The sequence below is a fragment of the Stegastes partitus genome, unplaced genomic scaffold (genome assembly GCF_000690725.1).
Source record: "Stegastes partitus isolate 25-593 unplaced genomic scaffold, Stegastes_partitus-1.0.2 Scaffold303, whole genome shotgun sequence".
Lineage (NCBI taxonomy): Eukaryota > Metazoa > Chordata > Actinopteri > Pomacentridae > Stegastes > Stegastes partitus.
Window position 1 is genome coordinate 126,528 of NW_007578034.1, and position 118,863 is coordinate 245,390.

General features: G+C 41.7%; 6 protein-coding genes across 7 annotated transcripts; 2 read left to right on the forward strand and 4 right to left on the reverse strand.

Annotated features, from left to right (window-relative positions):
* Positions 1–9,516: 9,516 nt before the first annotated feature.
* hbp1 (HMG-box transcription factor 1) lies at positions 9,517–18,697 on the reverse strand. Of its 2 annotated transcripts, none has more exons than XM_008283224.1 (11): positions 18,653–18,697; positions 17,165–17,333; positions 16,899–17,076; positions 16,298–16,418; positions 16,034–16,148; positions 15,454–15,572; positions 14,723–14,879; positions 14,299–14,443; positions 13,387–13,674; positions 10,861–11,002; positions 9,517–10,713 (listed from the first exon to the last, which is right to left on the reverse strand). In XM_008283224.1, the coding sequence occupies exons 2-11, from the start codon at positions 17,235–17,237 to the stop codon at positions 10,696–10,698; spliced, it is 1,356 nt and encodes a 451-aa protein (XP_008281446.1). In that variant the 5' UTR covers positions 17,238–17,333; positions 18,653–18,697; the 3' UTR covers positions 9,517–10,695. The 2 variants fall into 2 exon arrangements, with proteins under 2 accessions (XP_008281446.1, XP_008281447.1); XM_008283225.1 differs by having other exon boundaries at positions 17,165–17,330; positions 18,653–18,688.
* A 1,709-nt stretch (positions 18,698–20,406) lies between these two features.
* prkar2b (protein kinase cAMP-dependent type II regulatory subunit beta) lies at positions 20,407–26,722 on the reverse strand. Its single transcript, XM_008283226.1, has 11 exons — positions 26,455–26,722; positions 25,355–25,390; positions 24,183–24,235; positions 23,939–24,022; positions 23,589–23,695; positions 22,769–22,922; positions 21,227–21,328; positions 21,061–21,135; positions 20,868–20,936; positions 20,637–20,772; positions 20,407–20,540 (listed from the first exon to the last, which is right to left on the reverse strand). The coding sequence occupies exons 1-11, from the start codon at positions 26,720–26,722 to the stop codon at positions 20,407–20,409; spliced, it is 1,218 nt and encodes a 405-aa protein (XP_008281448.1).
* Positions 26,723–32,445: 5,723 nt separating this feature from the next.
* Positions 32,446–38,851, reverse strand: hsp90b1 (heat shock protein 90, beta (grp94), member 1). Its single transcript, XM_008283227.1, has 18 exons — positions 38,696–38,851; positions 37,552–37,654; positions 37,053–37,194; positions 36,821–36,937; positions 36,385–36,716; positions 36,081–36,192; positions 35,855–35,983; positions 35,374–35,490; positions 35,142–35,279; positions 34,935–35,012; positions 34,759–34,824; positions 34,242–34,511; positions 33,883–34,128; positions 33,603–33,739; positions 33,431–33,509; positions 33,095–33,250; positions 32,817–32,912; positions 32,446–32,703 (listed from the first exon to the last, which is right to left on the reverse strand). Exons 1-18 carry the CDS (start codon positions 38,742–38,744, stop codon positions 32,677–32,679), a joined length of 2,394 nt encoding a protein of 797 aa, XP_008281449.1. The 5' UTR covers positions 38,745–38,851; the 3' UTR covers positions 32,446–32,676.
* A 4,954-nt stretch (positions 38,852–43,805) lies between these two features.
* Positions 43,806–52,614, forward strand: nt5dc3 (5'-nucleotidase domain containing 3). Its single transcript, XM_008283228.1, has 14 exons — positions 43,806–44,171; positions 45,119–45,291; positions 45,656–45,730; positions 45,840–45,895; positions 46,147–46,237; positions 46,318–46,455; positions 47,298–47,358; positions 47,562–47,664; positions 48,338–48,439; positions 48,603–48,684; positions 48,802–48,888; positions 50,913–51,053; positions 51,154–51,218; positions 51,307–52,614. Exons 1-14 carry the CDS (start codon positions 43,886–43,888, stop codon positions 51,557–51,559), a joined length of 1,713 nt encoding a protein of 570 aa, XP_008281450.1. The 5' UTR covers positions 43,806–43,885; the 3' UTR covers positions 51,560–52,614.
* A 4,970-nt stretch (positions 52,615–57,584) lies between these two features.
* On the forward strand, positions 57,585–59,374 carry LOC103358330 (dopamine D2-like receptor). The gene is made up of 2 exons (XM_008283258.1): positions 57,585–59,024; positions 59,219–59,374. Exons 1-2 carry the CDS (start codon positions 57,585–57,587, stop codon positions 59,372–59,374), a joined length of 1,596 nt encoding a protein of 531 aa, XP_008281480.1.
* A 1,944-nt stretch (positions 59,375–61,318) lies between these two features.
* Positions 61,319–93,249, reverse strand: LOC103358316 (potassium voltage-gated channel subfamily D member 2-like). Its single transcript, XM_008283229.1, has 6 exons — positions 92,138–93,249; positions 65,624–65,786; positions 65,066–65,164; positions 63,993–64,091; positions 62,718–62,938; positions 61,319–61,493 (listed from the first exon to the last, which is right to left on the reverse strand). The coding sequence occupies exons 1-6, from the start codon at positions 93,247–93,249 to the stop codon at positions 61,319–61,321; spliced, it is 1,869 nt and encodes a 622-aa protein (XP_008281451.1).
* Between the last annotated feature and the right edge of the window lie 25,614 nt (positions 93,250–118,863).

Sequence of the window (118,863 nt, forward strand, 5' to 3'; positions counted from 1 at the left end):
GTAGGTATTTGAACACAGCCTCAGTTTAAAGCACTGCAGCCTCACAGAGCTGCTCACAAAGCTGTGGACTTCTTGTAATGCTGTTTTATGATTGCTCTCAGCTTTTCTAAATCCATAAACAGTTTTTAATTGTTTTTACAGCACCAATACTAATAAATCCTATTATATGCTGTATATCGGTGACTAAAATACAGATACTGCAATAGAAGATTGTGTTCACTCTACATACCTCTAGTTTGTGCGTAGCTGAAAAACACATCCACTGCATGTCTACAAAAGCGTACAAGCACGTGCTGCCACTACACTCACAGTCACAACCACTGACATTCTCTGTTTAATTCATATGTAAATTGCTCAAGCCTGATTAAGTCAGGATTAAGATAATGAAATTAAATAGCAAACGTTCAGAGATGGTAATAGGTTTTGGGAGGAGTGTGTAAGGCACCTGTGGGAGTTAGTTAGCATTAATGTCTGGGTGTGTCAGAGCAGCAGTATTATTATTAACCTGCCTTGTTAACCTGCCCTGCGTCTTCCTGGCTTTGCTTTAAGACATTTGGCATTATTATATAGATACACCCTATCTTCGGAGACTTAAAATCGTTCAGCACAGTCACAGTCAAATTTCAAACTCTGTTACTACTTCCCAGCAGTGCAGTCAGTCGGGGGTTTGTTTACCAGTCCTTCATGCATTATCATCTCATTATCATGTACTTGTGTGTGTAACTCTCAAATAGAAGCACGCCCCCGCCATGTAATCATCCTAAAAGCATGTCATACCTCCCACAGGGCTACATCTGCAGTGGATGTCATGTCAAACCTGATGGCTTCTCTGTCTCGGTGAATTAGCAGGCTGCATAACTGCAGATGTTTATTGGTCCTCTGACACTGCTGCAGCTCTCTTCAGACAAACAACTCAGAATACTTACAAAAGGTTCCCGAGCAAATAAGAAGGCAATAACATTTAATGAGTTTGTAATGCTGACTTAATGAGAACAATCTAATTTATCTTTTAATTCACCATAAATTATATGAACAATCATTGAATAATTCCCAGTTGAGATCTCATTTTACCAGCATTTAATAGCCCCCCTATAGAAAGAGTCGAAGCTCCCATCACACTCACTGGATCGCTGGAACACAACGTGAGCAGGGTCAGGCGTCTGATTCCGTCTGCCTCTCATTGTCTCTCTCTCTCTCTGTCATGTCTTGATGTCTCATTAGCGCTCATTACCTGCGTGCTCCAGGGCTATTGATCTCTAGGAGACATTAATTACGTTATCAGAGCTTGAGTTGTATCTTTCAATATAGTAAACACAGGAAATGAGGATATGAGGCGGATTGTGTTTACTGTCTTCAGCCATGTACTGGCTCGAGCCTCAGTCTGAAGCTCAAGTATAATCACTCAGAAAATAATCAATCAGTGAGCGGGTAGTAACAAAATCTCACTGCATTGTACTTTATGACCATTGTATCCCCCAGTGGCTGAGGTGTGGCTTTCTAACGTCCTTACTTTTATTTTCATTATATTAGCACTGTGCCCAACAGTTACCTTCTTTCTTTCATATTCTTTTTATTTTACACTATTTTTAAATAATCTTTCAGTCTGTTACAGTTTCTAAGGATGCATTAAGCCAAAGCCAAGGACCTAACTCTGTACATTTGCTCTAACTATGTGCCCACTGCATCTGATTGCGGTAATTGAGTTAAAATCAATAATGTGCAATAGCATAATGCTGTAATTTCACATTACTTCTTAATTGTAAATGTGGCTGTTCATACACCAAACATTTTAGGTTTGTACAAGGACATTAACAACATAATAAATGCAGCATGCAAATGGTCTTCTTGTCTGACTTTGACAAAAAGTTAAACATCTCATTCTATTGTTTTGGTGCAGAAAAAAAAGAAAGAAAGAAAGAAAAAAAGTGCTGTTCAGGTGTGGCTTTAAGAGACAATGATCAGATAGTGGGTCCAGCACACGGACACACCAGTGATTATATTGGGCCACCTTAAAGTGCTGCTTTGTTCAAACGACACAATGCCACAGATGACAAGATAAAAAACCAGAACGGGCTGTTGGCATGTTGGATGTTGGCTGTCATTTCAGGCCCTTGGATGTCCACCATTTATCGTCTAAGAAATCATTTCAGACAGAATGGTACAACAGATAATCTGCCACATGACTACAGACCACGTGCCAACTACCTGAGCCCCGCATCGTACAGTTAATCCATCTGCAAAGTCTTTTGTGATCAGACTGTTGATGAAGTTGTTGATGTGCACAATCACAGAATATCTGCTCCGACTGTGAGGAATCACCTGAAGCACGCTGGTTTGTAATCTCCTCACCCACACCAGGGCCTTGATCGAACAGCAGATCGGTGTCATAATCAACTCCAGCGGACAACAACTCACGTTCATTGGACACTTTCAAGATGGAGGACAGCCCATTTCGCTGATTGATCTTGTTCTCAGGATGGTAGACGTTGCATTTGATGTCACACAGGAGAGCACTATGTGGATGTCAAAGTCTTACAGAGAGCAGAACATGGAGGCAAAGGAGTGATGGTATGGGCAGGGATAGATCATGAACAAAAAAGCATGTGTGCATTTAATGAATGGCAATCACAATGATTTTGAGATGAAATCCTCACTACCTGTTATTCATTTATTCGCTGTCATCGCTATGTTTTATTAAGAAAAGCGTGTTCTCATGTAAATAGAACTTGTACTGGCCTTCTTTAGCAGCTGCAGATGTTCCAGTCCTACCATGACCTACACGGTGTCTCCAGACATGTTACTTAAACAACATCTGTGGGATGCTGTTGCTGGACATGTCTGACAGTGTGATCCTGTCCTCCAAAATGTCCACCAACTTCACCAGACACAACATTTCAAAGCAACATCGAATAGACAACAATAGTGAAAAAAGTAAATCAGTTCTATTTGTGTTTAATCGTAGCAACTGGACTTGCTTGAGTTTCTTGAAGACGTTGTATGTGGTCTAGATAAAGACCCTAAAGAACCCCATTGTGGCAAGGGGAGTCCTAACGACTCGCATATGGGTCATGTGGGGCATATGGGTGGCTGTGGCTCAGATGGTAGAGCGGTTGTCCTCTGATTGCAAGGTTAGTGGTTCAATCCCCCACCCCTCCACAGTCGAAGTGTCCATGGGCAAGACAATGAACCCGAAGTTGTTCCCAATGGCAGGTGGGCACCTTGCATGGCAGCTGTCACCATTGGTGTATGAATGTGTGTGTGAATGGGTGAATGAGAAAACACTGTAAAGCGCTTTGAGTACCACCAAGGTTATATATGTAGTTATATAAGTGCAGACCATTTACTATAAGGAGCAACAAGTTGAAACTGAAACTCAAGTGTTCCTAAAAAATATGAGTATCTGGAACTCCCAACTTGTCAGTCAGAACTGATGAAGCCTATTGGATGAGAGGTGAAAAGTTTTCAAGAAACTAAAGCAAGTCCAGTTGCTACGATTAAACTACAAGAACAAGCATGACCTGGATGACTGAGAATCTTCACAGACAGTTCTCTCTATGAGTGGTTGGCAGCATGTCCAACTAGTGACTGGATTTTGGACTGGATCTTACTTACTTTGGTGATCCTCTGACACATCTACACCTCCAGCAGATCAAAGTTTTTACTTATCCTGAGGAATATCTCAACATTTTCTGGATGGATCAGCAAAAACTTCTGTAACTAGAGAGCCCTTAGTAGAGGGACATAGTTGCCCCATATATGCATGTTTACCTCATTCTATGTTTTACTGTGTTCCTACTTGAGAATGAACTTGCCTTGATTTTGCCTTAAAATGATATATAATGTAACAAGTGCTCTGCCATGTAACAGATAATTTGCATGGAGGGGAAGCATTTTGCTGTAATTTACACCTACGGCTAAGCACATAAGATTTATGACCTTGCATTTGACCTTGACCTTTCATCAAAGGTCAAATGTCACATCACCAATATGGGTTCCTATCTGAGTGTAATAAGAAACTATGTGTTTATCTTAAGCCTTTTCCAAGTTATAATGGATTTAAAATTTGTGATTTAAGACCTTCAGAGTGACCTTGACCTTTGTCCCCAAGGTCATATATTACATCCCCAGTTTATAGGCCTTAAATGTCTTCCTCAGTTAGTATGCTAAACATGTGTCTTTTTGTGCATTTTAATTCATACACAGCTGTTTTTGGGAAATGCGACCCTTGACCTCTGTAGCCATCACCAGTATATATATTAATCCAGAAGATCTAATCACTCTGAGAAGGGACCATAGTGAGGTCATATAGGAAGTTTCATGTTCAAACTCCTCTCCTGTAAAGCGCTAGACTGTTAACAGACAAAAAATAAAACTCACACACACACACAAAAACACACAGGAATGATTACTCTATAGTTGTCAATTGACGGGCAACTATAAGAAGAGTCTTAGGCCCTAGAGGATGGATCGTAATGACTTAAGTGATGCTCTCAGTTTTCATCGAGCTGACAATCTGCCATGCCAGTGCTTGACAAACAGTTAAATGATAAACTGATTGTCAGAACTGCTGCATAATAATTATTTCCATTGACGTTCTTATTGTCTAATCATTTCTTATTAAAGAGTTATATCACACAGTCGTCACAAAACCTTGTCAGCTGAACAAAATACTAACTTGGAAGGTGACACAGCAGCACAGACTTGTCTGGCCTGTGTGTTGTCTGCATAAACAACTATTGTATGTAATCCCTGGCAGCAGCAACACTTTGAGCATTAGCATGGATTAGTATGACACAGAGGTTGTGTCCCCAGTTTCTCCAGAGCTTTATTTGACTCTTAGGTGATTTTTGTCCTTACGGCTGTTCTGTTGTTCAGCTGTCAGAGCAAAGTGCAAATTCTATCAGCAGGAGTTTATTCAATCCGGCTCTCTCTCGCCTGAAACCTGTGGACCAAGAAAATGGAATGATTTTCCCTCCTTTCACCGTGTTCACACACCATCCAATTAGAGCTCCGAAACACAAGGGAGAGAGCAATAGGCAGGCAGAGATGTGGGCAGTATAAAAGGACAAAAGAGGAGCGGTAGTGCGACAGGTTATAGAATGTAGTTGGAAAAGGAAGGAGACAAAAGAGGAGCTGAATATGCTCTCTTTGAATACCGCCATATTTGCTGGTATGAAGAATTCGCTGAATGCATTGTTCACTTGAAATTATATAAAGAGATTTAAACACTGCTCTCCTCAATCAGTATTACTGCTCAGCTCTAAATTAAAATGTGTTTTTTATTTTGTGCAGAAATGAATACAAAAGAATATCTCACTACCTCTGCTGAACCCACATACTGGACAACATGAGCATATTACATATATCAATATCTGTGTATGTGTGTGATAAGAACAAAAACTTCTACCACAGACATGCAAAATATATATTTGAAGTCATTTACAAACAGCGTCTCTTTTACGTAGTCTGTCAGTGAGAGAGAGAAGACCAGTCTGAGATGGTAAATATGTATGTCAAAAATTCAGGTTAGGCTATAACCTGTACATGTAACTACTATTAGATGGATGCTAAGAAGCATCGTTTTAATCTACAGAGTGTGCAACTTGTATTAATCTCTTCATGATGCCCACGTTCTGTTTTTGAATGGCAGCTTCATACTGTATCAGATTTTGGAGCTTCTTACCAGCGCTTAGGCCGTCAGTGATGGCCTTTTAATGAGACTGTTCTTTCAGCTGCAAGAGGAATAACTGAGAAAGCAACTTCGAAACAGCTAATTCATCATTTATTTACAGCATACCCACCACCTTACCTGTAGTTCAAGTATCAGATGTTCGACATGCATGAAAATTAGACCTTGACCAACGTATTGGTCCACCAATATTACTGGTCGATCTTGGCCTGTCACACACAAGTCCATTATGGACTTTTTTATGCAGAGCATAAGGCAGAAAAAGACTTTTGGGATAATTTAGAAATAGTGCCGCCTTATAGTTTTCAATCAGAGTCGACTCCCTTGTTTACAATCCTCTCAGCACTGTCTGCAGCACATGTAGCAGAGCACATGCACATATTACAGCTGAGCAGTCGGTGCTTAACAGTCAAGCAGTTCCTTCATAGCAAGCTGCTAGTTTAGCTTTTGACATTTCTTAAAAATGGATAAACAATGATGTCATAACTTCCCCTTTCAATATAACTCTAACATAAAGATTATTGGCTGATATCAGATTTTTTTTTTACTGAAAATATGTATTGGCATCAGAGCCAAAAATCAAATATTGCTTAGTTTAGAAAATGGCTGCTTTAAAAGAAGGTAATGGGATGTGTTTAGCTGCAATCAGTATGCATGTGTTAGGGGGAAAACAGTAATGTGAAGAAAAGGTGAATTGTCAGGTTGAGTGTTTGTCCTCTTTGCTTGTAATCTGCACTTCAGACAGATCTCCACCAGCATCCTGCCGTTGCATCAACAGCTCTCTCCTGAATGAAGGTTAACCTCAGTGAGCAGACATTTCGGTATGATAGGTGTTGGTCCTTCCCACACAGCTGTGATGGGAAGGACCAACACCTTGCTCTCCCTGCAGTCGATTTTAAATCACTGGGTGGCTGAGTTTCTACTTGAATGATGGAACGTGACAAGATAACCATTCGCTGTTCTTTGCCGGCCTCTTAACAGGTCGAACCAAAGTGAACTATTGACAGATGTGTTTTTTTAGGTTGAGTGTTGGGCTGTCCATCATTTTTGCGGCAGAACCGTCAAAAATCTCAGAGCTCTGCAGCAGGATTATGATTTATGTTATTACGTATTTCAGGTAAAGTCAAAAATGAACAAAGCACTGACTTGTCTCCATAACCGTTGTGGTGTTGCTTTTCATTTTGTGCTATTTACATCTTTATTGAATTTTTCAAGGAGAAACCTGGTGCAAGGCATCAGAAAAACTTCCACATCACTTAAAATAGATGAAAACTAAGCAGCACAAACAGAAGTGAGAAATTTAATCTGCGATAAAGGAAAAGAAAACACGCTCAGCACAGAGGATTTTTGATTTGCTAAAACAAACAGGCTCTCCATGAGTCTTTTATGTAGGTCAAAAAACAAACATACCAGGGGAGGTTCCATCTTCCAAACCACTTTTTAATCTATTAAGCGTAAACTCACAGGATGCAATCTCCACTCTTACCAATCAATCTTACCCTTTCTTTAAAATCCACAGCTTTAGCAGGCAGCCAAGTCCTCGGAGGACTTCTGTGATAGCATTGCATTTTAAAACCGACGATCAAAAATATTGACCACACACACACACACACACTCTCACACACACACACACACACAAGCACATCTCCGGAAAAATAAGCTACCAAAGAATTCAAACACAACAAAAGTTGGATTGTAGGACACAAGTGGCACAAGATCGTCTAAAAGGGACCCTTTTGTTGTTCCTTCCTTTGCCACATACTTCCTCTCTGCCACTACTGACAACCCAGGGAACCTAAAGAAATCTTCAGCCCTTCTAAAATGTCAAAGCAAAAGGGAGCTGCCGGTGAGCATTGAGAGAGAGAGAGAGAGAGAGAGAGGAAAAAATAGGTCCACTTATCTGCTTCACCTGCAGCCTTCTTCTTGGTGTCAGTGCCTTTTTTCTACTTTGCCACACCGGTTTGCACAGTGAGCTAGGAAAAGCGACAAATACACATGCTTACATATGTTTAAGTGATTTATTTTAAACGACACTAAAATAAAAACAGCTACCGTCTGCATTGCACACATCTTGCACAACAATAGTAGTAAAAAACAGTCATGTAGGAAAAAGAAAATGCCAATTAGACATTACTGCCAGACACAAACATTTTGCTCTTACAAAGACATTGAGCGTCTGCTATCTCTCAGCGAATTACTAAAACTAATTGCCCCTAATTAGAAAGTCTTGATTAAGGTGCAGCTTCTGATTTAAGAGGAAGCTAGCAGTGATGTTCCCTGTCTTCGCCATTCTAATTGTTCATTTTAGTATTCATTCCTTCTTTACTGCTCCTGTCAAGGGACCTTATGCATAAATGCAAGCCATTTGTCCAAAAATAAGCTTTTCCTGGATGACTTACTGTGTGAAATGCAGCTCAGTGACCTCAAATGAATTAGATGATTGCTTTACTTTGGCTGTACTTAAATCCTTAATATAAGATTCTTTTTTTAAAAAAAAAACATTTGCTTTACATGCTTAAAAATCTAACTTACCACAGCTTGGATTAATCGTTGCTTGTCTTTTTATCTTAATATGTTCTCTGGTGACGTTCACTGAGGCGGCATCTCCGTGACATTTTTACATTTTTTTTTAAAATCCTCTATTAAAAATCAGTCATTCAAAGTGAGACGTGAGAGCTGATGAGTGTGTCCTCACAGCACTTCACTGCATCCACACAGCAGCGTTCATAAGTAAGACAACTCTGCCTCTGGATTGTGTGATCTGCCTCCTCTGGCAGTGACACATTGTTTTAATTTATAAAACGATTACAAGATTTGAAAAATGCTTTTAATTTCCAACCGCAATTACGCTATTCTTTATTTTTCCATTTAAACTTGCAATAGCATTCAGCCAGAAGCACGTCAGACACAACTTCTCATTCCCCCCCCCCAAAAGCGCATAAAGTATTAAACTTCGACCATTTTGGAGAGGCCTGCTACAGATATGCTATAATTAGATTCCTGTGCTTGAAAGGCTTGCAGGGTGTTGATCATTGTTATTTCATGAGGCGCGCAAAGCTACGACTCTCGTTCCTTCAGACTGACCACTTTCTGCTAGCAGCTGAGGAGGGCCTAAACATGAAAATAACAACTTTCCCTGCCTATAAATCATTTTAGGGATGGTTTTAGGGATGGTTATGTGTTCTTAACTTACAGTGGGGTGACAGGACAATTGTTTCCAGCTATGTTTAATGCAGCTGCAACATAGTGTACTGCCCTGACCTAAAGATGCTGTATTATCAATGCCATCTTTGTGTCGGCCTTCGTAATATCTTTTACACAGAAATGATGAAGATGGGGGATGTTTATGTGATGGGAAAAGCATCATCTCTCATTGAGGAAAAATGGAGTGACAGCGCCCTCTGTCTGTAACAAAGTATGTGACATAAGAAAATTATTAGTACATTATTAGCAATTTTTTGTTTTAATCATTTCTTAATGCCTGTGGAAAGCTCTTAGCAAGAGAACTTAGGCAAATCCTGACCACATCATTACATTAGTAGATAATTTATGAAAATACAAATCTAATTGAAAACACTGTCTCCAGCTAAAAACTTATGATAATGCGTTCTTTCATTTTCATTTCCTTTGAGATCCTTTCTTCATCTCCAAGAGAAGAGGCCAGGCTCCAGCGAGTATAAGATTCAATTAAAACCTTTAGAGTTGCTCTCATTAAGCCTAAGAGTGAACACGACACATCTGCTTTATGGGAGGCTTTGTTAGCACCTATGCATGACGGTTTTGATCCAGCAGAAACAGGAGAATAAAAACACACTATAACTGCGTCGTTACCTGGAAACATCAGGCTTTACTGGTTGGACATTAAGATCAGTGGATATCGAGAAGCTTTTAAAGCTTGAGATAAAATCTTCCCGGTTCGCCACATCATTCAAGGACTTGTTCATGTGAGAAACTGATCATCATACAAAGCAAGGGACAGAAAAGGGCTAAAACATGTTAACATGTATTCAAACACAAAGCCAGGCATCCCCACAAGTCATGATTACAGTTCACAGTTTATGAAAAAGAACCAAACACTTGGAAGAGAAGCTTAAAAAATTATTTATAATATGATACAAGGATATTTTGTGCAAGAGGTTGTCGGGGCTGTGAGACCTGTACATTATGAACAAAGCACGTAAAATTCAACAGCAACCTGAAAGCAGAGCATGGCGGAAGGGCCATGATTGTGCCAAATGGCAAAACTACGAAGATACTAGGTGTATTATACAAACGGTTTCCACAAGTATACAATGGCTGTATAGGATTAGATTACATATTTATATAAAGTGCAGAAGAAATAAACACTTACAGTGAAGGTCTGAAGTGCTTTGTGACTGAGTGTAAACCCACCACCACATGCTGAAAGCCTTCTCATCATATGGCCTGGTGGTTGGGCAAAGACAATCTAAAGACTTGGCAGGACAGTATCACAAACTGTTGGCCATAGTTCAGCGGAAGATATATACTGTAATACAAAATGTATGAAAGGGTTACCAATCTGTGCAATATACTGAATCTTACAAATATCAACACAAACAGTTGTGAAAAAAGTTATCCAAAATTCCCCTTTTTACAATTATAAATACACACTTGTTTGCTGCTCCTTCTACGCTGAAGCATAGCACCACAGGCTCTCTCTTTGTTGTTTTTTTCTACCACTGAATATGAAATAACCTGAAATAAATGAGAGGATTTCGTTCTTATTTCAGGGGAATAAGACATCTTTGACATTAAAGATATAAGAAAATATATGCACTGTTAGTGACTAGATTACATGGTTTGTATATATTTTATAATTCTGGTTTGTCACTATAATGTTTCAAGGTTATAAAAGCGAGTGAATTCAGCATCACAGTTGAGTCTCAAGAATACAGGAGAGCAAAGAGGCATCAAGCGGTCCATTAGACTCTGTCCAGCACCTCTCCATGCTAAAACACCAGCAGCTGGGGATTCTGGGGGATTATCTAGGTCTGCTGGGAACCCTATAGGACGAGAACACGAGTTGTAAGTACACATCAGGGCGGACACGTGTTTAAAACCACACATTATTAATATGCAGTGTCAGTGTACAATGTGGACGTTGTTTAAAAAGCCAGTGGATAGAGACATTTATTGAAGCTGGTCCTTACTGAGTTGGTTCTTTTACGTTTCCAGCAGTCTGGATTGAGTCTTTTCTGCTCCTCAGCCAGAGCCTTGGCCTCCATGGTGTACATCCTCCTCTCCTCACTCTTCATCTTCTTCCACTTGTCACCCAGGATGACACTAATGGCTCTGGAGTGAAAGGTAAGAGACAGGCTGAGACTTGAGTTTTCAGATTTTTGACTTGATGCAATCCGTCTTTGATTTCTTTTATTATTTAATTAGATTTTTTTTTAAAGCAGAAATACAGCCTACAGATAAGTGTACAGGATCTGAAACTAAATCTCTTTAGAACAGGTAGATTTTATTTTGCAGTTCCCAAATCTTAAGTAAAGAGATGACTAGGGAAAACAGCATAGAGAATGTGTAATGGTACAAGCAAATGAAACTGCACTTAAGGTTTTACAGACTGCAGCTGGCATCACTCCTGCTTTACAACAACGTAAATTGGTAAGCCAAGTGAAAAGAAAACAAAGTTTGCGAGGTAAATCTTCTATCTTATATGCTGACAGATGACTTGCTTAACAAATTGGTCTAGCTTTTATATGAGGGTGATTGCATTATTCTTGTGCTCTTAAATCTAGGTTCTTAAAGGAGAAAAGAGCATTTGTCCTTCAGGTTTGCTACTATTCCAGGTATTAGAATTGGTAACCCACCAGTGTTCTCTATCAATACATTTCCAGCATGAGAATTGAAAGCGCGGCCCAAAGAATCCCAATGCACATTTTTTCTTGGTTACACTGTTTCTTTATCCTTGCCCTTGGGCTTTAAGAGGTTCATGAGGAATTCTCTTTGTAAGAAACTACAAAGCTTCACATAATGTGTCATGGACTTTTAAAACATACTCTGGGTCTGACAGCTCTGGACTGAACCATTCAGTAACATTTAGCACAAGGAGTGCTGAATGTGACAGAGCTTTAAAAGTATAAAACTAAATTTTATACTTAGCAGATTTCCAGTCCTGGTAAACACATGGGAAATGAGATAAATTGCAAAATGTCCTTAAAGATCTCAACACCTTTTCACAACAGTGAGTGGATTAAATATAGAGAATTGTTTGCTATATTGTACTCTTGTAAACTGTCGTTCAGGTTTTTCTCAGCTGCTGAACTGAGGGCTGTGAATTGGTAAGTAAATTCAGCATGATGCACATTTTTGCAATTTTAGAGATGATTAGAGACTGATTGCAGTTATGGAACCATCAACGCTATTGAAAAGGCCAATTTAAGTTAGTCCTTTAATTACAGAGCCATAAATTACCATGCAGTGCAGTGTAAAACATTTTAGGCAAGATTATAGTTGGACAGGAGTCCCGCTGTGGGTACCACTATGGGGTACATGTTTGTGCAGCGTTGTCCTCTATATTCTCTAAAGTAACTTTTATTTTTTTTTACTCTGTGATGCAAAATGATGATGAGCTACACACAAAGATTAACAGCACTGGAGCTGCATCTCTACAATTTTCTGTGCAATGGCGATGTTCACATTCATTCATTCATATAGTGACAATCTATGTGGGCAGGAGGTCTGCAGTGTAATTGCTTTGTTAGATCTGTGTTCCCGAAAAGGAGGAGACAACTGTATGAGATTTTAACTTCCTAAATGTTGACTTCCACTGGCAACAAAAAACATGTTGGGAAAAACACAAGGAGTCTGTCAATTCTTGCTGTCCTCACATGGTATCTTGGTCAACGACATATCCTTACATTGCATGTTTGAGGTGGTGCACATTAGCTATGTGGACCTCTGAGCTTTTGCACACAGTTGCCATAGGTACAGTATAGCCTCCTAATGCCAAAATATGATGCAATAAACACAAAAAAATCATCATATAAATACTTGGCGGCATCATCTTCACCTCGTGTCGTCTTGTAATCAGATACTGATTCAATGATACTGAGATCAAGGCTCTGTGGGGGCCATGTCACCTGTTGTCCTCGTTCTTTTTGTCACTAATGATAGTTCCTTATGTTTGAACTTCTGGGATTGTTTTGATGCTGCAGAATACAGTTAGAGCCAATCCGACACCCCCTGATAATACTGCATGATGGATAAGAATCTAAACTTCTAAAGTGCAATGAACTTTTGCACATCACTGTATATATTAAAAGGAGAAATCCTCAGAGAACAATTTGTTTGTCTTAGGTCATGAGTCCCATATGACAAATCACAGTTTTGTTATGAGTCTTATGTTGAAATATCCTGGAAATGTATTCCTTATAAAGAGTGGGAACTCTGAACATTATACAACCAGACTGAGAGACGTAGCATTGCTATCATAGTGTGTTTACAGTCTGGCAACTCTCTACTTAATATTTATCTATGGCACACATCAGAAGCATGACATATTTGGACTAAGGGTGGGGCTATTATGTGAAACACATGGCAAATATGACTGAATGTTAAGATGTGACAGAGACATTTGCTTTTCCTAAATTAAACTTTGCTTTACAAAACAGCTACTGTATAGATGATCATATAAGTGAGTACACTGGATGTAATTGACTTCAGCATACCTGTTGTCCTTTCCAGGATACATCTGCGTGTACTCCACTCTGTATTTCTTGGCGAAGAGCATGAAGGCATTCATTGGCCGCTTGCATTTTGTAGGCGTGGCACCACTGGCTGTCCCTGAGTTGTGACTCCGGTTTGATTTGCTTATGGAGGATTGTGGGGAACACGAGCGCTCAAGTTTATCACAGTCTGGACTGACAGCACCACCGCTGGACAGGGAGGCCCTCCGTTGACGAGCCATGCTGCTGAGAACATACACTGCTGAGGAATCTAGTGGGGTGAAGTCGTAGCTGCAGGAGAAAGAAAGAGAAAAGTTATGCGTTCTTATTATTGTATGTCTTTATCTGTCATACTCTGTGTGTAATTACCTTTTTTCTAGTTTGTATGTGCATTGTTTGGTACTACAAGCATCTAAAATTGTTGTGCATGTAAATAATTTTGGATATGCTTTTTACAAAATCAATGCAATATATAGTTATTTTTGCTTCGTACACTTATTGATATAAGGTGGAAAGATTTCACTTCTCTTGTGCAGTATAATTTTGCTCGGTAGCCTCATACTTTAGGAATACAAGCATTTCACTGTCTTTAATCAGAACAGGAGATGTACAGAATACATAGTGTATGTTAGGTAAGAATGTGCACTGTAGCAATGTATAGGTGTTTAATATCATTTCTAGACAGACAGGAATATCAGGTTTCCCTTCTTTCCTCCATTCAACCCACTGCACCCCCACCTCCTAATCCCTTGACATGATGACTCAAGGCAATGCACAAAAAATACTAAATGAAAAAGAAAACTACCATTCCTTCCAACCCCATCCCCCTGCCGCCCAGGGATCACATGACCATTATAGACATAAATCAAAAACAGTGAGGCACACAGGGATTCGATAATTATGCTAAGAGTGTACCTTCTGAAAGTGTCAAAGACGACTGAGTCATCACAGTTAATGGCATCTGGGTGGTTTGGTGGCAGGCACAGATCTCCCAGCTGCATCTCATAACAAGGGATCCCATGGTGCACCACAGTAAGGCTTGGATAAAAGGAAGACCACCCTGCAAAAGAAAGATGGTATATTACAGATTAGCTTGATCCTAAAGCTGTTTATTTAAACAGAAAGCTAAACAGTTTGCATGTAGCTAACATTGTTTGGTCTGCTGGCTTCATTTTACATATTGCTTTAAAATCTTGTTTTGATGTAATTTTGCTTTGCTTCCTTGCCACCAAAGCTTTAGTGTCTGCTCTTCCTCAAACAACAGGAAAACATAAACCATAAATCTATTTGCATGCGTATATTTGTGTACCCTGACAGGAATGAAAAGGTGTTATTGTACCTTTGTTTTTGACAAAAAATGGATGATCCAGTCGGCATTCAGCTGATAGAAGGCCTTCATCTGGTGAGCCCGGGTCAAAAGTCAATTTAAGAACTGCCTGGCCAAAAGACAGCGTCTCTTCGTGACTCACCAACTTAAGTCCATCGGAACCATATCTCTGTAAATGAAGCAAAAGGTTAATAAAATAAGTCTGTATTCAACAGCAAGATGAGCAAACTGAAAAACTGAGCAAATGGTGCAGAAACAACTTAGTGTCTGACTGTGTGAAAGCCTCCATTATATGTCATAAGACCATCACTGCAAATCACTGAAAGAAATAATTTAAAGCTTTTTTAATCTTACTATTTTTGTTGTAGTTTATTTTGCCACCAGCGGATGGCACTCAAGTCACATCTAATACATGAAGGTGTGTATTTTTTTAATCAACTATAGATGCTATATCTTCCAAATCTCAAATCACAAAAATGTTTTTAGAAAGCTCTCTTGTCAGTGAAATATATAGCTGTGCTTCTTTTTTGGGTAGGAGTTGGTGCAACTGAGTAATTAGGTAGCTCAGTTACACCAGTTACTGTAATTTCACTGTCAGCCTGTCACCACCTTGTGGCACATCAAAGCCATTGTAATGTAATGTACAGCATACACACACACACACAAACAGAATCTTGTATTTTTCTAGTCAGATTCTTAAAAATTATTTTAGAACATGCTCAGGTCACTATTGGTCGGCTTACTTTGAGGGAGGATGAGGACGGCATCATGGTTTCATCATCTGAGTCATCGTCTGAATCCCTAAGTTCATCGGCTTCCTGCCACTCCACATTAGGACCTCGATGGAAGCGCAGGCGAGTTCCTGAATGTCAACAAAACAATGTAACAGGATAAATAAGCAGACGTGTTGATACTGCTAAGATAAAGCTAGAAAACAGATGCAATACTGCTGTTTGGACACCAGAGGTGAGAAGTGCTTTGTAAATGTTCATTGTAGTTGGTAAAACACAAATAGTAAGAAAATTGTGCGTTTCTCAAGTGATATATTTGAAAAGAATTTGTGAAGTTTGCATTTTTGCTGAAACATCACGGAAGTAAAACATTTAAGAAAACATTACTGAATGACCTGAAATGTTTAATATTGAGGAGTAAATGGTTACACTAGACTGTGCGGCTTCATGCTACAAGGGATACATTTAAAGACCGTTTTTCAAGATATGTCGCCATTAACTTCAACATGACTGTGTGCATGCGTGTGTGTGTGTGTGTGTGTGCGTGCGCACACTGGTGGATGCTTATGTACAGGAGTGTGCATGTATGCACCTTTTAGGAAGCAATGCCAGGCTGTGGAGGGCCAGGAGTGAGACCAGGCCATGTCTTCATCATCAGAAAACGATGAGGACATTGAGAACACCCCAGATTCAGATTCACTGCTGGCCTGTTGTAGAAACAATAAAACAAATCGTACAATGACATCCGCAAAAAACACAGCATGTTATACAGAATTTAACAGGATATAATGACTAGGCCTACAGGAATGGATGATTCTTAGGTTTTCAGAGGCTGAGGTTGCAAGTGAAAGGTTACCCTGACACGCCTGCGCTCCCTGAGGTGGCCTCTGGACGGGTTGGGCGCGCTACTGGCTAACGGGGGCCGGGCGTAGGAATGTAAACTATTACTGTTGCCAAAGATGTGAACTGGAGATGATCTGAAAATAATGACAATGTTATAAATGAGTAGTTTCCTTTGTTACGTATATATTAAATACAGTTGCAGGAGTGATGCATTTATCAGACATGAACAGAATGTTATCATGAACACATACACATTAGTGATACAATATATTTTGAAATGGATATTTTAAAATATACACACTTTAATGTAATCCCATAAAAAAATAAATAAATAAAGGCCAGGATAACAGAGAAACTGATTTTGCAAATTCCTGGTCAAAATTCTGTAAACACAAGCTGTTCATTTTTTTAAACTGCTAAACTGACACAATTTCAGGGAATATTTCACAACACACTTTCTAAGTTGTGTTTCTAACTTGCCAATCCTGCTTTGTCAAATACCCCTAGGTGTACTGGTGTGTGCTTCTGTTTTTACGTGTGTCAATTTGTCTTTGCATTTCTGTCGCATTTATTAGACTCAGCTGATTGTCGAGTCACTATGGATTTGTACAAACCTCTTGTGAGGGGCGTCCTTCACCAGAGGGCTCTGAGGACTGGTGGCAATGTTGGCCAGTTCAGCAAGCCAATTGGTGCTTGGGGAGCAGCTGAGCTCCTGGTGAGACACAGCTCCGACCTGAAATAACCCCGGAGACCTCTGGTCCTCCTCCACCTCCTGCAGCTCCGGCATGTCATCTGGGGAGAGATTGCAGTAATACTCATATTAAACATATGAAAATCTCAGTTTGCCCAATTGCAGGCTGCTAATTCTTGCTAATCTTACCATAATCCATGTGGCACCCAGGTGAGGAAGGCAGGTCCTCGTTACACTTGAGCGGATCAAACGACTCGTCCATTCTCACAATGCTCTTCTGTTTCCTCTGTTTTTTTCCCCTCCAAACAGGCTGCAGTTCAGCTTACTCAGCTTCCATCAGCAAACTCTGACACATCTGCTGGTTTAGGCAAAACCAAAAGTCAAAATCAGAGCTTTCATAAAGTGAAACTGCTGCTGAGTTCTATTTATATTGTCATTTTTTCAATTAGAATTATACAGCAACCACTTCTGATTGATAATAATGACGTCTTTTTAAGTATATACATAGGTAGCATAATGGTCTGTGGATTTTTCTTTTCTTTTCTTTTAATTAATGTGTATTATTAGGACAATGCAAAAGGATCAATGAAAAAAAATACACTTTAGATTTCTGACCACTGCAAATAAAATACTCCAAACAATATACAGTCATTGAATTTTATGTAAAGCATCAATATAATGGAAAATGCAGGCGGCCTTTAGGGAATCCTTTGTCTCTGAACCGACACAGTAAACCTCTGTGACTAGTCATGTGACTCGCTGCGTGGAGGCCTTGTTTATAAACTTAAAAGGGTTTGGCGCATGCGTACCAGAGCTCATTCATTCATAACTGCGCAGCAAAAGTGACAAATAGAAGAATTTCGTCTTAAAAAGTGGCCAATGAAAGCCTGAAAACACGAAGTTTGGGAGGAAAATGTGGAAGAATATCAATGACAGCGTTGAATACTTTATGCTTATTGGTTTTTAATATAGTCTTTGGCGACATGCAATAGAAGAAAAATAGTTACAAAACGTAAAACAAGCTGCGAAAAACAAATGAATCAGATTACAAGAAGGAAAAAAAAAAACTAACGGTCATTTTTGTTCTGACAACCGATCCGCGGTTGTAGCTGCGCGTCCAGACAAACCGTGGCTTCGAGTTCAAACGCGGATACAACAGCGACGTATCGGTAATAAAACGCATTTAAAAGTAATATTTCGTGCAAAAAGACGGTTTGAAGTACAGGCCTAGTGTGTCCCCGGTCCTCTACAGCAGCAGCAGCACCGTCCGCTCAGACCCAGAGGCTGTCGGGTCTAACACTGTAAACAAAAGAATGTCAACAAGTTGAGGCATGACGCAACCTCTCTGCCCCGTTCAAAATGAATGACACGAAAACCTCTGGAAGCCTTTCAACGACGCCTTCGCGTTAACGAAAGAAGCTTTTTACCGATTTGACGACTTGTTTTAATACACGAAGCAGCTGTCGGGTGGGTTTGTTATCACCAAAACAACGAGCGTCACAGCGAGGAAAAAAACATTGTCGAGCTCAACCTGCCAAGTCGACGTCAAATTAACGCGTGACAACCTCGCTAAAACACCACGCTGGAATTGCAAAGACGCGGATCACACAACGATTGGGTTAAAAAATAGTTTGAATCGTTTGTTTTTTCTAAAAAAGTAGTCAACTTCCCACTTACCAGTCCTGTCGCCATCGAGAAACTCTGTGGCATTCACTCGAGGGGTGGGAATGAATGTTTGCAGAGGAAGCCTCCCATTGGTGGATGAGTACGTCAACAACCTGAATCCTGATCGTCTATTGGCCAATACGGTTGAGAAAAATAAGGGAGGCGGGGGCAACTTTGTTTATCATCCTGTCATTGGCTGAAAGTATATGCCTGTTACTACCCAGTAACAGCTGATTGGCAATAACAGCAACAATACATGATTATTTTTTTATCTGCAATGTTGCAACTACAGCAAGAACTACTTGTACACACAGTTTTTCTACCTTATTTTCCCTCCCTTCCTCCCTGTGAAATATTTGCTTTAACTTTCTAACTACAAGATCAAGTAAAACAAAGAATGAATGATTCTTTGGGTAATGAATGAATGAATGGTGAATGAGTGACCGAAAACTGAATGGAAAGCTTTGAAAGTGTGTCTTTACTTCAATGTACGAAAAAAAATTACATGACACAGAGATATAAAATGTTCTTTATTGACATGAAAAGTGAAACATACAGTACTTTTAGCCAGTATTGTGGTTTTGCCTTCAAAAATTACCAGTACTACGAGGAGGGGGGGAAATAAAACCAGCATGTTTAAACCCAGTTTTAAATTTAAAATTAAGCTGCAGACAAATACAGAAGACTTCAATTGTTAATTTAAAAAGAGAGAGAAGAAGAAGAAGAAGAGAGAGAGGACCCACTTTAGATTTCTGTTGAACGGAAACAGTATATGTTGTTGGCAGAGGTAGACAGCAATAATGAATGTCATAATAATGTATGTTTCACCTACACGAAAACGGTATGACCTAAATTTTACATTAAAACACAGAGAAATCAACTGTCTCCAGACATCGCATATAATGACTACAATCTAGTGGGGCAACTTATTAAGTTAAAAGTGGGCCTATATCATAACAGTAAATACTCAACTTTAAAATTGTACAGCAATGTGTTGTATATTCTTACAAAACTATCAGCTATCTCTCTGAAGTCTGCTTTGTTGTAAAAGCATAGTATTAGGCTAACAGCCACAAACACTTACCAACAATGATATACAGTTTATGAGCATGTATTCAAGGGATTCAATCTCACGATAAACAGAAGTGTATTTTTGTAAAAATCTTAAGGTACTGCCAAGTCTACATTCTGTTGTAATCAAAATGAGAAAGATGTTGTTCGTTTAAAAATTCTTGATCCTTTCTCAGGTCGGGGCTCTTGCACCAACGCACAAGAGAGTGTGACGTAATCGCTCACAATTATCCAGTAAGAAATTAGCTTTGGCATCTGATTTGAACAAATTATGTTTAGAAATTTACAAACAAGATCCTTCTGTAGGCATAGCTATAACACTGAGGAGAAAAGGTGAAAGTTAACAAAAGTGTTCAATTTACAAACAAATAATGCACCTGACACTGACAAGTAAAATGCACACTTACATTTTTTTAAGGTGAGAGTTGTGAGAAATGTCATTTAAACAAGCTTTAAGCAACTCCGCTTTGGCTTACTTCAGTCTTAGCGTTTTGTGGCAAACTATCAAAACGAACCTCACCTCACATGGGAATCTGACCTAGTCTGTTTTAAATATCGGACACTCAAATGTTGTAGTGTAGTGGATATTCACATTTCTTGTAAGAAAAGCTGTTTAAGTGATTATGGGGGGAAAAAAACATCCATACAACCCTTTTTTTTTCCCATCCACTTTTTCATGGTCCATTGAAATCACCTCATGCACTTTGTTGCTCAATCTCAGGGCTACTTCCAAACAGGGTCACCAGCTGCTCCTCGTAGTTAGCAATGTTTCTCTTCATGATGTCCATGCACGGGCCTAGCAATCTCTCGAAGGCTTTAACGTCCATGACTGACAAAAGAAAGCAGAGGCGGACATTATTTAAGCAGAATAATAATTGGTATACGAGGAAAAGTATGATTGAACATAAAACTGCACAAAATGTACCCAAGCATTTGACGCTTCCCACAGCGTAGGCAGATGCAGCTCTGGGTTTGTTTGTGACAAGAGCCAACTCCCCAAAATACTGGCCCCTTGAGCATGTAGCAATATCCACCTCCTCTTCCTCCTGGTCTTTTTTTGTCTGGCCAAAAACAAATGCACATTATAGAATACTAGAAAGCACCACAGTGTTTTGGTATCATAGGGGAAATGTAAAGGATAATTTTGCAAACATACCCGGCTTCTTTTCATGGTGATTCTAACTTGGCCGGACTCGACAATGTAGAAGCAATCTGCTAAATCACCCTGTAATACAAAAGCGACGAGGTGGTTGTAAATGAGCAAAAGCAAATGTTTGTAGATGTGGAGGAGACAACTTAAAAAAAAAAAAAAACAAGCAAAGAACTGATCGTGCAAAGAGACTAATCACCTGAGCAATAATCTGCTGTGAGTCACTGTACACCCTGGTGGATAGCACATCTACTACCTTCATTCTCTCTGACAGCTGTCGATAAAAAGACATTTGGTTGATAACTGTTTTGCTGTAAATGCATCGTGCACTTTTTTGAATGCTGGACAATAAAGGAAATGTTAACCTCTAAAGATGTAAGCAGTGGTAGTGTTTCGATGAATGCCTCATACATCTTCCTCTTCTTGGCATTGTTCTTCACTATGATCCTCCTGAATGTCAGACGATCCTGATACACAGATCACAGTAAAAGAAAAAAGGTTTTATAATCCTGTTTAAAGACGCAACACTTTGTAACCCTGAGTTGTTATATGTATACGCATATATGTCAAGAAGAAACACTTTGAGTATCTTTTATATCAAAACTCTTTTCTCCTTCTGTAAAATGTTATATCTGATGGCACATCTTGAACCATCACAACGGAGAAATAATGACAAACATCACAGAGAAAGCAAAAACACCCAGAAAATCTGGCATCATCAGGATTTTTAGGTTTTCCTTACAGTTCCTGACTGTTCCAGCACCTTTTCACTCAACAATAACTCGTATGAAACAACATTTTGCAGCAGGGGTCACTGTTAGCCGGATTTTATTGAGCAGAATAACGGCAGCCAAGTGTCGTCCTGCCGCTTTCAGAGACAAACCTTTAGAAATCTTTCAGTTGTGTAGAATTTTGGAGGAAAAAAAGCACAAATAATGGACGTAGAAAATGTAAGATGACAGCATGCAGCGCACTGTTACATACTGATGGGAACATGTGAAGCTGCCTATGGCGCCCTCTAGCTTGCAAGTCTTTTCTCCTTACCAAAACAAGCAAACAAGGCTCTAATCTCTCAGTAAAGTGGGAGGTGAAGTCAGGCTCAGTTCTCAGTCTGTTGCAGGTTTAATATCCAACCAGGCTGTCATAAGTTTAATTGTTTACCCATTTAATTACATGCATAAAGCCCCACTACGGTTGACTGTTTGCTCAGAGGCCCTTTGGAAGCACAGTCCCTCCTCAACCTCAGCTGATTGTTGGTTGAACAGGGCTTCCCGCTTGTCCGCACGCTTAAACACACACTACAAGCGTTCAGGTCAACAGGGGATACAGCAGCAACCTGCCCCGTCTGCACCAGAGATAACACAACAACGCCGGTACCCGCATTTTAAGGACACGACCCTTCTCTGAGTCATTAACTAACAAGCTGCTTCACAGAAACAAATCGAGTAGCAGCTGAATATTCACAGCAGCCATCCTGTCTACAAATTATGAAACAGTTCGGTGCTGTTACAACAAAATGTCATTCAACTGGAAAGCTACTTTAAAAATGTCAGAGCCATCAAATGTTTTCACCTTGACTTGTGTCTGCTCCGCGATGGTGTCAGCATTTTTTTTCACATTTTGCTAAAACAGACGAGTTTGTTTGTTTGTGCTGAGCCACAAAACCTCATACATTATTAACATTCAAACACAAGCATTGATGAACATGTGAAATCATGAGTGCCCTCTCAGTTTTTGCTGCATCCACTATGTTTTACATGCTGTCTCCCTTGGATATTGTGATCTCACTATGCCACAGAGAACCTGTGTGTTTATTTAAATCACGACAACTGGAAGCACAGCATGGTGGAAAAACCTGAGTAAGGAGCCAACTGTGCTTCTACAGGAGGATGTGATGGTTTACTCACTAGGCACCAAAGGGCTCCAGGCGAGGTGGCGATTATTGTGGCCGCCCTGGGGGTGTTGTACATCAACGCCAGTTCTCCAAAGCTGCCCTTGTTGTCATAGCAGCCTACCAGCTTCTCCGTGCCATCAATCTTCACAAAAATGTTAAACGTCCCACTGAATTAAAATACAATAGAGAAAAAAAACAAAACAATCAGGAAAATAGATTAAAGCATAACCATATATTGCTGTCTTCAAGAATCTTTAGTCAGCAGGAAAACCTTTATTCTAGGGTTTACTTTACAAACAATTTCGCATTGCCAGACTATTCTGCAGCACCGAATGTTCCAGCTGCACCTTATTATCATTCTGCTATAAGGGAAAAACCTTTTGTATTTCGTGAAACCAATCACAGTCATTTGGGCAGAGCTAAGTGACGAATGCAGCAACAGTGTGACTGCAAAATAATCTGGGAGGAATTGTTTTGGCAGAACATTTGCATACAGGGAGGCCAGCACTGTCCTTAAAATGGTTAATTCACTAGAGAAAAATAAAAAACACAAAAAACAAGCAGTGGTGCTCAACAACCATCCAAACCTTCATCAAAGCTTGAAATTTCCAGCATCTACGTAGCTGCCTGAAGTTGTTAATGTTGTTGTTTCCCGTAGCAAATGGGATTTTGACAAAGCTAACACAAAAATAGCAAAAGGAGTGGAGCGAGCTTATACCCATGATCTACATCCGAAGAGTCAGACGATTTTACCAAGTTTCATTGTGACAGTGCAAGACATGATTTTAAAAAATAGGAGCTAGAAATGATGTAAAAGTGACATAAAAGACCACCTTTCGATAACATAGAAGTTGTCCCCATCATCATCTTGATCAATGATGTGCCCCCCCTCTGTGCAGAACTTCTCAAACATGGCATCCAGCACCTGAGACATCTCTTCCTGTGAGGGTAAAAAAAAGAAAACAAAAAAAACAAACATCAGTCAAACGTCTGAAACAATCATGCAAAAACCACCATGTTCTGTTTCAGCGACTAAAAAAAATCTCTACAAATCATGCATAGCACACTGAGCATGCAGACAAAAAAGCTGCTGGCTGTAGGCCATGTTCTCCTTTGTGTAATTGAAGAGATGGCAGGGCACAAACCAGGGGAGCACAGAGTGCTTGTGGAATAATTCACTCACTGGATCCAAATTCTTGAACAGAAGAATGTCCCTGCATGCTTCCTGTAGTCTCTGTCTCTGCTCATCGGTTTTTGGGTAGGTGACCTGCCAGATAAAACACACTCCTATGAAGTGGCACAGTCTCTCACACAGAAGATGTCACACTGGTGAATATTTTATTCATATTCAGAGCTACAATCTTGAATGTTTGAAAAATTCAACTGAACATTAAAACTAGAGAATTGTGAGAGGGGACACAGTTTACCCTTGGCTCTTTATCCTCATCATCTTCATCAGGATTAAATGCTTCAGCACACACTGCAAGACAGGCATCAACAAATGAATGACATTTAAACTTGATTTATATCAATTATTGTGTCTCTCTACTGTTTTCCTCCTCCATTGTATTCTTTGGATGTTTGAATATCTTGCTTGTCTAATTTTGTGAATGCATTTTATTAGTGAGTGACAGTGTAAATGTCAAAGGTGTGTGATTGGTGGTTACATCTGTGTAAGTATAAGATGCTGTTCATACTGAAGGACTTATTACTGCGGAAGGTCTATGAAATGTGTGCTTTATCAGAGTTGGTGCACAGGTTTATACCTCTCATGCACCTGGCTACTATGTGTGTAATAAACAACATACACACTGAAAAATAAATGTTCATATGTAGGTAGCCCATAGCACAGACCTTTATCTCAGTTAAACACACACACACAAACAAATTACAAGAATTATTCAGCAGCATTCATGAAATAAATCTTTCAAATACAAAACAACTTCTCTCATCTTAAGAAAGGGGACTTGAGGGGACACTCGCACCACATTTCCTTTCTATAGTTTAACAGCCAGATGTGGTTATAGTAAGACATTTTTACAATAACTTTATTAAATCTGTTTTTTATTTCATATACAAGGACACTTTTTTTTAATATGTATTTTTCAGAGCTGCAGTATCTAGTGTAGGAGATGCTTACTTTCTATCTAAGATGAGAACAAGTAGGAAAGTTTTATTGAAAGATTTTATGTTTTAAATTCAGACAAACATGCAGCCAGCTGTTCTAATACAGCAAATGTATTCTTGTAAAGCTACAACCTTATTATTATTATAAGTGAGAGATGATTATCGGCAACACTACTTGTCCTGATCTATCTTCCCACCTGCATCACTCACCGACTTTATTAACCAGACTCATGACAACGCTCTTTCACAGCTCTAATAAATCAACACTGTTATAATACAGAGAAGACAGTAATGAAAGACAGATGGAAAAATACTTTAGTATCACTTGTGCTGGAGCAAATGTGACGCAGCCTCAGTGTTCATGTATCAAAGAGGTTTTTTGTGTTTCTAGTATTGACACTGTCCAGAAATTTCCTTTGGACACGAAATGCTTTTAACAGCCAACTTTAGCAGGCGGTAAACGGTAACTCACCTGATGCTCTTCTGATGAATCTGTTTATCACGGGTGCTGCGAAGCAAAAATAAAAAATACATTCAATCGTGTCTGACAGAAGCTCAGTTATTACTGTAAAAGGGTCACAGTGTTTCTAAATCTACAGCAGGCTACATGTGGGTTCCTCTGTGCTCATTAAGGATCCATATTAATCTGTGTAGAACCTGAATAAGGACAGCTGCTTTGAAGCGGAGTCTTTGAATCCAATTTAAATGAGAATAAAATTCAAATGTAAAACAGCTAAAAGTGCCAAGCTCCTACACAATAGATCGGTATAAAATATACATTAGAAAGGAGGTCTCATGCATTAATATCCTGCCAGCCACTGCTGACTGACGGAGCTCACTGAAACAACACTAAGACAGTGGAGGTGTGATGGGGCACGGCCATGACCCAAAAAACACAACAATAGTTAGTTTTGCAATGATTGTGGTGTACTTGTCCTTATATAACCATTGCAGCCAGTCTTGCAGACCCCACTTCTCATTGGGATGCTGTGTCACAGCTCTGGGATGCTGCTGCTGCTGCTGCTGCTGCATCTCATTGCAATCTTTCACTGGCCATTGTGTTAAATACTTTAGGAGACACTAAAAAATGAAGGGCTTTGAAAGTCACATTGTGCATTGCTTGCACCACACAGCAGAGCCTTAACTTTCTCCCTTTATCTGCCTTGTCATATTCCTGCTACATGAGCTAATCAGGGTAGGCCCATCGGGCCTGCACCTGAAACAGAAAATATTCAAATGAGCCAGAGCTGCAGGGATTTTATAGAGCACACAAATGAACAGAAAACAGTGTCTTGATTCTGCAGCTGTTGTCCTTTAACGCAGTCTTTATCACAGAAGCGTGTGTTGAGATGAAGAGCAGGACATGGAGCATCAGTCAGCCTCCCTGACCATATAAGGAGAATGACAGAGCTGCTGGATGCAGGGAGGCGAGCGGCGGAGCATCACTGCGACCACCGTGGTCCTCATCCTCTGACACACAACAGCGATACACGCTTACGATCACACACTAATGAAAATCATCCACAGTCACGCTCAGAATCTCCCTGGCATATAGCACATCTAATAGCCCACCTATGAATTCCTCGTCATCGTCGTCCTCCTCCTCCTCTCCGTTTTCCGAATCGATCTGCATGGCTTCGTCAATGAAATTGACCGCTTTTCCAGGTCTTGGGGCCGAATTTTGGTCATTGCCAAATGAGGCCTCTTTGGTCTCGCTGTCCTTCAGCTGGGTGAAGTACTGTAACGCAAACTCGAGCAAATCCCTGGGCTGATTCCTCAACACTTCCACGGTAAAGCTCTGTAACAGCTCCGTCAGTCCTTCAGGAATTTCTATACTCATTCCTGTTATCAGTCTATGGATGTGAACAAAACCGGTTTGCTGCGAATTTGAAGTAATCCGAAAGGACACAGAGGAGATTTGTTCTGGAGGGAAAAAAAGCCTCAAATGAGCAGACGGGTGTAGTCAGTCCACCCAGTCAGCAAGTCATCCACAGCGGATCCTCTCTTTTTCTTGAATGAAAATGGCTCTGGATTTTTGGTCCAAGCATCTTCTGCTGCTTCTGGCTATAGGAAACCCACGCATGTGACCCAGGAATCCATGGCAACCACCTATCCAGGGATTGCGTATGAGCAGCAGCAGCGCAGAAACTGCAGTCAGTCGCAAAATACAAATTATGGGAAAGAGAAGCCCTCGGGTAGGCTCTATCAGTCACAGATCGATTTTCACTGAGAGAGACGAGATCAAATATCCTAAGAGCATGTCTTTTGTCTCGTAGAGAGTTTTTGTGTGTCTATTTGTGCAGGCTGACTTTACAATAATTCATAATATTATAAAATAATCAAAACGGAGATGTGTATGAAAAAAGAAACTGCAAGCAATAATATATAGTCAGGCTACAGACAAAATGTGCTGCTACAGATTCATTTACAAAAAAAATTGGGGGGAAAAAAATATAATAACTTTAATACTATAACCACAGAATTCAGCGTATATGTGCTGTATGTTATTTATTGGATTAAATCAGTGTAGGAGTATCAGTACAATTTAATCTTGCATTCATGCTGCAGCTTATTTCCAATTATTATTTAAATAAAAGAGTATTTAATAGCCTTAAGACCAAAACTCAACTAATTCTATTATAAGGACTGTCCCTTTAACAGCCCATTTCTTGCTCCAGAGGGAGAAAAATTAATAAATCTGCTGCATATTTTAATGTCATGGGACCATTCAGAACATTGCGACTCTCTGGCAGACGCTGTGCACCAGGAGAAAGTTTCATTAAAAGAACATTCAGTATGAAATAAAAAAAATGTTGAAACTAAAGCCTGACAGTCATCTATAGCGAGCACTTCATGTGGAAAAGCTGTGACAAATATGTGTCTGAAAATTTAGACCTAAAGCTAATTTCCAGGATTCATATGGAGGCTTAAAACTGTAAAACCACTAACTCTATCTAACTTAAACACTGAACCTCAAACAGTACACTTTTAACACAACCCAGTTGATCCAAAGGGCTTTACAGCACAAGGAGAAACAGACAAGGAATGACGAAATTAAGACCATGTGTTCATGGCAACACACACACACACACACAGATAAACTGGCACAAAGAACAAATGGCGTGTTCCTTCAGAAGAAATAACAGAGGACATTATGTCACCATCATTTAGTCCTGGTTTGAAGGACAGACAGAAGTCTTTGGTTGGATGATCTGAGCTTACAGTGTTTTGATCAGGACACATGGTGCTACAACTGCTCCTGCAGGGACAGACCTCCAGACGGTAAAACAGCCCTCCTTTGTGTGTGCCATGTTGTACAGATTATCATGCTGTATTGGAATTTCTGAGCAGACAGCAGAGAGCAGGTTAGCAGGAGGGAATCACTTGAGGAAATAAAACCAAGTGAAGGAGCACAGCTATTATCTGCCATGGTTATCAGTCCTCCGTGGCTCCACTACCAGACCCCTCCCCCTCATGTGGCCCACATCTGTCACCCTTTATTAAGAAGGCACAACATTTTCCCACTCTGGTGAACATATGGGAGCACGTCGATGGGGTGACCTGTAGCGTGGCACTGCTGCTGGTTAGCTGCTACATTTCAAGCTCACATTCGAGAACGCTGCGAGTTGAGCGCCGCAGAGGTTTTGTTTGAATGTGTACAGTACAAGCCCATCTACAGTAAGAGTCAGCTGCAGGAAACCTACTCTGTGCATCAGCCCTGCTCTCTGAACCGTAGATCCTGAAGACTGTTTCTGCCTCATGCTTCTCAACAGACCAATGGAGCTTGCAGCTGTGAAGTGATTACACTTCAAAATGCAAAGAATTTCCGAGCTGAATGTGGTAAAATGTAGAACTGAACGATGTACACATGTGGTTCATACACAAGCAGGTTTTGGCCTCTGCTACTAACCCTAAAGTCCCCCACCAGTCATTGGTTTAACCCCTAAAAACTCATTTCTGCGTATCAAAGTTATGTATTTGGAAGTTTGTTTTTCTATGAAAATAATCCCATCCTACCTTAGATGTAACTCTACATCGTTGGTCTGCTCAAAAACTGTAAACCTATTCTCAGTTACATGGTGACAGGCTGCAAAATTGGACCAGAAACAGAGTCTGAATAATAAAACCCTGCAAGTTGACAGGATTGGCTCCTTACGTTTGTTATGTATGAATTCTTGGAATCTGTTTTTTTTTTTGAGACTGTCATCAGCACACTGCAGTTTCAAGGAGGAAATGCTCAGCCATCGTGCTCTCTGCTTGTTTTGCTCATAGTGTGTCTTTCGGTAGATAAAAACACCATATGGACATGCTAACAATGTCAAGAACTTGATTTTCATTGGAGGAGGTATTTAAAGGAGGATGTTTGGTTCGAAGCGATGAGGTAACTAAAGTGTGTAACATGGTACGTTGGAGCTGCCACTACAAATACAAGGACGAGGCTGACATCTGTTGAGAGAGAGCAACAGACTTGTATTTTTTATTTTTTTTTTAACTCCATCATATAGACTTAAATATTGTACGCCAAGTGAGGAGATATCATATTCATCTCTAAATTCTACACATTATGATTCAATTTAGTTTTTCTTATTTCTACGCTGACACCTCTGGAGATTCTCATGCAAACCTTGGAAGTTTTAAGATATATAAATGTATAAATGCTCTTATTATATGTTTCTAAAGATTTAAAGCGGTAATATCAGAAACCAAAGTAAATATTTTACTGCTTATGCATTTTGAGTGTGTCCTGCTTTAAAACATTGTCACGCTGTCTCGTTCAGGTTCTAAATGTGGACAACAGTGTCACCTACTGGACATGTGACTGTACTACAATGTATTGTTAAAACGCTGTATAACACAGTTGATGTTGCTTCTTCTTTACTTCTTTCCAAGTGTGAATAATCATTCTGATCATACATTAAGTAACAGAACTCTGTTCCTGATCTGTGTGATGCAACCTTATTCCAGTGCGCTGGGAGAAACTTGTTCCCCATGAGATTTAGGGCAACATAAAATTAGATTAACTCATTTAATTCATGAGTTCACTACAGCGGAGAAGGGGAAAAGCACCATTGCGCTTTAGAAGATGCTAAAGAGGGTGGACACTTTTATCACATGGTTTAAAAAATGCATTGTATGTTGGTCACATGTCACACTTTCTTACAACTGTGTAAAATAATGTTTATAGGTATGTAATTATGTGCTTTTATGTGTTTTACTGTGAGAAAGAAGTTGTATAAACCATGATAAAACTGGGCTCTGCTGGGGTTTGCCTTTCAACTTTTGACTTATCCCAGCAGAGAGATTCTGAGATAAGTCCAAACAATTTGCTCTTATCAGATTTCAGCGTTGTTAACAAACCACACAGAGGCACTGCCGATAAGAGATGTTAACTGTACAGTTTCCAACAAGTGAGCAGAGATTAAACCTCCTACTTTGTCTTTCTTTGATGCAGCGTTGACTGAATAATAATCAATTCAACATAGTAATCCCAAGTGCTTCAGTAGAAAGGAACTGCAACTGTCTTTTTGGTTCTTGAATTACATTCCAACTCTCATCCAGGAGGTTGTTTTTTTTAGTTCTAACTGACCGATGGGGACTCCTAGATATATAGTGTCACCCCAAGCTAACACTGCTAATGGCCCATTAATGATTCAAGACTCACACAACTCAAAGTATGCATAGTTGTAAAACTGGCAGGTGAAGGATACTTAAGATGTTTAAGGTGATCAAACATTCTGGGGAGAGATCTCAAGACTGCATTGTAAGTACCTGATAAGTGCTGTTGTACACCTTGCTCTATTTAGAGATGGCTGTTCCAGTGTAGATGGCTTCATTCACTCCTCTCTCCAACCATCTGTCTTCTATGTCCAAAATGTGAACATTGCTGTCCTCAAAGAGTGTCCCTTATCTTTTAGATGCAGGTGGACTGCTGAGTCTTATCTCGAGGATCAGGCTCTCCCCTTTGGATCAGAGATGAAACGTCTTCAAGAACCAAAAGAGAAGTCCAGTCGTTTTCTAGTGCAGCTCTTAGGATTACCTGGATGACTGTCGGTTTTCACAGATAATATAATCAGTCTCTGTTGATGATGGGCTTTGCGTTTCTACTATAAAAGGCAGATATTTGTAACCACTTCCTTTCCTTCCCCTCTGGTTTGTGTCGAGCGTCTGCTCTCCCAGTAAACTACAGTGTATCGTGAAAGTACTGCTGGGAACAGTTTGTGTTGTTTGGCATGAGAACAGGTCTGCTCCCAGACTGTGCAAATAGATTATCCTACTAACACCTGGCTCCAGACTTAACAGTTGTAGTCATACATCCTCTGTGACTGAAAAGTAAAACACAGCATCCAACACTTCTGTCAATAGCTGAGTGAGTCTTATCGGGATAAACTGCCTCTCCACTGAAAACAGTATTGATTTTGTTCACTTCCTACAAATGAAAGAAAATGTATTGCTAAACTGCAACAAGCTCAGTGAAGACATATTGTACAGTACACACTTAGAAAACACCCACTGCATGAAGCCTTACCAGTAAGATTGCTCTCTTTAGGGGTGCTATAAGGAAAATATAGGTGCACAGCCTTCAGTCCTCTTCATTTAAGTGTGTGGGAATTTTTTTTTTTGTGCATTTTTTTTTTCAAATTAAATCTGTGGAATAGAAAAGCAAATACACACAGTAAGCCAAAATGAAAAGATGAGCATTGCCCTAAATTATTTATCTTTAAATGCACCTCTGCATGAATCCCAAATCATTTGTCTGAAATCACGCATCACCAGTGAAAAACTAACATTCACTATAGGATTTAAAAATGGTTCACACACTTACAGCTGTTCTACTTCTTTAGTCCTTTTGTTGAAGTCTGCAGCAGGTGCAGAGACACATACCTTGGTGGTCCAGCAGGCCAGAACAACCAGTAGTAGTAAAAAAAAGATCATATATTCTGTAAACAACAGATACAGCACAAGACATTAAGGCTAAATGTGTTCCTTGGTGGGTTTAAGTACAACAGACGAAATAAAGGCCTGCAAGGGGGAAGACTTCTCTATCCTAAGTTAATGAGTACCAGAGGATATTCATTAGTAAATATATAATTTTCTGTAGGTCTGAGAAACAGTAAAACTTAGTGGAGGTGTGCCGATTCAAGGTTGTTGTTCTTTAACCATTGGTGATCCACATAAAACATGTTGAGGCTGTACAGAGAATTAAAGCTTTTCTCCAGGTAGGAAGCTCATTAAGAAAAATCTTGCTAAAACTAATGGGAAAAAGTTCAGAGCATAACACAACAAAAAGCACAAAGTACTCAGCGGTGTTTTGTTTGCTCCCTTTGGCATATTAATTAATTCTAGTGTTTCTGAAATCTGAGCATAACGACGTGGCCTCATGAAAGATTGTTCGTTACACTAAGAAGCCTTTACAAAACAACTGACGGTAGCTACGGCAAAGAACCAGTTTATCACTTTGTATTTGTTTTTTACACTCCGCTAAAATATATTACTTAAGATCCACTATGTAGCAAATGTTGACATGAAGATAAACGTGTTTCACCAAACAGACACTGATGCAAGTCGTTTTTCCAGGAAACATTTATTTGATCAATAGACAGGATCGCATCTTTCCATAAACAGGTCAGTTAAATATTAACAAATTTACAGTCATGAGGAATGTAATAAAAAAAAAAACAAAAACAAACAATGTTCGCCTTAAAAAACCCCAACCCAGGATAACATCGACCACGGTGGTACTGGAGCAAGACTCGAGAACAGCTCCAATGTTACGCGCTTCTTCTATTCAGTGCTTCACAGTTCATCCCTGTCTGTTGGTGCCTGTGAGAGAAGAAAAAGAAAAGAAATGAAAGGACAGCCAGTGGAGTAAATACTCCACATCTGAATTCTCCATTTTGCATCCTCAACATACAACACTTGCAAAGCCTTCTTACCGTTTCTTCATCATCATCCTCATCTACAATTTCCTCTTTATCTTCAGAGTCGTCCTCTGCTGGTTCTTCTGGCTCCTCCTCTGGCTCTTCTTCAATCTGTAGAAGAGTCATAAGATATTTAATGAAAATGAAATGAAGTGGAATGATTTTCAAATCAAAAGCAACATGTAAACAAAACTGTATGACAAAGCACGCACACTGAAGCTGACACTATTTGCCACACAAATTTTACCAAAAACAAAAGAAAAATTAGTATGTGAGAGCTGATGTGGCCGTACCTGTTCGTCCAGGCCTACATTCATGCTGAGTCGGAGCATACGCTCTATCCTGTCTCCATAAGCTTTGGTGTCAGCCAGCTGGTAGCCTGAGCGCAGTGTGGCCGTCTCAAACAGAACCACAGCCAGGTCTGATGCAGTCTGGTCCTCAGCATCAGTCTGAAACAGGACAGAAAAGAAACCATTGACCTCTATGCTCCAGTCTATTCTATGTTAAAACATGGCGCACTGAAATCAAGTCTAGCACTGATTCATTTTTAAAAAAACAGATCAAATAAAATTCCAAGATATGGCATCACTACAATAGGTGTATATGTGAGTGGGAGTGGTCACACTTACATTGACTCTGCTAAGCATCTGCTTGATGAGAGGATGTTTGGGGTTGAGTTCTAGTGTTTTCTTCTGGCTGGCATAGTAACTGAAGAGAGAAGTGAATTGACATTTGAGCGGCTAGTAAAGCAGTGGTATTAACAGACATGCAACTCCAATGATGAGGATTATTATTGCTCACTTTGTGGAAATGTCTTTTCCTGTCTGGTAAGCTTGTGCCTTCATGATCCTCTCCATGTTTCCTGACCAGCCGTACTGGCTGGCAACCAAAGCGCAAGGTGAGTTGGTTAGCCTCTGAGACAGCACAGCCTTCTCAATCTGTTGGGAAAAAACATCCTCATAAATATGTGACAGATGGAAAAGACAAAACTTGGCAGCTGTATCCAAAATTTAGCACTTCGGGTGATCTGGTTTTTTTTTTCCCCTTTGCCATGAATATTACAAGACAACTGGCTCTCTACCTTGTCTTTCAGAGCTTTGTCCTTCAGCCAAGTGGTGAGAGGCTCATACTCCTTCTCCAGGGCTTCCCTCTTCTCCTTGGCCTTGTCACTCTCATCAAATTTGACACCCTCCTTCGCCACGTTCTGGAAGCGTTTTCCATCAAACTCGGGCAGTGCCTGGATGCAGTACTCATCGACAGGCTCTGTCAGGTAGATCACCTCATAGCCCTTCTTCAGCAGCCTCTCTACGAAGGGAGAAGACTCAGCCTGTAGAGGGAAAATAGTAGAGATGATGGGAATTTCAGCACATCTTGTATCTGACAAGGCTGTGACATCATCGCACATTTCAACTGATCATACAAATAAACACGTTTACATACCTCCTTCCTGCTGGTACCAGCCATGAAGTAGATCTTGTCCTGCTTCTCCTTCATGCGCTCAACATACTGCTCCAGGCTGGCGAGCTCTGTGTCACTGTTGGAGGTCTGGAAGCGCAGCAGCTTGGCAAGACGGGTCCTGTTGGAGTGATCCTCAATGACACCCAGCTTGATGTTGGTTCCAAACTCCTTCCAGAACTTATCGTTGTACTGTTCCTCTGCAATCTTCTTGATCATGTCCAAAGTCTTACGAACCAGCTTCTTGCGAATAACCTAAACAGGGACAAGATAAACAATGACTTGTGTTATAAAAAGCAAGACATATATGAAGTTTGCTTTCATATCTTTTTGCATCAAATTAAATTCAAAAATCTTTCAATGCTACAACAGTAAGGACCAGATTCATCATTCACAAAACACCAAATACAATATTAAACTACACCAGCTAAAATATGGCATCAAAAGATATTTAAAAAAATAAAATCTTTGGCATTGTATTCAAGTTCAGTGTCGCGCTCACCTTGAGCAGTTTGTGCTGCTGCAGAGTCTCTCTGGACACATTGAGAGGAAGGTCATCAGAGTCAACCTGGCAAAATAAATTTCCTTCAATCACAGTGCAGATGATATTAACGCAGAGACCAAGCACTTCATATTAACACAGGGGTGTCCTTAAGTAGAATTAATAAAAGTCCTCACCACTCCCTTGACGAAATTCAGGTACTTGGGCATCATGTCGTTGAAGTCGTCTGTGATGAAAACTCTTCTGACAAACAGCTGTGAAAGAAACACATTCATTTTCAAAGTGTGTTCAACGGGAATATCTGAACAGCTTTTCCTTCAAAGCACACACAATCCCTTAAAATGGATTTAAAAAAATAAATAAATACTGCTTAAAACACACACCTTGATGTAATCATTCTTTTTGGAGCCATATTCATCAAACAGGCCACGAGGAGCTGAAGTGGGCACAAACAGGATGGACTTGAAGGTAACCTCACCCTCAGCTGTGAAGTGGATGTGAGCCAGAGGGTCGTCGCTGTCCTGTTGAAGAGTGGAACACAGTCAGACTTCATGAAATTAAACATTTTGAGCCTGAATGAAGGCAAACATTCTACACTGCTTGTCATGTGCCTACCTTTGAGAAGGTCTTGTAGAAAGCCTTGTACTCGTCTTCCTCAACCTCCTTCGCTGGTCTCTGCCAGATGGGCTTGATATCGTTCATCAGTTCCCAGTCCCACACAGTCTTCTCAACCTACAACAGATGCAAAAAAAGACTTTCACAAATCACAAAAAAAAAAAAACAAACACCACCCTTTTGAAACAAATTAGAGTATTAACTAAAGGCTATGTAATTGCTGACATGGTTTACTTTCTCTCCTTAATATCTCAGTGTAACAATACTCTCAGACATATATTTTCTGACTCGTGTCTGGAAAACAGAGCAAACTTTACAGATCTTAGCTTATACATTTTGGAAAACACAAGATACAATACGTGTAGTGACTCTTAATTGGACCTTAACACACAGCTCTGACCTTCCACAACATACAGATTAAGACATTGCTAACAATCGCCTCATAAATGTAAATATAACCATTTCTACAGTAACATCATACCTTCTTTGTCTTTGGCTTGTCTTTGTCTTCCTCCTCTTCCTCAACCTCAGCCTCGTCCTCGGCAGTCTCTTTCTCGGTTTCCTCTGCTGCCTCGGCATCTTCCTCGATGGGCTCTTCAACCGTCTCGGTCTTGAATGTTGAGAAAGAAATTATGTAACCGCTCATTTCCATATTTGTCAGTTGCACAATTTAAAAATGAAGTGTGAAAAATGTTGTGACTAATCACCTTGCTGGCCCAAACGTAGATGGGGAAGTTGATGAACTGAGAGTATTTCCTGACAAGATTCTTGATTGTCTCCAGCTCCAGATAGTCGGAGGCCTCCTCCTTCAGGACTAATCTAAAGTTGGATAAAGATAAAAGTCAATACCATTCCAAAATTCTGTGTCATGATAAGACCAGTTGTTCAATAATCACAATATTAATCAAAGAAATAGAATAAGAGGTGATGATTGCAATACATTCAACAGCAGTTTTGCATATTAAAAGTGAAACAAACTGGTGCAGGTGACTTAACATGCAAATAACTCACGTGATGGTGGTTCCTCTGCCCAGTGTTTCTCCACGAGGGTCCTCAATGACAGAAAACTGATTGGAGTCAGACTCCCAGATGTGCTGGCTGTCATTATTGTGCTTGGATGTCACAATGACCTTGTCAGCAACAAGGAAAGCAGAGTAGAAACCAACACCAAACTGTCCAATCAGCTCTGAAGTAGACTGCCCCTCAGACTGCATCTCTGTCATCTTGTTGAGGAACTCGCTGGTGCCAGACTTAGCTATTGTTCCCAAGTTCTTTACGAGCTCCTCCTTGGTCATTCCAATACCAGTGTCAGTAATGTGGAGCATGTTCTTCTCCTTATCGGACTGGGGGTGGGAACAATACAAATAAATTACTAACACATAAAAATTATTAACATTACCAATAAAGTTTATTATACATAATAAATGTAAATATTTCTTGCACATACCTTTATTTTGATGGTCAATTCTTCATTGGCGGCCATTGCATCTTCATTGGTCAGAGACAACAAGCGGATCTTATCCAGAGCATCTGAGGCATTGGAAATCAACTCCCTAAGGAAGATCTGAAATATAACAAGGGGATGATGAGGTCTGTGTGCAATGCCATACAAGTAAATCTAAAGAAATCACCTTACAGGACTGCTGATTGTAAATAATGATTTTATTTTTTGTACTCACCTCCTTGTTCTTGTACAAAGAGTTGATAATCAGCTTCATCATACGGTTGACTTCAGCCTGGAAGGCATGTTTTTCAGACTTTTCCCTGAGTTCCTTAATTTGAGCAGCATTCAACCCATCCAGCTGGATAGCCTCCTCCTCTCTGAGGGAAGACAGGTGCACATAGAGTTGAGCTCGGGTGAGTGCACAACAGCAAATTACAGCTGTCAACAAACAACACAAAAATCTGTTCACCCTTTTAGGGATCTGAAATTGTGGGTATGAAGAAACACAAGACTCCCTACTCCTAATGAGGGATGTGCAGTAAACTCAGCACTGCTCTGCCCCCACTACAATTCCAGGGTTGCTGTGACCATTTGTGTGCTCAAGCTTGGTCATGTTGACCTTGTGCTGTTAACTTAACATCGAGTCGACCTACCCCGATACAGAAACAGTTATAGTGCACTCAACAGGCATATGAAAAAAAGAAAAAAAAAAGGATATTAGAAGTGACACCCACCTCTGCACCACCTCGTCATCTGTTCTGGAGCCATCCCTGCTTTTACCCAAATCATCTTCTACTGTTCCGTCGACGTCAATTTCATCGTCTGCCTTTACAGCAGCTGTTGAAGGACAAAAGTTGTTAGATTTAGTTATTTTTTTAAAATCTAATTTACTATTTGCTGGTAGTGTATCCAGTGATTTGCCAAAGACTGATCTTCTACCATAAACCGATTGCTTGCTTCATGTTAAAGCTGGATTTCCCCAATTCAAATACATCTACAACTGCTTTGCTCTGGATCAACCAGTCATAACATGCAAATAGACAAAACTGTGTCTGGTATCAGCAAAAGCAACATTTGATTATGACGAAACAGTACTTTCAATTTATAGCGGAATTCAGTCAGACATTCAGGATGATTATAGACAATCTTATAGTACTGTTTGCAATGTCAGGCCATATCTGTTTGGTCTTTTGCAGTTATCCTTCAATGTTATAAACTTTTTTTTGAAAAAATCATGTATGAAATCAAGTAATTTTGATGCATTAGTAACATTTCTGTCACAATGCAGAGGCTGCAGTTACTTTTTGACATGTGGAAATTGCATTGTATGAACTGAGTGGTTCTGTAAAGCAACTGGGTTGGTTGTAATCCAGCGGGCAGAGCAGGTAACAGTAATGCAGGGAGATGAAATTGCTCCCATGGCCAGCAATCAGGGTTTGATAGACGACCACTTTTTGGCACTACAAAGGTCTATCATGTAAGATGATTTCAATATGACCAAATACAATGATGCAAAGTTAATCTGGCTTTCTATTTTGTCTAAAATTGGACATGCATCTTTACATCAGCACCACTTTATAATGGAGATGTTAGCTAACGTGATATTGCTTGAACATACGTGATGTGTCTACTAGAAACTTCTGGAGAAGGAATAACGGATTCCAGCGTAGCTCACAGACATACGATAAATGTAAATTACTTATGCTGCCTATCATTAGCAAGTATGCAAAATGAGGCTTGTAAACCAAAGAAAACTGTAGTCATGAATGAGCAGAGAAGACGCACAGAAGCAAGTTCACGTTAGCTGACTGGCTAATGTTAGCTAAAACGTTGAATGAGAAAACGTGAGACGACACAGCAAATCTTTCCGTTACTTACCAAAGGCTAAAAGTGCAAAGAGAAGACCTATCACCCAAACTCGCTTCATTTTGGATTACTGCTTGTACGACGACGTGAGTCTTCAGTTCCAGAGACAAAAGCCGGGGAGCAGTGCATGCAGCACTGGTTTTACCAGAGAGACTGACAGGCTGCCTCTCCCACCATAAGAGCCCACTCTCTTAAACCCGTGATGACCAGCCAATGGCTGCGCACCACGCACAACCTTCGACCAATCACAGCAGAGTCTTCGGTACATGTTGTCCAATCAGATACTTCAACATAAGTCAATACCCGAAAATCGTGGCTGGACACCATTGGCCAAGAATGAATAATCAGCACATCACTTCCTAAAATTTACCTTCCAGTGTGGGGGAAAGTCTCAGCCCACACGTTGGTTAAAGTTTGATTTTCTTGTGCAGTAAAACAGCCAGAGTGACACAATAAAGCTCGATGACATTAAGGATGACGAGCCTCTTGGTGTATTGACATTAGATCTGTGTCTGTTTCAGTCTATGTCAGTATACATGATCTAATGTTTATTTGTGCATATGGTGTGTTGTTTTAACTATCTGCACTGCTTTCTCTTTTAAAGTATGTATGGAAGCAAACACTGAATGTGTATCGCTTATGTGCACTTATTGTCTTTATCCACAAGGTGTCGCTATTGAGTTACCTGCAGTGTAACATGCACATGATGGAAAACTTCTATTTTTAACCAACACTGTCTGATCAGTTTGAGAAATTACCCTGGAATAATTTCAATTCATTTGGTTTTCATTTACATAGCGCCACTTCACAACACATGTCATCTCAGGGTGCTTCACATAGAAAGGTGAAGGCAGTACAAGATGATAGACATACTCAACAAATTCAAAATTTGTTGGTGGCAGTGGGAGTAAAATAAAAATCCAGTATGAAACCACCAGAAGAACCAAGCTATGGCAGGGTGGCTATCTGTCTTAACCAGTCATGGTGAGGGTAAATGTGAGAGAGAATAGGATAAGCAAATATAAAACATACATTGCATAGGAGAACAGCAAACACTGGGGAGGCCAGTGAGGCCAAAAAAACTGCAGCCAGAGATATCTACAGAGAGGACAAAACACAAACCACAGAAAAGAAAAGACACAAAGTTCTAATTACAAAATAGTAACAGAAGCAGAATGAACAGCATGTAAGGTTGTCCTATATATGTTCATGTTGTTGTGCTGTTTGCTTGACCTGACTGATGGGTGTGTACCTGGTTATGAGAGAGCAGGATCAAGCTACAGGGGTCAAATATCAGTTATTGTTGGGTGTGAGTGTGATATTACATGTGCCTGTGCGTGGGCTAATACTCATAAAGCTGGAATGACTGTTACCAGAACATTTAAAACAGTGTTAAGTTTGATTGAACACACTGTCAGCTGCTTTAGGTATGTTTAAGTATGTTTTTCCAACTAGAAGTCAACCCTTTATATAAAAGAGCTCAGGAAAAAAATGGATGGATTAAACTATATTGAAAACAAACAGACAAAAACAAAACAATATATAATTTCAAAAGTTAGGAGATAGTAACTCTTGACTGTATATGCCAGCTTCCTCAAAATAAAGAACTTTTGATAAAGTATCTCTAGACTTATTGCTATAGTTTACTACAGTTGTGCCAAGATTATATCATGAAACATGAAATCCCTTAAAATAGTTACACTGGTCAGTAAAACCTTTCCCATCAGCATCAAGTAAAATCTATTAAAAAGTTTAAAAGCAGGTAATGGACGAGTGTTAAGCACATTCCAAAAATGCCCAAGAGGTGTAAGAGTTAACCGTTTTAGGTCACATTGTAGAAGAAAAACAAAAAATCAAAACCCAGGAGTCTGCTGCACTAATATTAAAAACAGTCCTTCTAACATTCATCCTGATGCGAGGCACATGAAGAACCATACAATCATTGGAACAAGTTAAAAGTAGACAAGGGTTCCAATGCAACATCAAGGTGATGTATGGTGGTAATTTTCTGAAGAGAGTTATATAGATATACAGATATCTTATCTCTCAGTCAGAGACGACCATTTGACCATATCATAGAGGACACTGTAGTCAGTACTGTAGCTACCACCAGTAATACACCTCAGGCCTGAGTGGAAACAGAATCTAGGAGCTTAAATGTGGAGGCAGCAGTTTGTCTGTAAATTATATCCCTGTAGTAAAGAACTGACAGGCAAGTTCATTAAATAACTCTTTTTTCCAACAAATTAATGGAAAGCAGCCTTTATTTCTGTGCAAAAAGACAATATTTTATCATAGTTTGCCAACAAGATTCCTAATATAGTATTTAAATGTTAATTTATCTTCCAACCAAAAGCCAAGAGACTTGCACTGTGTAACCCATTCAACATTTAAACCAATACCAATTTGCGGAATACACAAGTTGAGAAAACCACGCAATTTGTTTTTTATCAGCATTAGGAATTTACTTAAGATTAATGAGAGGTGTAGTTTCTGTAGATTTTTCAGCAGAGTCAGCAATACAGTATAAAATAGTATATGGCAACCACACAGAAGAGACACTTTCATTGATATACATACTGAACAGGACAGAGCCCAGAATACATACCTGCAGCACAACTGTCACCACCTGCAGGAATCCAGACTGGGCTCCCTCCATCCTCACACACTGACGTCATTCATTCTGAAACTAGCTCTAAGAATCAATATGCAATTTATCTATAAGTAAAGAATGGTCAACTGTATCAGATATATAGCGGCACAATGTTTCCTCTGATCCACTCAGATCTTTTATTACTAGTTTGACAGTTGAGATGATGATTTGAAGAGCTATAAAACCAGTCTAGCACTTAGGATAGGATGCTCTGAGGAGGAGGATTCAACTGATTCTTCACTAATGAGTCCAAGATTTTTAAGAAACATGCCCGTTTTGAGATGAGGCGATAGTTTTGCGGATCGTTTCTGTCTCTGCCTTTGTGCAAAGGGGAATAAATGAGCCAACTTCCAAACACTGGGACAATTATCTGATTTAATAGAAAGGTTGAACATATATTTGACGTGTCCCTTAATAAGAGGTGCAGATAATCTTAAGAACAAAGGATCAAAATTATGCTCACCGTGCTTCGGGGTATAGACGACCTGCAGCGCTTCAAGAGCAAGATCAATGAAGAAAGGCTGAATGGAGAACAGGGACTCTGGACTAGGTGTATGCACACATTCATTAATTGTGAAAGAGGTCCCTGTAGGCCTATTCTCAAATACGTGGGCAGAAGCAGCAAGACATTTAATAAATGCTGAACAAATAACGTTTGGTTCTGAGCAATTTGGAGACCTGGGCAAAGATAAGAACTGGCTTTGCTCTTTTTGTCTGCTGTCCAGAATTTGAACTTGTCTAAATAGGAGCTTGTAATTAAATCAAAATTGAATGTTGATTTGGTAGCTTTATTTCCTCCGGTGTGGCACCTCAGACAGATGTTTCCTCTTGTTAGAATAATTCTATGTCATGATCCAATGATCTTTGTGAAAAGAATGAGAATGCTGTAAATATCTATTGTCTCTATTTCACCTTGTGAGTGTGAGATAAGGACAAGACATCCAAGACCTCCATGCCTAAACACATACATTTGCGGGAGGTTGTCTTCTGTTTTCTGTATATAAGAACCAATGCTTCATGCTTTTAGTTAGTCACTTGTTCAGACTCTGTGCTGTACATGTTGCTCCTTGCTGCAGGTAAAACTTTGCTTTGACTTAAGAGACGACTCTGTGTATTGATTTGGAGCAGTTAGGACTCCACTGAGGATTTTTCTTAACACCTCTAGTATATATTTTTTATTTTTTTGTACCTTTATCTCAGTAATTTTGTAAGCGGTTTTAAGAGCTGTCTATTTTCTCTTTTTTTTATATATATATATTTTTTTGGCCTTTGCCTTTATTTAGTGCAGTAGAAGAATGGGGACAGACCTGCAGCAAAGGGTCATGAGCGGGATTCGAACTCACGACCGCTGCATCGGGGAACTACAGCCCCTGTTCATGGGCCGCCCGCTCTACCAGGTGAGCTATAGGGGGGGCCCTATTTTCTCTTTTTAACTGACATAGAGCTGGGGGTGTTGCACTTGGCAACATGGCAACTCTTTGGATCTTTCCTCTAATAGATTTGAAATCCCTGTTCAACCAGTTGTCTAATGAAATACAGGATTTAGGTTCAGGGGCTGAATAGTGGCTTGGGGGTTAGCACTGCCGCCTCACAGCTAGAAGATCCCCGGTTTGCGTCCCAGTTAGGACACCTGGGATCTTTCTGTGTAGAATTTGCATTTTCTCCCTGTGTAACATGGGTTCTCTCCAGGTTCTCCAGCTTCCTCCCACAGTCCAAAATTGGTTAACTGGTGATTTCAAATTGTGGGTAGGTGTTAATGTGAGTGTATTTGTTTGTCTCTCAATGCAGGCGTCCCCTGCCTTCGTTCTGAGTAGGCTGGGATAAGCTCCAGCTCCCCGGTGACTCGAGTGAGGATTAAGTGGTGTATAGATAATGGATGGATGGATGGATTTAGGTTAAATATATGTCTGTCTGCCTCATGTCTTTGTCCACATTGACTATGATCAAAATAATGTCGTGTTGAAATGCTAGTAGATACAATAGTGTGTTCTAGGCCTATTTTTCTACTCTGTAAAGCTGTACCGGAGCTGTTTCTGTATTTTGCTAAAAGAAGCGTGGAGTTGCTAGATTTTTTTCACAAGCAAAAAAAGGAATCAGCCATCTAATAAGTGTCTCGTGAGCTTGTCCTGAAAAAGTCTGATTAGATTTTATATATTTTGATTTTGAATAACCCAGTATTATTATTGTTATCATCTATATAATTTAATCAAACCTTGGCATTTTAGATTAGTTTCAAGGCATTTAATGGCAGAGGAAGAGAAAACTCTGTTGACCTGAACTTACAGCAGCTCTGTACAATGGTAGTTTTCTGGATGGTGCATATTTAATAAATGTACCTGGTAACTGATCCCAGCCGTACAGGGCCAGCAGGGACAGACCGAGCAGCAGACGCATCGGCCTCTGATTGGCTGGCCGCCTGGGACGTCGCCAAACACGGAAGTAACGCGAGAGCAGCCGCACAGGGACAGCTTCGGTATTTACAGGAGGTGCTGTTCGGCGCATGCAGCCGGCAGGGAGCCCACCGCGACCTCCACACGGTCCACGGAGCCATGGCGCCCTTGTCGTTGCCTATTTCGTCTCTTCTGAAGCACACGGACTGTCTGCAGAGGGCAAATATTTTCCGTAATGTCTTACAGGGCTTACGCCAGCGACCGTTCAGGTCTCGGTTATGGAAACGGAATTTCGTCGCGGTGTCCCGGGGAGTCGGTCCACTCCTGTCCCAGCAGCCCAGAGCCAAAAACTACGCAGCATCTGTTTGTAGCAGCTCTGCAGACGGCCAGGACATGACAGAGAGGCTGTGGTCTATTTACCATGAGACCAAAAGACAGACTGAAGGTATGAGCACTATGACAACACCAGGGTCATTCACTGAGAGACTGTACTGTACTACATACTAAACACTGCTGCTTTATAGCCGTGTTATGGCTCATGTTTCCTGTTTGTTAATGCACCAGCTAGCACACTAACACACTTTCAAACAATAAACGCCTACAAATGTGGAAATGTCGCATCGTACCATTTTTTGTGACTTTGAAGTCGCAGTGCTGCAAAGAATGCCCCGTACAATACTTTTAGGTGTTTCCTTAACATTAAATCAAATTTTGAATGAGGTTTGTAGTCACTGTTTTGTGATTATGGCAAACACAGTATAAAGGCCTGTAGAATATGATGCAAGTCAACGGAACAGTCATTAATTAATCCAACAAGAAAGTGTATAGTATGTGTTGAAACTGTGTCAGAGAAGGTTTGAATCAACTTTGTGGTGATTTCCTACTGGATAAGTGCACACTAAGTGTTCCTATTATTTTATCCTCTCCTGCCTGAATTGAAATTTAAAAAGTGACAGAATCCTAAACAAGCAGGGAAAAATTGGGGCCCTAATCTTGCACAGGAGGATCAGATTTCAGGGTAGAAATTAGTAGTTTGTAATATTAATTTGTTTATTAGTGACAGAGTTAGACAGTAGAGCACATGTTGACTCCTCTTAGATCTGTTTTTGCCCAGTTCTTCGAATCACTACACCATGACTGCCTATGTGTTAATTAGAAAATAGTGGTAAGTGAGTAATAAGTAGTTGGATAACAGTTTAACATGCATGCAGTCCAGACTGGTGTATGCTGGCAGTGCTCTAGACACCAAAGCAAACTTATTCACTACCTTCAAGAAACTTGATTTTAAGCTGCCCCTTTGTCCAAAGATGTGTTCCATCACATTTACAAATGTAGGGAAACTCCAAAAATAACCATAGTTTTTTTCTTCTCTCATCTTAATTTTGATTCCAGCTATCTCCACCGACTCTGTCGACCCAGACACCATTTTTGCCAACAATGAGATGAGCCTGCAAGACATTGAGATCTACGGTTTCGACTATGACTACACGCTGGCGTTCTACTCCAGCCATCTCCACACCCTCATCTTCAACATAGCACGGGACATACTCATCACTAAACACCGGGTGTGTGACTCTTGTTTGTCATAAAAAAGTGTGTCACTAAAATCAGATCAGACAGTAAAGGCACTGTTGTTGTGCTACTGAGAATAGTATTTAATCCTCAAATGTCTTCCAGCAGAGATTCTAAGAGATGATTTTCATTAATGAATGTTGAGGAGGGCTTAGAGAAAAATAGGTGGAATAATCACACCACTTTGAAAGGTTTTAAACAGGACTATGACTGTGTTCAGGCCTCATTTAGCTGCATAGGTGGATCACCCTTGTGGTTTACTTCACAGATGTCGCTTAACTGCTTTAAGATTCAGTTGAACTGATACTTCTGTTGTAAGAAAATTTTAAACCAATTTTTGATTTTGTTTTTTATTAGTATCCAGAGGATCTCCGAAAGTATGAGTATATTCCAAAGTTTGCGATAAGAGGACTCCACTATGATGTCCAGAAGGTGAGACGAACCTTTTTTTGTTTAACTCAAAAACTGTTTTGACAATGTTTTGCAATTGAAGCTCATCGTGAGGATCATTTTTATGAAAGTGTTTATTGATTTTCAATAGGCACTGCTGATGAAGATAGATGCTTTTCACTACATTCAGTTGGGAACTGTATACAGGTATCTGTGCACCATGCTACCTCTCACATTGGGGTAGTTGGAAATACATAATGCATTTCAGACAAATGTAAAATTAACTTTACACCTTGAGTTTAAGTTGCTTTTTTTTTTTTTTTTAATGTAATCTCAAAGATTTCTGAGCTAAAATGTGCAATATCAAGTTGATGCAATCATGCAGCATTTGAGGCTTCAGAGCTTACGGCCCTTCTGTGGGTTATGGGGATTTATGATTTTTCATGTTTTTTATTCAGGGGTCTTCACCCAGTTTCTGATGAGGAAGTAATCGCCATGTATGAAGGCTGTCATGTACCTCTAGAGATCATGAGCGACTTCTACGGCAAGGTGACGCTCACTTCTACTCCTAACACAAATACTGCAAATTCAAAAACAAAAAATGAAGTACGACAATTTCTGTCCTGCAGAGTTCACATGGCCACACCATGAAGCAGTTCATGGACATATTCTCGCTTCCTGAGATGACCCTCCTGTCGTGTGTCAATGACTTCTTCATGAAGCACAACATCGACTACGAGCCAGTCCATCTCTACAAAGACGTAAAGGTGAACTGCCTTGTTATTATTCAGTCTTGTTTGATCAGAGGGGAAATTGCGATCAGATAATTCAACAGCGCTGTCCTTTTTCTTTATTGCATCTCCCGAGGGCCACTGTGTGTGAATACATCAAATCCAGCCACATGCGCGCGTGTATATTAATTTATTTACATGCTTGTAGCGTGCGGTGATACTCAATGCCGTCTTAATTTTAGCTCTGAAAAGCAGCGTCTAATTTTAGTCAAGCAAGCTTGCCTCCAGCCATGTGCGTCTGTTCTCTGGTGGCTCCGCTTCTTCACAGGGAGAGGGGCAAGAAATCAGCTCTGTGTTCTCCCTTTGAGGCCAGCTGTCATGCTGGTCCTGTCTACTCGGTGTGACACTGTTGTGTTTTTGACAGATCGCTGTCTTTAAAAGCCCTCGCTCGCTCTCCGCTCACTGTTCCGCGAGTCCCTCTCATATCTTTTCAAGGACACCCTCCTTAATCTTCTTTTTCTGTCGGAGCCTGCTTTATTATTCAGTTTTGACCCTATTATTATAAACTTTGACTTTTCTGTGCATCAAATAGTCTTTGCATTTGATGAACTTCCCAAGTTTGCCCTTAAATGTGCAGGTTTTCACGGGAGAGCCTATTCACTTATTCACTGATTCAAAAGCTTTCTCACTGTGTCACCAAAGTAACTAAACTCTAGGGTCTGCTTTCTTCGCATTCAATTTGTATTCAGAGTTGTGCTTTCTTTGTACTTCCAAGTCAACTGCTCATCTAAAAAGTTGCTATTGGAGCTGAATGTTAACATTGTGTCATTGAAGTCATGATTTCCTCGCTGGGGGCTGTTTACTTTCCCTCTTCACAGGAAGCTATTAGAGATGTTCACGTCAAGGGCATCATGTACCGAGCTGTGGAAGCAGATATTGGTAATGTTCTTTGATTTATATTACTTTGTTTGGGCTGATAATGAAAAATTAGGAGGCCTGAGTTGTTGCCAAGAAATACAAATATAATTTAGACATGATGAGGCTGTGATATTCACACAAAAAAAGCAGAATTTTGTTTGCCCACACTATAGCAGTACCACCCACCCTTATACCTAATATCCTCCCTGTTTTTCTCTTTCCAGACAAATACATTTGCTACGGTGAGCAAAGCCAGGCTGTGCTGAAGAAGCTGTCAGCGCATGGGAAAAAGATGTTCCTCATTACTAATAGCCCCTTTGACTTTGTGTAAGTATGGGCAAACAGAGTACAAGAGTTTGTTGGCGTGATTATATAAAAATGTCATGTATTGGTGTACTCATGTTTAATTGGTTGCCACTGTCTAATGCCCCATCTTTTATGGATGGCTAAACACAGATCAGCAGGGTAGTATTTGTAATTCTCTGCAAGTCATCGACTATAAAGTCTTTTGAAATCAGGGTTGTTTGCATGAAGTGACCAGCTATGCGAATCCAACCGCAAAAGACTTGCCAGAGCCAAAAAAACACTAAAATGATGTCCTTGATATAATAGTTTGGCACATTGAGCCATCACAGCAATAACAAGGGGCCGTATGCACACTGGGATTTTCAGGTTTACAAGTTTGAACTGTACGATTTTAGATGTTTTAATCAGTACATTTTAAATGAAGACATTGACAGCTTGCAGATTTCAGTTTGTGGACAGCCTAGTGGGTACCTAACTGGTTTGAAGTGCACACTATCCACTTTTTCAACAAATTGACATGGAACAGCCAGGTTGAACAACATGGCAATTTCGCTGAGTTTTATTGAATAGCACACTAACATATTACTGTATGGACATGCTGGTGTATGGTGGCTTTGCCCTGAGCTCTAGTGCTTTTGAACCCTCATAATGAGCTTCAAGATGCTGCTGACAAAGTCATAATTTCTCTTCTCAGGGACCGAGGAATGAGCTACATTGTAGGAAAGGACTGGAGGGACCTGTTTGATGTTGTTATTGTTCAGGCCGACAAACCTGGTTTCTTCAATGACAGGAGAAAGTAAGTATGTTTGTGTGCACAGCCTCATAAACACATGCAATATGGCTGCACTGCCAGCCAGTTAGTTGCAGATCCTTTATAATGTAGCACATCGTTGTACTGTCATTTTGGAGCTGCCAGCATTTGAAGTGGGTAAGATTTGTCTTTCTGTGTTTTGTCCTAGACCTTTCAGGCGAGTGACAGACAAAGGTGCGCTGCTGTGGGACAGGATTCACAGGCTGGAAAAAGGGCAAATCTACAAACAGGTGCTGAGCCGTTAAATTATCATGACAAGCCAGTTTAACATTTCTAATAAATTATTCTGGATACGCCTCATGAAACACACGGTTGATTATTTTTTAATGTGTGTGTTTGATCTCTAGGGAAACCTTTATGAGTTCCTCAGACTTACCGGCTGGAGAGGATCCAGAGTGCTCTATTTTGGAGATCACATCTACAGTGACTTGGCAGTAAGCAGCATTCAGGCATATTTACAACAAAGGATTCAGTGCAACTACACAAAGCATTGAAGTATGAGAAAATATTATATTAGGATTATGAACAAAGAGGGGAAACCTTCCTCTGAACATGCTCCATTTAAGATAGTATTTAAGATGAGTGTGTTTTCCCTGAGCTTGAAGTAAATCTTTGTAGCTGCCTAAATCTTACTGTTAGAAGCTGCACATAGTAAGTGAATGCTTAAAATAGAATAATGGTTCTAAAATAACTGGATTGAGACTGTAATACTTTATGCTTTCAACCCCAGCTACTGAACCACAGCATTGGGTTTGTTTAACAGACATTTTAATGAGCGTTTCCTGATATATCACACCTACCACTACCACACTAATGACTTCATTTACCTTTGAATTCCAGTAACCCAGCAACTGGTCTGCAGCGGTCTCTCATCCGCAGTAAACAAACTAACCAGCATCAGTTTTTTTTACTGCATCACAAAGAGTTATAACGATGCGTGCTTGATTGGCTATAAAGGCTGATAATGAAAGATGGAGTTTACATCTTTTGGCATGATGCCTTTTCAATAGCAGCCAGCCAAGAATTAATTAGGTTGTCTTGCTTGTTAACTGAGATGGAACTTGGCGTTTGTGGTTTACGCCAGCAATAGCTTACAGTCAGACGGGCTGTAGAAGGAGATCCTTACTATTGGTAGACACAGAGCAGAAGCACCTCTGAGCTACTATGGAGTTAAATCGCTCACACAAAGACCAAAAAAACTGTTCTCATCAGCCTGGATGTGTTTCAGATTAGTTTTTCAATCCCTGTCATGTTGGTCTGATGGAACAGATACACTTTTGTTTTCATTGTTGTTGTTTGTACTGAGGCTCCAGGTGCAGAACTGCAACCAGGGGAGTTTTTAGACTTCAGTTCCATTTTTGTTAACATTTGTTCAACTACATTGGTTCTGTATTGGGCTGTAAGTGCTGTTAAATGTCACACAGTATAGAACAATACTGTGACTACCTAGATCTTGTGAGGCACTGCCGTTGTGTGACATGTCGTTTACTGTGTGGCCATTATAGTAGAAAAGGTGTTTATATCATAGGTGCCTCAACAGATAATCATAAAATATGTGTATGTCACTCAAGAAATAACAGCATTAATACACTCAAATTTAGCTGTACTGTACAATATGTACCACCAGCCTCTGTGCATCAATCAGTGTCTGGACGTTAAATTGGTAAATTGTTTACTGCAATACAAAATCCTCAACCTCTATGGAAACAGAACAATCATGGCTAGAAATAGAGAAAACCTAAACACGTCTTCTGTGCAGTCCTATGAATTTTAATACCAGAAACTGTGGAAAAGAGTAAATTCCTCTGCCTACAAAAACAAAACTAGTGTCAACATGTACCACATTTCTCCAAGTGCCCACAGATGTTACAGATACTAGCATACTTTACATACTGTAGATACTTTACCACTTTCATTTCTAATTTGTTTCTATATCTGTCTCCTAAAACTCCCTGAATTTTCAGAAGTGTTGGTAACAATTCATTCATTATTGACTATTGGCTTCGTGGTTGCCCTGAGGAGCACAGAATTTTTAGTTTTTCACAGAATCTGGTCAGAGCAAAGGGTTTATTTTTGGTGAATTTTCAGCTAAGGCATGGAGGATAAAGAGGCTTTGATAAAATGTCTCGCTTTAAAGCTTGGATTTAGTCGGGTTTTCTGATAGAACAGTATAGCATAGATGAGCAGTTCAAGGACTCCCAAAAAGTGGAAAATTCTTTTAGTTTTTACAGTTTCTTTCCCTGATAAACTGTCGGTGGGTTTGGGGGTTGGGAGGATTGAGCTAAAAAAGAAAACAGCGTATGGTTTGTAACACTCCTTTGTGCTTAAATATTTATTTCCTGCAGATAGATTTGTGACTCAGAGCTTGAACCAAACGAGTAAATTCCAATGCCAAATCATTCTGCATGTAGCAATTTAGTTTGAAGGGGGATCTTTTGATCTTCTTTCTGTTCAACAGGATCTAACACTGAAACATGGTTGGAGGACGGGCGCCATCATCCCTGAGCTGAGGAAAGAGATCAAGATCATGAACACACAGCAGTACGTCCACATGATGACGTGGTTACAGGCACTGACTGGACTCATCGAACAGATGCAGGTCAGGACATGTTAAACTTTTGCATTCATCTTCCTATGCAGCTTTTTCCCCTCCATCCTTACATTTTTTCCCTTAACTTCTATTCCCTTTTTCCAAACAGGTGCACAGGGATCCAGCATCTCAAGCTGTAGTTCAGGAGTGGATCAGAGAAAGAGAAGCCATGAGGTACTTAAGATAAGTCCTTTTAGATGATTTTCTGAGCCACTGTAGAGCTAGTCTGACCACGTCTTGACGGTGTATGTTCACATGACAGGCCGCAGACAAAGGACATCTTCAACGCTCAGTTCGGGAGTCTCTTCCGGACGTACCACAACCCCACCTACTTCTCACGCCGACTCTCTCGCTTTGCTGACATCTACATGGCCTCCATCAGCTGCCTGCTCAACTACGACTTCCAGCACACCTTTTTCCCTCGCCGCACTCCTCTGCAGCACGAGTCCCCCTTCTGGCCCGAGCAGAGTCCTGCTGTCTCCTCCGCATCTCCACAGGACCAAAGCAGAGTCTGATCAGAGAGGGAAGGACAGAGTTCTAAGACAACGATCTCCATTACTGATCGCCTCAACTTTATTTTGTTTTTCACGTTTTTAAGTTTTAGAAGATGCATGCCACATTTTAACATAACAGAAAATGGTAACAGTCTGTAAACTGCTTATGTTTAATATGTTTTTAGTTAGTTTTTTATAGCTGTTATAAAAAAAAATCTTGAGTTGTTCCTCCAAAGAGTTCAGTCTTGAGAGGAACAGTGTGCTTTTGAAGCCAAAGGTGTGTGTCCTTGAGTGTATGAGAGAGAGGCTTAGTTAGATTATACAAATAGATGCATTGTACACAATCATAACAACAGGGGGCAGTCACACACCAGGTTAAGTATGTATTTCTGTAGTATGGATTGTACACAGGCTATCGTTGCCTTTTTGTCCTGCATCCACTGTCGCAATAGGAATTTGTATTTACATTACAGACTGTGTTGCCTTAATCTCCTGTTAACATTACTGCAATGTATATATTTTTGTAATAGCCTAATATAATTTATGGTAATCAAGCTTTCTCAAATCCTTCCAGCTTGCTGATGTCATTATGCACTGCACATTGAGATACACATTGCACTTTGATGTTCTCAGATCTTTGTATTCGATAGTTTTAGCCATTTTCACACAACAAAACCTGTATGCGTCATTTTAGCAGGTGAGAACTGTTATTGTTTCTCAGGAAAAAAAAATAGAGTATCACTGCTATATTTAGCATGAACGCTGCTATTTGATCTGTGAAGAAAGCAGCAGTGAGTTTCTGAGGTTTGACACTTTTGCAGAAAATGGGTGAAATGTTTTCACACGTGCTGAAATAACAGCTTGTGAGAGATATATTTGACACATGAGCTGGAATCGTAGTGTTTTTAATGATTATGAAAAAAAAGGGAATAGGCCATAAAAGGGAAAAACAACAGTTGCCACAACCAAGACCTCATCGTTTCTTTGTGCTCCTTTGTGTAGTTTCAAATATGTGGTGAAGTGTATTTTTACATTTTATTTCACTATTTATTAAACAGAATTGGCCTGATCCTTGACCAGTTTCATTCATTTTTTTTTATTTTTAATTAGATTTGATTAACAGATATGTGTTTATTGAATGCATAGTTGATTTGTGTACTATGTTTTTGTTGCTTTTCTGTTGGCTGTACAAACAACAAAATATTTCATAATTTAAATGACTTTAAATTGAAAAAAAAAAAGGAAACTAATTGATCTCTTGTTTATAACTACTCAACTTACCAATTACAATTATAGCTCACATGGTAGTGGGTTTATTGAAATTAATCCCCCCAAATCGTGTTACCAACCAATTTCCCATATTGCATTTGGGGCTCCTACAGACAGGTGCACAATCTGAGTAGGGATCAGAAATGATCAAATTGATTACACTGGTTCCTGCACTGAGCAGAGCGTCTGTGGGTTCAGCTGCTTCACCAAAGCTGGATCATTTGGGCACCATGGACAGCAACAGCACGCCGTGGAGCTCCAGCTCTCCTCCTCTGTCCGTCCACGCGGAGGTGGCGACGGCAGCCCCCACCGTGTTCCCTCGGGTGGGCTACAGCATACTTTCTTTCCTCATGTTCATCAACACAGTGCTGTCGGTGTTCAACAACGGTCTCGTCATAACCGTGATGCTGAAGAATCCGTCTCTGCTCCATCCTATGAACATCTTCATCCTCAGCCTCGCCGTGTCCGACCTCATGATTGGCCTGTGCGGCTCCCTGGTCGTCACCATTACCAACTACCAAGGCTCTTTCTTCATTGGACACACAGCCTGTGTGTTTCAAGGGTTTTCAGTCAATTATTTTGGTAAGTTTAGTTGTGAGAGGGGACTCGGTGCTTTCTCTGTATCTGGAGTTTTAATGAAGGGTGACTTTCTCCTCCTTCATCGATCACATCTTCGATCACTGCTGAAGTCTGGCTTTACAGAAATGTTTTTGGGTGCTTTTTTTCATAGAGAGTTGCCTCCTTAATGTCTTCCTTGAAACCTTCATTGATATGTCTGTAACAATTTATTGTTGACCTTCCTAACTCACTCAAGCTAAATTTACTCCAGAGTGTCCAAACCACTCTCACTGTCTGGTCAGTGGTGGATAGAGTTTGTCCTAGAGATACCGAAGATGCTCTCCCTGATTGTTGAGAAAAGTCCATCTGAGTGCTGAGGAAAAAAAATCTTGTAAGTTGTTTATTTTTGTCCAAAATTTTTATTTTTTTCCCCCCATTTCCTAGGTCTGGTGTCTCTCTGCACGCTCACTCTTCTTGCCTATGAGCGCTACAATGTGGTGTGTAAGCCTAAAGATGGTTTAAAGTTAAGCATGCGGAGAAGCATCATCGGGCTGCTGTTTGTCTGGATCTTCTGCTTGTTTTGGGCTGTTACTCCGCTGTTTGGATGGAGCTCCTATGGACCTGAGGGCGTCCAGACTTCATGCTCTCTGGCCTGGGAAGAGAGATCGTGGAGCAACTACAGCTATCTCATCTTCTACACACTCCTCTGCTTCCTTCTCCCAGTTGCAATCATTATCTACTGCTACTTTAAAGTGCTGACATTCATGAATAAGGTGGGCTGATAATGGCCTCTGCATATTTATTACACTTTAACACCATTTAATCAATATTTAAAATTCATACCTCTATCTGTTTGCGATCTACCACGTACATACTAAACTGAGTTATTAGCTTTTAATGTGGGTCAATTTTGCTTTCTCCTAGCTGAACAGGAGTGTGGAGCTCCAAGGGGGGCGTTCCAGCAAGAAGGAGAATAATCACGCTATTACTATGGTCCTGGCCATGATTATAGCATTTTTTGTTTGCTGGCTGCCCTACACAGCACTGTCAGTGGTGGTAGTTGTGGATCCAGAGCTATACATCCCTCCACTGCTCGCCACCATGCCTATGTACTTTGCCAAGACCAGCCCTGTGTACAACCCCATTATCTACTTCCTTTCCAACAAACAGGTGAGCAGAAGTCTTCTGTAGGACTGGGAAACAATTCTGAGCTTGAACAAAGATAAGAGAAAAAAAAAAAATGTCACGTTGTTCATCATTTTTTTACATCCACCAGTTCCGTGATTGTACCCTGGAGGTGTTGTCATGCGGCCGCTACATTCCCCACGAGTCCAAAAGTGTCAGCATCCCCATGCGCTCCTTGAACAGAGGGAGCCGTCTGTCTTCCCTGAGCAGGAACGTCAACACGCACAGCAAGGTGTTGCCTCTGTGACTTTCACCTCCAAAAACACAGGAGCTGCCAGTGTTTATTGGTGCCTCGTCAAGCACACAGGACAGAACATCTACAGGCTGGTGTGTTTTTCACAAACGCTCTGTACTGTTCCTCAGTGAAAGAACAGAGCCAGCTGAAAGATTGATTGTCAATAATCAGAAGGTGAATGAAATAACAAAGATGCTTTAGAATGTGCAATAATGCAATTCAGTCTATAACATAATTGAATAAATGCTTATTTTGTTCCCTTTTTGTTTTGTATCTCTTTTTGAGATTAGCTTGCTTTGGCCTGTAATGGAATTGCATTATGTCGCATTGTGTTTTTGTAGTCTTTATCCATGCATTTTATCCTGGAACAATGGCTCTATTCCATAAGACAGTTTTATATTTGTGCATTGTTTTAGATCAGTAAACTCTTATCTTTTTCATATTGACGCTCGCAGGTGTACGGATGTGGGAAGCTACACAAAAAGAAAGGATATCTTGAAAGGACTGACTGAAAAGAATGTTTTGTGAGAAATGTGGTCTCCATTTGTCTGCATTTTTAACAAGGTTAGGCGAGTCAAACACAGCCAGACTGCGGAGAGACTGTAAAGAAGTGAAGCTTTGGACACTTGACTTTCTGTTCCTAAATAAAATGCAGTAGACCTGTGTCTATGTAGTGTGGGAAGATTTTTCCTCACTTCGGAAAGTTAGAGATTTTACATTTTCATGGTGTTGGGTAATGAAATATCGATTCATACATACAGTACACTGTGCAACCCAATTTAGATTACATTATTATGTAAGCTATATACTGCACAGCATTTATTCCTGTGTGATATTATTATGCAAAAAATGTAATTAAAGTCAACAGTAGCCAAATCAATACTTTTCGTTGCGGTCCAGCCCTTTTCTCAACTCTCACACTTTCCAGACATCTGCTGTGCAAAACACTGCTGCAGTATACATAGGCATAATTTGGCTCATACGCACCTGTGTGAGTACACTGTGACCAATTGTTTTTTTGGCTGCAGAGGCAACATAATACACTTAAATCAGTTCTTCACTAAACCCACAATCACATTATAAAAACTCCAGAAATTTGGGTGCAACTGTTAAGAAAGCTGCTGCACAGCTTACCTTGTGCACGTCTCTACAATGGGGAGTCAGTCAGGCAGTAAAAGACTTTTCATTTTTCTTACTTCGCCTGCTCTGTGGTCTGGCAATTTTTCATTTGTATTATTTTGTATTTTTCATCTAAACAGCTCAGAGGGGCATTAGACAGTTCAGAGAAGGATAACATAATAACGTTGTCTCTGGGCCTGATTTAAATGCAGGACATCATCCCGCACATAGCACATGCCTGAACCCACAATAAGTCACAAAGATTAATATGCACCACTGAATAAAGATGAAGCAAAAAAACACGCAGCCGAGGAGAATTTTCGCTGACGAGCTGGTGTAAACAAATGGGATAGTGAGTTCAAATCAATGAGTCTAACAATCTTTTGTGATTTTTAGTGATAAATGGTACATATGACTAATTCTCTTGGTATGATCGGCTGATCCTTTCAATCCATGAAGAACAGATCAGTCTCTTAATGGTCTGACTGAAACCATCCAGTCCCCGTCATGAAAAAGGACTGCAAGCTTCAAGAAAGACATACTGTAGTTTGACTTCTGTGCAGTAGCAGTGCTGTGAGATGAGTGTGCTCAAGGACATATTTGGTTTTCCCTTTCCATTGTGCACCACATAGGTGATTTTCTGTTACAGTGCCCAGTTAGTATTTGGGAAGCCGCTGTAAAACTATAAGATGATGAGGTTGTTACCCCTTTAGATTGCTTTGGGATTATTAGTAAAGTATAGTCAAGAGGAAACTGTTTTGTTTTACTGCGTATTTTGTTCCCATTCCTTTCATTTGGCACACTGAATGTAAATATTGTAAATGAAAATCTGCTTCTAAATAAAGTGTTTTTGTCATTTAAACTTGCTTTTTATCATGTCTGAATTAAGGCTTCCTGATGCTCCTCTGTTTGTGTTTCGCCACAGCTTCTTTTCACAAACTTTCTAGTTTTTGTTTTCTTTTTTTCATCCACATGATTTCAAGAGACGTTTGATCACTTTCATATGTAGAATGGTCAGGAGCAAAACATGTTGATCTAATCCCAGATTTGGCATAGTCCATAAGCTTACACATTTGAAGCAAAGAGCATTTCACACTTTATCTCCAAACAGGATTACACAATGTCATGCTATAATCCTGCTGCAGTGCTCTCTTTATTTCCTCAGCCAATTCAAGAACTCCCAAGTCATCCATCTGGCATGCTTAACGCAGAGCTTTTAACCTTTGTGAGGTACTGTATTAACTGAACCATACAGCTGTTTGTACACATGCGTACAGTATCCTATGCAACACAGTACCATTGTATCATCAATGCTGCTTTTCAGATTTGAACCTGTGGTTGGTTTTTAAAGTTGTACATCAACAATAATACGACAGTGATGTAACTTCTATTCAATTAACAGCCGTCCTTTTTTTTCCAGTTGTCTCTGCTGTGAATACACTGCAGAGTTTTTATTGGTTGTGAACAGCGAGTACTCCCAGGTGACCCACTGGTGCTGTGGAGTGATAATGAAAAGGGCGGATGCTTTGGCGTAACTTGTCCGAGCTACAGGTTTACCCATTAATATTATTCACTCAGTGGAGATGCACAACGGCAAGAGCAGCAGGTTTGCTATACGCTCGGTCAGCGTGGAGGGAATGAAGACGCAGAAGTGAACATGGTGACTCTTTGACCCTGGAGATGACAGGCGAGCCTGCACCTGCATGGGACTCTGGGAACGGCACCGTTTGGGAGGAATACATCGACATTGCCTTTGTGGCGGCAAACAGCTTGATTCTGTTAATCACTTCTGTTGTGGGGATTGCAGCAAATGTTTTTGTCATACTGGCAGTGTATCAGCAAAAACTACTGCAAACTTCCATTAATGCACTGGTGGTGAATCTGGCTGTTATAGACTTCCTGCGCTGTATAGTCGACTGCCCCATTCTGTTGACCATCGTCATGACGGTGTATCAACGGGAACACTTGGACAATTTCATTTGTGACACACAAATAGCCTCTTTCTCATTCAGCTGCTGCATCCAGTTGTTAACACTGGCGTGCATAAGTGCAGAGAGGTACCAGGCCATCGCACAACCCTTCAAAACTAGTCAACGAAAAAGACGGATTATGGTGCTCATTCCTCTCACGTGGACCCTGGCTATTCTGATGGCTGTTTTTTGCCTGATATATTTGAATGACTCACCCGTGTACGTGCGATGCCAAGGACGACGGAGAGAAACATCGTCTTCCTATGACAACTTTGGACTTTACATGCTGTTCCCGCTGTGGGCAGCTTGCTTTGGTCTTATCATTGGATTCTATACTCGCATATTTGCTCTCGTGAGATCACACAATCGCAAAATATTTGATAAAGGGACTTCTCCTCCTCCTAAAAAAGACACGACGGAAGATGAGCAAAAGAAAGAAGAGACATCGGTCGTGGAGAATGGACAAAGCCAGATCCTGTGCATTGCAGTTGCTCAGACGCATCCTAAACCTGATTCATCAAAGAAAAATTCAGTGGAGATAAGTGACTTAGAAACAGACCACAGACAGATCCTTGCAGTGAAGTCTGCAGAGGGAAAACCATCAAAAACAGAGCAGTCCAGCCACAGTGCCACGAATGTTGAAGCAAAACCTGCAAATGGCGATGCAGTTGCTGATGTTAAGAGCTCAACCACAAATATGCAGAAGGTGTCAAGCAATTTGAACACCGAAAAGCAGCCCAAAGAACAACTGAAAACCGACAAAGAAACCAAAGAAATCAGTCCTTGTGTTTTCTCGATTGCTAAGTCAGAAAACCCTGAATCTACCTCCGTCTTGCTGATTGAACCAAAACAAGCAAAGAGCAGCAATGAAGGAGAAAAACTGGCTGTTGCAGCAGTGGCTCAAGTGTCTTCATTACCTCCGGTCTCCAGTAATGTCCCTGAAACAGAAGCTATAAAACAAGACGTGGAGACAGAAGGTGCTGTTTGCATGATGCCTTCAAAAGCAGGGAAAGAGAGAGCCAGCAAAAAGAAAGAAAGTAAAATGGCCAAGCGTGCAGGCTACATAATCATAACCTTCCTCCTATTCTGGCTGCCACTGATTGCAACTATCCTGATGAATTTTGTTGTTCACAACAACAAGAATACGCAGGTAAGCCACAGTGCCATCATTTATAAGACTATGATGATGTCAAGATTGGTATTTGAGCATGACACGTTTTTAACTTGTATTTATAGGAGAGCAAATATTTGATTCATTGATTACTTTCAGGTTTCTACTATCAAGCAGCCAAGGCTGTCTAAAGATTCTCAACACGTTTTGAATTCTTCATAATTTCTTTTCAGGCCAAGATCATTCAGGACTTGGAGATCCTGTCAGTGTCTGTTGCCTGCATCACATCACTGAGTGACCCAATAATATATGCAGCAGTGAACCCTCAGTTTCGGACAGAGTTCAATCGGCTGAAAAGCAGATTTGAAGCCATGTTCAATAAGAAGTGACAATTATTTCCACCTCTATCTACTCTTAAGTGACACCGGACCAAATGACCACATTCATATTCAGTGTGGAACTGAACATCGGAATGAATACCATTTGTCTAGTCATTGTCCAAATATTAACTGAATTAAACCCTATTTGTCGAGGCGTGAATTTTTATTTGGGTATAAAGAAGCCTATTATTTTATATGCTGCTGTGTTATCTTAGATTTTATGCAGGCTGACTTCTCAGCAGTTACTAAACACGGCAAAGCAGAGGGGATGCATGCTGTGACAGGCTGCGCGGACCAACGCAATCAGCTCAGCGGGGGGAACGCTGCTGAGCTCTCTGTCAAACAGCCGCTGAGGCCTGCTTGTCTGTCTCCAGAGACCCTCCCCCAAGACCCACCGCTGGGCCATTCAGGTCCTATCATGTCCTTCAGCAGCACCTAATTATTATCCCATCCTGTTAAAGGCGATGCTCTTTGAATAATCAGAGAAAACATTATGAAATCTGCCTAATTGCGTTCTAGTTTGGGGAAAAAAAAGAAGACATGGGTCATTTAATGGGTGTTTCAGTAGAGCTACAGTATTTATTCTATCCACTGCACTAAATGCACAATGTGTGATAATTTGCCCCCTTTTTCCTCACCCCCGCATATACGTAGTCCATGACAAGGTTTGTATTTCATTAAAAGCAAAGTGTTGCAGAATTTACATCATAACATACCAGCGTCATCGTCTTTCCATCCATCAAACTCATTTTTACTGACAAATTTCCAACAAGAAGCAGAGACATACTTTAATAAAACAGAATTCGGCAATGACAGCATGCAAATCCTTAATTCAACCAGTTAACAGACAAAAATAGTATGCCGACAACTGTCAACTTAATCTTGAAATGAGAGGAGCCAACTTCAAATGCGGTCGTCCTAACTGAGATATTTACAATATGAAAAATGTACAAAATGGTCCTTTAACACAGTGAAATCTACCAAGTATAAGAATATCATAATTTATGGGGAAGTCAATGGGACTGATGGTCAACACTCTTTCATGTGGGGTTTCCAGGTCAATACTACGTGTCCACGTTTAGGGTTAGTATTAGTTAAGTGTTGCCGAGAACATTCACTTATGTTTCTACCTTGTGACCTAACTAATATATACCCTGTATAGTTCTCAATATCAATTGTTAACTAATGACAGTGGCTTTCACACAGATCCATATCAGAATGTCAAATATGTAAGCTAACACAGATTTTGTCATTTGACTTTCACTTGCACATTTCACAAACATGTCAGGATGCGTAGTATATTTTACTCATCAAGCGATGACATCAACCAGTTCATGAGTCAGTTAATGAATATTCACAACAGTTATCCATTCCCGTGGATGTATGTTTTCTGAATTTACAACAGTGAGGGGAATATTAGAAACCATTTCATCGAGGGGGGTTTCAAAACAATCTATGGTGGTGAGTGAAGAGAATGTCTCTAGCGTGTAAGGGGACTGATTTAATATTCACAAAGATGACCTTCGGGTAATGAATATGTGTGCTTTGTCATCAGAGGCCATCGAGACTGACCTTTAAACATCTGCCTTTCCTCCTTTGAATCAGAGACAACAAATACAACTACATTACATATTCAAAAATAAAGTTCTTTTTTTTTTTTCTCAGTAATTTTAGGCAACAACGATGACCAGGCATTCCCAACACTTCCTTGCTCTGCTGTGCTTAATGAAGCAAGATCTGCTGGTTCGCTTTCTTTCACTTCCAAGGCAGCTGTCCACATCACTTTTAATACCATGCAGAGTTTGACATCAGATGAGATCACTACTTCAAAAACCCCCGACCTCTGCTAATCTTAAAATTCCTCTAGATTATGGCAGGTTGATGCTCGGTGGTCCCTCTCCTCAGCATCTGGTGCTTAGTGAGACCAGTTAGCTGATCAGATAGGCATGACATCTACAAGGCTGATACTCGGACAATGTTGCTCTGAGAGTATGCTGTGGTGGTGGAGCTGTCCCCGTCTGATGAGGTCACCACCGGGGCAGACAGGCTGACCATGGAGGGAGTGATGTAAGGTTCATCACATTTCAAGGGCACAGTCTCGTCGAGTTTGGCGTTCAGGCTGGAGCGGCTGCGAGAGGAAAAACACAGGATGAAAGAGGGTGAGAGGTCTGACCTTGCGAATGTTTTACACAAAGCCGCTATTACACGGTCCTTTCATGTGCGTTTCTATTCTGCATAAAAGCCAATAACAAAAAAAAAAAACCTTGTGCAGTGTGAATTTCTAAAGGAGCTTCTGCTCATGTTGCTCATTAAGCTTCATTTCGATTTACAATTTTGACTTCTGCAGCTTGTGTCAGAGTGTACAGAGAATAAACTGAATGGGACGACAGTGTGTATGAAACCAAGATTCTACATTGAGTATACTGTATTTAAGATTAGACACTTTCTAAACGTGGTTCATTCTGTGAAATATATTCTATAAAAGCCTACATACTAAATGTGTTCAATTGCTAATTGACTGCGTGCGCACAATGCTGTCCCGTTGTTAAGTTAAATTAGGTTTCACACCTAAAATGAATGTTATCACATGTAATGGCGCTCTCATAAAAAAGATTGGACTATTCTCACCCATGCATGAATATTTTCACACCAGGATTATTGGACTGGTTCAGCCAATTCATGAAATGATTCTTTTATTCCCTTAACCCTTGCAGCATCTGGAAATGCAGATCATTTTGGTTTTACTAGCTTTTTTTTTTTTTTGTGATACAATGCTCTGAGGATTTCACTGCCACCCATTATAATAGCGGGAAATTAAAAATACAATATTTAATGTCCCTGCTTCTCTGGATGATGCACTGTCAACTAGTTTCATGAGAGCAATTAGGCAAGAAAGTGGTTCCAAAGAAGACAGTGAGGATTATTCAGACTAACGGGAGCGCTGTGCCAGGAGGAAGAGGGATGAAGTAACTAACCGCATCATCAACAACAACATTTGTTGCCAACACTTTGGGGATCTGTTTTCACCTTCACCTGCTGTACTTGTGTGTCTGTAACAGCTATATGCTTGTGTTTGCTCATTGTTCTTTGTGTCCATATTCTTCAGCATTTATTGAGAAACAAAGACAGAATATGTAGCTCCTGATTCTTTGAAATATATATCTATTTGAAAGTACAAGAAGAAATATATATGCAAATCGCAACAGAACTACCTGCAGACAGATACTGTTTGAATGCATCAATTCCCAGTGCGAAATCCATAAAGTTTATCTCTTTTTTTCAGCTGTTTGCATGTCTGTATGTATATTTAATATGCTTTAAAAGACACCAAACAGAAAGCTAGACGGACTACCTGTTGGCCACTGGCCTCTCTCTTATCTGTATGGTGCTGAGCTCCTGGTTGTTTGTGCTGGGCAGGCTGAAACTGCTCTTCTTCCTGTGGCGTCGGGAGCAGCACGAGCTGAGGCCATGCGGGGACGAAGACAGCGAAGAGGCGCGGGAGCCCGACTTGTTCATCACAGAGATCTCCATGCAGTTGGCCTGGAACGTCTGCTCGTCCACAAACTCATGATTCTGCAGAGGGAAAGCGGCAGAGATTTGGATTCAGCGTGGCTTATGAATCACTCTATTACATCAATGATTGGCTCTGCTAAATAATGAGTAAAGATGTTTCACAGTAAAGACTAAACAGACTGAACCAAATCCACAGCAAAATTGTTTAATAATTGGAAAATGAATCATCAAGGGAATAGAAATATATTGGCCCAGATGTCCATATTAAGTGCCATCTGTGAAAACATTCACAACTGTTATCCCTGTGACAAATGAGCATGACTTGAAGGTCAGGCTCCAAGTGTGTTTCGGGCCCTGCCAGCAGGTGGCAGAGTGACACTGTGGGAGATCTGATGCCATGTCTTGGCTCATGTCTCCGGTTCTTATATCTTCTCTCTGTAACTCTTGTTCTGCTCCCTGTCTGCTATCTATAATGCACGCCATGAGAGGCCTGATGTAAACATTTGCATCGCCATCTGAATGGCATGAAGCCTTTATGGAGCTTTTCCCAGACGTGAGGCAAGCCTTTTACTGGGGGGAGGATCATCCATGAGGAGAAACACTGATTTACTGCCTGTCCATGTCCCTGTACAGGGTTTAGAACCGCAAGTGTAAAACTCATGTCACAGCCAAGCATTAAAGAGGCTCTTATATCTCTAAATTATAGATAGCATAAAATGAAGTATGCTGGTTTGTTTGGAGGAAATAATGTTCCTGGCTGACAGAGTCATGTTATCTTTAGCATGTTGCTGGCGAAGGGACTCAACATTTCCCATCCCCATTTACATCTATTTTTAACTCGTGTTGCATATGGAATAGATTCTACATTTTGAGCATGGATGAAAAAACTCACTTTGTTTCCATTTGCAACTCACTGTAACAGGCTGGCACTACTGATGATACAGCGCGGGCTGCGTGAGTGATGCAATTTTACATAAAAGGAACTTTCTCTTTTACAGAGAGCTATTTTAAACTGCGTAAAGTCTGTTACTGAGATAGTAAAAATGTGATTGTTTTCTACTGGACACAGCTTTTCAGTTCTGGGAGGAGGGGGAAAAAAAAAAAGGATTTATACCGTGGTTTTCTCCAGGCAGTGCAGCAGATGATGATGTTGGCTCTCAAAGGGAGGGCTGGCGGCCTTCCCCACCAGGGCTTGTCCTGCCTCCTTGGAGGCCTTGGAAGACACAAAGCAAAAAAAAAAAAAAAAAGGAGGAAAAAAACAGCAGTGTAGATGAGCAGGTTCAGACTCTGCATGCTAACAGTTTCAGGCAACGGCTAGTAGCTCGGTGATGTAGTGGAAAGTACGCAAAGCACTGAGAGTTGAAATGCTGATCTGTAGCACGGCAGCCAATCTACTGAACCTAGTGAGATGGTGAGGTTTTAGAGATGCATAGAGACAGTGGCTGATTACAACATCTTTCATTGATAGAATTGGTTTTGCCTTTTGTTTTTTTTCACTGATTTGGTGAAGAGGATCAGAAAAGTCAAATTCGAACTGAGCTCAAGTCAGTGCAACAGCAGTGGCACACCTAGACACAGATCGAACAGATTGTACCAAACACAGCACAAATTCCGGACCATAACAACACTACACACTCAACACACAGTTGATGAAGCTCTGCACGGCTCTGGGATGGAAGGTATGTTGTATTAGTCTGCACTACAACCCGGATGCTCTAGAAATAACACACAAAACACACAGCAAGATCAGAAACAGAGTTTAGAGGAGATGCAGGCCGAGCCGACAGCCTCCATAGGCGACCTACTGTCCAGTAAGCCTTTGGTTCCCTCCTTCCCCTCCAAACCCTGTTGGACAGACATGCAGAGCTTGGTCATGAGTCAGTGTGACTGTAATGGCTGTGCTCCACCAGAAGGCAAGTGTGCCTGCCTGGCCCTCCTGCTGTATGGACAGAGAGAGAGTGTTGACGAAGCATGTCGATGCTGCAGCTGAGAAGTGTGATGTAAGAGAGAGGGACGATCACACAGAAGCACTGGGATGACAGCAGCCCCTGTGTTACAGCATGAGAAGGCCCCCCGCCCGACCCACCCTCCCGTGTGTGTGGTGGCATGGCCCCCGAGCAGAGCGGCATGCAAGCGTCAGCGAGGCCCCGGTCAGTCAGCCCCCAAGCTGCTGCTTGGCCCCGTTACCTCCTCCAGCGAGTCGATCAGGAGCCCATTTTGTTTGTAGCGCATATAGGCATTAGTGCCCCGAATCTTCGCAGCACGGATTCTAGCAAGGCGAGTTTTCTGTTTGAACAAACAGACCTCTGTTTTAGCCTCTGACGGTTTGTCTGTCACACTAATTGGCTCTGTCTCCCTCTGGCAGCCGCAGTATTTAGCAGGCAGAGGCTACGCTTAAATCTACGATTAGGAAATTCTGCCACAGCAAACATTTTTAGGAAGAAATGCACATATTGCCATTGAAAAGCTGCTGACACAATACTCTGAAGATCATTTGTTCAGTCATTGTCATTGCCTTTCTTATTTCTTTCACCCACTGAAATATACTCAAGCAAGTTTAGCCCATCCAATACACACATACACAGAAGCACAATAAAAGATTAATATTCTACAAGATAGTGTTTGCCCTGTCATTGTGTTACGTGCGGATAAGACAGGGACAGAAAAAAAAGGGCAGATAGAGGCAAAATAAAGAGAGACAGAGGAGAGGCAAGGGAGAGGCAAAGGAAGGGGGAGATTCAATACCCTCTGGGCTCGTCGTTTCTCTGCCCGCTGGCTTTGGTGGTAGATACGGCTGAAGTTTGACACTATGACAGGGACAGGCAAGGCAATGACCAGCACCCCACTCAGAGAGCATATGGACCCAAACACCTTCCCCACGATTGTTTTTGGCACCATGTCACCGTACCTGAAACATAGAAAAACAGACAACAGTGAGCACGCGGGGTAGAAAAACAAGAAAGCAAAAAAAATAAAAAAATCTTCCTTTTAAAGAATCCACCCTGGAGGCTTGTTTTAGCATGTTAAGTTGTTGTGTGTTTAATGTTATTTTTAATCATCTTGAAATAGTAAAAATGACCTTGGAATATTTCACCGCTTCAAATAAGAAGTCACACATTTGAAGCGGGTGGGGAATAAATAGGACTTCTTCTGAAGTCTCTTCTTCCTGGCCTACTTTCTACATGCCATCATGATGTTCCTCTTTTAAAAACCCTGTTTCATATATAATTACACACCTGCTGGCATCGGTTAATGCTTTCACGTCGCGACCAAATGCGCTACATATCCTCTGTGACCTCTGTTAGCCAAACAGCTTGTGAAAGATACAGGGAGTAGTATCACATCGAGTAAAAGCAAAAGGGGAAGGGAACAGTGTGACGCCGAACCCTGGAGAGAGTGTTTAAGTCTGTGGGTCTCAGCGACAGCCACTGGTGTGTTTTGTTCCTCTTCCCACATCATAATGGGCCTTGAATATGGAGTGCAGATGCAGAGCGAGACAAACAATTCGCATTCAACATAAAGAGGAAAAACAGCTCTTTGGAAATTATGCACAACACTGATCTGATGGTGTACCTAAGCACGAGAAACAGCATGTTATTTCTCGGGTGCTGAACAGACTGCATTTAGCATAAACAGATTAAAGTCCGTGTAAAGGAAATTCAGAGATTTGTTTCAAAATAATTGCTGAATAAACACATGAGGGTTGTGAACCAGTACTGAATCGTGGGGCTTGGCTGATAATCGGTTTTTCATTATTTTTGCGTTCAAATGAAATCATGACACTCTGGAAACACAATTAGTTCGACCCCTCCCCCAGTCACTATTAAAACTGGAGCGCATTAGCATCGGTGGTTCTCCTGCTCGATCGTGAGTTACTAAAGCTACTACAACCTACTCTGCATTTGTCCTGCAAATACCTCCTCAACTCAGGATCGCCACCAATACCCACCTCTGCGGTAACATTTTTTACGCCGGGCAGTTTTTATGAACTTTTATCAAAGACCGGGGAGATTTACGGATAATTTACTGTTGCTGATGAATGAGTCCGAACCTCTCGTCCTCCTGACATCTGGTGCCATCATCAGCGTTCAAGGTGCAATTAAAAAGTTCCAATGTTTGAAAATCTCCATGAACCGGCCTTTGATGACCCAACGTTTAAGGATCATTGCTGTTAAGGCTATGTCTCAGAGCCTAAACAACAGTCTTTGCAGGGGGAGGAGCTTACCTTATTATTAAGGAGCTTCCCCTTATTATTGAATTTCCCTTCTGGGAAAAATAAAGTATTTTTCATTTCATTACTGTCTCCAAGACCAAAGAACACAAGTCAGGAAAGATGCCCACCAAGAGCATGCTTGCCACTATGTTCGAAATTCATGGCGTTGTGTACCGTAAATTCATCACCAAGGATCAATTCCAGTGTAACATTCTGAGGCATCTGAAGGAGAACATTCTGCACAAATGACCTGAACTGTGGCAAGATGGCAATTGGATGCTTCGTGACAAAGTGATTGCTCACAATACGTTGAAAGCATGCAAGTTTTTTGGCCACACAAACACAATTGTCGCTCCCCAACGACTTCATTCTCCTTCCTATAAAGCAATTCAAGTTGAACGCTCACCGAGTAAAGGAATCCGGCGCACGTTGCAGAAGTTACTTACTGAACAGGAGCGTTTCAAGTGTGGCAGGAGCGCTGGGAGCAGTGTATCATTGCATGAGGTATTTTATCCTATTCAGGACTGTTGGGGTCTTTTGGACACCAGGCCATTTGGTTTAGGTGACAGGTATTTTTTTATTTTAAAAAATTTTTTTAAAGATAAAAAGAGGGACATGTATCATGCATTTGGAACCAAAAATACGTCAACTTATCAGAAAAAGTATTTAACATCACATAAAAGTCTAAAATTAATACGAACAAATATTTTGCACAATAGACCGCGAAAGACCTTGTACATACGGCAACATGAAAGTGATTAGTAGGGTTAAAGAGGATGGTGGTCAAATTTACAACAGGCCTGATTTTTATAAGCGTAGCCTTTAAACTTTTTGATCACATTTCATAACGTTGCTGAAGTTGGTGCATGTAATGTCATACTGCCCTTGTTCCCTGAGTGGAATCCATTGGAAAACACACCGCTAATCCAGGGCTAATTATTTATGCACATCAAAATATGACAAAGAATGATTGGTTGATTGGGATTCTACAGTTGTGAATAATTGCAAACATGGACTGAGGGACACCTCGCCTTACTGGGAGGGTGAAAAAGTACCATTAGCAACCACCACACACCAGTGCGGTTAGTAAGATTTATTTGGATTGGTGTGAAAGCTGTCACTTGTACCCTGTGGCAGACCGAACAACCGAACCAAGGCTGATGCAAAAGCGGGTCTTAGTGGTGTAGTTTGTGTGTGGTGTGAAAGCAAACGAACTAACCAGACCGTACAGCTCCAACGAAGCAGCTACATGGAGCATTTTCAGGTCATACTGGTAATCGAGACTAAAGAAAAGCTGCACCTTTCCCGTAATCAGGTGTGGTTTCAGTGCTTTCGGCGGACACACCAGTTCAGAGTGGTTAACAACATATTTTAATCAGCACATATTTATTGCTGCTTTACATGGATTTTATTAGTTGTACACATGTCAAATAGGACTGACAGCCCTAGTTCCATCACATTAATGTGCCTGTCTTGTATTAGAAAGTCAAACCTGTCTGTTCTCGAGGCAAAGCTACAATCAAACTGTCTTCATGTTCTCACCTTCTTTACATTAGCAGACACCTCCACTGCCACTTAACAAGCTCTACTAAGCTTAACAATTTTTCGCAACCAGAGTGACATTCTGCTGCAGCACGGAGGGCTGATGATCACTCAACATCATTACATAATTAGACGGGGGGTGGGGTGGGGGGGATCCTGATTTCTCCAAAGCAATTAATTGGACAAAACACAACCCTACAAATCCTTAACAAATCATTTGAACATAACCGCATCCTCACAAATAGCCCCTCTTTCTGCTGACATGCTAGGCCACAGGCAGCACTGGGATTTAAATGCGATGCAAGTGAATGATTCAGAGCATGTATGTTTTTCCCTTGTCATCTAAACATCGCTCCAAGTGCTGCAGAGGATCAGCAACTCACCGGAATGCAGGTGGGTGAGATGAATGATCGGGACCCTAATGCGCAAATGACCTGAGAAGACCATTACCTCCTGAGAGTAAGATGAATGCAGGTAGGAAGGGATATCAGCATTGCTCAGTGGCTGTGACAGCAGCGCGTCTCTCGAGTGAGGGAGGGTAATGTGAATGTATCGCTACACGGGAGGTTGACTATTTCATAAATGAAGTTGTCTAATGCCCACAGCCGTCTGTTTGAGTCATTAGCTTCAGGTTTCCATCACGTTGGGCCCAACAGCCTGGGCTTTTACAGAGCTTGGGTGGAAAGATGTAAAAGTGGACATTTTAATATCACGCTTGATGGGTCTTCATGTACAACAGTTTGCTTTCAAGTTGACTAATCCCACACAGATGTCATTAGTTTTACAGTTCATTACAGGTCAGGTCATTTTTCCATGTAATCACAGACGAGGCCTGACAGCAGGTGTCAATTATAGATTCTGAATGAACTGTTGAAAGCCTATTAAGAGATCCATATAAAAACGCAGGACAGCGTTGCCTCACATGAATGTGGCTGCTCGCGTGTCTTTTTATTCCAATGGGCGGAGTGGCGAGATGCTGCCACGTCAAGTGTTGAATACAATGTGCTGCAGTCCTTTCAGCGAGTGTCGTCTTTTGAAAGCAAAGCATACTAGTGAGCAGGTGAAAAAAGAAAGGAGCAAGCGCACTCTAGAGAGAAGCACTAACAGTGATGGATTGTTCATAAGGGGGGAGCTGAGATACACAAAGCTCTGCCTCCTGCATGACGGCAGAGGTAGGAATTAACAGCAGCGACAGATTAAAGTAATGTTCCTGCTTTGTTCTTGTTGTCTCTGACTACCAGGTACCCACGTTTGCTACCCCAAGCTGACATGGGTGAGACACGAAGATGGATGGCCAGATTCTTATCCTCACTGCAGAGGAGGAAAGGGAATGTCGGAATGACTGAGTATCAATTCCCCAGTTCCACCCACCTGAAACCATACTGTGCTCGCACTCGCACCGCTCTTAAAAAACAACGCATTCTGTAGAATTGTCCTACGGTGAGACGACAGCATTGCAGATGAAGCCTGGCACGGTGAGGGAGTGAAACAGGGGGTTTGCCTCAGACGGTGCAGGAGAAATGTCAGCCTAAAAGGAATATTTGAATTCCAGAACCGGGGGATGAATGTCCCCGCCTGCCTCGGATAATAGACCAATCAAACATTCATGAGTCCCTGTATCAACCTGCGTGGCAGAGTTTGTGCGGTTGACCTTAAAAGCGGTGCGGTATTCCATCAGAGGTGCTCTGAGACAGATCTCTGTACATGACCTCACCACCTCACAGCGAGCGCTGACACCCAAAAACACGGACACGCCTGGACACCCAGGAACGCACACAACATGCAGGCAAGTCACGAGAACATGCACTCGTTTGTGTATGTGTGTTTGTGTGTGTTTGTGTGTGAAAGGGCCTTTAATTTGACATCTAGTTAAACCAATCCCCCTTTCTAAAAAAGCAATCTTGTTCCTTGATTGTCTTCCAGAACCCTGTGTCTGAAATCTGACTGCCATCTGGTTAGTGGGAAGTGAAGAAAAAAAACACACACGAGATATCTGGATGACTTTACAGACACATCATTTGTTTACTTGTCTTCTCAACGACAGGGCAGGTTCTGTTTCTGGTGTCAAAGTAAACTAAATGAAATCTTACGTAAAATGAGCTTAGGTTGTAGAACCTGACCTTTTCTGGTCATTTGCAGCCCTGTGTCTGCTGCACACAAATAAAGTGTTTGGGGATTGGTGGGAGAATGGAAACACTTACAAACGTACAGTGTACAAACCCCTCTTAAGTGAGCTCAGGCTCAAGTTTCTGTTACAGGCACAGAGGCCTAAAATAAGTCCTGCAGTCCCACCAACTCACATTCATTCCTAACAGCTTAGTAATGCTGACAATTAGGAGCCGGGAAGGATTGTGGCAGATCTTTCAGCTGAGAGGGCTTTGTCAACAGCATTAGAATCCATTCATCCACTGGCACCTCTGTCATGGTGCTTGTAGCTTCCACTTCCCAGATTTTACCGTGAAACTAGCTCACCTTCTGTAGAAGTGACTGTAGTAAAGTGTAATAATGAAAGCAAAAGGAACGGTTGGCATTCAAAAGGCCTCATAGTATTTGATTCCATTGTTGAGCAATCAAGGTCAGGTGTTCAAATGGAAAAACATTCTGTGATGAAGACATTGAAGCTACTGGACTGTGAGGTAATATCCTATTAAAGCCTTCATGGTAAAGACATTAAACCTTTCTTTCATCAAACTGCACTTTGATCTACTCCACTTTGATATTTCAATGAGAAGCAGTGAAATGAAACTAATTTAATTAATACATTAACCATTTTGATTCATCAGCTGATTAGAATGAAGATGAATTAAGCACACGGCCCTATCTCATGCGCCATCTATGCATGTTGTTTCATGGCAGTAATTACTGAGGGGCCTGCAATCTGATAATCTAAATCTCAAATTAATTTCAATCTCACCTCCTTCCATGAGAGCGATTTAACTTCACATCCCACTCAGCGTTTGCCTCTTATTATCTGGAAGTGGGGATAGTCACACTGAAGCACATTCATTGGCATTTGTTGAGTCACAGTGAACTTGCTATGTTAAAACAAGACATTCGTTCGAAAAAGCACTTTATCAAGAAAGTATGTCTAGGTCAACCACTTTTAGTCTGACGCGGCATTACCATTTTTTTATCATTTAAAAAAAAAAAAAAGATGAGATTGGTAACTTCCAAACATGCTCTATGCGTCAAGTGTCCTCAGCGAGTCTTTGAGAATTCTGCGAATGCATGATTTTCTGTTTGACCTTCATCGAACATCCCATCGCACACTGACTCCCTATCAGTGCTTCCTGAGGTAATTCACTAGCTCAGTTTCACAGTTCAATGGTTTCTACAGCAGAGACAAGCCCTCCAAACCTGTGAGACCAAAACCTGTCAGTTCATCTGAAACTCCGAAACTGTCACCGACTGTACCAATCAAAAGTTGATCGTGACAGAGAGAGGCATTAAAACTGTGCGGGGACATCGGGATGGTGGCAAGGTCGGGAAGTATTAGATACCCTTAAAGTGATGACATCTCCTGCAGGCGTGATGTGAAATGTAAAGCTACTGCAGAGGATGTCAGAAGGGTGTCAGAGTGGACACAACACTGAAACCTTTTTCTGAGGACTTAACATAGACTCTTGTAGACATTAGTCTGACCGGCCGAGACGGGCTCCATTTTTTACAAGTCATGACAAGGAGTAAATGGAGCAATGCAGCACAACAATACGGTTCTCTATACCTTCTCCACAAGGCTGAAAGAGCACAATATTCATCCTTGCTGACAGTTAAATAATAGATGTACCAGAAAAATGTAATTTTCCTCCTGAACTCCATCATGCTATGAACTATGAATTCAGAATTTGCAGAAAATGGATTGCGCTGCCTACATGTCATAAAGGCATACTAACATGAGTGACAAGAAGATATAAATTTTCTGGGCTTGTGTTTGAGTCGACTGCAAGATTTATGGAGTACTACAGGTGAGGTCGTCACGGCGGTTATGTCATATTAATAGCTCTCGTAAAAATTACTCTTCGTAAAAACAAGGAAGAAAAGGCTGCATGAGCAACCTTTACTGCACCAAAAGCCAGCGAATCTGACCATCGAGCAAGAAAAGAGAATGCTGCATTCACAGACAAACAGGGATAGGAGAAGGTAGTTGAACAAAAGAAAAGTCTCTGTGGTGCATCATATATTTATGTTATTAATGCACCAAACACACATCTGTTTTGTTTTTTGGTCAGCATGTTGAAATATTAAGCACATTCTGTATTTATCCATCTCCACCATGAACAGACTGTAAAACAGTGCAAATAAAATCTTTGTATTGCCAGATAGACTGGCAGCATCACTAGAGGCTAGCACCCTGCAAGAATTTTTCAATGCAGTGGCACAGCAACAGAATGTACCACTGCAGTGCTGGGAGATATACTGCAAGCTTTCAGGATTCTGAAACACAATAAATGAACATGATCTCCAACATGATCCCTAAACACAAAATATCATTCCTGATGTTCTGCACTGCATCTCTGGCTAGAGGCTGGGAGCACAACATCCAAAATGCTGCCTCTCTTGGGTTTGGACACCAAAGACTGATGGGATTAAGAGTGTGTGGGCTGATAGGACTCTGCTCTGATGCTATCCCTCAGATATACATCATTATAGAGAGGGGAATCCCACAGGCGCTGGGATTAGCCCGCTAGATTTTCACTGCAGGTGATAAGGGAGGGAAGGAGAGGCTGGCAGAACTACACAACATAATGGGGAGATGGGAGAGCAGAGATAGGAGGGAGTCAGAGGACCGCACTGCCTGGTGTAACACGTGTGGTAGGAAAAACAGAGCGCTCACGTATGAGTAACTGTGAACAATAGCTACAGGGAAGGACAAGTTTGAGATAGGTGAACGTCGCAGACTCTGCGGGCCAAAATGCGCAGACTATACTGCTCTGACTGGATGTTAAACCGCAGTAAAATGAAGCGCGGAGCAGATGTGATAGATCTTTTTTTTTTTTAATGCAACCCAGCTGACATTCTGCAGATTTGTGAAAGGGTGCAGCTGAAGGTTGGCGTGTGACGCTCACGGAGACAGCCATAGCACGTGCGGCCAAATGCCAATCGGTGTTAACGCATTGTAAATGAAGACTTTGTGGCGCAGCGGTGTCAATGCAGCTTTGATCTTCCGGCTGAACGTTCAACCCCAGAGTCTCAGGAACTACACAGACCCAATAAAGACCAATAAAATTCCACTCTTTTAGCCATGCAGACACAGATAAACCATATAGAATAATCCCTCACGTATAGGTCTGGCAAAGGCACCTCAGCTCTCTCGCTCACATATCAAACATGAATTCCCTCAGCCCTCCAAATCCCAGCTTAACCCTCACCCCGCATGACATTAGCATGCACGCCCTTTCTCATTTGGGAGATCTTCTTAAGAGTCAGGGATGATAAAAAGCTTTCCTCTCCACCGCTCTTCCGTTTCTGACTTTGACTCACCCTTCCTTAGCCTGGACCTGCCTGCCTCTAACTATGAGTTGGAGATGAAACGCTTCATTCTCTTTCTTTTCCTCCTCCTTTTCTATTATCATGCAGTGCTAGCACAGCCCTGCTTGACATTTTTCTTTTCTTCTGCTCCTCTCCAGTCTCTCAGTCTACACCTGCTGACACTTGAGAAACAACTGCTGTCCTATGCAAAAAAGCAGCCCCATCCCACCGCTATTATACGTCACGTCGCCTTTACTTCGGCTCCCCGGCGTCGTGATCACAACCAATTCCTCGTGGCAATTTCATTTAATTACTATATGAGTAGCTGCTCTGTATCGATGGATGGTTTATGAGGGTTGAGTTTCTGCGTGGACCCATAAAATAGCACGTCACTCTGCAAATATGCATTAGAATAACCGTTTGTGTCGGAAGGAGGTCTGGAAAAGGCAAGTCTTCGATCAGTCAGGACATGACGCAACCGAGTTCAACTGACTCAAACACTGAGTCTCATTTGTCATTCCATGTTTAGATTTCTGCCCATCCTCCTTACATTACTCCAGAAAGCCAGGGGCTAAAAATATATTCCCACGTCAGTATAATACTTTGATAATGCAATTACACTGCTTCGTGGCTGAATGGGGAGGGCAAAGGAACATGAAAGAAGGGTTGGAAGCATGAAGGGGCGCCAGAGCTATGGATTATAGGAGAACGTGATAATAAAAATGAAATCATCAGACACTCAAGCGATTATGCTAATGAACTCATTCCATATTCATCATAGGTTAATCGGCATGCAAGCAAGAGAGCGGTGGCATTTTGGTGAACGCAAAAAAAAAAAGAAAGAAGCTTTGATCGAGCAGGCGGAAAGTTGCCTCACCTGGAATGTAAAGTCCCAAAGCGGGGTAAAAGGTGGCAACTCAAGATTTCAGAGACGATCAATTAAAAATAACAGTGATGGCTTTAGTCATAGCAGTAAAATATTCAGCTGTATTATTAATTGCTTCAATGTCATCTCTGAAATACCACAAACGTACTTGAAAAAATACAATTTGTTGCTGCTCACAAGACCAGCAGGCACCAAAGTGGCCTCTTACCGCAACACAATGTACATAAGAACCCGCGCTGATGCTCAACTACAATTGGCCAGATGAGGTTTTTCAAAGTGACCCCTGTGACCTTTGTTGTCTGATCAGGTGACGGAGGAGTGAAAAAAAGAAACGTGAAAGGTCTTGTGGATTAGTGCCTCTGTGCTGGAAAGGGGAACTGGTCCAGGAGCCTCATCACACTGACAGCAGATTAGTGCTCCGCGGCGCCAGAGCAGACGGTGCAAGATTAACTTTGATGTGCGATTCCACACAGAGCAGCCGCTGGATATCAGCTTCCTCCACCAAATGGCCCCTTAACTCTGAGTTTGCAGCGTGTGCATTCATGAGTTGCAGTATCTAAAAATCTGCTCTTTTTTTTTTTTTTTTTTTCAATGGCAGACTACTGTGTCACCACATTTTGGACCCATGAATTCTTGGTAATGTAGCACCGACAGTAAAGAGACGTTTACATGGATTTTAAACTGAAGCATGCCACTTTGAGCTAATAGGCGTCCAGGCTTGCATTTAAATATTCCTTTTGGGATCAATCAATCAGCGCGCGTCTTTTAATTACAGGGGCACATCGCAAATTTTAAAGATGAGAATCAGTTTCCTCATAATGAGGTTCACCACTTATCTTGTTCCAAAATGATGTACAACGTCCTCCGTGGATCTCGAGGAGCTTTACAACTCTGCCGTGTCATCAGGGTTATCTGTGCTTGGGCTCGGAGACTTCAAGGAGTTTGAAAGAAGCAGGAATTTACAAGTTAGCGAGGATTTAATGGTCCGTGTAACAGGTTTGTTCAGATCGCACCATCAAAAATGAGTCAGATGAAAAATGGGTGTGAAACTTTCATTATCCATTTCTGATTACTTTACATATGGTTAATTGTCTCTCGGTTTAATTTTTTAATTGTTCACATTTGAGTTGCTACAGAAATAGATTTTTGAGCATTTTTTTTTTAAAATGCTCCATTCTATTCTCTATTTTACTGCGCATATAGCCGGACTGTGCTGTTACAGGGAGTCTACAACCAGCCACAGACCCAGCACTGAGGTCCCATTATGCAGTCCACTTACCACTTCTGACCGTTTTTCACTTGATTCATTTTGATTGTGCAAATTGAACAAAGAACTGCATTGACTTTTGGGACTTCTAAATCAATTCTAATCAATTTTGATCATTCTTTCTTTTTTCAATTATGTGCCAAGTCACCTTTACTTCAGCTCCTCATCATCATGATTACAAGTCAGTCCTTGTGGCAATTTTATTTAATTACCAAATGAATTGCTGCATTTTATAGACAGAGGTTTTACGAGGGTTGACGTTCTGCATGGACCCGTAAAATAGCATGTAACCTTGCGAACATGCAACGGTGAGAACAACATTTTGTGTGTGCGAGAGGGAGGACTGGAAGATGCGAGTTTTCGAACGGTTAGGACATGATGCAGCTGAGGTAAACTGACTCAAGCATTGCTCAGAGTCTACTTTGTCACTCCGTGTTTAGATTACTGCCCATCCTCATTACATGACTTTAGAAAGCCAGTCTGTTTGCCGCAATTCCTCCAACTGTCTGAGAGTATAGTAATAAATCTAGTGACATATCTTTAATCGAACGTTTAAACTATTATATGTGAGCAGGAAATCAGTGGCATTGCGCCTTGGGCTATATCCAGGATACAGCCCGAATTATGTTAACACATGATAAAATATTGATTTTGGGTAGATCGGTCCATTTAGTTGTTTTCTACATGTAGGTAGCATATAATATTAAAGAGCGTAATAACATATCGCTGTCAAGTACCGTCAGTGTGCATGAGCGGTAACACCAGAAAGAAACCGCGGAAATCACTTGTGCGCAGGCGCCGCGAGCGATGTGTCACTGCCAGCCAATCCTGTCCCGTGATTTGCATCATGTGGTGGCAGCATCCCACTTCTGTTTACGCATAATAGCCCAAGGCGCAAAGCCACTGATTTTGTGCAGGATGGGTCACATATGTGCATATAAAAACAAGACTTTATCATTTCTCCAACTGTTCAAAAGTTATTTAATTTGCACATTTGACAAGTTAAAATCTGCAACTGTTTTACATTTCTAAAAAAACTACCAAGCCTGCATGTCAACGGATCAATCTTCGCGACACCTGAAGAACTCATTGAGCTTTTCAGTTGCTCTAGAAATGTCAGTAAATGGACTTGTGTGGATTGTTTTGTCAAACTACTGTTTCTAAAGTCCTAAATTAACTTTAATAGCTTTAATGGCTAATCGTTTAGGCATCAATCTGCAACCTATAAGCAGGTTAATGTTACAATGGGTGAGCAAATAATGTACAGTCCAGAATTAGAGGGAAGTTGAAAGTCAGAGGATAGTACATGGAGGAGGACGGGATCACATTCTTCCTTTTCTGCTCGACACCAGAAAACTTCTAGATCTTGTCTGAGCTGCAGCTTTAAATTGTCTATATCAGCTTTTTACACCAAACAGCTGCAGCCCCTCGCATTCAGGTTCGCTTCCTGTACATACAAAGCGACGCGCACATTCAGAAGACTTACTGCTTTCTATGGGATACTGTAAGCAGATACAGAACTCAATACAGATTCTGGCCTCTGAGTATTTGTCGCACTGGTGAAGTATTTTACATCCCTCGGAGAGAGCGCCTTTGAAACAAACAACAAGGTACAAATTCCAGCCGTTTAAAAAAAAAAAAAAAAAAAAAGACAGCTGCAAGTTCAAAGGGACACTTCAAAATCTCACTGTGAAACTGAGGGGAATAGCGGAGGTTGGGATGAGACAGAAAAGAGTGGCGAAGCGTAAAAATGTACTGAGCGCTCTCTCTGAGAGTGTGGACAGCAGCCAGGCTGGCAACAGCAGCGAGCCCAGATAACAGCGAGTACCAGGAACCAGAGAGAACCTGTAGGGAAGTATTGGGAAGAGCAGCATCTCTTGTAACAGCTGCTGACTGGCCCCTGGGGCAGAGTGGAGCTACGAGCTGCAGCCATATCTACCATCACCACACCTGCACCACGCTACTTCATGCACGCGGGGACATCATTACTTTTCCCATTTCACTCCACGAGACTTCTCCTGTCAAATCAAAAAAGGGACATGAAAAATAATAACTTAGGTCTATGGCCAGAACAACAACAACACAACCGAAAGGTCATTTTGCCAGTGAAAATTGGTCTTGCATCCGTGCAGTCAGAATCAGTCATCAGCGGGCCGCGCTTCTGTGTCTGCTCTCACAGTGAGGGGAGGGGGGTGGGTTTGTGAAGTCTGAATTAAACTGACCCCGGGCCAGTGTGTACCTAATGACACAACTGCCATTATATATAACTTCAACATCTTTGTCACTGCAGAGGACGGGCCCCCCTTGATGAATAACGACGTTACACCTCTGAGGACAGGCGGGGTAAAGGCACAGCTTTGGCCGCCACCACGGACAGCACATTCGAATGTACCGCTAACAATCGTGACTCAACGAAGGTTATTCGTTTTAATCACACCACAGCACGCCCTTCCTTCTACTATCCCAGGGGGTTGCTATATTTAAGCACTTTTTCATTTCTTCTCCGTATTTTTTTTTTTTTTTTGGTCTTGGCTGATGGCAAGGCAATTGCTTTGTGGGACGTCTGCCCTTGAAGAATCAGACAACAGAAGGAGATATTTATACATGCTGTAGATGTGGAGCGCGCAAACTGTATCATATTCCCCCGTTCTTTGCATGTGCAGTGTTGAGTAATTGACAGCCCCCTCCTCCCCACTCTACCCTTCAGTCTTTGTTCCTCTCTTTTTTCCTCTCCAAAACATGTGATGTTAGTTTTGTACCTGTACCTCTAAGATTAGCTGTCTATCCGGAGGGAGAGAGAAAGAATTGGAACGTTCATCTCCCATTTTTCTCATTCATTTGCCTGCTTTCTAATTGGACTTCTCCATCTGTTGAGGTCTACAAATTGTCTTCTGGGGATGCTACAGCTAAAACATCCTATCAAACACACAAATACATCAGGGACTACCTTCTTGGAGCTCTGCCACGGCAGGAGCTGAACGAGTAGTCTGTGTGTGTGAGTGTGTGAGTGTGTGTGTGTGTGTGTGTGCACCTGTGTGATGTATAATCAGAAGTCCAGCAGCATACAGCCTGGAGATAAGTAGATATCCAGCATACGTTGAACTCTGATTTGAAGCTGGCAGAATTGGCTGCTTGGGGAATTAATCTATCCACCGTGCAGCAGATCTGTAGGCAGCGAGTGACATACTTTAATAAGAATTATTTCACAAGATGACAACGTTGATGGGTGCCCGAAACACAGCGTCGGTGCTATCGACTGCAGTGTCACACACGCGTTTAATAAATGCTTCTTCCCCCCCTGCGTTCCCCAAAGATGTTGAGCAAACAGAATGGAAATATGAAAAACTTTTTTTTGGGATTCTTTTTTTTTCCTCCCCCAGTTCTCACTAGGAGCTGTTAATGATATGGGAAATTGTGTTCCTCACGCTTGTCACTCTTTACATCCCATTGACTGGGAGTTGAATACTCAGGGGCGAGCAGTGGAACGTGTGACAGTGTATTTGTGGTGATGATTACAGCCCATTAACTTTGATGGATGCCATTTCATAGAAAAGACGATGGGAGTTGGAACAACAGCAGCGCGGCTTGTTTTCTGTCGCCGACATGTGTACACAGAATTGTTGAGGAGCAAACTGTAGCGGTGTCCATGCAAAATTGATTTTTTTTAGATCCAAAAGAGACCTCTTCACCTTTGGAGGTAATTGAATGTCACATTAGAGAGGTTGATGCTGCATCGGTTTCCCGGGATGCTCGGGCATGATTCTTCTGTGACCTCCAGAGGACTGCGAGGCCCGGAGCGTCCGACGTCGCCACGTATGCGATACATCAGGAATGTAAATCGTGTGTGTCAGCGGTGTTTCCATGCATGTAAGAGTGAGTCTGTATATGCAAGTAAATGAACCTAAGCTGAATCTGAAATTGATTGCATTGTCCGGCATTATTAATGTTAACCCATCTGGGCAGCTTTCTTCACTGCTCAACTCATTCACTCGTCTTTGCCTTTTGGCCTCAGTCAAAATGAAACACATTCCAGCTGCTGGTGGCCGTTGTGTAAAGATAAGGCCACATATGCCAGAAATCTAACTCCTAAGCTTCTCCACAGGGATTATGGACAATTGGCTAAGGGGAGAATACAAATAATAATCAACTGTTTCTGGTTTTCCCTCTAATACCTTGAAAAAGAAGAGAAAATCCCTGCATGGAAATGCAATCCTTAAGCAGCTGAGATGCTCCTGTGTAGGACACCTGCAGTGAGACACGCAGGCAGGAAAATCCTCTAGATGGGAGCTGAACCCGCTCTGCAGCAACACACAGACAAACAATCTACGGTAGCTATCATCCGTCCTCTTTCAAATAAAGCTTTTAAATTGTTGCCATTTTTTAAGTCAATGAAATCCAACCAGTACAGCATCAGAAGCCATTGACAAGATAGGATTAGGATTTGTCGTTTTTCTGTTTTTTTTTTACCTTCAACTTTAATATGCTTACCTGGTGTAACCTTGTTAGTTGCTAGACCAACTTACCCCCTGGGGCTTGTATTCACTACCTGAGTGCAGGATTTAAAAAATTGCCTGAAGTGAATACATTAAAAAAAAAATATTTTTTTTTCTCAAATTTTCACATTTTTAAAACTGCCACTCGGGAGGATCTGGTCAGAAGTTAAGAAGGACTCTAAGTCTTTGCTGGAGGGCAAATAGCAGTTATTTGTGACAATTAAAAGGTCAGAATGAAATTCAGAGTAGCACTTTTGTATATCACTGAATTCTAATTATTGATGCATGAATATGTGAGCGGTATTTTATTGTTGCTGGTCATTTGGGGATCATTTTATCATATTCAATGATACGTTTTGCTTGAAAAATCCCAAATAAAGTCGCAATGGCAGTCAAATAATTTAATTCGACTGACAGAAGTACCTCAAAATTCCAATGTTTGAACCTTTTCACTATCCTCCAGAGGATCCTGTGACATGACATGTAAGTAAACACCTCACGTGAAGCTACAACCCGGTCACGGCAAACTGTCTCGACCCGCCGCTGCACCCCTGCAGCACCGCGCTGGGTGTCAACAGGTGACACATTAGCAGGTGAACGCCGGCATGCTGCATGGGTACTTTGAATAAAGCTCAGCAGAGTGATTAATGCTTCAGCAAAATGTGAATGAATCAACACAGCAGCCGCACAAAACACAAAGGAACATATTTCTCCAACAAGCTATCTTCCAGCAGTCGTGTCAAAACGATGTGTGATAACGCAAAGTGATTCAATGGGATATTAAAGCAAGAATAAGAGGTCTTATCATTTTTAGACTAGTTGTACAATTAAAGAACCAAAGAAAAAATTATGCAATGTGATTTCATTGCACAAATATGAAGACTTGAAGAGAGCGTGCAGACATTCTAGTAGCTCTGTCAGACTTCTTTAAACGTACGAGGTATGTCAGAAAAGTTCCAGGACTGGTGTCACAAAAGATAAATTTCAAACCCAAACAACAAACTTAGAGTTTTTCCCTTCAGACGATCAACTAGTACGTCTACAAAGAGATCCTGCAGCATTTGCGAGAAGAGGTGAGAGTTGTGGCAGGACAAGTCGTGGCTGCTTCACCATGACAACACGCCTGCTCACAATGTCCTGAGCATCTGACAGTTCCTGGCTGAGAAGAACATCGTCGTGCTGGAGCAACCTCCCGACTCCCCCCACCTGGCTCCATGGGATTTTTTCCTCTTCCCCAAGCTCAAGGAATCATCAAGGGGAGTCGTTTTGAAGACGACATCAATGTGACTGTGACGACGGAGCTGAGGAGGATCCTGGAAGAATCCTTCCAGGAGTGCATGGTGGCGTGGCAGAGAAGGCTGGGAAAGTGTGTTAGACTCCTGGGGGATTACTTCGAAGGGGAAAATTTGTAGTTTGGATTTAAAATATATCTTTTGTGACACCAGTCCTGAAACTTTTCTGGCACACCTCGTACATGCTACAGGTAGTTTGCAAGTAAAGCAAAGTTTTGAGCAAAAATGTTCAGTCTGAGGATCGCCATCTGACAGCGATGAATGTCTGTATAAAATTTAATGGCAATCCATCCACGGCTGTTGTGACATTTCCATCTGGACCAAAGTGGTGGATTGACTGACAGAACAGCTTTGCCATTCAGGAAGCTTCACCAGCAAAGTGGCTAGAATGTCTGCAGCGGGTTGTTTATGCAGAAACCTGGTAAGGAAAAAAAAACGACTGTGGTTTATCACAATGGGAAAGTAAATTATTCTGAAAACACAGACAAGAGACAGACCGTGATATGTGCTGCCTTCCACCGGTCATGTAACTGCTCTGAATTTACAGTGGGTGGGCACAATAAAACCATCATCACTGTTTCCCTTTGTGAAGATTTAATGCTCCGTTCTCGAGAAACCGCGACAGAAAAGTGTTGATTTAAGGCCACTGTAATTTTTTAAGACCAGAGTTTGCGGTAATTAAATTGTATCACCGTGTTTTTGTGTGATTGAAATTTTGATATAAACACCTTTCTGACACACACACACAAAAGAAATCACACAAAAACTAAAAAAATTTCAATGCAATTTTCACAAGCTGTGAGCTATTGCAGAGCCGTTGTATCAGAATAGCTCGTGCTGCATTCATTTATTGCGCACGCCGCTCATATACAGAAGGTAACAGCCACTATTTAGCAGCAACCTGCCAGATTTTATATTTGCAGTATTTCACAAAAAGTACGAGCAGAATGATAATGAACTATTTGTCTTTAGAGAATCTCGTGCTAAACCAGCTGAAGGTGTCTGAAGGTCGGAACTTGACACAAACTAATGGCCCTATAGAATCATTATTGTGTCATCCATCCATATGAGACTGCAGAGAGACGGTTAACGAAGGAGAAAATATTAAGGCTGTGGTGATCACACACCTGTACATGAGAAATTAGTTTAAGGTGAAAGAAAAAAAAAATCGCCCCAGAGCATCTGCCCTGTTTAGTTTCTGTTTGACCAAATGGCCTACATTAGGTGATATATTTGGCTATTTATAGAAGCTGGGGCAGGCAGGAAACAGCTGCCATGCGTCAGGGTGACAGGCTGACATCCCTCATCTCAGCAGGACCTCCCTGCCAGGCAGACAGGAGGAAGCTCTTTATACCTAAACTGAAACGGGACATAGCCTCTTATCATTCACGCCGCATACAGAAAACTAATAATCTATGGAGCCCGTGGCGAAGACTCAACGACGAAAGTGGGTTAACAGTGGCTAGTATGGGCAGCTCAATTCAAAGCCACACTTTACAGAGCTCTGTATTCTTGTTTTTTTTTTTTTTACAGAGAACACTGTGGATTTCATTCAAGTGGGATCAGTATTGATCATGAGAAGCTTTTATTGCGGCGTCCTGGCGCTGTAAACTGGCACAAGATTCCTCAGCTCCGACTAAAATGAGATGGTTCGCGAACAGTGAAACAAGGGTTTAAAGCTGACAAACAGGCTGAATCAATATTCATGGCTTTGCGACGAATCTGCTCCTGCTCAGGTATTATGAATGGCTGTAAACAAAGGTTCAATTAACGCGTTAGCATCAAAGTTCCTTCGTTCTCTCTGAAACTGATGACAAGCTTTGCCTTCTGTTTGTCTCTTGAACATGAAAGTCTACACTGATTTCAGGGCTCTCGTGGGATACAAGACAGTAACTGGTGTTAACATAATTCACTGTTATAGGATGAAAGTCTGCCACCCTGGAATGAATGTATGCTATACGGCATTTAAAAGTAGGTACTTTAAAAAAAAAACTAGGGTAACTGTCAAGGTAATGGATTCCTCTCATTTCGCCGCAGCTAATGTTTTGCTGAGAGGCTTTAAAATTAGCATAGCTTTCTTTTTAAAACCTTATCTACAGTGATATCCTATCACTCTTCAAATGAGGTGTCAGAGAGGCACAAGTTACATCACTCTTTGAATTCTTTTTGTTTCTGTTTCGCTCACGCAGCAGACTGATGGTTGCTGTTAGCTATAATCTCTGAATCTCTGCTGATCACAGATGTTGGCTTGTTGGCTGAGGGGTGTTTTTGATAAAGAGACAAATGTCAGGGGGGAGGGATACTCACACTCTGGCATTATAAAAGCTGGCACCATTTCAAGAAATTGTGTTTGCTATGCTGTCCCATGCGCCTCAGAGAAATAATCGGCGGAGTGAGCAACACACACTCCTCCCAAACTCTTCGCAGCGATGGGTGGGACCGTCGTCACAAGTTTTGGGTCCCACATCTGCAGAGGTCAAGAAGGGGGGCAGGTTTGGGTCTCGGAAGTCCAGTTTAATAAATGCTAGTTTGTTATAGTGACAGTGGCATCAAACAAAAAACGTATATCCCTCGGTGCTCATTACATATTAATGTGGGGAGAAGTGTAATGTTCACATATAGGCATAGTGGACATTAGAAACGCTACCACTCGCCATGAAAGCAAACACAGCTTGTACTTTGTATGCTGATTAGTTCAAGACTTACACAAAGTAGCAAGTTCAAGGCCATTTACGTGCATATGCTAACCTCTTATTACTGTGACTTTTTTTTTTCCCACGATGCTAATGGGACCATGTGGCACATATGAATTAATTCTTTTGCTGTTTCAACTCCATACCGAGCTGATAATTAGCTCGCTGACCTTACAGTGAAACCCAGGCTATAAAAATTTAAACAAGTAGTGACTATTTTTCCCCCAAGGACACGTTTATTTGCAGTTCCAAGACCTTTAAAAACAGGGGTTTTGCAAAATGTAAAAATGTTGCATTGAAATCTATAACTACTACAATAAAAAAAATACACACATGAGTGGAATTGCAGAAAAAAAAAACAACATAATCTCGAAATCCAACAAAAATTCACATTTAACTGCATCCCAACCAAAACTGTACGTTAAAAATATATATCAGACTTACAAAAAGGAGTCCGTAAAGAGTGATGTTTTTGAACTTGTTCTAAAAACGATCAGCTCCAACTGCTAAATCTGACGCAACAGAAATGAAACACAACAAATGCTGCATCCATTTTAATCATAGCAGCACTCGGCAGCCTCTTCAGTGAACGTGCCATGCTTGGCAACGTTTGAAAAATGGCACCAGTTGCATTTTTATGACAGATAACGGCCCGGTCCCGGTACAGGGACCTCCGGGTTGGAAGGGGTTAAAAACTGTACTGTAAAAATGACACATTGCGGATTTTTTATGGTGCTTCTTGGCCAGAAACAGCATCGAAATGACTGCAGGAAGCAAAACACAAGCAAAGGCAGGAATGACTGTCAGCATTTTTTGGCACAGAAAAAGGGAAAAAAAAAAAAAGGCTGCAAACAAATGGAACGCAATCAAATCAAGAAACATATGGAGCAATTTGACAACACTTAAGCAACATAACAAATAATACCTACAGGACTGGAATTACTAATGCTAAGTCTTGATTTGGGTCTAAATACTTTGCATTAGCAAGATCAATACAAAAACAAAATGCAATAAAGAGCCTTCTTAATGCACAGACTGTTTGCTTCACTGCTGTTGCTCTGTTGCAGATGATGATTACTTCATTAGTTCAAAAAAGTCACACAATGTGATTTTTTATTTACCATTAAAAACTCTCTTGCATTTTAACAAGGGTGTAGTTCATGCTGCAGATGATGAGAATATATTCAAAAACACACCGATTAGGTAAAGGGTGGAAAATTGATCATCTCATTAGAATGCATGGGTCCTGGAATTCTTCATACTTTAACATTTAAACATGTAAGCACACCCTCCTCCGACTGCAGCTGCATCCCAAAGTAGGACAATGCGCCCCACCACACCTTAGAAACTGCACAGGGATGACTCAAGAAACATGACAAAGAGCCCAAGGTGTTGACTCTCCCTCTAAACTCCCGATCGGATTGAGCACCCACAGAGCCTGATCCCAACAGGATCTGACATCACCACATTTTTTTTTATTAAAGGATGGATATTGGTGATTGTGACCCCGCATTACATATTGTCAAATCAAAACCAAAGTTTGTGGCTCTTCATAGCACATCTCTCGTTCTGTTGAAAACATTTCTGCACAATACATTTCTGATGATCCTGACATGATAACTAAATTGATCAAATGCTGAGCACAGTGTAAACCAGAGGACTAAACCAAAGAGGATCCATTTAGAGTACTGTTACACATTTCAATAAAGTGATGAGGAGGCATTATGTGTGTCTGCATACCAATCTCCATGACCACACAAGCCATTTCCATCTGTATGTAAATGCTGAGTATGTAAATAAGCCGTGCAGCACAAGAGGAGGAGATAGCTGTTGGACTTGGATTTATCATTTGCACACTATTTGATCCACTGATCTTGTGGCGTACACTTTAGATCTGATATCTCTGACAACATATCAACTTTCAAGATAGGACACAGTCACATAAAATCCAATATTTCCTCATTTCATTCATTCACTCAAGCTGGGTCAGGGTTTCTTGGGCTGTTAGATTGGATGGAAGTGGAGCCAAGCAGAGCAAATGCTTTCTAACAACAATGAAATCGAGGTGATGTGTTTTCTCACATATCTCCTTATTTCCTAATGCAGTGATGCTGCATTCATTCAGAGCAACTTTAATCTTGTTCTGGAAAATTCCATTAATCTTTGGCGTTGCCCGCAATACAAAGAAGAAGATAAAAAATGCTGAGCACAGGAGAAAACACCGATGCCATATTTTACATCCTCACACTACGTCGCCCAGGCCCACGTGCAGAACATGCTAGTCTATTCCCCCCTGCTTAATGCAGCACATTCAAAGTGAATTAATGAAAATCCCCCGCGTGGAATGGGTGTTATTGGTGCTGCCTCGAAGACGGGTTGTCAAAGAAATCGAATCAAATGGGAGGACAGCCATTTTGTCCTTGCCATATAGATTATTTATCAATCTGACCATCCGCAGTGACGCATGCCTGCTTTTAGAGTCAGTTCACATACACAGTAACCTCACATCAACCTACCAGCTGGCCGTAATCTGTTTTTCAGTTCAGGGTTGACTGACCACAAATACATTTTCTTTCTGACACTGTATTTTTCTGTAAAAAACAAAAAATATATCGTATCATTAAAATCTAATTTACGGTTCAAATAAAAATCTCTGATGTGTGTACCTGTAAAAGTGCATAAATATGACGTAATAAATCTGTAATATACGAATGCCTGTAAAATGTTAATCATTCAGCACACACCTCCATAACGCCCTTTTAAATCTCCAACTGCCAGTGAGAAACTGTTTCAGCAAACAAAGAGGATAAAGAAAAATGCAGGGGCTTGCGTATTTTCAATTTAGCAGAAAAAAAAAAAAAGAGGATCTCTGTTTTTCTTTTTTTCTTTTTTTTCCTCACAGATTCTGTCTTTCACAATGATCTTAATCTCCTCTGAAGAAAGCTGCCTGTTACCACCCCTCTCGCTTCTCACTCCTCCATTTCGCAGTCATTTGCATGAGCAGAAAGGAGCTCGTACAGAACACATTTCAGTGCCAGGTTTCTCTCATTAAGTCACCTGTCACTTCAGGACCATTATACCAGCCTCATATTAGCATCACCTCTCCTCCCCAATAAAGCACCTGGAGGGCCACTGTGAGCCTACAGGCTAATGGCAGCCTACACATCTCACATCAGCCACTTCTGTTTTACACAGTCATACATCACATTGCTCATAATGGGATGCTGATTTTCATAATGTGCATAACATACACAATGCCAATTGGTGTAATGTATTCTACTGAGCACAAAAATTACACCCATTGCACTACATAATCAAACACACCAAATGTTCTCGCTGACTGTCGCTCAGTAGAGAAGAAGAAGAAGAAGAAAAAAAAGAGTGAACATTCTCTGCATTGCCTGCCAGGGGCATGGTAACTTATCCAGCCACATGAGTACTATATAATCAAGAATGCATTTGTTATCTCTTGGGTACAGATACAGTAAAAGGCCCTCCAGATTGTTCCTGTACATTTCAATTACATTTTATACGCAGTGAAGGGTTTGGACTTCAAAAAGCTTTGCTCTGCACCACATTCCACCATGAAGTTAATGCTTTGCATTGTAGGCTTTGATTGCCACGGGGCTGAGGTGTCAAAACTGGCAAGCATGATAATGGTTATACTTCTGGTGCTTTATGGGCCCTACAGTGACCCTCGTGTCTGTTAACCTTGCTTCCTCTGTCTTATAAATCCTATCCTGAGAGGTTTATAGGGCTCACTTGTCAAGCCTTTGGAGCTGTATTTGGTGGGTGGAGCTGCAGCACAGACAAACGACATGGTGATAAATCCTGCATCTGTTGAGCGGCTACAATGCACAGGCATGTTTGTTGCAACCGTAAGACAATGCGCCCAGTAAATGTCACGGCAGATCGGTAATTAGCATGATCGTTCCTCCCAGCGTTATCTCTAAGCTGTAGATAAAACCAGGAGATTGAAGTGAGGAGCGGCAGTGAAGAGTGTGTGTGCGCTTGAGAGGAGCATGTTGGTGTCAGAACCTGAGACCTATCATGTCTATCAAAGGTAATGTCTGTCTGTGTCCGGAGGAACGTGGTGTGTGTCTCCATGCCCGGCTAAACCTTGTCCTCGCCGCTCCTCTTCCCTTGTGGGTTGCGCTTGACTTCCACCGTTTTCACAGCTGCTCTCAGCAGTGCACTCCATTACACCTTAAATCACTTAAAAGATCTGAAGCACCAAAAACTCCCTCGGCAGCTAATTCACCCTGACCGTGTGGATCATCTAGAGAAAATAAGAGCAGGAAAACACTGCAACATCTGATTCCAGCCTGATAAAGTGCAGTGCTATCTATATATTGGAATCTACTGCTGCCTTAAATGGACAATATTAAATCAAGCCACAAAATTACACTCTCAGACTTTACTGCAGTTTTAAAAGACACTGCAAAGCACAATAGCACAGATAAAGAACTCATATTTTTCACTCAGTCACCCAATTCTTCAGGTTCTTGGCAGCAGCATTCTGACAGAGGAAGATTCCTCTTTGTTGGGTATCCGAAAGCAGCCACAGAGATTAGGCTCAATAAATAAGGGGGGATAAGTGGGTCTTGTCCTGTGTTTGGTGGCACAGAGCAGTAGACACACAGAGGCATGACACGCAGCTGCACAGTGCTATTGATTCTCCGCTGGTCTCCAGGCACCCTTCCCTTTCATTCAGGCTGCCTGCCAAGTGCCTCTGAACAGGAGCCCCTGCTCTCCCAATGTCTGCACGTCTGCTTAAGCACAATCAATGGGCCATCAGCAGGGGAGAGAACGCATGCCACTGTCTTTACTTCCACAGGGTGTGAGTCAGGGAAATTGAAAATATATGTAGTGGAAAGGCATCATGATACCATGCAGGCACAGAGCATCACCGACTATTAGAATGAAACCGAAAGCTTTCAAAGCCTTCAGATGGAGGTTCCAGCCTGAAGCATCCCCGTTAGTCTATAAAGAGCTTATTTGCCTCCAAATGAAAAAGACCGCCCCATTCACATCAGTCTAAATAACTGTTTGTTAGACGCGGATCAATTTTTCTGCATGCTGCGCCCCGAAACAAACTATCAGAATACCTCATTTCCCCCTGATCAGATAAGCGTTTGAAGGTTACTGGAGGAGAGCACAACAGATATTTTCCTCACTCCAGTGTATCGGTAGACAATGACAATCATGATTCCGCTCTACATTGCGAGCTCGTAGGAGATGCGATTTTTTTTTTTTTTAAAGCGCACCTCAAGACAATGATGGATCGTAAGAAGGGGCCGACTTTGTCTCTCAGTGATGAGCATTCAGCCTCTCCAGCGGTGGTCCACTATGCAGCATTCTGCACCACTGTAAGGCTTCGTTTCAGGTTGCAAATCTGTCAGCCAGGCTGTCATGGTTCACAATGGAGTGACAGAGACGTCCCCATTACCAAGGACATTTCAGTTTTGTTCTCCCACGGCAAAAAACATCTTTTTCAAATCCATCTTGAGCAACACAAAGGGGACTCCGAGCTGAATGCAGCAATATCTTTGTTGCTCCCCAAAGATAAATAATGTACCCTCTTACACAACTCGTCTTTCAACTGCGCTTTGAATCTAAATGGAAAGCATGGCCAGTGCAGCACTGCGTTCGAGATGGCAGCTTCAATCACCAGATCATGCATATTAGCTGCTAATTATGCGCTCATTGGTCATTTCGAGGGTGAGTGGTGGTTCGACTGGTATTGAGTGAGCGCAGGGGGGGGAAGAGTTGTATGCCATTAAGAAGACAGAAAATCCTGTAAGTCTGTGTCACCCGCAGCATGAGAGCAAACAGAGAGAAGTAAGCGTGACAGTCAATATTTGAAATAGTAATAATTGCAATAATAATAATAATCATAGCAGCATATGTTGCCTGCAGAGCTGGAGGATAACCAGGTGCTGCTTGGCTGCATCGATGCAGATGTGAGAACAGACAGTGGGCTTTGAATTGCCCTGCATCAGTTAGAGGGAGCACAATTAAACTTTATATTCACAGCATTATGCCTGGCACATCTCGAGCACACGCGTTTCCTCGCGCTTAAACACACACCTGCAGAGTGAGCATAGACGCGCGCACGCAGCCAGGGGCGATTTGTTTTTGCAATGTTTGATTTGTGGTGTTATGACTTTGAAATTAAAAACGCGGCGTTATTTCAACAGGACCTCGTTTCTGTGTCATCAGTGAGGAGAGAGGAGGAGGAGGAGGGCGTGAGGACTAACACTGGCTGAGTGGCTGCGCGCGGCACTGAGTGCAGAAGCAACCGGTATATTTTTACACACAAATCAGCGATGGTCTGATTATGATTTCCCCATTGTGCCAACTGCACGTCCCCGCTTATTTATTTGAACAGATAAGAACCAAATGGCTGCCAGATCGTCTCGCAGACAAAAAAAAAAAGTTTTTTTCCAGCACCTTGGAAAAGCACATTGTTCAAAAGGAGCTGTGCAGGAGTGAATAATGGTAATATTAAGAACAATAATAATAATAATAATAATAACCCACACGGAGCAGCTGAGCGGCTGAGTGAGCTCATCAATACAAATTAATTTGATGTAATCGTCTTAACTGAGTTTAATTATTTTATGCCACATCAGCACACTGTACAGCTGATATTATTCATGAGCATGAAATTAGCAAATATTTACTGTACCTCGTTGAAAGGAAGAGAGAGGAGCTGAGAGGATGAATGAGAGGAGGCGGTGCAGAGAGAGGAAAGGTGTGTGCCTGTGTGTAAATGTATGTGTGTGTGTACATGTGTGTGTAAATGTATGTGTGTGTGTGTCAATGTATATGTATGTGTGTGTGTGTTTTCTATGCGTTTTATAAATGTATGTGTGTGTGTGTCAATGTATATGTATGTGTGTGTGTGTTTTCTATGCGTTTTATAAACTACTTTGCCTTTAATGTAGTCACTGCTCTTGCCACGGCTTTGCCTGTAAATGCAGAATGCGGGATCTTGGCCAGTTATGAGCCCTCCTTTGTTCAGTGAGGGATGCTTGTGAGGGGCAGGCTCATTGATAGGCAGTGAAATGCTCACAGAAGCTTCAATAAAGCAGATCGTTCCTGCCTTTTGATTGGCTGAGCAGAGCTCGAGAGGATTTTAATATGACCAATAATGGCACACCTGTGGCCCGCGCCATAATTAATCCAAACAACGGTCAAACAATTAAAATTGGGCTGATAGTAAGCGCTGCACGAGGAAGAGGAACATGATCAGAAATATCATTAATCCCTCGTGCTGTCGTAATTAACCAGCTGAGGGTTTATTTTAAGCCGTGCTCAGTTTAAATACGGATGCTTCCTGGAGGTGCTGATCTGTGGTGTTTATGAATACGGCAGTGATGGACTTGTGCAGCCACCTACCCCAGTGTTGTCATGGTGACAATGGTGTACCAAAACGCTGCGGGGATGCTGGTGAACTTGCTGGCCGTGGAGCCTTTCTCTGCATAAAACATGACCGTCGCAAAGATAATGATGGCCATGGTGAGGGAGAAGAGGAGGAAGCCCAGCTCGGAGGCGCAGCTCTTCAGCGTGTAGCCCAGGATGCGCAGCCCGGCGGAGTGCCGGGAGAACTTGAAAATCCGAAAGACCCGGAAGACTCTGAGCGTGACGAAAGCGCCGCTCACCTGGTCATTGTCGGTCATGACCAGGCCGATGTAGTAAGGCATGATGGCGACCACGTCAATGACGCTCATCACACTTTTCATGAACTTGTAGCGGCTGGGCGCCGCGATCAGACGGAGGAGATATTCGACAGTGAAGATCATGACGCACGCAGTGTCTAAACAAAAGAAGGCCAGCGCGTAACGGTCTCCACAGGAGATCTCCTTTGACCTGTTGGGCAAAGTCCCGCACGGAACCGTCTCCACCACGTTGGCCATCACTGATATGGCGATGAAGAATCCTGTGACATAGTAGAAGACCAGAGCTAAGGTGCTGGTGTGGGGGTTTTCAAAAGCCCGCCACAGGTACTCCCGGAACGTCAGGTTCACCGGCGTGACGTCATTGTTCATGTCCATCTCCTCGTCGTCCTGAAGCCTCTCCGCATTTTCGCGCCTCCGGTCTTTGTACTCCTCGTAACAGCAGTCCCCGATGATCTCGGGGATTATGCCAAAGAAAGCGAGCTCCTCGTCGTACGCGGATATGCACTCTTGACGCGGATAGTGTAGTTTCCCCGTGCGGTAGAAATTGAGGATGTGTCTGAAGATGTCGGGGTCGCGGTCGAAAAAGTACTCGTTCGTCTCCTCGTGGAAAAAGAAGTCTCTCTCCGTGCTCCCCAGCAAAGTGTCGGGGTACCTCTCCAAAGTGGTTCGCCACGTCTGAAACTTGGTGCCGCTCACGTTGAGGATGATGAGTCCGTCCTGGGCTTTCCTCTTGTCTTGAGGCGGGGTGGGCATCGGGGTGCTCGCCACGGGCATCCATCCGATGGCCGCCGCTCGGGCAAAGGGAAGCCATGCCGCTACACCTGCTGCCATGCTGACCTGTAGTGTTTAATACGACCCTTCTCCGGTGATCACAGTGCTACGGCTCGGAGATGAATTGCATCTGCAGGAAGAGCAGCACACACACACACACACACACACACACGGTGATGGTTACAGGCTGCTGAGGCACCTCGGCTTAACAGAATGTGATCAGGAAAAAAAACGCACCAGCCCCATTGACTTATACTGCGCATAACACTGAGTATCACTCTCCAGCCTTATGCTCTGTGCAACTGTTCAGTTATGGAAGCCCACTTTGCGGCAGAATACCAAATCGTCACCCATCAATAATCAGGAATGTGTGTGTCTCTTTTGTCGCCCCCCTTCAAAAAAAAAAAGAAAAAAAAATCCAAGTGAAAGAAAAGCACCCACCTTAGAGAAGCTTTGCTCTTTAAACTGCATCCACGGCGAGTTTAGTAAAATATCTTTCCTCGGAGGAGAACACTTGCGATTCCGCCACCCATCTATTTATCACTGCAGCCAGACGATAGAGGCAAGCAAAAAAAAAAAAAAAAAAAAAAAAAAAGCGGCAGGAAAACGTTGCATCAACAAGTTAAACAATTCAAGCGGCAGTTTCTCAGCACGGCGGTCATTTGTCCGAGTGCGATCCTTTCACCTCCTTTTTTTTCTCTCTCTCTCTCTCCTCTCACCGTCCGCCAGCTTCATGTGCATAGGGGTTTTTTTTTTCCCTCCCTTTGCAGCTACTCCTCAATAAACTCCTGTTCCTCTCGTCGACTGCAAGACCACCCTCCCCCTTTCCTCACCACCGAGCCCCGACTGTGGAGAGAGGAGAGGAAATCGTATGCAGAGAGAGAGAGGGAGAGGTAGAGAGAGAGGAGTGGTCCTATCTGCACCCAGAAATTCCTCTGCTGCTTTACTGTGGGGGGAACTGATCAATGCGTAATGGTGGTCTAAGTAGGCGGCATCTCCAAAGCCTCCCGATGCACAGCACAGACTTTTACCCCCAACTGTATATTGGCTCATATGTAGCGCCGTTACCGTCATCAAACATCCTAAACAAGGTGGTTTGTTTATGTGGAGGTCGTAATCAATTTGGGTTTTCTATCCACACATTGACGCACGAATTCCCTTTAGTTTATGTGCGCCTTTTTTCTTTGTGAAATATTTTTACAAATAGGCTGCAGAGGGGAGTGAGGGGAAAAAAAGTCTGACAGTTTGAGGAGTTTTGTGTATTTAAACCTTACACTCAGTGACAGTTTTTTTTTTCAGAGTAAAAAAAACAACAAATATACCGATTTCAGATCTGCAGCACATCATGATCAATATTGTTTCTGGAATTGCATTGTTCTGTGATGCTGTCGGACGGAGTTACGCGGCTTAAAAGGTCAACATCATTGGACTACACTGCTCGACTGACATTTTCCAAAATAACCATAATCAATGAAACGTCTCTAGTGCTCCAGAACGCAACAACACTACGCTGTGCCCACTGTGGAGCGTGTGTTTGTGGCGTGGATCTTTTTTTTTTCCGGCTACAGGTCCACGAAGAGCACGTTGCCACGTTTCTTTTTTTTTGCACAGATTTCCCCAGTTTTTTTTTTTTTTTCAGCACCACGGACAGCAGCCGAGCCATCGACACCGCAGCACCAGTCGGTTTGTGTTTCCTCCGTGTGCGTGCAGGTTACAGATTCCAGACATGTTTCACGCTGCAGTCACACAGCCGTGGAGCTTCAGCTAAGCGCACAGAAGAGGAGGAGGAGGAGGAGGAGGAGGGGGGGAGTAGTGTTCAGAGTCATGCAAAAGTACACGCAGCTACTGAGCTTCTTGAGAATAAATGGATGGTCAGTAGAGATGAGGTGCAGATTCATTCACTTTTCAAAATGTGCTGCAGCTGTTGCTCTTATCTAAAGTACTGTAATTTGCAACAAATGAGTAGGAAGGGGCTTCCTCTGTTGCCCAAGGACAGTTTGACAGTAAGTGGCTGCTGATGGACACATTAGATATTGCACCAGGCAGACCTGTGCACCCCTTCTTTTTTCTTTTTTCTTTTTTTTTTGCTTTCCAGATCTTCAGCCAGTGCTACTACATTCACACCCAGCCTCTGGTCCCCTCTGGCACAGTGCCGGGTTTTTGTAGGATGAATGCACAGGACTGTCAGAAGTCCCATTAGTGTATGCTGAGCATGTCAGAGCACACTCAGTGTTCAGTTTGAGCAGTCAGGCCCACGGGCTATGTATTCATCAGGGCATTTAAATATTCCAGCGGTTGCCAAATGGCACCAAACGCAGGCATCCCTGCTGAGTTGGATGCCAGACTAGCTGCAAGCTTGTCAGAGCACAGATAGCCACTGTGTTTTAATTTAAAAGGTGGCGAAAGTGGTTATTTAGCATTGACACATTTTTGTCAGTTAAGCAACGGCGAGCAGTTTGACCACATTTCTGACACTTCTAAGAAAATTGGTTAATATTTGCTTTGTAAAATGAGTATATATACGTAGTAAAGTGAATATAGAGTTCTAATCTTTTAAATCCTCACATATCCATTCGGCCACGGCTTGTAAATCACTAAGTATTTTCAGATCTTTTAACAACAGAGATCACCGCCCCATGTTCTTTTCAAAAGAACACTGTGAACCAGGCATTTAGCTCAGTGCGCGGTGGTCAGAGTGACGTCATCCGAGGTGCTGGCATACTTTATGAACGCACTTGTTTCCAAGAAGTTCCAAGGTCATTTCAGATGATCAGTGTTGACGCAGAGCCGTGCAGATGATTTAATTACATCGTTTGTGTGTTTATGGATTTAGTCTTTGGATCAAGTAATTAGCGTGTGTCCTTAACAAGGTTGAACACCTCATCCCGCCATTTTTGTGGCGCATTGTGTGAACATCAGCTCAAAGATGGAAATCTATAAATGTTCACATCAATCTAAAACAAATATGCAGACATTGTGGTTTTAAGTTGCTTTCGGTTATGAAGATAAATACAATCAATCCCTTGTTCCGTCCATCCAGATAGTGCTTCCTGACATTTTGGACTTGTACCGCTAAAGTGACTCTGAAGCCTGTGGGATTAGGTTGTGTAACAGGATAATTTCTGTAAACAGGTCTTTAAGTGTGCTCAGTCTTGTAACTCAAAGGCATGCACCCAAAACAAGCGCACACACTGTCTGTGCGATAAGCCTTTCGACATTCATGTGGGCTCACACACACACACGCACACACGAGGCATATTTTTTGAATTTGATCCATTGACAGTAGCAGTCTGTCCACTGTAGTACACTGTTGCAGCCCACACTGCAGCCTGTTTTCTGTATTCTATATTTAGCCAGGTCTAGCTCAGTGATTGAGATGATTAAACAGATGAGTCCCCTTCACTGGAGACATGCCAGGGCTTGTTAAGGAAGAAGTGAAGGGGCAGCCGCCATTTGATGCGGGTCATCAATGGAGAAAGTCAAAATATTTGAAACTATCGAAGCAGTCTCATAAGTTTAGGCCAGAAATAACAAGTGAGCGCGATGAATCACCGACAGTACAAAAACTTGCTCCCATGTCTGCGTCGCCTTCAAAGACAATCCCATGGGCCGAAGCTCTGCAAAGGGTTGCTGGAGGGACAGAGGTCTAGTTTAACCTCATAATAAACTTTAGTTTTATGGAGCACCTCGACGAGATGCAAGTTCATGACAAGCGATAAAAGGGTAATAAATAAAAAAACCAATAGGACGAGCAGTAAAAATCCTAGAAAGGGGAGAAAAAAAAATATTAGAGCAAGGTAAAACAGGCAAATTACATGTAGTGCCCTATTTCAGGCTTGGAAACACCCTGGCATGTTCTGTGAAATGCCGCTAATGAAGTCATGAATCGTCCTCGTGACCTCTGGGCACAATGACATGCTGATATCCTCAGGTGAACAGCCCACAGCCTCACAGCCCATCTCCCACCACGTCATCTCCCTCAGCTGCCTCTGCCTTTCCTCAGCTCTAATGAGTTATTGACCCCCTGCGGATGTGTAAAATAGAGTAGGTCTTCTTGGTTCTTTATTGCATATGGCAGCTGGTGTGTTTGTGTCTGCATCTCCGTGTCCGTGTGTGTGTGTGCAAAAGCATGCACTCATGTGTGAAGCTATTTATATGTGTGTTCATGTGCTGCAGGGAAGGGAGGTGCCCGGAGTGGGAGGCTGATGCTTGAGGAGTGTATGACGAGTTTTATCCCTGTCAGGATTGCCGGGATAATCTGTAATTTAACAACTGCTGGTTGTCATAAAGCCACAATTTGGACACATGAGTATGTGTGGTTCACTGTAGTTACGGTGCTACCTGCATTTATTTATTTTTTTTGTAGCGTCGAAAGCATGTTAATTTTTGCAGCTGGGCTCTCTAGAGACGATGAAATATGTTCAAGCTGTCAGAATTACAGGCAAGTGGCGAAACCATAAAAATCACTGTTTAAATATGTGCTTATTCAATTAATCTACGATGGTGCATTCTGGTCGGAAAACAGCGAGATGGGGACAAGTGTTCCGCCCACTAGCGCGTTTTTTTAATTGTTTTTTTTTTTTTTTTCCCACCTAGCTCTTTCTCACAGTGTCTATAGGGAAAGTAGCTCTTGTCATCTGGTGAAGAGGTATGGAGGGGATTACAAGGGAAAAGGAGGTGTCTGTCACTGTGAGTGTTTGTGCCTATAGCTAAAGCACATACACTGCAGCATGTGTCTGGGGCTTTGAGAAGTACAGTATATCACTGCACTATCAGCCGTGAGTCCCTTAACTACCACTGCACAAGGGCACATCAGCGGTAAAATGTAAAGCGCTGCCATGAAACTAAACCGAACCATACCTTCCCTTGTCTCTTCAACCTTGCATTACTTCCTTTGGCCTTGTAACAAATGCAGCAAAAAAAAATAAAAAAAATACAGCACGTGTGTACGTCTCAGGGTGTATAATTAAAAACCAAAGGCAGCCTGGCGCCCCAACTGGCAAACCCTCATTGAAATAGTAATTCCTCGCAAGGACATCGCATTGTTTACCCGCCTCATCTGTTGAACACATTCCCCACTGCAGAGGTGCTGAGCAGATGCTATGTGAGAATCTAAACACAAGGCTTTTAGCAGGTTCGTACTGTCTGTGCAGCCCCGGCCCCAGATTGCAATGAAGCTATTTTCAAATGTGGCAAGTGTTGAAACCTTTATGTTCCAGCTGCTTCTGTGTGGTGAAGCGAACGACGCCTGAGAACAGACTGAAATTAGCCGTCGAGCTCAGCTCCGAATCAGATCAGACATTAACCAGCGCTGAAGTTCATTGTTCATCATTGGAGCGCATAAATTTGTATGACGTTTACGGTGGAGCACATGGGATGGCATCCAAGGTAGAAAAAAAAAACAGAAAAAAAACATGATCTAATCTACTCTACCATTCAAATCCTATTTGTTTGGCAGACATGAGGTACCATTTCACTGGATCATGATCCGAATTTCATTGCTATTTCAGTTGATTGATACTTGAATGTCACTGGCTTAAATAATGTTGGCTCAGATGTAGTTATTTAGTCTGTTTTTGTATATATATATTTTTGTGGATCTGCTTTTGGTTGTCTTTTCAGATTATCTAAATGGGGATGGCAGTCCAAAAACACTCCCAAGTTAAGGTCATCAGTGTTGTCTCCCCATGCTGCCTAAAGTTCCCCGTATTCCCAAAAGATAAATTTTTCTTGTTATTAGGGATTCAGTTCATTTCTAGGGGGATTGTCTTTGAGTGCCACGCGAGGATAAGCTTTAATTCCTAGATTACCATCGCCATCATTACAAGCAACCAACAGTGAGCTAAAGGGTCAGGAAGGGATCGGACTCGGTGGCAGGGTTGTTTGTTTGGGCAGTGACAGTGTAGGCTTCTCCTGACGTCATTTGTCGGGACTTGGCATTGGCTGGCCTGACCAGTGACATTTGCTTTCCCACCATGTGGCCCCTGTACTTTGAGGCCAGATGGCAGATGATGCCTCCGAAGCAGACGACACACAAATACTCATTCGAGTGCATCCACACACACACGCGCGCGTGCACAGAGGCAAGCACACATTTACATAAACACACACACACACACACACACAAAGCTCACAATCAAGTTTCCCTTCTCTCAGCAGAGAAAGAGAGGGGCAAAGCAACAGATCGATTTGTCACCCAAAATAATTTATAAAGTCCTGATAGAATGCCAGAAAGTAAACTTGGGGAAAAGTGGATGTATTATGATTGGAGCCGGGTAGATCGATGCTTTCCTCTCTCTGTGAGGCTCAGCTTGTTTGTTCTGGGTGAAATATCATCATGAAGGCACAGCGCACGGCTCTTACACCTCCCCCTTTATGTGAACTGCAAAATTTGTTTCTCTCTGGCTCTCTGTCTCATGTCCCCTCATTTTTTTGTTGCTTGTGTCGGTGCCTTTGTCCCATATGAAGGAGCTGTCAGTCATCTGTGAATAGTATTCACTGGAGCAACCAGTGGGCAGGGATTTATCATTGAAACAGGTATCTTGTTTTGTAGTCCACAAGCCCAGGGAGACAAATGTTGAAAGGCAAACTCAACACTTGAGTGTTGTTGTTGAGCGTATATAAGCGCGGCCTATTAACCTGCCGGGAGAAGGCAAATCAATTTACTACCTTTGAAAGTTTTATCAATCATAAGCATCGCAGCTTGGAGGAAGACTAAATGAAGAAGGCCTTTCTCTAAATGCATCATATCAGTAAGCTGCGATAAGCATCAGCCCTTTAATCTAAAGCTCCTTTGAGCTGCTTTTGTAAAATGATTTTGCTTTGCTAGAAACCGCACAAACCACTGAGTCACGGAAAATGATATGGACAGAGAGGGGATGACAGGGAATGCACACGGTCATCAATCCTAAAGAAAGTCAATTGTGAGCTGCTTTTCTTAGCATATTTCATTATTTCCCACATTCTCTTTCCACTGCTTGTTCTGTAGCTCACCAGACTATAAATTAAAAATTATTTTCTGCGAGGAATTGAGCCCGAGCAAACCAGGATTTGACTAAATGAATGCACGTGGCATCACATAGGGGGCTGCTGTTCCCAGCAGCAAGAGTTCAAGGAAAAATTCAACATTCTGGGAAACACACATATTGAGAAAATAATGAGAAGACTGATACCGCTCTAATAACTTTACTTAGCTTCGCATACAGGATGGAAACAGCTTGCCTGTGCTCAAGTTGTTTTATCTCTCGTTGAATAATGGGCGCAGAAAAACAAATGTAAAAACGACAATTTGTCATAATACATGGAGGTGTGTAACAATTTTTCCTTGATTTGTGCGAAGCAAAGTTACCCAGCTGCAGGCTGAACAGATATAGAGGGATATAAATCTCATTATTTAACGCTCATTAAGAAAGCAAATAAGTTTATTCCCCAAAAATGGTTTTGTCTACAACCATTTCTTTCATTTTTGAGATATCAGAATAATATCAGCAGCTATTTTCCGAGTTATGTGTCAAAGAGGGAATCTTCAACATCTTTAGCAAGGAGAGTTTACACAGTGACACAGAAAAGAGCAATGTAGGTATGTGTCATAAACTCAATTGAAATTCCATTGAGGACACGATTGTCTTACCCTTTAACGAAAATCTTTACGTGGAACAGCTTGATACAAAGATAATGATGTATTTCAGTCTTGCAGAAAGAGCAATATAGCGAATGAATGGGTAAGCTGCAATGAATAACGAGATAACCTGCCTATTAAAGATAAAGCAAAGGTGTTGAGGTCATCAGCAGCAGAGCAGCTGCTATTGGATGGCGGTTCAATTTAAGAGGGGGTGGACTGTCCTTTGAGAGTTTTGTAATTAATCAAAGTCCCCCTTTAAACTCAACTATTTCACATTCAATTTTATCTGCTCGTCTCCCACGTGCAAAGCCCTTGTGTGATGTGAGCCCATATCTTAATTACTCTCAGATCACTGATACCCCCCCACACACACTCGCTGTATCTCTTGAAGAGACAGAAAATCATTTTACAGCTGAGCAGATAAGTCCCCGTGCTCCCTTTAACAGCCCCCCCTAGCCAAAGCACATCTGACAGGGTTGTAATGACAGACAGGCAGCGAAGGGCCTTGTTCCGATAATTCCTGCGCTACATACTAGTAATGAGCCCCCTCCCTACACCCGTGATGGATTTCAAATTGAGCCCTTGCAAAAATATTATAATTTCAAAGCAGACATACATCGTTAATATGTTATTAATGGCAAATGGCTGCTGGAAGTGGCCTGCTGCCGTATAAGTTTTTCAAGTTGAGTGAAAGATCATTATCGAATGTGTGTTTGAGCATGGCCATGTGCATTTGTGAGCGTTTACTGAAGATGTGTCCTGCTTTATTACTGGCCTAAACTCAGGCCACTAATCACTGAGGCTAATTTGATGTCATGTTCTACTTAATGCAACATTTGATCGTATTTGGTTTCCTGCAAGAAAACAGTGGAGTCACACTCTGTGGTTTACATGTCAAGTGCAGATCAGTCACCCGCAGCATTAAGGATGTAATGTAGCTGCTTTTCTCTCGACCTCTCTGTGTGGCTCTGCTGCTCTGATGTTCCCTTTACATATCATGATCATAAAAACCCTGTTAAGAACTTATCAATAAATGACAAATTAAAGGAAAAACCTGAATATGTGAGTGCAGTAAAAACAACAAATGCTCCTACAAAGATGCACTGCATGGTGCAATTAGGCGACTGACATCCAATCATAATCTGTGTCATGTATAAAAGTGCTGAGCAGGCCTAGTTGACTCGGATTTTCTATCAAGATGGTGAGATGAAAAGATCTAAGCGACTTTGAAAAAGGCTTCATTGTTGGGTCACAGATGGCAGGAGCTTCAGTCACAAAGACTCCTCAACTGGCTCGTATTTCAATAGGAACAGTGACTAAAATGTCATCTGCATTTAAATCCACCGGAAAGACATCAGTAAATAGGGTCGGAAATTGTGGTTGACAGCACACGTTTAATGATGCCCGCGCATTAGTGCGATATGTAGAGGGGGGAAAAAAAAAAAACAGATGAGCAGCTCCACTCAGGTGACTGAGAGAATGTCAGCGCATGGACGTGCTCAGACTGTCAGAAAGAATGGTCTGTTGACATTTACATAGAGAGGGGGATGATAGCAGGGCTGCAGTGTATAAACCCCTCATTACTAAGATGAATGCACATTTGAAGGTTCAGTGGTGCAAAAACCACAGGCACTGTACAGAGATGTGGAAGCAAATGATATGGTCAGATGAGTCATCCTTCACCATATGCTAGACAAGTGGGTGAGTGCATGTGTGTTGTACATCGAGGCAGCGGTAGAGGCCTGTATGTTTGACCCCTACAGCGAGGAGATCTGTTGTGCTTTCGGGGAGCATTTTGGCAGCAGAGTTTAAGTCCACTTTTCTCTTTAGAGGGAATGATCGCTTCAAATTAAAACAAAGTTCTTCTGACTGATCTGAGATTGGAATGGTCTCTTCTGGGATGTTTAAATCCATCACAAGGGGTCAGTGAATGGTTCAATTGAAAACAATGTGAATCATATACTTTGACCTTCACAGTCACTAAACAGCTGAAATGGAGCTTTTCAGGCAGGCACGGAGTCAGGGCAGTCCCTTTTCTGTCCAATCCTTCTCTACTTAAGTCCAGCCCACCCACTTAGTTGCTTTATAACCGATGCAGCGTTCATTCATTCATTCATTCTGCTCCACCAGCCTCTACAGATCATCGCTGCTGTTCATCTCCTCTTCACAGATCTCTCACGCAGGTTATAAAACTAAGTGTTTGGAGATTTTCTTACCTTCTGACTGTGATCAGTCTTCAGTGTAGAATCGCAGCGTTTAAACCAAAGCGGGCCGGAAGTTAACGATCACGTGTCCTGAATCTCACGCCTCAGCCAGAGCCCCGCCACTCTGGAAAATCCCTTTCATCCTCCTCAAAAAAAATGTAAAATCCAGTAAGAGCTCGTGGCAGTCAAATCCAACCTTCAAGCGGCGTAAGTCATCACAAACTTTTGATTTACTTAAGCTACTTCAGTGCCTAACTTCAAATCCACATCAGGAAACGTCGAGCGTCCCAGCTCCGCCCATCCCGTCGGTCTACAACTCCTCCAGGAATATCCGAGATTTAACCACCTTAATCCTGCTCCGGAAGTCTTCACATCCAGCATCCCCTGCCATGTCTCCTCCAGGCGCCCACCAGTCTCTCCTCTACACATCATGAACTCTAATGCAAGCCCTGAAATCAGCGTTCCTTGGGGCCTGTAACCTGCCGTACAGCTTCCGGGTTCTTCAGTTGACTCCGCCCACCAGAGTGATGTAATAGCAGAGCCAGCGGAGCACCGTGACTCCTGCAGCGGAATAAGAAATTTTTTTTTTTTTTTTTTTTAAAGACTCCTGCAGCTGCAGCGCCCCCATGCTGGTGGGGCATTCACCTCTGTAGCTACACACTGGCAGGTAATTAAGTCAACCCACTTCAATTCTGTTTAGTTCATCTGAATCAGACTGTGGAGGAAAAGTCTTGGTGATTTTGTTCAAATATCAATTATTCTAAAGAGAATGATTCAAGGCCATCATAGGATATTACAGTGACATAATGTAAAGTAGCTTTCAAAGCTTTTAGATAAAGCTAAAATGAATCTGGCACTGTATAGCTGATCATCGGCTTATCCGTTCCTCATGACCAGAGGCTTTATGCACCAATGGTCCCAACCATGGCTCCAGACTTTGACCACATTTTTGAGAGTTAAAATTTCAAGTGGTCACATTCGTGCTAGTAAATCATGAAGCTGTTTTGCTGTTGCTCTAACTGGCATGGGCAGCTACTATTTTGGCTACACTGGTGAAAAATAGTGCTTTTATGATTTCAGTGACTCTGTCAATCTGTCCCTGTCTGATGTGTAAAACAAGCTGTTTAACTGCTGTGTTTCAAAGATGAAGGCTGGTGGAGAAAGACAGGTTCCTTGGTCAACTTGGAGAATTCTGATATAAGAATGCACTATTTAACTCCTTTCAAAGTAATTTTGGCCACATACCTGTTCGAACACTACGCAGCCACCAAGCAGCAGCAGCAACTAGCCTTCACAGTGAGGCGTTCAGGGAACAGTGGGAGTGCTACCAGTAGAAAAGTTAGTCTAGAGCCCTTCTCCGTGTCACCTTTCTTCACCCACGCAATTGCAGATCACGCCTTATGGTAATTACAATAGCAGATATAGGTGCATGGCTAGCACTGTCGCCTCAAAGCTCGACGGTCCTTGGATCTTTCTGTGTGGAGTTAAGGGTCTAGCTATGTGAAGTTTGCATGTTCTCTGCCTGCATGGGTTTTACCGAGTGCTTCAGGTTCCTCCTACAGTCCAAAGACGTGCCGAGGTTAACTGGTGATTCCAAATTGTCCATAGGTGTGAATGTGAATGTGTTGCCCGTCTCTGTTTGCTCTGTGATGGACTAGTTACCTATCCAGGGTGTACTTTGCCTTGACTCAAAGTCAGCCTAGGTAGTCTCCATCCCCACCCTGTGACCCTACAGAGGATGAAGCGGTGTATAGAAAATGGATAGATAAATGGTACAGACACTCATTTTAGGAAAGTGGACTTCTTTGATGCTGCTTTTAAGGCTTCTACACACTCCCAGTGGCATCTGTCTGGAATTTAGTGAAAACATAAACCACATCTTGTTTGCAATCAGACTGACTTTGGTTGTGTAGTGACACACAACAACAACAAAAAAGGTTGTCGCCCCATAATCATCAATGAGTTACTAAGAATATAACTACATTTAATTTTATAGCTAAATATATTAATATATAAATGAACATGGCTAAGAATAATTGATTTCAGAGATGTACCTGACTACTTTAAATATAGGGGCAAGACCCTATTGCATCGATCTCGATGAGCTATTAAATTTAGGTAAATTTCCATATGTAAAATACAGCTTAATTTCCACATTTAATAATACCTTTGCATCAGTATTAATATAGGTGAGTTATGTCCATAATTAATAACACCATAGGGTCTCAGCTTTTCCAGGTATTATGGTCATGTCAAGTAGTATTATATATGTTCAAGAGGCTTGAACCAGTACATTTACTACAGGAAATTCAAACATAATAACTCTATAGAACCTAAACACAATACTTACACTTGTGAGGAAGTTTGTACTTCCAGTCATATTTCTTTACTGGAGATCGCTTTGACACGACTCTTGTTTAAATGCGTTTTATTATCAGCGACTTGACTTTATCTCCAGATTACAGCAAATAAGTACCTGTCCCAGAACAAGTTAGATCTATTTGGAGAAGTTTAGCAGATTCTGTGTCATCTCAATCTATGATAAAGTATGCACATATTGTCTTTGCTCTGGCACCTTAATCATGCAATATTAATCATTTATCAGGCAGCTCTTTCGTGTTCAGACTTCTCAGCCTTTCTAAATTGTGGATACGGTGCATGTCATCTTGACATGAAGATTCACGATCAGATTCACAGCAGGTCACCGCTATACAGGCATTGAAACAGCATAATCTTCCTTTATAGTGACGCACTAGAATCATTGGTCACCTCAAAGTTCTTATCTGACACTGCTGCCAAGGGGCATCCATCCTTGCCCGCCAGCTTAGCCTACCACCCCTTCCTGTAGAAAGATGAAGGGTAGAGGAAACGTGTTTTTGCGACATTGAAGCATCAGCCAACTTTATTAGGAGCGCTTCTCAGTCTTATCCATGCTCCATTTCTTCCTACAGCCTACCTTGCCAACATTTGACCAAACCAATCGAGTCAAAACATGATCTGGTTCAATAAATGTTCACCTCCCTCCCTTTTCAAGTCTATAAATTATTCATTATTAATTTCTGAAGTCCAGTTTCATTTAAGACATTTACATCCTACCGTTGCTAGTTTCCTGGGAAAGGATATTGTTACCACCTCTTCAGTGAACCAAAGAAGTTCCTCCAGAAGGCAACGATAAACGTCTCACTTTTACCCTTTCTTGGTGCAAAGTCAGTTTTCAATTAATGTGCGGATGTTTTGTCTACATGTAGACTGACTTAGCCTTAGAACAGTCCTTCTTGTGGCTTAGGGTGTTTCCTAGTTGTGGGAAGTTCATTTCACGCACTGAGAAATTCTATTCTTTGCATGACCCCACTATATCTGTCTTCTCTTAAGATAAGCATAAGCAATTCATTGACCTTAGGCTTTCAAAGGTGATGAATATTATTATTAAGGTGTTCTGATCTTCATTGCCAGCGCTCATATGCTTTCTGTTCCTTCTCTTCTATGGTTAACTGAGCCTCTATTCAACATAGACTCTAGGAAGGTCCTGTCCAGTCCTTGGTTTGTCCGCTTCCACATCCCATGCCAATGCCGCGGTCTCTCCCCTAAGCTACACAACCTATTCCTTCTGCTCATCCTCTGCAGCGTATAATCATTTCCTCTGCCTGAATGCCATCAAATATTGCTCAAAGGCCATGAGTAGTTCTTATTATAGATAATCTGTGAAAACTACACATAATTGGGGCACTGTTTCATGTCGGTTCATGAAGGTTGCACAAATTTAAAGGACATGCATCATGCATAGTCCCATATCTCACATAGTATATTTCCTTTGTATCGAGTCATTGAAATAGTGCCTTGCCAGGAGTACATCTGTGTGCATTCAGCATGCGGGTCGTCCCCTGCATCCAGATGTGATGGTAGTGCATGCTTGCATGAGTTTAAAGAAAAAATGTCATGCTTGATGCTGCACATAGTCTCATATCTCACATAGTACATTTCCTTTGTATCAAGTCACTAAAACAGTGCCGTGCCAGATGTTCATCTGTGTGCATTCAGCATACTGTGTTCCCCTGCATACAGATGTGAAGGCTGTGCATGCTTGCACAATTTCAAAGAAAATGCATCATTCTTGACTTCTCACATAGCCTCAAATGTCACATAGAATACCTCCTTTGTACCAAGTCATCATAATAGTGTCTTGCACTTATCTGTTTGCATTCAGCATGCTGCTGATTCTATGCATTCAAATGAAAAGTTAATGCTACTTGCATGAATTTATAGAGGGCTGCAAGGTGGCACAGTTGCCTCGCAGCAAGAAGGTTGCCGGTTTGCGTCCCGGTGGGAGAGTTGCGTGTTCTGCTACGTGGAGTTTGCATGATCTCCCTGTGAAGTGTGGGTTCTCTGGCTTCCTCCCACACAGGTTAATGGTGATTCTAAATTGTCCATAGGTGTGAATGTGAGTGTGCACCTTCGCCCTAAGTCAGCTGGGATAGACTCCAGCACCCCCGCGACCTAGTGAGGATTAAGCGGTGTATAGATAATGGATGGATGAATTTATAGGAAATGTGACCTGCTTGTTGCTACACATGGTCTAATTTTATTAAAGTCCATTTCATTTTAAGACGACTCTGGTTTGGAGGTTTGTGATCTCAGTGACTGTCTGTGTCATGCTTGCTCAGATTGTTCCAGAGCATCACTCAAGAAGAGTCACTGCCAAACACAAATGCACGTCATTCCAAAATAAATGGTTAAATCTGACAAAGTGTCCTGTCTAAAATGTGAATCATATAATATGACCTTCATAGTCATCGACCAGCTAAAACCTATTGGAGATTTTGGACCAATGTATTTTTTTACCATCATCAAAACACCAAATGAGAGGACATCTTTCAGTTGAATGGTGTTCTGCCTATACGGTAGAGTTCTGTACAGTTGTGGAATCAATGCCAAGGCACACTGAAGCTGTTCTGTCACGACCAAAAAAAACCTCACGAACACATTTTATGTTGCTTCTTAGTTCAATTTGTCACCTGTCTGTATGTTTCATGGCCGATTAAATATTTACACACCCATAGGAGCAACCACACTGGTTGAAGTGTTGAGTGATTGCAAAGGGATCTGTTTCCGCTCATGAATATCTAAACGAAACAAAGTTTGGACGAAAGCATTATTAAAACCTAACCAAAACACTGTATGAATTGGACTCTCACTCACAGTGCACAGTAAAGTGCCTGGAGCTGCTTGTCAGATATTATGACGGCAGGCAGTACATACAAGCTTTAGAATGACACAAAGCGTGTCTTTGATGCTAAAATAATTATGAATCCTTCATTCTATAAATAAACCTGCCATACTAAAGTGTGATATTTTGATATGCAAAGCCATGGGTTTCTTTATCTGCAAAGGGAAGAAAGTGCCAGAGGGCAATGCTGGGGCTTTGAGAGTAGCTCAGGGGCTTTGCTGACAACACAAGTATGTGGTTAAATTAAACAAGAGACTGAAATAAACACAAGGTGAGCAACCCAAACTGAACTGCTGATATTAAATAAATCTCCACCTTCTGATCTGCCTGAGCAATATCATGAATGCGCTTCCATTTCACTGCGCCTTGGTGTACTCTCTGTCTAAATTAGCGTAGTAAAACCACATTTTATTCCGATTTAAGACTCTCATTATGGTCGGGCTCGCCACCACCAGTATCAACATCGTTAGAGCGACTATTACTGTATAAAGCAACACAAATATTCACCTGCAGCGGGTTGGTTTTCCCACTGGCAGATGAATCAGCATGCAATTGTCTAATCACCTCCTTTCACTCTTCCAGCTTGTTCCTGGCTAATCATGCTCATTTAAATGGCTCACATGTGTAATTACCGCTGTCAAGCAGTCCCAGGCCTAACAGGTCAGCTTGCTTAGAGGGCCAAGCCCATTATGGAGACGTTAAGTTATGATCATAGCTATAGGCCAGCTGCAGTAATACAACCCCGGGGAACAAATGCCAGCCCCTCTCATTGGGAAAATAAAGTGTTTGTTTAACATAGAACGAGGTGTGTGTAGTGTGTAGCTTCGATTAGCATAAATGACCATAACTCATTTATGGCTCATCAGTGGCTGCTGTTTTCCAATCAGACCATTTCAGAGCAACTCAGCGGGCCCTAATGATGAAAACAACGACTTTGTGTTTATGCTTTTCTTCTAACAGCAAAAAAAGTATAATTTTGTTGATCAAAGCTAATGATGGTCATGATGAATAAAAACTCATGCAGTTGATTATGAGTATTTTGTTGTTTTCCCAAGGTATGAGCGATTATGTGTGTGTGTGTGTGTGTGTGGGTGTTGTGGGGGGGATAGAGCCAGTCACGTCCTGTCTTGTGTCTGTACTTACCTTACAAAGAATTTTCGTATTTAGGATGCGGAGAGTGACACTCAGAGGATTAGCCGCAGCATTTTCCATATAGCAAAAGAGCTCTCGGGACACCTTCAAGTCTTTCTCACTTTCCCTTTAACTCCCTGTTTCTTCCTCTCACTTTTCTTTTACTCCATCGCTACACTCCCAAGAGGTGAAAGAAATAAGCCCTGAATGAGTGGAAGAGAGGAAGAATAGGAAGTGAGAACAGGGTGAACATAAATTCACGAGGTGTTTCACTTAGATGTGTGTGTGCTGGCTACATGTGTGGGAATACACAGACCGACATCTGGGGATGTCCTGGTTCCTGCAGGCTGTAAACCAGTGTTAAAAAAGCAGTGTAGATCTGCAGCTGAATTGAAACAGTGTTATGGCTGGTTTATGGACTGTGCCCATCCAATCAGAGCTCTAATTAAGCAGGAGCAGTATGGGAATGGTGAGAGTGTGTTGTTTACTAGAGCCAAAAGACTGCACTGTGGCAGTGCAGCAGCACCATGTTGACACGGACGTTTTATTATGAGCAAATAGTTTTTTTTCTTGCGTCTTCTCTGCTTAAAAGAATCTTGGCGAGGCAGACCCAGGAGGCTGTACATTCTATTTCATTTCCATTTGAAAAACAGTGCAGTGGAAATGACAAATGTGTGAGGCCTATTGAGAAGCCTTCAGGGCAGTAATGTAAATAACAGAAATTAATCATCTCCTCCAAAGAGGGAGAAACACGCCTCACAGTCACAACAAAGGTCACAAATCCGGCCTACGCCCTCACATCTTCTAAACAAGAAATGACAGACTTCTGACACGCCACTAATGTTTGACTGTGTGGTCTGTGTGTTTTACTGTGCGAGTGCTCACAGTGTGTGTGTTCTCATGTTTACGCACGAGTGTGTGCGAGAATCCTTCTGTGCATGTGTGTTGTTGTTGGGGTTTTTTTTTCATCGTGCATTTCTGAGTCTGTCTTTGAATTTCTTTGGTTTGCTTGTGTGTAGTTTATTTGTGTGCGTGTGCATCCACACCCACATGCATATGCGCATACACACCCCTCTATTGTCTGTTTGAGTGAATGTTTGGTCGCAGATTCGCAGAATACCTTTTTCTCTGAGGCTGAACCATCTACTTTTAGCTGACAGCAAATAGTTGAGCAGAACCAATTTAATCTTGTTTTTCAGCCCAGGATGACATACGGGAGAATAAAGCAGTGAAGCTTGTCCTAACTCTCCTGGTGGAGGCAGTCACTACGGGCAGCCATACACTGAGGAATAGATGGTAATTGCAATGTGTTGATTTGAACTTTATAGGCATCATGGGAAGCTATGGCAACACAGTGTGGTATTACCATACACTCAGCAGAAGCACTGTGCAACCCTCTCATAGTTAGTCTAACAGCTTGCAGGGAAACTAATTTGCAGCCCGGGAAAATACTACCTGACAGATCGATTCACCAGTTGTACCCACAATTAATGGACGACTCACTATCGTGGAAAAAAAAAAAGAATCCTCTGGGTAGCTTCGGTGCTGGAGAAAGGGAGCACAAATGTTGCCCTCCTACATCTCATAAATGTCACAATTAAAACCAACCACAAGCTCTGTGTACATTACAATTCCTCTCAGGGGACAACTTGACATTTGGACAATCATGTCGAGTTTCTCATCACAAAGAAAGTTGGATTTTATGTACCCTGAAGAGCTTGAGCACTGCAGCATTATTGGACTCATTTGGAGAGAAAGAGGCAATTGCATTGGAAATAAAGCGCAGCAGAATGTTGCACATATATTCATAGCACCAAGAGCCACTGAAATAGGCTTTTTCAGTGACAGCGATCTATACATAGAGCTGGTCTGAGCTGAAGTGTTGCTGGTGAAGAGCACACACCAGCTGTCAGTGTGGGGAAAGAGAAGAAAATAGCTTTCATCGTGGAGGGGAGAGGACTGTCGGGCCACGGGGAGGCAGAGACTGAATCAGTCATACATTTTCAAATAAATTCACATGGGTAAACCAGAATTTGACTGCAGGAATCCAGAGTGGTACGTAACGTAACTGAACTGCTCATCATCCCCTGAGAATCTGCAGATGAGCAGAGTAAAGCTACAAACAACAAATCCTTTCAGCTCCTAGAAATCTGCAGAGTCCAAACCAGATTAACAGTAGCTTTGCACCAAGTAGTCGATGAAAATTTCAAGCCAAGGCCCCCTGATTATTTTATATAACACCGGGGTGGATGTAACTGTACCAGTGTTGACTCTATCTTGACTTCCTCCACTCCGAACGGCTGAAACTGGGTAGCTTAATCGTTGCCCTGTTGCTTATGTTTTTGTTGATGGACAAAATTATGGGATTTGACTAAGAGGATTAAAATGACAGCAGTTAATGAGACACAGCTGGGACTGGATCACAATAGACAAAACCGTACTGCACCCCTCCCCACCGCCACCATAAACACATAGACAGACGACACATGCAGGCATTAACCTACACAATAGCACGCAAGCACATGTGATCCCTCTCTCGCTTCCTTTCCCTTTCTCACGCTCACCTAGAGGCCAAAAGACAAGCTGCCAATCACTTTGCTTATTACACAGGGTTTATTATCCCATTTAAATGAGCCAGATTAATTATGTCTTTTCTGATGGATATGAAGTATTTAGCTTAACAGGACACACTGGGAATAATAGCATAATTGTAAGCTCTCCCTAACCCCTCTGTCATGTTCAAAAAAAAAGAAAAAAAAGTTCCCTTAAATGTTTGTCATAGAGCGAGGGACGATATATGCACATGACAGTGAGACTCCCGGTGTTGTAAATGAAACTCAAGGTTGGACCATATCACACGATCCACTTGATCCATCTTATAAAGTCATCTAGCGTGATGCAATAAAAAGGAGTCACTGCCATGTGTAAGACGAAATAGGACTAAGATTTTATTGCACTGCTCTGATGTGGAATTAATGCGTGAGGCAGCACTGATGGTCATGTATTGTGATATTATCTAGTAAAGTTAATACCGCAAAACATGCTGGCAAACAGCTGTCTGTTTACTCATACAGTACACCTGAAGCAACATGAGCCTTCACTGCAGTGGTGTTTCAGTCCACTCTATGAATGCAGCTCCTGTTTCCTCAGCAGGTAGCCTGTGGCAGTATACACCGGTGTTCAAAAAAAAAGTGCATCTGTAAAATTCTGAAAAAAAAAGCTCTGTGGCAACATTTCGTACAGATTGCATCAGACAAAATTGACATGCATCTGCAATTGAATGTCATTTGGTATCAGCTGCTACTGTCAGCTATGAAAGCACGCTCTGCTAGAGTTGCAGAAATTTTCTTGATTGTGTCGCAATGGCACCTGGTGAACTTTTCATTTAGTTTTCTATTTGAAATGATAAACTAAAGCAGCTGCTAACATTTCAGCCATAAGTGCTGTTTTTACAAAACTGCTGTTTAAAGGTCCCAATATTGTGCCCTCCTTTTTTTTTTAACTACTTCATATATGTCTTACATGTCTCCAGAACATGTGTTTTAGGTTTCAGCTAAAAAAATATTGCACGGTTCATTCTACCATCCAATGGCAAACACTCCTAGTTTTAGTCCTGCTTCAAAAGGGCTGCACACCTTTCGTGACATCACAACAGGTGGCAAACCTGAATGACTCATTCAGAGACACACTTTCTGATCTGTGGAGAAAGGGGAGAATTGAGGGAATGTATTTTTCTCATATTTTGTGGAGCTCTAAAAACACGGTGGACAAAGAATTAACACCAAAAACATGGATTTTGCACAAAATATAACCTTTTAACCTTTTGGAAATGGTAATTGTGGAATATTTTGAGAGTAGCTGCCACATGCTAGCCAGCTTTGCCTTAAGTGTTCATAAAATCTTCTGTTTACATTTGTATTTTCAATGGGAGTAATTAAAGGTAGAGTCAGCTTTTTTAATAAAAAAAACATTTAGTCACATTCAGAGAACAGCTCCTCACTGTCCACTAGCTGCCCTGGTGTTCGTGTTCAGGCTGCGTATATAGGAAATAAGCCAAGTGGCTCGGACTGATCCACTCAACACTGTTCCAGCGTGCCCTGTGCACATTCATGCAGAAAGGAAGATTAAGATCATGTATGTGGGGAAGCGTGCAGTGGAAGCGAGAGGGATAATAAATCTGGTACATGCTAAGTATGTATAAGCTAACTTGCTAAATATCAAGAATCATCAATCTACCTCCAGAATAAAAGCATCCACCTACAATGTAAAAGACTGTCATGATAAAAACATTATGAATGGGATGCCTTTTCTTTGAACACCAGTGTATTTGTGGGCTGTAAAGCTAAAGTAATGTGCTGAAAGACATGAAAGTGGTTCACAGAAATGAGATGAACCACACAATCTGGTGATGATTTTCATTATTTTCATTGTCACTAGAAGTGAGTCCTTTCTCAATAGATATGGCCCACTAGATATTTCTGCAGCACAAAAAGCACAAAATTCTGTGAAATCTTTCACTACAATTCAGCTTAGTTTAGTTATTTAAACCTGCTATGACTCCTTGCTTGGTCTTTTAATGCACTGGCTGCCACTAGATAAAAGATTCATTGAGTTTACAGTTAACGGTTTAGGATTACGGTTAAAGGCCAGGGTTAAATATGACATTTCTGACGTAAAAATGTTTACATTAGTAATGTATGTACAAACTCAGTTGTTACACTTTATTCAGTTAAGGTCTATATGAAAAATATCTGTAGTTAAATGGTTAAAAAGTGTACACTTTGCCTTTACCGTTTTTTATAGGCTCAGCATCATCTCCTATCTTCTATGTAAATGTCACCATGTGGTATTTAATGCAGTAATTATAGTATCCTAGATATGGAATACAGCTTACTTTCATTAAAAGATTAGGGATTTTTTCCCCTGTGAAGATCACTGTCGTGAGCACTTCTGTCACCAGATTTGTCCTCCAGTAAGTCACTCTTTCCATCCTTCCACCTTCATCTTTCTATTTTTGAGTAATGACAAATCTGCTATATGTATCTGATAAAGATGATGTGGGATGTCTGATGTATATAAAATATTTAATGACATTCCAAGACATGATGTTCTCATGAGCAGCCTGCAGCAACCGCACACGCATGCACTAAAGGCAACGTACTTAATTAAATTCATGGAGACTCTGATGGTTGTACATGACACTAATGTGGCCTGAACCTACATGATAATGTAATATGCATGTTAATAAAGAGGCATCGAGTTTAAAGATTCTAAATAATGTAAGCAACGCATTATTAATCATGGCTGGGAGTATGTCGAGAAGACGGAGTGCCTGCAACGCATGCATTTTGAAGTGATCCCGATGAAACAATGTGTGTGTACTTGCCTGTGCATGCATGTGTGTGTGTGTCCATCTGTGTGGGCGTTTTAATCTATGTACACTTTGTGACTTTTGCACATAGCAGTGATGCATTATATTATATTTTTTCACAGAGCAGTCAGAAGCGACATTGCCTGCATCAGTTTGCTGTGGCACATTTATTGTGATTCCTCTCATCTTTCAGTCTCACAGACAGCCCAGTGTTCGGTTGGTACACTCAAAGGAGGCCGACTGTGTTATAATCAAACTTTGATAAAACTAGCTGTGGCTCATGCATTAAAGTGATCCCTGCTAGTCAGTCAGATACAAAGGACAAAATGCAAACAAGGGTTGTAAATCAGACAGAGATCACAGCCGCAAGACTGAGGCTGTGAATTTCAGCTACATGGTGTGATGTGGGCTGAGGAACAAGCCAGCAAGATCAGAGAGATAACCCGTGCGCTCGCAGCTTTGCTATGGTCAAGCCTGCATGACGGACACAAAGTCTCACCGTGCCATGCTGCCTGCTTATATTAACATTCAACAATTAAGTCCGGCACTTGTTTAGGCTGTACACAGTCAGTCTGCTCTAATGTTTGGAATCACGTTGCCCTTTCAAAGCTCAAGGGCCACAGCATTATTTAGCTTGGCCTGATGCTGTGATGAATTAGTGAATTTCTGTGAGTGTGCTCAGAATTCCATTATGCTAATATTAACAGACGGCCCATCTGCAAGGAGCATCAAATAGGTTGTATTTCTCTTCTTCCAAGCCATTTCTGCTCAGTGGAACACAGATTTAACCACCTGTGCACACATTCTACTGCAACATTTCACAGAAGCTTTGTGGCCTTGACCAATGAAATATTCTGTAATAGGAATTGGCATACTCACTGAAATGTAAAAAGCAGTGCAGGTGGTGCCCAATGACCCACAGGCCCCTATCATCTCTAGGTTAAAAGCTGATTGAGACCAATGACTTTGACACTTACTGTAAAAGGGAACAAAAAGTTATGCTTCCATTTCAAATCAGCCTGAGTTTCAGCCCACACACAGGACATGCTTCAGTGGTCTGAGAAATTACAGGATACCACCCCTTCCAATTTCACCATCACTGGACCAGACTGTTGCAGGCTTTTGAAACAATTACCCCAAGGGGACCAGAGCAACCTTGTTTATACCTCATTGAGCATCCACAGTTCTAATTTAGCACAGGTAATTACAACATCGTTATCTCCCCCTAAATCTTCACCAAAGGGTGTTCTCACAAAAGCTACCTTTGGCTCAGTTGTTTGCCATTTGGACATTGATCGAAACAAACACAGCATCAGTATGCCCAGGCATTGCTTGGACAGGCTTATGTTCGTTCTCCAGGTGTCGGTGACCCAGCGCTGCTTGCTCACCCAGAACGCATCAGTCACACTAACACACACATCTGTCGAGCGGTCCAACCCTCTCCATCACGGCACATGGCTGGTCTCTCTCCTTGAATGTCCCGCCCCGCTTGGAGAGGACAAACAAATCTTCTGATTTGCCTCTAATCTGCAGTCTACCCTCAGCATGGGCTGCCGTCAACCCAGCACATCAAGGACAAGCACTCCACAGGGGGGCTATCCATTAGCACAGCATCCTGCCTCTACCATAGTGTGTTAGGGACAGGGCAGAGGGATACGCTCCAATTAGAGATGGAGACATGGGGACTTTGCCCCTGACATGTCCCTGCTGCTCCACAAAAGAAGTGTGAACACACCTTTCTCATACAAAAGAACGGCTTTCCTTGCTGTCATTTCTCCTGCCTCAGGCTGTTGCTGTTCACACACCTCATGGAGCCAAACCATTTCGTATCATGCTGTTTCTTTTCATGTGTGTGATGCTACCAGGCTGTGTGAGCCCGAGAGCATGAATGGCTGGTCAAGCTTTAAGGCCTGTATATGTCTGTTGGACAAAATGTGTGTGATCCTTTGTACGTGAGCTTACTCTTTGTTGCCCGTGTTGAAAATACTGTCTTGGGGTAGAAGGTCTTTGGCATGCACCTCTTGTCTGAAGCTTCTATCAACACAAATCCATCCCTCTCTATAGTGCAGGATGTTCAGCAAGTGGGTTGAGGTAGGTTGGACCAGCTTCATGCCTCATGCATTTGCATGCTGCATGAACACAATCTGCTGACGCCCAGTGGGAACTCCTTCTATCCATTTGCATTGTTTTTACACTCCTACACAAAGGGAAGCAATTTGCGGCCATAGTCCATCTGATTTTTAATCAAGATTTGTATACATGAGAAGTAAAAGACACAGAAGAAAGCACAGTAACAACACTCTTATGAATTTTTCATCTTTGTTCTATATGAATAAAACACAACATGGTCTTGATTCAACTACAGGACAGCATACCTTTCACTGGTCCCGTGTGTATCAGAGATGAGCACTCAGATATGAATGAGCTTTTCCATTACCAGGCACCCAAATCCTAACTTCGCCAATAGCCTGCTGAGTGCAGCTTTCTACATAAACACAGAGTAAATCTAGTGTATTTGGTTGATTATGCAGTGTATCAACTATGCATGAAGCAATTACATACCAGAGCCTTCGGGCTTGGATGGAAATTGAATGGATGAATTCTTACAACAATCCGGCTCTCTACATGTCCATTCATTAACCCAGCCGGGCGACCATTTGTTTGTGCAAACATTCGCTTAGCTGTTTTGTTTGTCTGTTTGCTCAGCCATGAAAGTTTTCTTTTCTTTTTTTTTTTATCTGCTTCAAGAGACGTCAATGTCTTGTGACCCAATCTATAGGGATTTCAATCTGAGCTGAAGAGCCCAGCTGCATTGACAGACAAGGGTCAAAGGTAAAAGAAAAAACAACTAAAAAAACATAGGCCCAGGCAGGGACAAGGCTTGTGGTGACAGAGGAAGCGAGACGAGAAATAAACCACTGGATCTGCAGAAGCTTAGATTGATTGGAATTTAAAGAGAGGGAGGAAAAATTAAATTGGGGGAAGGGAGGGAGGGAGAGGCTGGATCAGAGTAGATGGAGAGAGAGAAGAGAGCAGGAGTCAGCATGATAGGGGCAAGCAAGAGAATGAGATTTTTGCCCTGAGTGCACCAACTTCAAAAGCTTTTGGGGGCATGCCTTTACACAATTTTACTCTTAACATAATCCAGATTTCTTAGTGTGTGTGCGTGAGATAGAGAGAGACAGTGAGAGAAAGACAGAGGGGCATGATGAGGACAGGGATGAGAGAGATGTACGAGAGACAAAAGCATCTCCATGCAGAACAGAATTAATAGCTCATCACCCGTTCCACTAAGTCCAACATCAATGATGGGGTTTTTGAAGGTTAAGTTATACTATTGGCATGTTGTAAATGAATCTGGGGCAGCGATTGCGCAGTCTGTGTTCTTTAAGTTGTCTTAAATGTACTTTTGCTCGTCTGTGTCTGTGTTTTTGTGTACGTCTGCGTGCCTGTCTGTCTCCCATTCTTCCATCTGGATTCTTTTAATCCCATTCTCTTCCTCTAATCCATCTACCACTCTCTTCCCCTCTCTTTGCCCTATCCTCCCTCCTCTTCTCCATCAACCCCACACTCTCTCTGTCTCTCTCTCTCTCTCCCTCTGCTTGCTTGCTTGATCGCTGCTGTCTGCACGGGGAGGAGCTGTATCCTCCACGATTCACTTGGCAGCCACTCGAGATAAACATGTTGTGGTGGACAGACGCCTGGGTCCCGGTCCGGAGGAGCAGGATGGGGAGGACAGACTGACGTGGGTGGGCCATGCCCCGGTCCGAACGTCAGCACAGACATAAGCGGGCAGCGCCAGCCACTTGGCCAGATGGTCCGGAGTCGAGGCGCTCGCCACTGTTCATCAGATGCACCCGCTCGCTCTGTCTTGCCTCACCATGGCCCCCAGCATCATGTCACAGTGGAACCAGAGAAAATTAGCACCTAATTATAGGCTCCTCTCTGTGAAGAATGGTACTGGTGCTGGTGGAGTGTGTCACCGTGTGGAGGCTGGGTGGCTGACTCACTGTGGGACTGAGGCCTGCAGAACACGCAGAGGACATACAAATTCCACACGCGCAGGGTCGTGGAGGAGGCACGAGTGGTTACACACATATGCACGGGCACACACAAGCGAAAG

What these genes read in the sequence shown, in the direction of transcription:
- hbp1 (XM_008283224.1), bottom strand. Translation starts at nt 17,237, where the DNA reads ATGGACGAGTCGTTTGATCCGCTCAAGTGTAACGAGGACCTGCCTTCC. An exon ending in TGGGTGCCACATGGATTATG is followed by an intron (nt 17,077 to 17,164) that starts GTAAGATTAGCA and finishes ATCTCTCCCCAG; the next exon opens with ATGACATGCCGGAGCTGCAG. An exon ending in ATTTTTTGTCAAAAACAAAG is followed by an intron (nt 14,444 to 14,722) that starts GTACAATAACAC and finishes TTTCTTTTGCAG; the next exon opens with GGTGGTCTTCCTTTTATCCA.
- prkar2b (XM_008283226.1), bottom strand. Translation starts at nt 26,722, where the DNA reads ATGAGTATAGAAATTCCTGAAGGACTGACGGAGCTGTTACAGAGCTTT. An exon ending in ATTCATCAGAAGAGCATCAG is followed by an intron (nt 24,236 to 25,354) that starts GTGAGTTACCGT and finishes CCTGTCTTGCAG; the next exon opens with TGTGTGCTGAAGCATTTAAT. An exon ending in ATGAGGATAAAGAGCCAAGG is followed by an intron (nt 24,023 to 24,182) that starts GTAAACTGTGTC and finishes TTTATCTGGCAG; the next exon opens with GTCACCTACCCAAAAACCGA.
- hsp90b1 (XM_008283227.1), bottom strand. Translation starts at nt 38,744, where the DNA reads ATGAAGCGAGTTTGGGTGATAGGTCTTCTCTTTGCACTTTTAGCCTTT. An exon ending in CTTTGTACAAGAACAAGGAG is followed by an intron (nt 36,938 to 37,052) that starts GTGAGTACAAAA and finishes GTTATATTTCAG; the next exon opens with ATCTTCCTTAGGGAGTTGAT. An exon ending in GGCAGAGGAACCACCATCAC is followed by an intron (nt 36,193 to 36,384) that starts GTGAGTTATTTG and finishes ATCCAACTTTAG; the next exon opens with ATTAGTCCTGAAGGAGGAGG.
- nt5dc3 (XM_008283228.1), top strand. Translation starts at nt 43,886, where the DNA reads ATGGCGCCCTTGTCGTTGCCTATTTCGTCTCTTCTGAAGCACACGGAC. An exon ending in GACTCATCGAACAGATGCAG is followed by an intron (nt 51,054 to 51,153) that starts GTCAGGACATGT and finishes TTTTCCAAACAG; the next exon opens with GTGCACAGGGATCCAGCATC. An exon ending in AGAGAAAGAGAAGCCATGAG is followed by an intron (nt 51,219 to 51,306) that starts GTACTTAAGATA and finishes TTCACATGACAG; the next exon opens with GCCGCAGACAAAGGACATCT.
- LOC103358330 (XM_008283258.1), top strand. Translation starts at nt 57,585, where the DNA reads ATGACAGGCGAGCCTGCACCTGCATGGGACTCTGGGAACGGCACCGTT. An exon ending in ACAACAACAAGAATACGCAG is followed by an intron (nt 59,025 to 59,218) that starts GTAAGCCACAGT and finishes ATTTCTTTTCAG; the next exon opens with GCCAAGATCATTCAGGACTT.
- LOC103358316 (XM_008283229.1), bottom strand. Translation starts at nt 93,249, where the DNA reads ATGGCAGCAGGTGTAGCGGCATGGCTTCCCTTTGCCCGAGCGGCGGCC. An exon ending in AGAAACGACGAGCCCAGAGG is followed by an intron (nt 65,165 to 65,623) that starts GTATTGAATCTC and finishes TTGTTCAAACAG; the next exon opens with AAAACTCGCCTTGCTAGAAT. An exon ending in ACTGCCTGGAGAAAACCACG is followed by an intron (nt 62,939 to 63,992) that starts GTATAAATCCTT and finishes TTCCCTCTGCAG; the next exon opens with AATCATGAGTTTGTGGACGA.